This window comes from Theropithecus gelada, chromosome 15 (genome assembly GCF_003255815.1).
Source record: "Theropithecus gelada isolate Dixy chromosome 15, Tgel_1.0, whole genome shotgun sequence".
Lineage (NCBI taxonomy): Eukaryota > Metazoa > Chordata > Mammalia > Primates > Cercopithecidae > Theropithecus > Theropithecus gelada.
The window spans coordinates 77,238,477-77,376,358 of record NC_037683.1 but is presented as its reverse complement, the minus strand read 5'-3'; the positions used below and the strand labels follow the sequence as shown (position 1 = coordinate 77,376,358).

The following is a 137,882-nucleotide window of genomic DNA, read 5'->3' as shown; positions in this document are numbered from 1 at the left end:
AAAAAAAAAAAAAAAAAAAAAAAAAAAAAAAAAAAAAGAAGTACATGCTTCATTTTTAATAGTAAAATTCTTCCTTTCTTTGTCATAATGTCCAAAAGTTCAGAATCAGGAGATCGTACAGCTTCTACATGAGGTATATATTCTGTCTGAAAGGAAAGGAAATTCTGAAAAAAAAAATCTGGAACTAGAAATACCTCAACTAGTTCATAATTCACAAAGTTTGCAGAGTAGTTTGCAGTATAGTTTAAATTTCATGTTTACTGAGAGGCTAATCTTCAAATAACTCAAGCCAAGAGTTCAGTTGCTTTGCCTGATCTCTGGTTTGTTGGTGAGGAAGAGGAATGTGATTGTTTTTTCCTTGGTACCTCCACCATCCTGTGCCAGAAGCCCTGCAAGTTAAATATTGTCATTCTCAACCCATGGGAAGAAAATGAGGCTCTCCATAGTTAAGTAATTGTATGGGTGGTAAGTGGTAGAACTGGGGTGTTAACCCAGAGTGGAAGTTCTGCCCAGACTCTCTCCTTGCATTTTATCTCATCTGCTCCTGCCCACTGGCCAGAGCCTCTGTCAAGGCAACAGGAGGAGTTATGGAAACTTTGTGACCATGGGTTTAGACAGAAACAATAGCCAATAGGCAATGCCCTGTGCTAGTGATGGCAAAGGCTGACAGGTACAGAGATTAACGCAACTTTGTCCCTTATCTCTAAAAGCTTCATGCTGGAGAAATGAAGAGTAGCAACATATGTCTACAGAAAAGGTGATAGAAAAGATAGAGCCAACCTGGTAAGGAAGAATCTTGAGTTCACTTCATGCAGTAAACAGTGGAGAGCAGGTGAGTGATCCATCCTGAGTTGTACAAAGATTACACTGGCAGAAGTTTGGAGGTTGTATCAGGGTGAGCAGACACTAGACAGATAGCAATGAAACCATTTGGGAGGCTGTTACAGTAACCATGGTGTATGCACTTAGGGTTCTTTAATTTTGCATGAACCAAGAAGCCCACCCTAGCTAACTTATACCAAGGAAAAATGTTGGAAGGATACTGGGTATCTACTTTGTATAAAGTAAACTATGTTGTGGTAACAAATCAACTCCATAATCTCATGGTTTAAGACCACAGGTATTTATATTTTCATTTCTGCAATGTCTGAGATTATGATGCTAACTCTTTAGAACAACTGTCCTGCATTTCACACCACTGCACTCCAGTCTCATGTCTTTAATACCAGCACTTTGGGAGGCTGAGGTGGGTGGATCACTTGAGGTCAGGAGTTCGAGACCAGCCTGGCCAACATGGTGAAACCCCATCTCTACTAAAAATATGGAAATTAGCCAGGCGTGGTGGTGGGTGCCTGTAATACAAGCTACTCAGGAGGCTGAGGCAAGAGAATTGCTTGAACCCAGGAGGTGGAATTTGCAGTGAGCCAGGATAATGTGACTGCATTCCAGCCTGGGTGACAGAGTGAGATCCTGTCTCAAAAAAAAAAGGACATTTTGTCTATATCTTACTATCAAATGATTCAAAAAACTAGATAGATAGATGTAGATGCAGACTAGATGATAGATATAAATAGATACATAAATAATTGATAAGTAGATAGATACAGAGAGACAGAGAGAGAAAGAGAAATGGAGATAAAAAGAAAAGTGGTATAATGTTTTCATTTGGGAAATCTGGGTGAAAGGTATTTGAGAATTTTTATCCTATTCTTGTAAATCTTCTGTAAGTCTATAATTATTTCAAAATAAAGTTTTTAAATGTGTTCACAATACACTATAAATAAAGAAGGAATCAGCTACAGCTGTTTTTCAACCTTTTATCACTCAAGACTCACATTCCCCCCAAAGTCTTGACCAGTTGGAGGAGGGTGGTGGGATGCCTTGATTGACGGTCTTAGCAAGACCACACGAAATGGGAAACAAACTATTCCTCAAAGAAAAAGTAGGCAGCTCTACCATAACAGGGAATATGGGATTCTGGGTTAACACAAATTTATACCAATCTAAATTAATGACTACTTGATCAAGGTAGTAGAAGGTCACAAATTTCTGACAGGCCAGAATCCCTAATTTCACTTCATTCAAGCTCTTGAACCATTAGCAGAGACTGGGATTATCCTGGGATTCAAATTTTACCTCAGTGTTGGCACCTGCATTTTTATCTCTAAGGGTAATTACCTGCATCTATCAATGGAATCTCTCCAAAAAATATCTTTAAATAATTGTATTTCATTGAAAGAAGACTTTTGAGAAAGTATACTGGTTCAATGAAGAACTAAAGAATTGCAGAATTGATTATTCTATTATTTTCCAGGTGAGTGGGTGGAAGTTCAGAGAAGGTAAATGACCTAGACACTATTCTAGATGTACTTTGGCATAAGTATGTTAGTTTCAATAATTAAAACCAAATTTATACTGCCTTAACAAAAAAAAAAAAAGAGTAAAAATCAGGAGGAGGAGGAGGAAGAGGAGGAGAAAAATTGTTGTTATTTATCGGTTCATAAAACTGAAATAGCCAGGTATGAGTTATGGGTTCCAGGCCTAACTTGATCCAGATGCTTCAAGACTGTTATTTCTTTCCATTTCTCATGTTTGATTTTTTTTCTATGTTGTGTTTACTCTCATGAAATTTCTTCCCAAGTAGGTCCAAGATAACATGTTACTAGTTTATCAACCTCAGTTGAAATAGAATTTAAAATTATTTCAGTTGAAATCCCAGGACTGTCTTTAGCTTAAGTCATTCCAGGGTTGGAATTGTGTACACAACTACAACCCCTCAATGTGACAATGAGGGATAAAGGGTGGTGGGAGAGATGGGAAGGAGATCGACCCTACCTGAATCACATGGATTAATAGATGACTGATCAAAGGAAAATTGTGGTGCTATTAACTGAGGAAGGGCAAATGAATTCCACAAAGACAAAAGCACAGATGAGCATTGCACTACACCTCCTAATTCCTGGACCAGGACTGATATGATACGATCCACCCATGATAACTTGTTTAGTGACAGGACTGGAACTAGAACCTAGTTCCACAGCTTTCAGTCACCTCAAAATGAGTAGCTATTTGACTCCCTGCCTTCAGAATCTTACTGCTTGTTTTTGTTGTTGTTATTGTTGTTGTTGTTTGTTTGATCTGCCCTGCACCAGAATCTTGCTGTTTAACCCTGATAAATTCTAGTCTTTGAAGCACATTTACCGAATTTCACTGTAAGTTGGCAGAACCATGGACAGCACCAAAGTGGGCATGATAGACTCATCATCTGCAGAAGAATGATATCTTTGCAATAATATGCTAAAGACCTCTAATTTTACAGATGAGAAAAATAAAGCCCATAAAGGTTATATATGTCTTATCTAAAGTTATAGAGAGCCGAAGGTCAAATCCAAGTCCAGGTCCCTTTGCCCTACATCTTGCTGTTTCCCAACACATTATGATAGTATGGGAAGGAGGATGAAAGGGCAAATCTAGGAGATACTAGTGGACACTTGTTATTTCACCCTTTCCAGCATGTATCTCCTCTTATTTTAGTAAATGCATCTCCATTTCTGTTTTGAGGAGCTACTCTCCTCTATTTCAGGGAATATATTTTGCCCTCCTCTGGTCTGTGGGTTTGATGTGTTCCAGGCTGGGACAGTTAGGGTCTCTCTCTCATAATTTCACAATGAGGGGGGTTATTCAAGACAAAGCATATAGTTAGAGGTGATACATTTCTTTACTGGCACCCTAAAGTAGGGGACCTCACAAATTTGAAGAAATTTTTATTTCATATAATCTAGAATTATACACACACTCACATGTGCCTTTAATTCTATGTTTTTCCTTAATTTTTCTTAATAACTCTTTTTTATTCTTATACCATTTACCTCCTCAAAACTATTAAGAATTAAGAAGTGCTTAGTGTTTTTCCACTTTACTAGGTAATTTATACCTTTTTCCAGAGTCCTGGGTGCATAGGGCAAAGTAGAATTTAGCTCCAAGATAATAATCAATTTCTCATTCTAAAATAGAAATATAAAAAGAGTACTCATGAAGAGCTTTAAGCCTACCTTTGTGGCATATTCTAAAGTTATTATTTTTTCACATGGGTGAGTCCATAAATTGCTGACTTTGCATTGATTTATATTTAATTCATGGCTAGTGTGAGATTGCCTTCCATCTTACGGTCTTCAGTTATTCTCAGTTCATTTAAAATGTGTCACCACACTCTTTGTAGACAACTAAATAGCATTATCCACAAGTTATTAATGTAGAGATTATTAATAGAGTTTATGTGGTTGCAGCCTCCAAGAACAGGATGGAAGTGGAAGGACAAGAAAAAATCAGGCATCTTGTATAGTAAAAAGAGCCGGCACTGAGGATCAAACAGACATAGGATCTTAGATTCTAGTTCCAGCCCTGTCACTAAACAAGTTACCCTGGGTGGATTATATCATTTGTTTGGGTGAATGAAGTTGCCTCTAACATTCTTTCCAAACCTAACATTGTAGGATTTTTCCAGTCACTTATGCAATTAATTTTTAAAAACACTCTATTTTTAATATCTCCATGAAGTGATCAATAATGGGACATTCAAAGATAATGTGTTGGTTGTTTCTTTCCAGATCCTGAAAGGCATACTGCAGAGATATTGCAGGTTCGGTCCCAGAATAAAAAGAATATTGCAATAAAGTGATTCACATGATTTTTTTCATTTCCTAGTACATATAAAAGTTATGTTTAGGCCAGGTGTGGTGGCTGATGCCTGTAATCCTAACACTTTGGAAGACCAAGTCATGCGAATTACTTGAAATTAGGAGTTCAAGACCAGCCTGGCCAACATGGTGAAGCCCCATCTCTACTAAAAATACAAAAAATTAGCCAGGTGTAGTGGTGCATGCTCCTAGCTACTACTCAGGAGGTTGGGGCAGGAGAATGGCTCGAACCTCAGAGGGAGAGGTTGCAGTGAGCCGAGATCATGCCACTGCACTCCAGCCTGGGCGACAGAGTGAGACTCCGTCTAGAAAAAAAAAAAAAAAAAAGTTATGTTTACACTATACTGTAGTCTATTGTACTTGCAATAGCATTATGTCTTAAAAAGCAATGCACATAACTTAATTTTAAAATATTGCTTAAAAATGTTAATGATCATGTGAGCCCTCAGAAAGTTGTAAATTTTGGGTGGTAGAGTGTCTTGTCTCCATATTGATGGCTGCTGACAGATCAGATTGATGGTTGCTGAATGTTGGGGTGGCTATGGCAATTTCTCAAAATAAAAAATAAAACAATGAAGTTTGCTGCATGGATGGTCTCTTCCTTTCACAAAAGCTTTCTCTGTAGCATGTGATGCTATTTGGCTTAAGGAAGTGCTGTGAGTGATGTGATCATCTATCTAGACTACTAAAACTTTCTCGCTATCAGCAATATGGCTATTCTGCTTTCTTATCACTTGTGTGTTCACTGCAGTAGCACTTCTAATTTCTTCCAATAACTTCTCCTTTACATTCACAGTTGTTTGGTGCAAGAGGCCTAGCTTTCAGCCTATCTTGGCTTTCAACATGTCTTCCTCACTAGGATTAATCTTTTCTACCTTTTAATTTAAAGCAACTCTTCCTTTGATTTGAATACTTAGAGGCCATTGTAGCGTTATTAATTGGCCTAATTTCTCTACTGCTATGTCTCAGGGAATCGGGAGGCCTGAGGAGAGGGAGACAGATGGAGGAACAGCTGACCAGTTGAGCAGTCAGAACATACACAATATTTATCAATTAAGTTTGCTGTTGTATATGGGCATGGTTCATGGCGCCCCAAAACAATTGCAATAGTAACATCAAAGATCACTGATCACAGATCACCATAACAGATTAAATAATTAAAACCTTTGAAATATTGCAAAAATTACCAAAATGTGACACAGACATGACATGAACACATGCTGCTAAAAATAGTGACACCAGTAGACTTGCTTTACTCAGGGTTGCCACAAACCTTCAATTTATAAGAAATGTAATATTTGAGCTGGGTGCAATAGCTCACAGCTATAATCCCAGAACTTTGGGAGGCTGAGGTGGGAGGATTGCTTGAGGCCAGGAGTTTGAGACCAGCTAGGCCAATATAGTGAGACCCTGTCTCTATAAAAATAAAAAATTAGCCTGGCTTGGTGGCACACAGTTGTAGTCCCAGCTACTTAGGAGGTTGAGGCGGGAGGATCATTTGAGCCCAGCAAGTCAAGGCTTCAATAAGCTATGATCACACCACTGCACTCCAGCCTGGGTGACAGAGTGAGACCTTGTCTCAAAAAAAAAAAAAAAAAAAAAAAAAAAGCAAGATTTGTCTGCATCTATAAGGGAATTGATTGCATTGATTGCACCCTCTGAAAGGAGGAAAACAGATATTTAGTGAGCTCTAGCTGAACATTATTCACTCTTAACACCCTCTGTGGCCTTGTTTTGGGTGGGTTTGGGCACATATATCTTTGGGCCCTGTAATCAAATAATGACTTAAAATGCAGAAACTGGCCAGGCACAGTGGCTCATACCTGTAATCTCAGCACTTTGGGAGGCCAAGGCAGGTAGATCATGAGGTCAGGAGATCGAGACCATCCTGGTCAACATGGTGAAACCCCATCTGTACTAAAAATACAAAAAAAAAAAGGGCTGGTCATGGTTCGGCATGTCTGTAGTCCCAGCTACTCGGGAGGCTGAGGCAGGAGAATCACTTGAACCCGGGAGGCAGAGGTTGCAGTGAGCTGAGATTGTGCCACTTCACTCTAGCCTGGCGACAGAACGAGACTCTGTCAAGAAAGAAAGAAAGAGAGAAAGAGAGAAAGAAAGAGAGAAAGAGAGAGAGAGAAAGAGAGAGAGAGAAAGAAATCGCAGAAACTGCAGTATGATACTAGGTTAAAAATCCAAGACAGGCCGGGCGCGGTGGCTCAAGCCTGTAATCCCAGCACTTTGGGAGGCCGAGACGGGCGGATCACGAGGTCAGGAGATCGAGACCATCCTGGCTAACACGGTGAAACCCCGTCTCTACTAAAAATACAAGAAAATTAGCCGGGCGAGGTGGTGGGCGCCTGTAGTCCCAGCTACTTGGGAGGCTGAGGCAGGAGAATGGCGTGAACCCGGGGGGGCGGAGCTTGCAGTGAGCCGAGATCGCGCCACTGCACTCCAGCCTGGGGCACAGAGCAAGACTCCGTCTCAAAAAAAAAAAAAAAAAAAAAAAAAAAAAAAAAAAAATCCAAGACCTAAGTTCTGACTCTAAGTATAGCTCCTTCTATATACTTTGTGTACTTGAACTTTGTGTACTTGTTGGGACCATGCTGGTTTCACAAATCCCACTAAAAGCTGCTAAACACAAAGCCCCATTAACTCCATGGAAGGACTGAACCACCAACCCATAGGAGAGCAGGTATGCACCTAAGCACCAGGAAAAACTGGAGACTCAAGCTCAGCCAGAACTCATCTTCCCTACCAGATCTCTACCCTCCTGTCATGCCAACTTTGTTCTCCCTTATTGCAGACTATCTTGCTCTACTTGGGAGAAAACACAGCCTGCCACAGCTCTAGAAGGTTACATTAATTTATTCACTCAATCAGCTATTGTTTTGGGGCCCAACTGCATGGCATGCATTGTTCTAGGCACTGGGGACATAGTAGTGACAAGGAAAGGACTCCCCTCAAGGAGCTCATGTGTTGTGGAGAGAGTCAAATAATAAACAAATGCACAAATAACATGCCAGGTAGTGGTAATTGCTATGGAAAAAATAACAAGCATAAAGTTAGGGAGTGTCAAGTAGTGATGGTGATGGTGGTGGAAGTAGAGTGTGTTACTTTATTAAAGGTGGCCAGGGGCCGGGTGTGGTGGCTCACACCTGTAATCCCAGCACTTTGGGAGGCCAAGGCAGGTAGATCATGAGGTCAGGAGTTCGAGACCAGCCTGGCCAACATAGTGAAATCCCATCTCTACTAGAAATACAAAAATTAGCTGAGCATGGTGGTGTGTGCCTGTAGTCCCAGTTACTCGGGAGGCTGAGGCAGGAGAATCACTTGAACTCAGGAGGCGGAGGTTGTGGTGAGCTCAGATCGTACCACTGCACTCCAGCCTGGGCAACAGAGTGAGACTTGATTATATCTGAACAAGTGGAAAATGTTTGGGAGGAAGTAATAAGTGTATTTGATGAAACAGCAAATACAAAGACCCTAAAGTGGGAAAGTGATTGACATGTTCAAAGATAAGCAAGGGAACTAGTGTGCTAGAGCAGAAGTGGGTGACAGGAAGAGTGCTAAGGGGCAAGAGCAGAAAGGTAGCAATGGCCTTGCCACATGGATCCAAGATTATTGTTAGGATTTGGGCTTTTACTCTGGGGTGGCAAGTCAGTGGAAAATAATGAGCTGAAAAGTAACATGATCTGATTTGTTTTTAGCAGAACTACTCTGGCTGCCATGTGTAGGGGGCAAGAGTGGAGACAGGGAGACTATTTAGGAGATCATTTGAATAATCCTTGTAAGAGATGGTGAAACTTGAACCAGGTGATAAAGCTGATGAGAAGTGACCATATACTGAATATACATGAAGGTTGTCAGCATTGTATGCTGAAGTACTGGATGTGGAGATATAGGACAAAGAGAAAAGCAAAGACAGCCCAAGGCAGACAGAGGATACAGGAGGTCTCAAGACCCAGCCCTGGGGCTCTCCAATCTTTAGAGACTAGGAATCGGGGAACAAACCTGAAAAGGCCACTGAAAAGGAATAGCCAGTGAGGTAGGAGGGAAAACAAGAGTGGTATCCCAGAAAGCAGATGCAGAAAGTAGAAGAGGCAGCCAAGAGCAATGGTTCATGCCTGTAATCCTCGCACTTTGGGAGGCCAAGGTGGGAGGATCACTTAAGCCTAGGAGTTCGTGACCAGACTGGGCAACATAGTGAGACCTCATTCCTAGAAAAAATTTTTAAAAATTAGCTGAGCATGGTGGCACATGCTTGTGGTCCCAGCTACTTGGGAGTCTGAGGCAGAAGGGCTGCTTGAGCCCAGGAGGTCAAGGCTGCAGTGAGCCATGTTCACACCACTGCACTCTAGACTGGGCAACAGAGCAAGACCCTGTCTCAAACAAAAAGAAAAGGGGGGGGCGGAGAAAAAGAAAGTGGAGGAGGAAGTGATTAACCATGCTAAATGCTGCTGAATGATGGAGAAAAATGAAGCCTGAGAATTGATCCCTAGATATCACCACAGTGGGGGAGAGGGAATGACACAGATGACCTTAATAAGAGCTGTTTCAGTAGAACGATAGAGGCACGCTCTAAAAGTTTGTGCCACTAAAGGGGTGCTGAATTTTCCATTCCAATCTTTATTTTATTTTTATTTTTATTTTTGAGACGGAGTCTCGCTCTGTCACCCAGGCTGGCAGGCTGGAGTGCAGTGGCCGGATCTCAGCTCACTGCAAGCTCCGCCTCCAGGGTTTACGCCATTCTCCTGCCTCAGCCTCCCGAGTAGCTGGGACTACAGGTGCCCGCCACCTCGCCCGGCTAGTTTTTTGTATGTTTTAGTGGAGACGGGGTTTCACCGTGTTAGCCAGGATGGTCTCGATCTCCTGACCTCGTGATCCACCCGTCTCGGCCTCCCAAAGTGCTGGGATTACAGGCTTGAGCCACTGCGCCCGGCCCATTCCAATCTTTAAAATCCTAAAGACAGTTCTTGATTAACTTGGTTCAGGTCAGGTACCCATCTGTAGATCAAGCAATTATGGCCATGAGGAAAGGCAATTTGGTGACTCAGTGGTGGACCAGTCAACAGTGGGGAATCTCATGCTGTCCTGGAAGATCATGGGCATTCTTGAGATATAAATGTGGATAGAGAAAGGAGGCAATTCCTGGAAAAGAAAGATGACATCTGCATGGATCCCCTCCATTGGTTCTATCACTTAATCTTTGATTATAAAATGGGGTTGAAAGTTCCAGTTTCACAGAACTGATGTCAAAATCAGATCAAAGAAGAAAATGTGGTGAATGAACTCTGCAAATACTGTAACTTCTACACAAGCATAATGGGTTACCATTAGGTTGCCATAATGGAAGTCCACACCATGTGGCACTTCTCCAGCCACATTCCTGTGCCCCATGAAGAAGCTGTAGGTATATATACTCCAAGTTTAGCTTGATGTCCTGGCTAGTGCAGGAAAAACACAATTTCCCCCACCGCCCCGAGTTTAAATATGAGGAGCTCTTAGAAAAATGTGCTGTTAACATCTCACTAAACAGAAGCAGAAGAAGCCATCCCAAGAGGAGCTTAAAAGAGTAGTAATGTAAGGCTCCAAAGAAAAATAAGAAATCATGGGCAAAGAGGGAAAGAAAAGAAGCAAATAAAGGAGTACTCTTTCCTTTTTTCTTCTACATGTCTGCATGCTGTGGGGATTTGTCCTTGTTCTTTCTTTCTAGTTCTGACAAAGCATTTCAAATCTGGAGTGTTTTTAATATAAAAAGAGACCTTGAAGAGCTCTAACATCAAATGAGCCCAATTACTCCTTGGTTGTACGTTTGGTACTTAAGGAGGCTTATTAATTCTTTGACACTAAAATGAGTCCTATTTGAAGAAAGATGGGAGAAAATTTTGTTCTCATCCATAGAGAATTAAGAATATTTAAAGACTACTAAGACCAGTCTTACTTCTTCTCTGGGAGTTGGAGACGTTCTCTTATTTTACCAAATGAGGAATTCTCTAACAAGTCTCAGAGAATGAATATGTCACTCTTTTTCTGTGATACTCTCACCTTTTAAATGAACCATGGAAATCAAAAGAAAAGATCTTAAACTTTTGAAACCTCAGGCACAAATTAACTTTGTATCAGGTGGGACTACATTCTCATTTGTGTTTACTTCATGTATATTTGTACGTCAGCCTTATATACTCCAGAAAGATGGATCAATGCCCATGATGGTTTTCTTTTTAATATGAATCATCTGTAATTCTTACAGAGAATACATTTTTCAATGATGCACTTAAATAACCAATTCTTCTCACAGAGCCTTAAAATCAGAGTAAAATGTTCTCATATTGGTATTAAAATTAGTAAAAGTAATTTTATCTTCCTTGTTTATGGGATAGATTTTTCACATTCTGAAATGCCTCTACTCTTTCCTCAACTCTCACTCAAATTTTCAAAATGATTGCAATAGGTGTTACTAGGGTTTGGATTCTTTGCTGCCCCTCCCTCCAAGATCCTTCCTCTGGGAGTTTGTTCATCCTTGCCTCCTTCAGGCTTGGTCATATGACTTGCTTTGGCCAATGAGATATGAGAGATGAGAGAAAATAATATGGACATTTTGGGGTAAAGCCTTGAGAACTATCACATGGCCACCATCTTCTCTTTTCCCTCACCCAATACCAGCAGCCATGTCCCAACTAGCACTACACCTTCAGCATAGGTCCTAAAATGAAGATCAAGTGGAGCTGGCTCAGACTGACCCTTGATGGAAATATAGCGTGAATAAGAAATGAAAGATTTATTGTTGTCAAGCTCTGAGATTTCAGAGATCCTTTGTTACTGCAGCAAAACTTAATCTGACAGTGAGAAAGTGCTTTGCAGATTGTTTTACATATTATGTTTATGTACTTAGTTAGCAATATAATAATTGGTAAAAACTATACAATCTCCAAATTATCTGGTACAGTTCATAGGAGTGGAAGTAGCAAGAAGAGCACACCAAGTGAGTTGGCAAGTCTGTGTTACAGAACAATAATTCTCAGGTTATTTTTGTCCATGGGCCACACCATTAGATTACATCTACCCTAGGTCAATGAAAGGACTCCCCAGGGCTGCAGGGGTCTTGTCATTTTATAAGAAGGACTCTCAGAGCACACCTACAAGATCAATGTATGATCTGTAAACCTTTTCACCATTCTGCAATAAGATAAGCTCAGAAATTAGGAATTAGTGTGTAGAAACTCTTATAGCAACTTGACACTGCCAGAACATCCAAGCTCAAGATTGGTGAAATTGTCTTGTTGAATGAAGTAAGAGATCAGTGGGGGTGTTTTCAGACTTGTATGCTGAGTCACATGTGGCACAAACTGCATTCTAGGATTCCACCACGGATCAAAGAGTTAAAAAAATGAGGTGGCCAGGAGCAGTAGCTCATGCCTGTAATCCCAGCACTTTGGGAGGCAGAGGCAGGAACATTGCTTGAAGCCAGGATTTCAAGATCAGCCTGGGCAACAAAGCAAGATTCCATCTCTATAACACACACACAGACACACACACACACACACACATATACACACACACACACATTAGCTGGGTGTGGTGTGTGTATGTAGTCCCAGCTACACAGGAGGCTGAGGAAGGAAGATTGCTTCAGCCCAGAAGGTTGAGGCTGCAGTGAACCATGGCTGTGCCCACGTGCTCCAATCTGAGCAACACAGCAAGATCCAGAAGAAGAAGAAAAAGTCTGGTCCTTCATCACAGATAGTTTGAAAAGCACTGGCCTAGAACCTGCTTGAAAGTCATCAATAGAACTATTGCACTTAACGTGATGGGAAACCTAATATAGGACTTAAAGGGCACAGGAACACTTTATGTAAAATTGAACCATTCTCTTGGGGAAGTCCATGTCTGTACCAATCTTCCTGGCATTTTTCTGTTCCGCTGGAGATTTACAAAGGCAGAGAGATAAATAGTATTTCTTAGTTACTGACTGTATGCAGAATCAATACAGATAGTTCTCAGGTTACCAAATACTGTGTAACAGAACGCAGTGAATATGTTGGTTGTCACAAACACAAAATACATTTTTCCTTAGAAGCAATTTTACTAATGGTGGGGAAAGTCCTAGCCTATAAAAGTTGACTTTAAGAAGTAACTTAAGTGTCATTTTCTATACTCACCTGACTTCTGGGTCTGTATGACAGGAATTTAGCTGATAGAGCAAGAAAATGGGGAAAGAGAGAAAGCATTAAACTATTCTTAAACTTTTATTTGGGACTCTCTGACCTTCCTTTATGGTTTCTCTTCTATCTCCTCATGCTCTTTCATCCAACCCTCTCTCCTCTTATGCTCCCCCAGGCCCTGAAAATATACTACTCATCAAAATTATTTCTTTCTGTTTCTTTTAATGTTGGCAATCTCAGACATCAAGGAAATAACCAAACCGATTAGATTAATTTATACTAAGGTGTGGGTAGCTGATGGTCTCTTAATCCTCCTAGAGATATCTGCTGTTTTAGGAGAATACACTTATTTTAACCCAAATAAGCCTCAAGTGGGAAGTACAAGAAAGTGAAAAAATATTGGGGAAAACAGATAAAAATGTTCCAGGTCAAAGATGCAGGATGTCTTTTGTCTGAGCTATTGTCTCCTAATTACTTCCTACTTTACACAGTTTTCTCCATTTTTCTGTTTCTTATATAAAATTCCCAAGTGTTTTCATAGTGACATTCAGCACTAAGAGTGCAGGAGTGCAAGCGGTCATTGCTAGAAAGGAGTCATTTGTACATGTGGTATAGGTCAAGGACAGTTTCCATGAGTGAGAACTGAGGGAGGAAATACAAAAATAATTCGAAGAAAAAAAATTTGGAATGTCATAGATGCAGGTTGAAAGACATCTTGGAGATGATCCAATCCAGTGTATCCTAAAGAGTAGAACATGAGGAGCCTTTATGTGGTACACTGGCAAATCACTGAACAAAGTGGAATCACACAGGAAAAAATCCCTCCCTTTTCATTTCTGTCAGGTTTTTTATTATATTAAGGAGAACAGCTCAGCTTATATAGGCTTTAAAACCTCTCTAACATTGCTTATTTTAATAAAGAGGGCTGCCTGGGGGTCAGAGTCTTCAATACGCGATGATCTCTTTGTAGTATTTAATAAAATTATTTCAGTTTCACTGTTTTAATTTTTACCATGATTTTGACAAGCAGTATTGATTTTCAATTTGTGATAGTAATATTTTCTTTCTTTATTTATTTATTTTAATTTTATTTATTTATTTATTTATTTTGAGACAGAGTCTTGCTCTGTCACCCAGGCTGGAGTGTAGTGGCACTATCTCGGTTCACTGCAACCTCTACCTCCCGGGCTCAAGCGATTCTCCTGCCTCAGCCTCCCGAATAGCTGGAATTATAAGTGCCACCACAACACCAGGCTAATTTTTGCATTTTTAGTAAAGATGGGGTTTCACCATGTTGGCCACGCTGGTTTTGAACTTCTGACCTCAGGTGAGTCACCTCCCTTGGCCTCCCAAAGTGCTGCAATTACAGGCATGAGCCACCATGTCTGGCCTGATATTTTCTTTTAAAAGGCATTAATTGAAGAAAAAGAAAATGAGTTCAAAGAAAACCTTAGGCAAGTAATATAAGTGGCATATGGAAGAAGAAAAGAATTATAAACGTTGTATGCAGAATATTGAAGCCAGGAAATGCTGGTCTGAATAGACTTCACATTTGAGTTTAAACCCGATGGGAAAGACACATGTAAATATGAGAAGAAATCCCCCAAAATGGTATTAAAATAAAACACAAACCTGTCACTGGTAGCTAGTGTAGTGTATTCCTCTAAACAGACATATTTGCACAAGCTATAAATGGATGTGGCCAAAGGGCTAGCAATAACAAACTTCAGTGACACATTTCTTCAGAAACTCTGCCTTATATTTGCATACTTAACCAACAGCATTACCAGAATCAGCATTTCCCTCTTTCTTCCTTGGGGATTGCCCATCAATTACAGATGTTTCAGCACATTTTTCTGTTCATGACCAGAGAAGGGATAATTCTGTAAGAATGCAGGAAATTTACATATAATATTGCATACATTCTTAGTCTGAATAATGATAATAGGCCAGGCACAATGGCTCATGCCTGTAATCCCAGCACTTTGGGAGGCCAAGGCGAGGGGATCACCAGAGGCCGGGAGTTTGAGACCAGACTGGCCAACATGGTGAAACCACATCTCTACTAAAAATACAAAAAATTAGTAGGGCATGGTGACACGCACCTGTAGTCCTAGCTACTAGGGAGGCTGAGGCACAAGAATCTCTTGAACCAAGAAGACGGAGGCTGCAGTGAGCTGAGATCACACAATTGCACTCCAGCCTGGGCAACAGAGCAAGACTCTGTCTCAAAAGAAAAAATAATAATAATAATAATAAATAACAAGTCTAGGGGTAATTGGATTTATTTGTAAATCCAAGGATAAATGCTTGAGGGGATGGATACCCCATTCCCCAAACTAAGCTTCATAAGTGAAGGAGAAATAAAATCATTTACAGACAAGCAAATGCTGAGAGATTTGTCACCACCAGGCCTGCCTGACAAGAGCTCCTGAAGGAAGCACTAAACATGGAAAGGAACAACAGGTACCAGCCACTGCAAAAACATGCCAAATTGTAAAGACCATCGATGCTAGGAAGAAACTGCATCAACTAAGGAACAAAATAACCAGCTAACATCATAATGACAGGATTAAATTCACACATAACAATATTAACCTTAAATGTAAATGGGCTAAATCCTCCCATTAAAAGGCAAGGACTGGCAAATTGGATAAAGAGTTAATACCAATCAGTGTGCTGTATTCAGGAGACCCATCTCACATACAGAGACACACATAGGCTCAAAATAAAGGGATAGAGGAAGATCTACAAAGCAAATGGAAAGCAAAAAGAAAAGCAGAGGTTGCAATCCTAGTCTCTGATAAAACATACTTTAAACCAACAAAGATCAAAAGAGACAAAGAAGGCCATTACATAATGGTAAAGGGATCAATTCAACAAGAAGAGCTAACTATCCTAAATATATATGCATGCAATATAGGAGCACCTAGATGCATAAAGCAAGTCCTTAGAACCTACAAAGAGACTTAGACACAAACACAATAATAATGGGAGACTTTAACACCCCACTGTCAACATTAGACCAACGAGACAGAAAGTTAACAAGGATATCCAGAACTTGAACTCATCTCTGCACCAAGCGGACCTAATAGACATCTACAGAACTCTCCACCCCACATCAACAGAATATACATTCCTCTCAGCAGCACATTGCACTTATTCCAAAACTGACCATATAGTTGGAAGTAAAGCACTCCTCAGCAAATGTAAAAGAAATCACAACAAACTGTCTCTCAGACCACAGTGCAATCAAACTAGAACTCAGGATTAAGAAACTTACTCAAAACCGCACAACTACATGGAAACTGAACAACCTGCTTGTGAATGACTACTGGGTACATTACAAAATGAAGGCAGAATAAAGATGTTCTTTGAAACCAATGAGAACAAAGACACAACATATCAGAATCTCTGGGAAACATTTAAAGCAGTGTGTAGAGGGAAATTTATAGCACTAAATGCCCACAAGAGAAAGCAGGAAAGATCTAAAATTGACACCCTAACATCACAATTAAAAGAACTAGAGAAGCAAGAGCAAACGCATTCGAAAGCTAGCAGAAGGCAAGAAAAAACTAAGATCAGAGCAGAACTGAAGGAGACAGAGACACAAAAAAACCCTTCAAAAAAATCACTGAATCCAGGAGCTGGTTTTTTTAAAAGATCAACAAAATTGATAGACCACTAGCAAGACGAATAAAGAAGAAAAGAGAGAAGAATCAAACAGATGCAATAAAAAATGATAAAGGGGATATCACCACCGATCCCACAGAAATACAAACCACCATCAGAGAATACTATAAACACCTCTACACAAGTAAACTAGAAAATCTAGAAGAAATGGATAAATTCCTGGATACATACACCCTCCCAAGACTAAACCAGGAAGAAGTTGAATCTCTGAATAGACCAATAACAGGTTCTGAAATTGAGGCAATAATTAATACCTACCAACCAAAAAAGAGTCCAGGACCAGACAGATTCACAGCCGAATTCTACCAGAGGTACAAAGAGGAGCTGGTACCATTCCTTCTGAAACTATTCCAAAAAATGGTTTTTTTGGAATAAAAAAAAGGCGGGAATCCTCCCTAACTCACTTTATGAGGCCAGCATCATCCTGATACCAAAGCCTGGCAGAGACACAACAAAGAGAATTTTAGACCAATATCCCTGATGAACATCTATGTGAAAATCCTCAATAAAATATTGGCAAACCGAATCCGGCAGCATATCAAAAGGCTTATTCACCATGATCAAGTTGGCTTCATCCCTGGGATGCAAGGCTGGTTCACATTTGTGAATCAATAAACGTAATCCATCACATAAACAGAACCAATGACAATAAACACATGGTTATCTCAATAGATGCAGAAAAAGCCTTCGACAAAATTCAACAGCTCTTCAAGCTAAAAACTCTCAATAAACTACGTTTTGATGGGACGTATCTCAAAATAATAAGAGCTATTTATGACAACCCCACAACCAATATCATACTGAATGGACAAAAACTGGAAGCATTCCCTTTGAAAACTGGCACAAGACAGGGATGCCATCTCTCACCACTCCTCTTCAACATAGTGTTGGAAGTTCTGGCTGGGCAATCAGGCAGAAGAAAGAAATAAAGGGTATTCAATTAGGAAAAGAGGAAGCCAAATCATCCCTGTTTGCAGATGACATGATTATATGTTTAGAAAACCCCATCATCTCAGCCCAAAATCTCCTTAAGCTGATAAGCAACTTCAGCAAAGTCTCAATATACAAAATCAATGTGCAAAAATCACAAGCATTCCTATATACCAACAACAGATAAACAGTGAGCCAAATCATGAGTGAACTCCCATTCACAATTGCTTGAAAGAGAATACAATACCTATGAATCCAACTTACAAGGTATGTGAAGAACCTCTTCAAAAAGAACTACAAACCACTGCTCAGTGAAATAAAAGAGGATACAAACAAATGGAAGAGCATTCCATGTTCATGGAAAGGAAGACTCAATATTGTGAAAATGGTCATACTGCCCAAGGTAATTTATAGATTCAATGCCATCTCCATCTAACTACCAATGACTTTCTTCACAGAATTGGAAGAAACTATTTTAAAGTTCATATGGAACCAAAAAAGAGCCCACATTGCCAAGACAATCCTAAGCCAAAAGAACAAAGCTGGAGGCATCACACTACCTAACTTTAAACTATATTACAAGGCTACAGTAACCAAAACAGTATGATACAGGTACCAAAACAGAGAGATAGACTAATGGAACAGAGCAGAGGCCTCAGAAATAATACCACATTCCCTTTCCCCATTAATAAATGGTGCTGGGAAAACTGGCTAGCCATACGTAGAAAGCTGAAACTGGATCCCTTCCTTACACATTATACAAAATTTAATTCAAGATGGATCAAAGACTTAAATGTTAGTCCTAAAACCATAAAAACTCTAGAGTAAAACCCAGGCAATACCATTCAAGACAGGCATGGGCAAGGACTTCATGACTAAAACACCAAAAGCAATGGCAACAAAAGCCAAAATAGACAAATGGGATCTAATTAAACTAAAGAGCTTCTGCACAGCAAAAGAAACTACCAGTCAGAGTGAACAGGCAACCTACAGAATCTGAGAAAATTTTTGCAATCTGCCCATCTGACAGAGGGCCAATATCCAGAATCTACAAAGAACTTAAATAAATTTACAAGAAAAAATCAAACAACCCCATCAAAAAGTGAGCAAAGGATATGAACAGACGTTTCTCAAAAGAAGACACTTATGCATCCAACAGACACATGAAAAAATGCTCATCATCACTGGTCATCAGAGAAATGCAAATCAAAACCACAATGAGTTACCATCTCACACCAGTTAGAATGGCAATTATTAGAAAGTCAGGAAACAACAGGTGCTGGAGAGGATGTGGAGAAATAGGAACACTTTTATACTGTTGGTGGGACTGTAAACTAGTTCAACCATTGTGGAAGACAGTGTGGCGATTCCTCAAGGATCTAGAACTAGAAATACCATTTGACTCAGCCATCCCATTATGGGGTATATACCCAAAGGATTATAAATCATGCTACTATAAAGACACATGCACACATATGTTTATTGTGGCACTATTCACAATAGCAAAGACTTGGAACCAACCCAAATGTCCATCAATGATAGACTGGATTAAGAAAATGTGGCACATATACACCATGGAATATTATGCAGCCATGAAAAAGGATGAGTTCATGTCCTTTTTAGGGACATGGATGAAGCTGGAAACCATCATTCTGAGCAAGCTATCACAAGGACAGAAAACAAAACACCTCATGTTTTCACTCATAGGTGGGAACTGAACTATGAGATCACTTGGACACAGGGTGGGGAACATACACATGGGGGCCTGTCATGGGGTGGGGGGAGGCAGGAGGGATATCATTAGGAGATATACCTAATGTAAATGACAAGTTAATGGGTGCAGCACACCAACATGGCACATGGATACATATGTAACAAACCTGCATGTTGTGCACATGTACCCTAGAACTTAAAGTATAATAAAAAAAATAGAGAGAACTAAAATTGTCATTATTTATAGATAACATGTTGTATATATAAAAAACCAGAAATTATATAATTATTGATATTAAATAAACTTAGCAAGATTGCAGATATGAAGATAAATATTTTAAAAATCAACTATATTTCTAGATCTCATTAACAAACAATTGAAAAATCTTTTAAAAAAATACTGTTTACATTCCTTTGGGTATATACCCAGTAATGGGATTGCTGAGTCTAATGGTAGTTCTGTTTTTAGATCTTTGAGGAAACACCACACTGCTTTCCACAATGGTTGAACTAATTTACACTTCCACCAACAGTGTATATGCATTTCTTTTTCTCTGCAACCTTGCCAGTTATTACAGCACTATTCACAATAGCAAAGACATGGAATCAACCTAAATGGCCATCAGTGATAGACTGAATAAAGAAAATATTATATATATACACCATGGAATGGAATACTATGCAGACATAGAAAGAATGAGATCAGCCTGGCCAACATGGTGAAACCCGATCTTTACTAAAAATACAAAAACTAGCTAAGCATGATGGCACCTGTAATCCCAGTTACTCAGGAGGCTGAGGCAGGAGAATTGTTTGAACCCAGGAGGTGGAGGTTGCAGTGAGCCGAGATCGTGCCATTGCACTCCAGCCTGGATGACAGGGCAGGACTCCATCTCAAAAAAAAAAAAGAACGAGATCTTGTCCTCCTTTGCAGGAACATAGATGGAGATGGAGGCCATTATCCTTAGCAAACTACCGCAGGAACAGAAAACCAAATACCACATGTTCTCACTTACAAGTAGGAGCTAAATGATGAGAAGGCATGGACACATAGAAGGGAACAGCACACACTGGAGCCTATCAGAGAGTGGAGGGTGGGAGGAGGGAGAGGATCAGGAAAGATAACTAAGTTTAATACCACGGCGATAAAATAATCTGTACAACAGACCCCTGTGATATCGGTTTACCTATATAACAAACCTGCACATGCACCCCTAAACTTAAAAGTTAAATAAAAATTTTAAAAGATGCTATTTACAAAAATTTCAAAACACCTTAAATACTGAGGGAAAAACCTAATAAAGATGCACAAGACTTCTATGTAGAATATTGCAAAATATTATTTAGAAAAACTAAAAAAGACCTAAATAAATGCAAAAATAGACTAGCTTCATGTATCAGAAGGCTCGAAATTCATGAACCTGTGTAGTGTAAAGATGTCAGTTCCCCCCAAATCTATCTATAGATTCGAGTCACTCCCAAACAAAATTTCAGAAAGTGTTTCTGTGTACATTCATAAGCTCTCTAAGTTTTATATGGAAATTCAAAGGATGATTAATAAGTAAGACAATCTTAAAAAAAGTTAGAGGATTTACAATATCAAATATCAAAGCTACATATAAAGCTACGATAATCAAGACAGAGAGAATTAGTGAAAAGATAGACAAATAGATCAATAAAACAAAATAGAAAGTTCAAGGTGGGCAGATCACTTGAGTTCAGAAGTTCAAGACCAGCCTGGGCAACATGGTGAAACCCCATCTCTACAAAAACAAATAAACAAAACAACAACAAAAACCCAAATGCACACACACAAATAGAAAAGTCAGAAACAGATCCACACATACACATTACCAAAGTCACATTGCAATGCAGTGGAGACAGGATGATCTTTTCAATAAATGCTCGTGGATTAATTGGATATCTATATGGAGAAAAATGAATCTTCATCCATATCATACAAACTAATGAATTCCAGATAGATTTTAGATTGAAATGAAAGAAGCAAAATAATAAAGCTTCTAGAATAAAACATATATCTTCATACCTTTGGAGTAAACAATTTTTTTTCCTTTACTTATTTTTTCTTTTTTTACTTTTCATGTGAAGTCCAAAGCAATTTATTTTTTTTTCTTGAGATGGGGTCTTGTTCTGTCACCCAGGCTGGAGTGCAGTGGTGTGAACATGGCTCACTGCAGCCTCAACCTCCCAGGCTCAAGTGATCCTCCCACCTCGGTCTCTGGAGTAGCTGGGACTACACACACCTGCCATCACACCCAGTTGATTTTTTAAAAAAATTTTTATAGAGACGGGGTCTCCCTATGTTGCCCAGGCTTGCAAATATTTATTAAACAGAACTCTGCTCCAAACTTAAAGGAAACTTTTCATAAATTGGACTATGTTAATTTTTTCATTTTTATTTTTATTTATTTATTTATTTATTTATTTATTTATTTATTTATTTATTTGAGACAGAGTCTCGCTCTGTTGCCCAGGCTAGAGTGCAGTGGCGCAATCTTGGCTCGCTGCAACCTCCGCCTCCCAGGTTCAAGTGATTCTCCTGCCTCAGCTCCCCAAGTAGTTGGGATTACAGGTGTGAGCCACTGCACCTGGCCAAAATTTTTAAATTTAGAAATTCAGAAGAAATCACTAAGACGGTGAATAATGAGAAAGAGTATTGGAAATACATATGTCCAGCAAAGGGCTCATATAGAGGAAACAATAAGATGGACCACCTTATAGTAAAGTAAGAGGAGGCTGAACAGATGCTTCACAGAAGAGGAGCTATCCAAATGCCCACTAAACATTATGAAAAGGTGCTCAATCAGGGTTGTTTTCTCATTTCATTTTATTTTTCCAGAGAGCTTGTTGGCAAACATTTACCAGAGCATTCTTGAGTGAGGTCAATGCTATTCTTTGTGGTATTATTTGTAATAGCAAAATACTGGAACCAAACCAGATTTCTGTCACTAGTGAACTTGTTAAATAAACTGTGGATGCACCCACACAGTGTATTACTCTGCAGCAGTGCAAAGGAATGAGGAAGACTTCTTTATAATAAATCTACACAGAGGAATATTAAGTAGAAAAGAAAATGAGGAAGATTTCAGTATTATGATACTGAGTAAGCACCAGGATATACTGTTCAATGAAAAAAAGAGGCACAGAACAGGGCTTGTAAGCTGCCATTTTGTGTACAAGCGAGGGGAATATGAATATAAGTACGTGTTTATATTTTCTAAAAAGAGGCAACTGAAGAATAAACCAAACCCTAATAGATAATTAGTTGCTACCTACAGTGGGAGGAAGGGTAGTAGAAGAAGAGTGGGGTTGGATATTAACGTGAGAATTCTCTGATTGTGCCAGTTTTTTGTTTGTTTATTTTTTTGAAATAGAGATAGGGTCTTACTATGTTAACCAGGCTGGTCTCAAACTCCTAGGCTCAAGTGATACTCTCTCCTCAGCCTCCCAAATTGCTGGAATTACAGACGTGAGCCACCGTGCCTGGCCTGATTGTATTGTTTTATAGTTTTGAGTGAACTATGTAAATGTTTTACATAATTTAAAAAATACTAAATTCTTAAAAACCAGTTTCTGACATTTGAAAACAAATGGATGAATATAATCTATTGTTGAATAAAATCATATTCATATAATGAATATAATCATAACTATATCAAATTGATAGAATAACAGGAAAAATAATTATTTACAGTGACTTTTAAATGCAGTAATTTGATTATATATCTCTACTGATGTATCTCTAGGGACCACAAGATCCACAGAGAAATCTTAAACTGAATTCAGTGGGGGCTTTTTGTTTTGTTTTGTTTTGTTTTGTTTTGTTTTGTTTTGTTTTGAGACGGAGTTTCCTTCTTGCCACCCAGGCTGCAGTGCAATGGCAGGATCTCGGCTCACTGCAACCTCCGCCTCCTGGGTTCAAGTGATCCTCTGCCTCAGCCTCCCAAGTAGCCTGGATTACTGGTGCCTACCACCAAGTCTGGCTAATTTTCGTATTTTTAGTAAGGATGGGGTTTCACCACATTAGCCAGGCTGGTCTCAAACTCCTGACCTCAGGTGATCCACTCTCCTCGGCCTCCCAAATTGCTGGGATCACAGGCATGAGCCACCATGCCCAGCCCAGTGATTTTATTATTAGAAACAATATGGGTCTTGTTTTTTTTTAACTATTATGTGTACATTATAGTATTAGGAAATAAGTACTTGAATTAATGTTTTTAAGAACCAACATTTTCAAGGTAAAGAGAAAAGAAATAAGAATAAAAAATTTTAAAGTGTAGCCACAATCCTATAATCTTAAATTTGAATTGATTCATCTCTGTTAGAATAGCTGTTTTTTTAATAGAATTTTAAAAACTAGAAAATATAATAACAAATATTGGTGAGGATGTGGAGAAATTGGAACCCTTGTTCATTGCTGGTGGGATGTAAGATGGTACACCTGCTATGGAAAACAGTATGGCAGTTCCTCAAAAAATTAAATATAGAATTACCATATGCTTCAGTAATTATGCTCCTGGGTATATACCCAAAATAATTTAAAGCAGGGACTCAAACAAATATTTGTACATCCATATTCACGGCATTATTATTCACAATAACCAAAAGTTGGAAGCAACCTAAGTGTCCATCGACAAATGGATGGATAAACAAAAATGTGGTAAATACATACAATGCAATCTTATTTAGCCTTACAAAGGAAGGCAATGCTGACACGAGTTTCAACATGTGTGAACCTAATGGACATCGTGCTAAGTGAAATAAGCCACTCACAAAAGAACAAATATTCATAGATATGGAAGTAGGATGGTGTTTGCTGGGAGTTAGAGTGGGGTGGGGGTGGGAGGTGGGGAATAGGACGTTAGTGGGTTTTGGGGGGTTGGGTTTTTTTGAGATGGGGTCTCTCTTTGTCACCCAGGTTGTAATGCAATGGCGTGATCACGGCTCACTGCAGCCTCAACCTCCCAGGCTCACGTGATCCTCCCTCCTCGGCCTCTGGAGTAGCTGGGACTGCAGATGTGCACCACCACGCCCAGCTAATTTTTGTATTTTTTGTAGAGATAAGGTCTCCCTATGTTGCCCAGGCTGGTTTTGAACTCCTGAGCTCAAGTGATCCTCCCGCCTGGGCCTTCCAAAGTGCTGGGATTACAGGCATGAGCCACCACTCCTGGCTAGAGGTTAGTGTTTAACGGGTTCAGAGTTTCGGCCTAGGAATAAAAATGTTCTGGAGATGGATAGTGGTGACAGCTGAAGAACAATATGAATGTACTTAATGTCACTAAACTGTACACTTAAAAACATGGTAAAATTAAAATTGTAAAATTTATTATGTATATTATACTATAAGAAAAAATGAAATCAGAAATAGCAATATGAACTTATTATGTATTTGTCTCTTGCTATGAAATACATATTTCTAAGCCTTGTCCACTAAAAAGTCCTGAAAACAATGTAGCAATGAGCCACCATGACCAAGACTGTAGCTCCTGAATACTATTTACCAGGCACCAGAATCTAAACCCTTTAGAGAAGTAACTGATTCCAGTTTCAGGGCAAAAAATACACAAGGTGGTCTTGGGACATCTTGCTGAGTCAGAAAACAAAGACACTATTGAAGACAAGTGGTTGTTTAAAAAACACAGCTGCCAAAATGAAGGGGCTCCCATTGGCTAAAGATGGGATGATTTGAGCATGGGAAAGGATCATGATTGTAACTGATTGGAACACATAAATCTATCCAAAACACATATAAATCCATGTATTCGTACTAATATTTTAAAAATAAAACAAAAACCCCAGCGTGGTGGCTCACACCTGTAATCCCAGTACTTTGGGAGGCCAAGGCGGGTGGATAACTTGAGGTCAGGAGTTCGAAACAAGTCTGGCTGACATGGTGAAACTCCCTCTCTACTAAAAATACAAAAATTAGCTTGGCGTGGTGGCGGACGCTTATAATTCCAGCTACTCCAGAGGCTGAGGCACAGGAATCGCTTGAACCCAGGAGGTGGAGGCTGTAGTAAGCTGAGAGTGCACCACTGCACTCCAGTCTGGGCGACAGAGAGAGATTCCATCTCAAAAAAAAAAAAACTCAGTAGTCACAATTGGAAGTTGCTGGTGCACTAATTCATTATTGAGAAAACCAACCAAGGAAAGAAATTAAGCATTTATCCTGCCTTTTCCGTATAAAATCTATTCAGGGTAACCAAATAGTTGATTACAGAAAATACATGCAGTACAAATGATAGAATTAGAATGAATTTTTTAAAATGGTCTTCACCGTCACCAATAGATGCTAAAACCATATGTGAAGTGTTGATGGTGAATTTATCATAGTTGAATCAGGCTGACATCAGAATCCACTGTTCAATCTTAGCATTATGAAATAGCAAACCTCTACATCTAACTACCAACTTATAGGAACTATTGGGGATACAGAAACAAATTAATTTCCACTATGGAGAAGGAATTAGCCAAATCCAGAATAAGCGGAATTTTGTAGGACAAATGACCAAGTACCTTTTTGTAAATATACATATTTTTCAATATCCCTGCAGATTTTTTTAATATTTTTTGTAGGGATAGGGTTTCACCATTTTGTCTAGACTGGTCTTGAACTTCTGGGCTTGAGCAATCCACCTGCCTCAGCCTCCTAGAGTGCTGGGATTATAGGCGTTAGCCACTGCACCAGGCCTCAACCTAGTCCCTTTAACAAATACATAAGAGAGATCATAGAATAAAAGATACTTTACAACTTAACCAAATGTCACGTGTGGACTTATTTAGATCCTGGTGTCCAGAGCATTGTCCTTCATGTCCCTGCTTGCAACATTCCCTGTGGGCCTTTGTGGATAAAATCTACAGCTGTGAAGATGTATTCTTTCCTGTCTTTTGGCTCAATTAGGGCTCAGGGCATTTACCTACACCTCATTTCAAGGCCTACACCTCACTTCAGCTACTGCTGGTAACAAATATGCAAGTCTCTACATCAGGTCAGTTTATAGAGGTTCCCTAGACTCTAAGGAGGGTCGCCTCACCCAGTCATGACCATCCTGTGGCTCTCAAGTCAGCACCCCTGCCTCCAGTTACCAAGGGTGGTTAGGAAATGAAATCTCAGAGTATTTCTCCACCTGGCCACACTGCCTTGCTGTGTTGGTGTTGGTGTGGTTGCGGCTGCACTCCAGGTTAGGAAGGGGCAACCTGGGAGGCAGCCCCCTATCTGGGGAGTGGGAGACAGAGCTGCTACCCTCCTTTTTCTAACATACACTCCTTCCTAGATGAAGCTCAGAGAGAGAAAACAGGACCACCATCGCTTCTCCTCTCTCCCTTCCTTCTTCCCATCATTCTCTTGACCAGACAATATTTTCTTCTTCTTTTTTTTTTTTCTTTTGAGACAGAGTCTCACTCTGTCACCCAGGCTGGAGTGCAGTGGCACAATCTCAGCTCACTGCAATCTTTGTCTCCTGAGTTTAAGCAATTCTTCTGCCTCAGCCTCCTGAGTAGCTGGGACTACAGGCACGTGCCACCACGCCCAGCTTTTCTTTTCTTTTTTTTTTCTTTTTTTTCTTTTTTATTTGCATTTTTAGTAGAGACGGGTTTTCGCCATGTTGGCCAGGCTAGTCTCGAACTCCTGACCTCAGGTGATCCGCCCACCTTGGCCTCCCAAAGTGCTAGGATTATAGGCATGAGCCACCGTGCCCAACCTTGACCAGAAAATATTTTCTTTTGATTCCCTATGTTTTCACCTCCTGCTGTGATAGAGTGACAGATGTTATAGGTGGAGAGGTGTCTTTCTTACACTACAGAAGAATTCTGTGAGACGGGTTTTCCAGCCTGGGCTTTTTTTTTTTTTTTTTTTTTTTTTTTTCAGATGAAGTCTCACTCTGTTGCCCAGGCTGGAGTGCAGTGGCATGATCTCAGCTCACTGCAGTCTGGATTACCCAAGTTCAAATAACCCTCCCACCTCAGCCTCCCAAGCAGCTGGGACTACAGGCATGTGCCATCACACCTGTCTAACTTTAATTTTTGTGGTCAGCATCTCACTATGTTTTTCAGGTTGTTCTTGAAGTCCAGGTTCAAGTGATCCTCCCTTTACGGCCTCGCAAAGCGCTAGATTATAGGCATGGGCCACCATGCCCAGACAAGCTTTTGATATTCTAATGAAGAAATGAAGGAATATGGATCATTCTTTCTCAATAATCCTCTTTCCTGCTATCTAACGCTATATATCATATAGAAGTGGAATGTTACCACATTTTTAACATTCCTCTGTAACAAATCCTAATATCCTCAGCATATTAATGCCTTGACCTCTACCAGGGCAAAACGCATGTGCTCAGAAAGGCAAAAAGAAAAATAAGCACATTAATAACTTTCATATTACTCTTACACACACACATATTTAATTGCAATTGTAGAATGCATATTGTAAGTTTTATATTTTCAAGTATACAAGTAATAAATTACTACATATAAAACAAAAAACCCACCTACTGGTTTTTTGTTTTGTTTTGTTTTGTTTTGAGACAGGGTATTGCTCTGTTGCTGAGGCTAAAGTGCAGCAGCTTGATCTCAGCTTCCTGCAGGTCTGGACTTCTGGGGCTCAAGCGATCCTCCCACCTCAGCCTCCAGAGTAGCTGGGGCCACTGGCAAGCACCACCACACCTGGCTAATTTTTTGTATTTTTTGTAGAGACAGGGTTTTTCCATGTTGCTCAGTCTGGTCTCAAACTCCTGGGCTCAAGTGATCCTCCCAAGTGGGCCTCCCAAAGTGCTGGGATTATAGGCACGTGCCACCTCACCCAGTTCCATCTACTGTTTTATAACTTACTTTTGCATTTAAAACCATAATTGGGCCAGATGTGGTGGTTCATGCCTGTAATCCCAGCACTTTGGGAGGCCAAGGCAGGCGGATCACCTGAGGTCAGAAGTTCGAGACCAGCCTGGCCAACATGGTGAAGCCCTGTCTCTACTAAAAATATAAAAATTAGCCGGGTATGGTGGCATGTGCCTGTAATCCCAGCTACTTAGGAGGCTGAGACAGGAGAATTGCTTGAACGTGGGGGGCGTAGGTTGCAGTGAGCCTTACACCATTGCACTCCAGCCTGGATGACAGAGCAAGATTCTGTCTCAAAATAAATAAATAAATAAATAAATAACATAAGAGAGTGTGTGTGTGTGTGTGTCTGTGTACCATTTTCCAATGTAATTCATTTTCCCATGTAATTCTCATGTAATTCAGATCAAAGCTAAAATACGCTTTTCAATCTCTAAGTGATGTCCCATTGTCTAGTGTACTTTTACACACTTAATCTTTAGCCAGTTTACTTTACTAGACAGTTAAGTTGTTTCCAGCTGAGCTAGGGTTAACAGCCCTTGTGCACATCTTTGGGTATTTTTTTCATTATAAGTTTCTAGAGGTAGAGTGTTTGAGTTAGAGAATACAAGCACTTATGAATGATGTTACCAATTGCCTAACCTCAGAAAAGTCACAGCATTTTCTGGGTCTACCAGCAGGGTATGACACTGCCCACTTCTCCATACCTTCTCTAAGTTTATAATTTATAATGCTAAAAGTATAAATTTTGCAATTGTAAATTTTTAAAAATGTATGCCAAAATATCTTTACCTAGCTGGTAAATATTGGTTTAAATTTGTATTTAGTTCTTGTGAGATTGAAGATTTTTTCATGTTTTAAATATGTATTGACTATTTGCATTTATTAATTTAAATGGCATCTTCAGATAAGAAAATTGAGGTTCAGAAAGTTTAAATTACTTGGTCAAGGACACACGGCTTATGTGAGGCAGACAGAGAACTTTTCTTTCATATCCTAAAATGAAACGGAATTGTTCTTCACTTTGTCAGAGTGAGCAATAAAGCCCGTGGGGTAAAGTTCTGTTGAAGCCAAGAGTTCAAGGTCATATAACTAATAGATAAGTTCTTTCCAGTCAAATTATCTTTATAAAATATTACTTGGAGAATTGTCGTGAAAGTTTAATGAGTTACAGTTCTTTTCTTCTTCAATTTATAGTCCCAAGGTAAGTTATATCTAGACTGAGATTGGAAGATGAAGAAACTGTTAAAAAGGGTGTCTAGGTGTGCTGACACCATCTTTCTCCCCATCCATGGATCATGAAACTCTGTGCAGCTGAGATGCTGAAGGAAACTCCGGTACTCCATGACCTCCTCCTCCCTTGCCACTGCATGAGGACAAAACAACCAACCATAAATGTTTTATGATGAGAGAATACAACCAGGAAACTATTTCTAGAGATACTCAGAAGCTGATGTCTTACTTTTTGTTTCTGAATGCCTTTTTCATTTATATCCCAATTAATATATAAGGCCTGCTGATATAACTTCGTGTGGCAAAGTCAAAGTCTCCTTCCTTTAATAACTAACATGAGTCAACTATTTTTTAAAAAGGGAAAAAAATAACAACGAAGGAAATGCCAGAATTACTTAAATCTTTAAAAAGCAGCAGCAGCATACTAGCAAAATGTAATTGATAAAAACTAGTCAAAGGTTTATTTGGATGGTGGAATTTGAAGGACTTAGGGGAAAAAAGAGAGATGCTAGCATTTATTGGAAGGAAAAAAAAATTCTAACAATTCTTTCTATTTGACTCGGAGAGAGAACTTTTTCTTCCAGGAGCTGAGTGACCAAGTTCTTCAAAGTAGAGCTTACAAGGGAAATGCCTCTCAACTTTTGTTCAATTTAAGATCATTTGTGTCCATGACTATTAGAAGACAATAAAGTAAAAAAGAATTGAAGTTAAAGACCAGTATCACTAGATATCTCCCCAAAGTGATGCTTCATATCCTGTATTCTGCTTTAGGCAGAGAAATGTCATAGAATTGGGTGCCAGCAGCAGTTACAGACGATGCAGGAGTCCAACCACTGCCCCATAAAATGTATTTAGTGCCCTACTGAGCACAGCACATTAGAGACCCAAGTGTCTGCTGGATACAGGTGAATGGACTCTTAAAGACCTTGCACAAAATACAACATGTAACTCAGCTAGTTCTTTTTGTAACAACTCTATATTTGTTCCTTACATAAGAGGTGTTGGTGGCTGGGTGCGGTGGCTCATGCCTGTAATCCCAGCACTTTGGGAGGCCAAGGTGGGCAGATCACGAGGTCCGGAGTTTGAGACCAGCCTGACCAACATGGTGAAACTCCATTTCTACTAAATATACAAAAAATTTAGCTGGGTGTGGTGGTGCACACCTGTAATCCCAGCTACTCAAGAGGCTGAGGCAGGAGAATCACTTGAACCTGGGAGGCGGAGGATGCAGTGAGCCGAGATCTGAGTGCCATTGCACTGCAGCCTAGGCAACGGGGTGAGACTCAGTGTCGGGAAAAATAAAAAATAAAAAATAAAAACAGGTGTTGGTTAAATGCACAAATTCCAGAGCCAGACCATCTGGCTCAACCCTTTCTCCTCCTAAAAGGGGAAACTTAGACAAGGAGCTGAATCTTTTTGTGCCTCAGTTTCCTCGGCTGTAAGATAAGGATGATAAGCCATAATATTTCATTTGATTCTTCCAACAACCTCATGAGGAAACAATAATCCTTACCTCACTGAGATACTGAGAGGACCAAGTGAATTAATTTGGGCCAAGTGCTTAGAAGAGTGCCTGGTATATAAGTGCTTTGTATGTGTTTGTTTGTTTTTGTTTGTTATTACCAGCTAAAATGGAACTTCTATGTAGCAATAGTATAAATACAGTTTAAAATCCACTTGGCCCACTGAAATTGCCTTTTCAAAAATTATAACAGTAAGAGAAATCTGACATAGCTGACTCTACTTTGCTTCTAATCTGTAAGCTATCCTTGTTCATTCCTGGGCATAAGCCAAACTAAGTTTTTTTTTTTTTTTTTTGAGACGGAGTCTCACTCTGTCACCCATGCTGGAGTGCAGTGGCATGGTTAAGGCTCACTGCAACCTCTGCCTCCCAAGTTCAAGCAATTCTCCTGCCTCAGCCTACCGAGTAGCTGGGACCACAGGCATGTGCCACCATGCTAGGCTAATTTTTTTTTTTCTTTGAGACATAGTCTTGCTCTGTTACCCAGGCTGGAGTGCAGTGGCACAGTCTCAGCTCACTGTAACCTCTGCCTCTCGGGTTCAAGCAATTATCCTGCCTCAGCCTCCTGAGTAGTTGGGATTACAGGCCTCTGCCACCACACCTGGCTAACTTTTGTATTTTTAATAGGGACGGGTTTCACCATGTTGGCCAGGCTGGGCTTGAACTCCTGACCTCAGGTGATCTACCCACCTTGGCCTCCCAAAGTGCTGGGATTACAGGCGTGAGCCACTGTACCCAGTGTAGGCCAAACTAACTTTAGGAGGAAGTTACAGTTTAACCTTGAAGTACAGATAGTAATAGCCCTTCCCAAAACTATCCCCTCCTCATTGGAGGACAGGAATCGTCTTTATAGAACCAATGAAAAGACAAAAGATCAGGATTATGAAGGGAGCCTGAATTCTGCTAAGATGTAGGCGTAAATGATCACCAACCATTGTTCCAGAGGACACAAGATTTGTAACTTCTCCAATGTACTCCTGTAGATAACATCATCACATGTTGTAGAACCTAAGATTGGTTTTCTTTTTCCTTTTTTTTTTTTTTTTTGGCGTGGGGGGGGGGGGGGGGACAGGGTTTCACTCCCGTCGACCAGGCTGGAGTGCAGTAAAGCAATCTCATCTCCCTGCAACTTCCACCTCCTGGGTTCAAGCGATTCTCCTGCCTCAGCCTCCCAAGTAGCTGGGATTACGGGCACTCACCACCATGCCCAGCTAATTTTTGTATTTTTAGTAGAGACAGGGTTTCACCATGTTGGCCAGGCTGGTCTTGAACTCCTGACCTCAAGTAATCCACCCGCCTTGGCCTCCCAAAGTGCTGGGATTACAGGCGTAAGCCTCCGTGCTCAGCCCTAAGATTGGTTTTCTGAGATGTTTTTCAGACTTTTGGATTTCTGAGGACTGGCTGACCACAATCAGATCCACAAATCAACCAGTCCTGTAGCCCCACCCCAGAGACTGACTCTGCATAAGGACTAGTTTCCACACCCCTGTGATTTCATCTTCATCCAACCAGCAGAATCTATTCCCTAAACCCTGACTGCCAAGTTATTCTTAAAAACTCCAGCCTCCAAATTTCCAGGGAGGCTGATTTGAGTAATAACCTCTTGTCTCCCCATGTGACTAGCTTTGTATTAATTAAGCTCCATCTTTACAACAATACCAGTGTCTCAGTGAATCAGCTCTACCTGTGTGGCAGGCAAGAACCTATCAGGGGATTGTACTACCAGCGTTGAACTTTTGAGACTCCTGCCTTTGCTTTTTTTTTTTTTTTTTTTTTTTTTGAGGCGGAGTTTTGTTTGCTCTTGTTGCCCAGGCTGGAGTGCAATGTCGCAATCTCGGCTCACTGCAACCTCCGCCTCCCCAGGTTCAAACAATTCTCCTGCCTCAACCTCCCGAGTAGCTGGAATTATAGGTGCCTGCCACCATAGCCAGCTAATTTTTTGTATTTTTAGCAGAGACGAGGTTTCACTATGTTGGCCAGGCTGGTCTCAAACTCCTGACCTCTGGCAATCCACCTGCCTTGGCCTCCCAAAGAGGAGAGGTGGGATTACAGGCGTGAGCCACCACACCTGGCTCGACTTTTGCTTTTAGTCAGGGAGATTTTGATTATTTCAAAATGTTTGTATATATTGAAATTTTTTAAATCTTTTATATTGCACTATTTTCAATGCATAATTTAAATGAACATAAAACAAGTATGCACTATAGGGGCTTTAGGTGTTGTTGGGCTCAGAATCCAACACCCCAAAATAAGGCATTTTGACATGTTGACATGGAGAAACCTCAAGGTCTCTCACAAAGAAGTGGAAATTCCTTTATCTGCCTAAGATTCAGACCCATCAAAGAAAGTAATTGTTTGTTCTTCCCCTTCCTGTAAGACCAAGAATGTAACCACACCTGAACAGACACTTTCACTATCAAAGAGAACTATTCACAAATTAATCTCTGTTAGCGATCCATTCATTCTCCCTCCTAATCCCCTCAGCAATTCCTGTTCTCCCCACCTCCCACAACCTGTTTTACCATGATTCAAGCCCCCATTCTCTCTGTAACCTCAAGATGGTATACAAACTTCTGTACCTCATTGGGAGGCTAGGTCTTCATTTTGAAGGCTCCTATGTGTATGTTAAATACATTGGTATGCCTTTTCTCCTATTAATGAATCTGCCTGTCAGTGATTTTGAAGCAAACCTTCAGGGGACCAAGGGCTTTAGCCTCCCAGTGTGAAAGTGCTATGGGTGATGTAAGGCCTCTTCTCACCCAGGCTGGAGTGCAGTGGTGCAATCATAGCTCCCTGCAACCTCAAACTCCTGGGCTCAAGCCATCCTCTTACCTCAGCCATCCAAGTAACAGGGACTACAGGCATGTGCCATCATGCCCAGGTTATTTATTTATTTTTTAAGTTTTGTAGGGCCAAGATTTCACTAAGTTGCCCAGGCTGGTCTCAAACTCCTGGCCTCAAGTGATCCTTCTGCCTTAGCCTCCCAAAGTGCTGGAAATACAGGTGTGAGCCAACACTCCCGGTTCTGTGGTAGACACTTTGGAAATACAACAGATAGAAGGCAAAGATGACCATTGTTAAAATCTTGACATATTTCTTCTGGTCTTTTTTTCTAAGCACATGGTTTTATTTCATCTGCTTGTTAGTTGGTTGGTTTAATGTTTGTAGAAACAGAGGTCTAACTATGTTGTCCAGGCTGGTCTTAAACTCCTGGGCTCACGCAGTCCTCCTGTCTCAGCTTCCCTAAGTTCTGGGATTATGGGTGTGAGCCACTGCACCCAGCCAATATGTTTATTTTACATACATGTGATCAAATTGTATATGCAATTTTAGTATTTCTTTCTTCCCTTTATATTTATAAATATAGATTTATAACATGTGCTATCCCATGCTGTTAAAAACTTCATAAACTTCGTTTATGAAGGCTGCATAAGGTACTGTTGCTTGGCAGTTCCATAATATATTTACCATTCCATTTATGTTGGACATTTGGGTTTTTTCCAGCTGTTTTTTACTGTGGGACAAGTCTGTTCTCTCGTGCGCTTTTTTTTTTTTTTTTTTTTTTTTTTTTTTTTTGAGATAGGATTTCCCTCTGTTTGCCCAGGCTAGAGTGCTGTGGCGTGATCTTGGCTCACTGCAACCTCCACCTCCTAGGTTCAAGTGATTCTCCTGCCTCAGCCTCCCAAATAGCTGGGATTACAGGCGCATGGCACTAAGCCTGGCTAATTTTTGTATTTTTGGTAGACGAGACTTTGCCATGTTAGTCAGGGTGGTCTCGAACTCTTGACCTCAAGTGATCCGCCTGCCTTCGCCTCCCAAAGTGCTGGGATTACGGGTGTGAGCCACAGTGCCCGGCACTGTTCTCTCTTTCTTGATAGTTTCCCTTCTGACATTTCTTTAATTCTTTTTTTTCTCTTTTTTTTCTTTTTTTAGAGATAGTCTCATTCTGTCGCCCAGGCTGGAGTGCAGTGGCTTGATCTCGGCTCACTGCAATCTTCGCCTCCCAGGTTCAAGCGATTCTCCTCCCTCAGCCTCCCAAGTAACTGGGACTACAGGCACGTGCCACCACGCCCCGCTAATTTTTTTGTGTTTTTAGCAGAGACGGGTTTTCACTGTGTTAGCCAGAATGGTCTTAATCTGATCTCGTGATCCGCCCGCCTCGGATTCCCAAAGTCCTGAGATTACAGGCGTGAGCCACAGCGCCCGGCCCCCTTTCTGACATTTCTTCAGATCTTCCTCAGACACCCAAAGACCTTAAAATCCCTCTAACCTTTCAGTCAAAGTTTGCTTTCTGGAAAAGCTGATAAACTCATTCATACTAAAGTCTACAAGGTTGTAAATCTTAATCTATTATCGCTTAAAAGATGCTTCTATCAATTTACGCCAAAGGAATGAAACTCAAATTGTGAGGATTTAGTCATCAGAAAATCTAGTAGGGGAAATTCTCCCTACCCACAATCAGAGTAGATTCTACAATAGCAAAAAGAGTTCCGGGCTCACTAATTTTAGGAAAGCTGATAAGAAGACCGCTTGCAGCTGCGGAGGTACTGATTCGGTATACGGAGGGAAAGAGTTTGTATATGTGAGAGTGAACTGGGTAGAAAATGGAAGAGAATCAGAAATTCACTTAGCAACACCAAATATATTTGGCACCACTAACCTAGTTTCTCCTGTGTTTGCCTTTCCAATCCGTTGGACATTAGGGGATGGACCGCCCACTTTCTCCCCAGAACAGCTCCCGGGTCCGGTTCTCAGTCCTAATTACTGCACCAAGCCTCCATGCTCCAGGGCCTGTGGTCACAAGGAGCGGAAGTAAAGTTCTAAGAGAAATCACCATCTCCTTGTGCAGGGAACACTTCCAAGCCCAGTGTCCACAGACAAATCACCTCCAGCGACTCGAAGAGGAGAATTAATAATCCCTGTGGGGGGGGGGGGGGCACTGGAGGCTCCGCGTGAAAGTTTCCAGAGCCCTGTTCTGCCCCAGGACTCCTTTCTCTCCTCCCAGAGGCTTCAGGCTTTCGCGGCTACTGGCACATCCCAGCCTGCGTAGCGGGGCAAGAGGGACCCAAGGCAGAATCAGCTTCCCCCAACTCGAAAGGGCACCCGTTCTCTAGGGTGCTGGCACTGGAAATAGCTGGTGTGGAGAACGGAGAGGGAGAAGTGCAGGATGAAGCCCACGCCAAGGAGGGCAGTGGCTCCGCCTCTCTGGGTTAGGGACATAAGAAAACCCTGAACCCGAAGACCTAGCATGAGTGGGGCGTGGAAAGCGAGACAGACTCCAGTGGAAGGCTGTGGGGCGGGACTCAGGATTCCCGGAGAGGCTGCCCCAGCTCCTGCCGCAGCGCTGGGCGCCCTCCCACGCCTGCTCCCTAGGGACCCCAGGCGCCCCACGCACGCACCCACCCTCCTTCCCGGGCCCGCCGCTCCTCCCTCCTTCCTCGCTGGTTGGCCCGGGCGCCGCAGAGCGCGGCGGCGGCAGGAGGAGCCGGGCGCGCCTGCCACGCAAAACCACCGGGCTGGCAGGGCGGCAGGCGCGGTGCGCGATCCCGGGTGGCGGCGGCAACGGCGGTGGTGACCGCGGCGACTGCAGCGGCCAGCTCTCACCTCTCCCCTGTGCACCAGCATCTCGCCGCGCCACCAAGCAGCCAGCAGTCCCCGGGTCGCCCAGCCCACGCGCTCACGACCGAGCCCAGGGCACAATAGCGGCGACAGCCATGGGGAAACCGGCGAGGAAGGGATGCGAGTGGAAGCGGTTCCTGAAGAATAACTGGCTGCTACTGTCCACCGTGGCCGCGGTGGTGCTAGGTGAGCGGCGCGGCGGGTGGGCGATGAGCGCACCCTCACGCGCTCTCTGCGCCCAGGCCGCGTGCGGCTGTGAGGGGGGGCTTGGCGCTGGCGCACTCCATGCAGGGTCCCTCAATGCCCCCTCGGCCTTAGCCTCGAGTCCCCCGCGGGGCCTTCCCTCCCCCACCCTCAAGCGCTCTAATTACTGCACAATAAGAACAAAGCTCCTCAGGGACTCCCATTTGAGTGCTCCTTGAGCTGCTGGTTCCTGCTCTACCCAAAATGATCAAAGGGGCTTGGGAGTCGAAAGGGAAGCAAGTAGCTCTTGGTTCTGCTCGTTTGAAAACAGGGTTCGATTTTTTTCTTTGTTAATCCCGCACCGTATCTCCCCCTAATATCGCCACCTTTCTCACCCCCACACCCCCAACCACGCTGCCCGGACAGAGATTGAGTGTGGACTACAGTTCTCCGACGAATTGGAAGAGGCACCTTGGCCTCCGGGATGGGCCGGACCCTTGGGGGAGGGAGGCTGAGAACGCTGTCGCCGCTCACCATGGGCAGTGCGTGGAACGGTGCCTTCCCACGCGGCGAGCGTCGACTGCCTGCACCCGGGCTCTGAAAAGCTGCCACATTCGTGCCTGAATTCTGGGATGTGCCATTGTGGCCCGCGGGAGGTCACGGGGGAAGAGAGTTAAGAGAACTCAGCCGCCTCCCCTCCTGCCTTCTTTGCTCTCCACGTTGTTTTTGTATTTAAAATAATGTTTAAGCCATCCTTGCCTGTTTTTAAACAAGTGTGTATTTAAGTGATCCACCCCTCACAGATCACTGGACCAGGTGGATGTCTGAGCCATTGCTCAGAGGTATGAGTTATTTAGATTCTGATTTTTTGCCAAGGTTGTGTGTTTCTAGCTCTGGCCCGGGGATGCGCTTCCTTGGGATTAGGGCCATATCTATCTCCTTTCCCGTGATAGCTCCTCAGCAGGTGAGGGCTGTTGCACCCTCTGAGGAACGTGGATTCCTCGGCAGGCTCCACCTTCCCTTTGGAAACTGCAGCTGTGTTTGCTGAAAAGGCAAGTGGGGACAGCTTGTCTCCTCCCAAACTCGAGTACCTTCCTCTCCAGTTGCTGCTCCTAAATCTCAGAATATATGCTGTTGTCTGCTTCCCCTCCGAACCGCCCCCTCCCCTCAGGGTGGGAATAGGGCAGGGAAATGGCCTTTGGAAGTTAATGGAATTGTTGGGGTCAGATTGGATTCTCCAGAACCTTGTGCAAAGGAAAGTCAGGTTTCTAGTAAATAAATAACATCCTGGAATGACCCTAGCAGAGGCTATTTGTAGGAGGAAAGGAGAGAAGTAGAGAAGCAAATCTTGACTATTTCCCCCAACAAGTGCCAAGTGGTTTTGGAATTTTTTTTTTTTCTTCGGTTTTGGACATTTTTAAGGGAAAGTTTATCCTACTCCACCATATTTAAATAGCATATGCTACAAAGAACGACTTGATTTCCTTTAGGCCAAAGAGAAGAGATGGCTTTGTTTGTTTTCCTAGTGATAAGAGTCGAGGATTAATTGTTAAAGCTCTTTTTGAAGACTTTGAGGGCCAGGGCGAGGTGGCTCACGCCTGTAATCCCAGTTACTCAGGAGGCTGAGTCAGGAGAATTGCTTGAACCCAGAAGGCAGAGATTGAAGTCAGCCAAGATTGTGCCACTGCACTCCCGCCTGGGTGAGAGACCAAGAATCTACCAAAAAAAAAAAAAAAAAAAGGAAAGAAAAAGATGACTCACACCTATAATCCCAACATTTTGGGAGGCCAAGGAAGGAGGATTGCTTGAGCCCAGGAGTTGGAGACCAGCCTGGGCAACATGGCAAAACTCCATCTCTACAAAAAAGTACAAAAATTAGTGTGGTGGTGCACATCTATACTCCTAGCTACTCAGGAGGCTGAGGTGGGAGGATCACCTGAGCTCAGGGAGGTGGAGGCTGCAGTGAGCCATGATCGCAACACTGCACTCCAGCCTGGGCAACAAGAGTAAGACCCTGTCTAAAAGGAAAAAAAAAAAAAAAAAAAAAAAAGACTTTGCAGGGTAAACACTGGCTTGTGCCTCCCTCCTGATTCCCTGTGAAAGTGGAGTTATCCTGCCTTTTCAGCATAGGGCTCTCCAGAGATACTCACTTGTTACCCAAGTGTTGCACACCACCGGTCAGCATGCAATTCACTAGAGACTGGTTTGGAAAAGATTTTAAGCAGTTGTTCCCTGGCCTTTGGAATCGGTTGCATGAATACGTCTTCAGGGTCAAGAAGAAGTACATGCCCATTTTGCAGACATGGCCTTTGGTCTCAGATGGGCACTTTCCTCCAATTTTAATGTATGTGAGCCCCAAGAGCTTGGTTTGAGTACTTTTCTCCAGAAAGGAAAGTCACCACTTAAAAATCAAGTGTCCAGCTGAAATCTTCCTGGATATTTGCTCCCTCAGATGGCAACAAAGGGCAGTCCTGCTTCCAGTCTGAGAAGTCTCAAACCTAGACCACCCCCAATGTGCCCATTAACAGGGATCCTTTCCTTTTCCTTTTTCTTCAGAGTACTGGGCCTGAGTGGAAAATCATACTTCTGTTTGTGTAGTCTGTAAGGGCTCATTTGTTTAACTGGCAGTGAAATTCCAGTGACTTATAACAGTGGCACTGAGTCTATTCATAAACCCTTGCTAGATCATGATAGTAAGAGTTTATTTTATAACTGCCTTAACTGATCCAGAAAAATCACAGGAGCTCTGATGCAGCCTCTCTTCTGGACTTTTCAGCATGTGGACCTTAAAGAAAAAAACTGTGAAATTTATTAACTATCCTGACAAAACATCATTTTCTGATTATAGCCATTGAAATGTTTGGTCCCTGACCAGGTGCAGTGGCTCTCACCTGTAATCCTAGGACTTTGGAAGGCCAAGGTGGCCGGAATGAGTGAGTCCAGGAGTTTGAGACTGGCCTGATCTCATCTCTAGTTCTAAAAAAAATTTAAAGAAATAATAATGAAATGAGATGTTCAGTCACTACTATAATTTAGTAGCCCTGACACTTTAAAATATTTGATTATAGAAATAAGGGGCAAAGATTTTTATGAGCCAGCTTAAAGTCTGATTTTTCAAGATACAGCACATGAGGGGAAATGTAATAAAGGTCATCTTTATCAGGAGTGGAAGTTCACTCTTTTCATGGACAAGGAAATGCTAAGAACCAAACATTTCTCAAATTCTTGTTCACAAGATGAAGGGATTGCATAGTTAGGTGACCATCTTGGTTAATTTCTGTGACACCTTACATGCTTCCTGAAAATAATATCTTCGATTTTCACAGGAAAATCCTGTATCCCCTACTAAAATACCACTAGGAACATTTTCACGGCTTTCATTATAATTCTTATAGGCTTATTCTTTGCTTCCATAGAATGGTAGAATGAGCACAGAGCCTGGAGTGAAAAGTCTATCAAGCTCTATCATGTAGGCAAATTGTGTATTCCCTACAAGCCTCAGTTTCCTCATCTGGAAATTGGAGATATTAGTCATTACCTCGTTTGTTATTAGAGGTGATTAAGATAATGTGAAAAATACTCAGTTGTGTGGCTGGCATATATTCAGCACTCAATAGTTGTTATTTTAAGGTAAATCTGAATAATTTGATTATGAGAAAATTAATATTTTCTTATTAAATAAATTATCTCATATTATGTCTCTGTCTCTGTTCTGCTTAGTGTCCCACCTATAATTTAGGGTGATTCAAGTGTTTTCATGACCTGCTCTGTCTGAGCTAGTAACTGTCTCCGTAGTATTATTCATTTCTTTAAAGGGGAAATGGAAAGAATGAATCATTTTGTTTTGTGCCCCACAGGCTAATCGCTAATCCTCAATTCATTTAAATATATTATTTAAATATATAATTTATATAAATATAATTTAAGTATGTAAATTCTGAAAGAACGTTTTATGCTCTAAGTGGGAATTCTGTCCAAGCAGGCTTACTGAGTGAGAATTCTGCCAGCCTTCTGATTCGGGTCATCCAATAATGATTATATAGTATATAATGTTGTTAAGGCACTTCTTATATCCTCACCCTATTCACAATATAAAACCTAATCTTTCCCTCCAGACCAGTTATGCCATTACTTCAGTCATTTGAAAACTCTGTGATTTCAACTTAGAGCTACTCAGAAACAGCAATAGGTACTGGCATTGACATGACAGAGCTGGCAAGCTTATTCATTCTAAAGTGTTTTCTTTGGAGCACTAAGGAAGCAATCATGCATAGATTCTGATTCCATTATCTAAAATCAGAAACAGCTCCTTCATGGTCTTAGTAATACCCTTGCCCAGCCTCATGTCTCTACCCTGGAGCTCATGTAGCGTGCATCTGGAAGTGCTAATTTGAGACGTGGCATAGGCTTTCCCGCTTTGTCTGTCTAGCCCTTGAGGACAGGGCCCAGCGGTGGTTCACACTGGTTCCAAGCCCAGCCCCTCACCTACATAGAACCTTGGCTCAGCACTGTTTAGGAATATCCCTATAGTAATCAACACTTAAGCCATTCATTCATTTAACAGATATGTATCAGACACCCACTGTGCACCAGGGATTGTTCTAGAGCCGGGTCATATGGCATGTTCTCATGGGACTTAATGTTCAAGTAGAGAGAGGAAGACCATAAACAGAATACATAGGTAACCTACTGTATAGAGTATGTTAGGTGGCAATAGTGTTCTGGAGTAGTATAGAGCAGGGAGTGGGCTGGCAAGGTGGGGGGTTGCAGTTTTAAACAGGATGACAGGAGAGGCCATACTGAGAAGGTGACAGTTGAATCAAGACTGAGGAGAGGTGAAGGAAAAAGTTGCACAGGTATCTGGGGAACATCCTAGTTTGTGTGAGAAACATCAAGGAGTAGAATGAGGGAGGGAGAGAGTAGGAGGAGGTGAAGTGGAGGTGAGGCTGGGGGCAGAGCAATAGGATGGTTCAGGTCCAAGGTCCAGGAAAGGGGAGATGGGTGCCTCAGCTGAGCAGCCAGGAGTGGAACACAATGGAAAGATAGCTGCTTGGGGTTAACCTGCAGGGCTTGGCTGAATTTGGTCCAAGGGAGAAGGCGGTGGCCATCTCTAGCAAAACAGAGAGTCCTGGAAGGGGCACCAACTTGGAAAAGAACATGGCGTGTTCCACGGTGGACATGTTGAGTTCGAGGAGTCAGAGGGGTGTTTGGGCAAAGGTAGGCAGCAAGCACCTGGCTAAGTAAGTCTGGTGCTCAGGAGACAAACGTGGAGTGGAGTGTCGACTTAAGAGAGCATGTCAGGGACCTGATTGAGGCTTTGGGAATGAATGAACCTATCGTGGGAGAGTAGGGAGAAGAGAAGACCAAAGACAGAGTTCTGGACAACCCCAGCATTGGAGGCCTGGGAAGAGAAGGGCCCCATAGGAGAAACCGGAAGTGGTGTGACAGAAATTAAGAACAGGAACAGTGATGGGTGACAGGTTCAGGGGCAGGAGTGAGGGGATCTGGGGTGTTCAACAGCGTTGGGGATACAAAGGACAGGGACGTGACCTTCTGGGCTTTTATTTGGAGGCACTTAGATGTGAAAGAATTCAGAGAAAGTGGAAGTCATATTTAAGATCCAAAGAGTATTTTCTTTTCTTTTCTTTCTTTTTTTAAGAGACAGGGTCTCGTTTTGTTGCCCAGGGTGGTCTTGAACTCCTGGCTTCAAGCTATCCTCCTGCCTCAGCCTCCCAAAGTGCTAGGGATTACAAGTGCGAGCCACTGCACCCAGCTTTGTTTTGTTTTGTTTTTCTTTGTTTTTTGTTTTTTAAGGAGACTTGAGTCTGACCGAACCTGAAGAGAAGTGATCATTAAAAATAAAAATACAGCTGAGCATGGTGACTCATGTCTGTAATCCCAGCACTTTGGGAGGCCAAGGTGGGAGGATTGCTTTAGGCTAGGAATTCAAGACCAGCCTGGGCAACACAGCAGGACCCCTGTCTCTGCAAAATAAAAATTAGCCAGGCATGATGGTGTGTGCCTGTAACCCCAACTACTCAGGAGACTGACGTGGGAATATCACATGAGGCCAGGAGTTCCAGCCGCAGTGAGCGTGATCACATAACTGTACATTCCAGCCAAGGTGACAGAGCAAGACCCTGTCTCTAAAAAATAATAATAATAAATGCAGAAGAGAGAGAAAACAATGAGTGATGTTGCGTGGAGAAGACAGCGTGAAGTGGAGGGACCTGGTCGGGGATTGGCCCTGAACAGAGAACAGGACTTTATACTCCTGAAATGGAAGGGAGGAGTTAAGGGTGAAGCATTGTATTCCTTTCCTGTGGCTGCCATAACAAATTACCACAAATTGGGTGGTTTAAAAAAACAGAAATTTTTTTTTGAGACTTATGTATCCATTACTCTGTGCCAAGTACTGTTCTGAGTGCTATATAGGTATTAAACCATTTAATCTTTCCATCAAGCATATTTTCAGGAAACTGAGAGTTAAGAAACTTGCCCAAGGTCAAGGGCAGAGCTGGGATTCAAACCCTGGAAGTCTGGCTCCAGAGACTCTGCTTCTAACCACTGTCCTCTCCTGCTGCTGTGTGATATTTATTACCGTGTATTCTGATTTTTCTGCCTCCCTCACCAACTCATGAACCCTAAGGGAAGGAATTTTGTGCTGCTCTTCTCTGTGCCCACAGTACCTGTCACATTGCACAGTAGGGTGAATACATTTGTTGAATTGTTGAGCCATTTATGACCCAGAGAGTTAGTAAAAGGTTGTCCGTGTTTGTCAAGGAAACAAATGAGCCTAAAACTTAGATCAAACTCTGTTTCCTCCATAAATTCTGCTCTGCCTGTTTCAGCCCCCTCTGATCTATGTCAGCAACATAGATTAACACTGAATAAGTCTATATAAATATCAAGCATATTAATCTTTTCTTTCTCAAAACTAGATTACAGACCCCTTGAGGTCCCTGTTGTTACATTTCACAGGCACTAAAAAATTAAATGAGCCATAATGAGACTGACTCTTAAAAACTATTTTTTTAATTTTCAAAAAAGTGTATCTGCTACCTATACTCTCTGAGTCTTTGGTTCTTATTAAGAAGAAAGGGATTTAGATTAGCTAGGAGAGCAAAGAAGATTCTATTCATGCATCTTATACCATTTATAGGTAGTGGATTATCTGGTATGATGTTTGTTGAAAAAGAGTTGAAAACAAAAGTTCTGAAATTGATTACTGCTGTCTGCCACTTGCTTAGGGTCCGGAACTAGTGGTATGTGTGCTAGTAATTGTTAACTTGGGTTATAAAACCTCTGAGAGTCCTATAGCTTTAAGAACCTTTAGCTTTATGACTGTGTATTCATTCCACAGTTCATTGCTGGGAGCCAGAGGAACTCTTCCGTAAGGAGCTAAGTGGGGGTTAAAGGGCATTACAGGATGATAAAATGACCTTGACATTGAGTTAACTGTTTTGTGTTTGAACTGCTGATCAGTGACATAGGGATAATAATGTAAATTGTATACGGGGCTCTTACCATGGTAATATGTTCTAGGTCAGTATTATTAGATTGTTTATTACAACAGTAATAGAAGACCTAATATATGTATGTTTTTGGACTTTATATGTCTCTAATTTAAAATATTTGCAAAGTACACAATACTCCAAAAACACTAAACAAAATAATAGTTTCTTTAAAATGACAGGAGTAGCCTAGTTCCTATATCCTCAAAACCAGTGATTTCCACAACAATAAATAATCAGTTTGACATAGGGAAAACAAAAAAAGCCATAGTTATTCCTATATAATGGGGACTTTTGCTTTTAATGAGGAATATAGCTTTATGTTTATATATTTCTGAAAACTGATGAAAACAGACAAGGTTGCTAGTTTAGTCATATATATTTAGTTTGTATTAATATATTTACTCCATAGCATGCCACAGACATGACAATATTAGCAAAATACTGAGCACTACTAATTGGTTTCCATAATATTTTCTAGAAATTTGGGAGTTGATAGTGACTTAAGTTCATTTGAAAATACATATATATGTGTGTGTGTATGTGTATATATATGATATTGCTTATACATTCTCTAAAATACTGAGATACGTGGTCTCTGTCTCTATGTATACATATATATGTGTATATATTATGTATTATATATGTATGTATATATTATGTATTATATACATTATATATATGTGTATGTATTATGTATCTTTTTTTTTTTTTTTTTGAGACCAAGTCTCACTCTGTCATCCAGGCTTCTTTTTTTCAAGTCTCACTCTGTCACCTAGCCTGGAGTGCAGTGGTACGTTCTCGGCTCACTGCAACCCCTGCCTCCCAAGTTCAAGCGATTCTTCTGCCTCAGCCTCCCGAGTAGCTGGGATTACAGGTGCCCACCACCACGCCCAGCTAATTTTTGTATTTTTAGTAGAGACGAGGTTTCGCCATGTTGGCCAGGCTGTTCTCGAACTCCTGACCTCAGGTGATTCACCCGCCTCGGCCTCCCAAAGTGCTGGGATTACAGGCGTGAGTCACTGGGCCCGACCCTATATTATGTATCTCTATCTCTCATCTATCTATCTTATCTCCTTAATTAAGTACCTTAGAGATCCTTCTGGCCTAGCCAAAATTCTACATATTAAAGAATTAGGAAAAGAAACTGGGTTTTGAATGCTTATGCCTGGTGTTTTCATTTTTGCAACCAAATCAGAATCAGATTTGAAGCATCACTGAAATGATTCTGATTTTTGGTTGTTCTATGCAAGGTATATATAACTCAAGTCTATCAAATCAAAACCCCAAACAAAATGATCTAAACACAAAATTATAAAATGAATCTTTAAAATGATTTTACATATTAGACTCTGCACATGCAGGTTGGTATATACAATCTTAATGCCTCCTATGAGGAAGACTTTGAATATAAATCACTAATGGTTGGCAAATCTTGAATATCTTGTTAGATGTTGCTTAATTTAAGATATGGTGTTTTATTTAGGACAGTAACACTACAAAATTGAAGTTGCTCACCTGTTAAAAATTTGAGCATTGGGCATAAGAAATAAAGCAAGCTTCAAATGAAAACATGCTGTGTAGAAAATTTTTGTGTGCAAATTCAGGATGTGGTGGAGCTCAGATGGGTAAAGCCTGGGTTACGTCAGACAAGGTAGGATTAGGACTCAGTTGTGAGAGAGCATGCATGCATGTGAGAGCACTTGCTTATAAAGAGAGAAATCTTTCCACATTAATTACTTGTGAGAAATTGTGATTACCTTTAACAGAGCCGAGACTGAAAATAACTGTCCTAGGGAGTCCGTGACACACTGGCCTGGTGCCAGGGAAGCTGTGTTCGCCTGAGGTACTGCAAATTTCCCATGTCACTGGAGATTTGGGGTTACATATGCTGTGACAACTCAAGAACTCTCGAAGAAAATGAACTTGCCGGGCGCGGTGGCTCAAGCCTGTAATCCCAGCACTTTGGGAGGCCGAGGCGGGTGGATCACGAGGTCAGGAGATCGAGACCATCCTGGCTAACATGGTGAAACCCCGTCTCTACTAAAAATACAAAAAACTAGCCGGGCGAGGTGGCGGGCGCCTGTAGTCCCAGCTACTCGGAGGCTGAGGCGGGAGAATGGCGTGAACCCGGGAGGCGGAGCTTGCAGTGAGCTGAGATCCGGCCACTGCACTCCAGCCTGGGTGACACAGCGAGACTCCGTCTCAAAAAAAAAAAAAAAAAAAAAAAAAAAAAAAAAAAAAAAAAAAAAAAGAAAATGAACTCATTTTAGATGACATTGAGTGGCCCATTTAAACCCCCCATAGCAGTGTCTGTTAAAGTAGAAAGTGTTTTAAATGGCCTTTTCTATTTTGTTTTGTTTTGTTTTGAGACAGAGTCTCACTCTGTCACCCAGTCTGGAGTGCAGTAGTGCGATCTCGGCTACTGCAACCTCCACCTCCCAGGTTCAAACAATTCTCCTGCCTCAGCCTCCCAGGTAGCTGGCAGTACAGGCACCTGCCACCACAACTGGCTAATATTTTCTATATATTTAGTAGAGACGGAGTTTCACCATGTTGGCCAAGCTGCTCTCGAACTCCTGACCTCAAGTAGTCTGCCCGCCTCAGCCTCCCAAAGTACTGGGATTATAGGCATGAGGCACCATGCTGCGCCCAAGAGGTTGATTTAGAAAGAGTTAATACATTATACTTGCTGAAGGAACAGCCCCAAACTGCAACAAAGAGTGCCCTGTTGTAATTAGTACACCCACAGTAACACCTCTGTTAATGGAAAGGAAGTGTTTCAGTGACTCACTCTTTGCCAGAAATGTTACTACTTTACTTTGAAAATTATCTGCTGACTGCCTGTTCCATTACCAAAGGTAGAATATTTCCTTTCCAGTAAATAGTCCTATACTTTCTGGGATGGACAGATCTCTTCCCAGCTCACAGATGCTTCACGTTCCTCTCCCAGGCCCAGCCTCAGCTATGTGAGCTCTGGGCAGCGGTCCCCACTCAGCCAAGACAGGGAGGAATACAGTGCCTCGTTCTCTACCACTAAACCCCAGAACCAGCCCTGAGAAGATAAGATGTCCCACCAGTCCTGCACTCATGCTGAGGTCACCACTCCCGAGCCCTTTCTTAATCTCAGAGTCCCTAACTGTGTCCAAGACAGGGCAGTTGTCACAGCAGATCTCCACATGTCTAGGAAGGCTCTTGATAGTAGAAAGTGTTTTAAATGGCCTTTTCTATTTTGTTTGTTTTGTTTTGAGACAGAGTTTCACTCTGTCACCCAGGCTGCTGTGCAGTAGTGCGATCTCGGCTACTGCAACCTCCACCTCCCAGATTCAAATAATTCTCCTGCTATCATCATGTGACTCTCTGCTTGGTCTGCATGTTGAAGTAATAGCGGCCTTGGGGACTGGGACTTGGCTTCAGAAACACCCTCAGAGAGGGTCCACATGGCCACACAGTGTGTTTATTCTTATAATCTCTCTGTGACAACTGTTTGGGTATAGGACTTTCAGATGGTTAAAACTACAGCACTTTGGCCAGGCACGGTGACTCAAGCCTATAATCTCAACACTTTGGGAGGCTGAGGCGGGCAGATCACCTGAGGTCGGGAGTTCAAGACCAGCCTGACCAACATGGATAAACCCCATCTCTACTAAAAATACAAAATTAACCAGGCATGGTGGCGCATGCCTGTAATCCCAGCTACCGGGGAGGCTGAGGCAGGAGAATCGCTTGAACCCAGGAGACACAGGTTGCAGTGAGCTGAGATCGCACCATTGTGCTCCAGCCTGGACAACAAGAGTGAAACTCCATCTCCAAAACAAAACAAAACAAACCAACAAACAAAAAAACTACAGCACTGACTCAAACAAGGGGGAAATCCTTATAGGAGAGAGCTTGGGTGAGATTGTATAATTATTTTTCTACCACTGTTCTATTGCTTAAGAGTTATCTAGTTACTTATAACTCAGTAAGGAATTAAGTCAACAACAAAAAATGCACCATCACCAGAAATGCCTAAGCCACAGACAGCCTAATCCCTGAGCCTCTCCCCATTACTGGAAAATAAACTGATACTGCTCAATTTCTGTGGGTATCTCAAAGACTTGTTTTCTGAGCCACTTAGCCACTTTGCAGGTCTCATTTAAGATTTCCCCAAATTATGGGCCAGGCACAGTGGCTCACACCTGTAATTCTAGCACTTTGGGAGGCCAAGGCAGACAGATTGCTTGAGCCCAGGGATCCGAGACCAGCCTGGGCAACGTGGTGACACCTCATCTCTACACATAATACAAAAATTAGCCAGGTGTGGGTGGCTCATGCCTGTAGTCCCAGCTACTCAGGGGGCTGAGGTGAGACGATCACTTGAGCCCGGGAGGAGGTTGAATCAGGAGTGAGCCAAGATCACACCACAGCAGTCCTGCCTGGGTGATAGAATGAGACCCTGTCTCCAGGAAAGGAAAAAAAAAAAAAAGATTCCCCAAAGTATGAGACATTGAGAGAGAAAGTGAGAGTGACATATTTTCTCCCTTGAAAATTTCTCTTTGGCTAACCAACCTAATATCAATATTTATTGAGAATTTACTATAAGTTTTATGTACATTTACCTCCCATTTGACCCTCAGTACAATGAGTTAGGAGGTTCCCATTTTACCAGATGAGGAAACTGGAATTTACAAGGCTTAGGTCATGTAGCTGAGCACACAGAGCTAGGATTAGTACCCAGGACTGTCTGATTAAAGCTTAGGTTACTAATTATTAACCATTAAGCAAGTCTTCTTCCTTCCTAGCAAACCTTGATACACCTAATTGGTAGTTAGAACCATTCTGGCAGACAGGCTTCATTCTTGCAAAGTAGCCAAATAAAGCCTATTCTCCTCCTTGCTTCAACTTTTGTCAGTCTTGTAGCTCTTCTTTATTGTGTGTGGTTAGTCCTTTCCCCTACGCTTCTTCTACATAAGCCTTCTGTTTGAGCTGGAATTCTAGTGGAACACATCTAGCTGCTTTCCCAGAACTGTTGTATTCTCATGCCCTAATCCTTTTGCTCAAATGTTTCACTCACTGTTATCCTGCCTATCCTTGAAGATGGATCTAATTCCCACTTTTATCTTGTAGACTTCTCTGACTGCAGTTGGAGATAATCTCCCTTCTCTGCATTCTTAACCCTTGATTTATATGCATTAAATTATCACCATTAGCACCACTATTCCCAGGCCTGTTCTGTGGCAGACATCACTGATTACAGTACTCTTCACTACTGAGCTCTGTTGTGGTCTCATAATCCTCCAAACTTTGCTCCAGGCAACCACTGTTGATCAAACAGAATTGGCGCATAAGATGAAAAGTATTGTTTGTTGCTGAGAAAAGTTTATTCATTTGGCAATCAATTAGGAACTGAATTTAAATTGCGCAAGCACTGATGTTACTGATAAGAGAGGCAGAGTCAAAGTCTGTGTTTTGTCCTCTCAGTCCATTGATGGCAATACATGCACAATCACTAACATGATCCTGAGTGTGGTAAATGCTGCAAGGAGGCTGCAGCATGCTGTGGGCCTTCAAAGAAGAAAGGTGCAACTGGGAAAGTTCCTGGAGGAGGCCATAATTGGAATGGCCTTGAGCAGGTGTGGTAGGATTTCTGGGCTTGAAGATTGGAAAGAGCAAGTCTGCATAAAGGTGATGATATGAGTAAGGAGGGCTTATTGTCTCTTAGGTTCAGTTTCAGTATTACATGGAACTATAATTTAATATATGTGTTGCTGTTCTTTCACACTTTTTCTTACCTGTTTTCTAAGTACAAGAATGCAATACTATACAGGTCTGTCACATCATAGCATCCAGCATTGTACTTACTTCACAGGAGGTGCCCCCAAATATTTTTGACTGATTACAACCTTCTTCACCGAAGAATTAAAACAAGTAAATCTTTGATGAACCAATCCCATTCATCCCCTAGAAACCCACCCAGTTGTATGGGTTTTTGAGTGAAGACCATGAGGAACTCTTACACTAGCCTAAGTCATCCCAAACATACTTAACTCCTGGACTGGGGACCCCAGAAGAAGAACAAGTCTGGTTACTAGCAGTTTTGAAGCCATTTTAGTGTGAGCACAGCATGGCCCTGAAGCTCCCAGACTGGAGATCTGATCTTCTCAAGAAACCAGCACCAGAACCAGCCTGATCTCCAGAGAATTCTTTGGGCTAATTAGAGAAAATGGAAGATCCATCTATTTTTCCATAATTGGGCCACAGCTTGGTGTTGAATCAACCCTGGATGGTAGAGCCTTTTCAGCTGTGGTATTTAGCAACTCTTACACCATTTAGTGAATTTATTTCTGGATTTTCCCCCTCCAAGTATCCTTTCACATCCTTATCCAAATTCTGTCCATTTCTCTCCCTGTCTGGAGATTATTTCTATGATAAGAAATTAATTAGCCTGTCTGTGCTACCTGTTCCAGGAGACTTTGAACAACCGCGTGGGTAAACACTAGATGTGGTCATCAGAGTCTGAAAATAAGTTTTTACTTTTTTATTAGCAAAAGTTAATTGTCAACCAGGAGATGTAACAGGCTTGCTCCATTTCTGCTGCCGCTTCTTGGATTTCTTTCTTGCATGTGGAGAATTTCCTGAGGTTTCACCAGACTGAAGAGATTCTGAGTTCCATGAAGTGATGGAGATAAAGATCTTGTTGTCACAAAACAGCAAAGAGCACTGTGATTGGGTTTGAAAGATTTTGGATTGTGTTATAGACAGTGCTCTTACTGGTTTTTAAAAAGTTGATGTTTTCTTCTGTGTAAATTTAAATAATTTCTCCCAGTAAGCTTTTATATTTAATTAAATGATACCTTTCACTGTGCAATCGCAAGAGGAAGATTTTCTAAATTAGACATCATCTTTACCTTGAAGAAGAAAATTATCTGTTTCAGTGTCTTTTTGTAGCAAGATTGACCAAAACAAGTGGTAAATAAGTCTCTAATATTTAACTGTCATGAAAAGTACAGAACTGTTATCTGTAATATTTAACTGTCATACCTTTACTAATAAGGAAATGGCCTTGGTTTGGATTATGTGGAGTTTTGTGTGTGCGATGTGGGGGTGTATGTGTACATATATGTATATTTCTCTTTTTTTTCTTTTTTCTTTTTTTTTTTGAGATGGAGCCTCACTATGTTACCCAGGCTGGAGTGCAGTGGCATGATCTTGGCTCACTGCAACCTCCCCCTCCTAGGTTCAAGCAATTCTCCTGCCTCAGCCTCCTGAGTAGCTGGGATTACAGATGTGCACCACCACGCCTGGCTAATTTTTTTGCATTTCTAGTAAAGATGGGGTTTCACCATGTTGTCCAGGCTGGTTTAGAACTCCTGACCTTAGGTGATCCACCTGCCTTGGCCTCCCAAAGTGCTGGGATTACAGGGGTGAACCACCACACCCGGCCTGTATTTCCTTTTTTATACTGTATAGCAATATAGGATCTTGTCTTTTACCTTTTAAGTTCAGAGAACAGTTTGTCCTGACCACACATATGTTACCAGTATAATGCTTTATGAAGCTTTAGAAATGAGCTCTGGATTCATTAAAAAATAATAAGTATATTATTTTAATATCTAAAAATAAATAATCTGAGGATGTTTCACAATTTAGCATCAATGCTAAGTTGTGCCTTGTAGATTTCCATTGGCTCTACATGCAAAAGATTAAGTTAGTTAGAATGAGGAAGATATTCTTTAATTACTGTGAAATTCTTTTTTGTTTTTTTTTGTTTTGTTTTTGTTTTTGTTTTGTGACAGAGTCTTACACTGTTACCCAGGCTGGAGTGCAGTGGCATGATCTTGGCTCACTTCAATCTTCACCTCCTGGGTTCAAGCAATTCTCCTGCCTCAGCCTCCTGAGTAGCTGGGATTACAGACATGTGCCACCATGCCCAGCTAATTTTTGTACTTTTATTTTATTTTATTTATTTATTTTTGAGATGGAGAGTCTCTGTTACCCAGAATGGAGTGCAATGGCACCAACTCAGCTCACTGCAACCTCCACCTCCCAAGTTCAAGTGATTCTCCTGCCTCAGCCTCCCAAGTAGCTGGGATTACAGGTGCCTGCCACCACGCCTGACTAATTTTTGTATTTTTTTAGTAGAGAGGGGGTTTTGCCATGTTGGCCAGGCTGGTCTTGAACTCCTGACCTCAAATGATCCACTCACCTCTGCTTCCCAAAGTGCTGGAATTACAGGCATGAGCCACCATGCCTGGCCAGATTACTATGAAATTCTATTTTGCAAGTGCTTTAGAGCAACTTGCATTTTAAAGTACATTTTCACATTTTACATATAATGCTATATGGTTGTGTTTGGGTTCTGTGTACAGATGGTTTTGTTATGAAGTGGAAAAGGCCTGAAATATGCTGTTCTATGTGAAGTAAATTGATATAACCTAAGAAAAGATCTTGTTGCCAGTTCAGAAACCATAACCTTAAATAGCATGCCTGGGTCTCCTCTGTATCCGGTTTAACATCTGCATTGACTATTGGTATTTTCCAATAATCTCCAGCTAATTTATTTTGAAAAAAAAATAGAAATCGACATTTACTTTTGCTTAAGTGGAAATAATTGAGTAATGCTTGGTTGCTTTTTTAACCTCAAGTCAATAACTGCAAAAGACTGGACTTACTGCACCTAAGATCTAGAACCCTGAAGTTATCTGAATTGGTGCTCATCACTGAGCTTGTGTAGGCTTCCTGAAGCCTATTCAGGGCCCTGTGTACCAGGGAAAAGGGTTGGCAGATCGCAGTGCGTGGAGTATGCAGCCAGTAATTTTTTCTTAGGTTCTCTCTTTCTCCCCTCTTAGAACCTCCCCTCATTTCCCAGGGAACATCTGTTTTCCATGAGGGCAATACTAAGGGGGCTGAAGATTTTCACAAACATATAATAAAAGATTCCAAGAGTAGGCTGGGCACGGTGGCTCAAGCCTGTAATCCCACCACTTCATGAGCCCGAGGTGGGTGGATCACGAGGTCAGGAGATCGAGACCACCCTGGCTAACACGGTGAAACCCTATCTCTATTAAAAATAAAATTTAAAAAAAATTAGCTGGGCATGGTGGTGAGCCCCTGTAATCCCAGCTACTCAGGAGGCTGAGGCAGGAGAATGGCGCAAACCTGGGAGGCGGAGCTTGCAGTGAGCCGAGATGGCGCCACTGCACTCCAGCCTGGGCAACACAGCAAGACTCTGTCTCAAAAAAAAAAAAAAATATTCCAAGAGTAAACAAAATCCTCAAGTGTTACTGTGGAAAGATTATACTCACCATGTTTGATTTTTTTTGGTCTCTGGTGGTCATCCTAGATGCATTCACAGTCATTTCTAGACCTTCAATCTAATCCACTATTGTTATTAAATGAGCTGATCCACATGGAGTTACTTTTTGAAATTATAAAGTGCCTTATGAGTGTTTGCTATTGTGTTTTAAATTCTTAAAATATGTCTTAACTCACTTGAAGATAAAAGTAAATGTTTCTGTGGTCCTTCTGGGAGTGGGGAAAGTTACAGCTCCACAAAAGTTAAGAGAGAAGGGTAAACAGTTAGCAGGCAGGCAGCATAGTTGGGAGTCATGAGGAAGAGCATTCAAGATGACACAAGTTTTGTAAGCAGACGTAAGGAATGGGCTGAAGTATGTCCTGGAGACCCAGGTACTTAGACTTAGCATTCTGGGTTCAGGCTTCATCCAGGAGTTCCAGACTTGCAGCAGGTCTAGAAAATCCAGGACGATGGGCCACCCTCTTTCTCCCAGAGGTCAATCTGATCTTAAGTTGCACCTGACTAAAACCTGCTGCAGGAGAGATGATCAGCTTTTATTTACACACAGGGAGACGGCTTCCTAAGATTGTGTAGTGAACCAAGAAGGTGTTTACAGGCATGTGAAACTGGCTGTTGTAAAGAGGTAGTGATCTGGGACACGTGATGTTAGTTAAACTGGAGGAAAAGGTATACCTTTCAAGCAGAGGATTCCAGGCCCTCTCCAAACCATACAAGTCTGAGCAAAGGGACAGAAATTCCATCAGTGGCTTGGAACCCAAATATTTGCCCAGATACCAAGGAGGGGAAAGAGTGGAATATGACCATAGGATAGATAAAGGGTTTTCACAGGAATGCAAACAAGATGATAGGTAGAATCACCCATGAGATTAGCAAACAAATCACTTTAAGAGGAAAAAAGTAGAACAGAGTCAACCACAGGTAGAAAATGCAAGACTTTGGAATCCACAAGTCAAGTCATAGATATGTATCTTGGGAAATAATCCAAGCACACATGTATGGGACTGACACACCTGTGGGAGAGAGAGTCTGGTTGTTCCGAGACTGATAGATTCACCCACCTGCTGGACTCTAAGCCAGCTGGATGCTTGCTCAAGAGACTAGATTCCTGTGGGCTGGTCCTAACTTTCCCAACGAAGCTCACCCTCACTTGAGCCCAAAGGACTCCTAAGACTCCATCCCCAGGAGGCATCCCCTAGGTGAGGAGCTGGACACTTGAATTCTCATGTGTACAGCACCATAGCCATTGTAAAAGGAGAACATCTCACAAGTCAGGAGTTACTGGAGAGACTTGTGTTTATGACACACTTCTGGGTTGGATGGCCCTGAGACAGTGTGACAGAATTTATCTGTATTCCTGTGGCCCAATTTTCATGCTCTGCTCATGACATCCTCCCTCAGTGATTTTTTCCTGCCTTTCACAATCAGGTTTGATGAGCAAAGAGTAGAAAATGCAGTGGCTTCCTGGGCATGTGCATTAAATAGCAATTAAAATGCATTCCTGGTTCGGCTCAATGCGGCAGGTGTCAATCAAACACCTACAGTGTGTCAAGCTTGATGCCAGGGGTAGTGGGGTACAGGAATGAGCAGACAAATGCTTCTGCCTTGGGAGCTTGAGATGAAAGGGAAGGAGAGCGCGAATTAGACCTGTTTGAGGGGGTAATAGAAATACAGATAAAACTGAGTAGGGTCCAGAGGAGAGATTCCTTCCACCTGGGGAGAGAGCCTGGGAAAGGCTTTCTGGAGGAGACGGCTTTTTAACTAGGCTTTAAGGGATGGGTAGGAGTTTATTAGGCAGAGATAGTGGCAAAGGGCTTTCGAGGGAGGGGGATCTGTGTGAACATGAGTGTGAAAGCAAAAAAGCATGTAAGCAAAAAAGCGTGGAACATCTTTTAAGAAATAGCAAGGAGTTTGCTGTGACTGGATCTGCTGGGATTGGGGGTGAGAAGGACATGCAGGCCTGTATTGGTTAGGGACCTGGCAGGAAGCAGATGGTGTACTCACTCAAAAGGGTTTCACTGAGCAGAATTGAATCAAGGGACTATTTATAGAGTTCAGCAGGGTAAAAGGACTCAGCAAGGGATGGTGAGGCACCCAGGGATGAATAACTGGGAAGCTATTAGCTCCTCTAGGCCTGAACAGGCAAGGGAGGGTAATGGGGTTTCCACAGTACAGTGAGAGCTGAGTTGTGGCAGGGATCAAAAGACAGGGCCTATGTGGCCGCAGAGGAACACAGGCAGGGAGGGCAGAAGAAAATTTAAAAACCCCAACCTCTGTCTCTTTCCACCGTTAAGATCTACAGCTACTGCCTCTCATTTGCTCAACCCAGCCAAAACCAGAGGCAAGGAACGCTGGATCAGTCCTCTCAGTGCACAGAGCAGGACAAAGAAAGACAGAGGGTGAATCTGAGGGCAAATGGAGAGTGACCAGCACAGAGCCATATGGAATGAAGTGCCATGCTGAAAGGTTTTCTTGGGACACCAAGAAGTGTTGAAAAGATACAGTCTAGGAAATGATGGCAAGGAAATTATTTATTTATTTATTTATTTGAGATGGAATCTTGCTCTGTCCCCCAGGCTGGAGTGCAGTGGCATGATCTCGGCTCACTGCAACCTCTGCCTCCCAGGTTCAAGCAATTCTCTTGCCTCAGCCTCCCAAGTAGCTGGGATTACAGGCATGTGCCACCATGCCTGGCTAATTTTTTCATTTTTAGTAGAAATGGGGTTTCCCTATGTTGGCCAGGCTGGTCTAAAACTCCTGACCTCGAGTGATCCACTCACCTCGGCCTCCCAAAGTGCTGGGATTACAGGCATGAGCCACCGCACCTGGTCTATTTTGATGACATCTGGTGATACTGGTGGCTGCTGCTTAAGGGCATTGTGGGAAATGAGAGGTCAGAATGGCTCCTACAGCCTCTAGCTATATACCAGCAGGACCATCTCCGGCTGGTCACACAGGCCTAGCCCTAGGCCTCCACATCTAGAGAGCATTGGCCCTGCATCTACCAGCCTTTCTTCCATGTAAGGAGGGCAAATGTGGTTGGTGGAGAAGACACCTAGAATACCAGTGGCAGTTTGTCTGTCTCCCCACTATAATTTAGGACTCTTCTAATTGTAAGCAACAGAAAATCCAGTTCAAACAGGCTTAATCCAGAAAGTTGGAAGGTGGTGGGGGTGATATATAAAATTTATGGCTCAGATACCGTAAGAGTCTAGAAACAGTACCTGGCTTCCGGTACAGGGGTTTAATATCATCTGGACCTGTTCTCTCTTTACATATAGTCTCTTTACATCTGTGTCGTTTTCACTCCCAGGCAAGACTCTTCCCTGGTGGTGAGATAGCTGCCAGCACAGGTCGAGGTTTCTTTATCCCAGTTCCACACCCAGCAGGAGAGATAAAGTTTCTGATCCCTATTAGTTCAAACAAGACTCCATGGCCTTAACCTTAGGCTAACTCAGCCCTAAGTCAGAACTCCATTCCTCAATATAGTCTTGGGACCAAAGGAATGTGGTGATCTGATTGGCTAGACCAGGGTCACTCCCTCATCCTACCATGTTCCCCCAAGCTTCTGGACTAGTTAGGGCTTCAGCTCCACTGTAAACAAATTGAGAGTTAGGAGGTGTGCTGTTCACTGCAGGGACAAGGGATACTGTCCCTTAACAAGAACAACAAACCTGCCTTTTATCTGTTATGTTCCTGAGCTATTTACTGAAAGCAATCAATATAACACTCATAAGTTAAATTTTATTGAATTCATAGTTACAAAAGCCAGTGAAGTTGTTTAGTTATTAACCACATGGTTTGAAATTGATGGAACTGAGACAGAAATCACTTTAAAAGCTGAGAGAGGATATCATAGTCTGTTCAGCCTGCTATAACAACATCCCACAGACTGTGTAGCTTATACACAACAGACATTTATTTCTTACAGTTCTGGAGGCCAGGATGTCCAAGATCAAGGTGCCGTTAGATTCCATGTCTGCAGAGGGCCCACTTCCTGGCTCATGAATGATGCCTGCTAGCTGTTTCCTCACACAGTGGAAGTGGCAAGGCAGCTCTCTGGGACTCTTTTGTAAAGGCACTAATCCCATTCAGGAGGGCTCTGCCCTCATGATCTAATCACCTCTCAAGGGCCCCACCTCCTAACACCATCACACTGACGATTAGGTTTCAAAATATGAATTTGAGGGAGGACACAGACATTCATACCATAGCAGAGTAGGAGAAAAATTAAGCATGTTTTGCCTTAAACTCTGAAGAATTCTACACAAACACACACACACTCACACAGACACACACACACACACACACTACACTACAGCTTATATTCAATGCTGAAAGTCTGAATGCTTTCCCCCTAAGAACAGGAATAAGGCAAAGCTGTCCATTCTCACCATTTCTATTGAATATCTCATTGGAAGCCTGAGCCAGTGCAACAGGGCAAGAAAAAGAAATAAAAGGCATATTGAAAAGAAAGAAATAAAACTGTCCCTGTTCACAGATGGCATGATTTTCTACATAGGAAATCCCAAGAAATTACAAAATAATTTTTAAGACTAGTAAGTGATTTTAGCAGGGTTGCAAGATACAAGGTTAACACACAAAAATCACTTGCTGTTTCTATATACTAACAATGTATGACAGAAAATGGAAATTTAAATACATTGTGTATCATAGCTCCAAAAAGTAAGGATTAGGTATGTAGCTAACAAAATATATATAGGATCTGTACTCTGACAATTATAAAACACTGATGAAAGAAATCAATGAATGCCTAAATAAATGGAGAGACATAAGTTCTTCATGGATTGGATGACAACATAGGAATGATGTCAGTTCTCCCATAATTGATGTATAGATTTAATGCAATTCTGATCTAAATCCCAGCAGGGATTTTTGTAGATATATCAAAAAAGCTTATTCTAAAATTCATATGGAGGCAGGGTGCGGTGGCTCATACCTGTAATCCCAGCACTTTGGAAGGCTGAGGCAGGCAGATTGCTTGAGCTCAGGAATTGAACACCAGCTTGGGCAACATGGCAAAACCCTGTCTCTACAGGAAAATACAAAAATTAGCCAGGCATGGTGGCATGCACCTGTAGTCCCAGCTACTTGGGAGGCTGAGGTAGGAGGATTGCTTGAGCCCGGGAGATCGAAGCTGTAGTGAGCCATGATCACATCACTGCACTCAAGCCTGGGCAACAGAGTGAAATCCTGTCTCCAAAAAACCAAACAAAAAATAAAATTCATATGGAAAGACAAAGGCATTAGAATAGCTAAAATAATTTTGAAAAAGAAGAAAGTTGGAGGAATAATCCTATCTTATTTCAATATGGTTATCAAGATATCAAGTATAATACTGGTGAAAAGATAGACATGGCAAAAAGTGCAATTACTTTTGCACCAGCCTAATAGAGCAATAAAGCAGAACAGAGATTCCAGAAATAGACCCACACAAATATGCCCAGTTGGTCTTTTTTTTTTTTTTTTTTTTTTAAATTGAGACAGGGTCTCACTCTGTCTCCCAGGTTGGAGTGCAGCAGCATTATCGTAGCTCATTGCAGCCTCAAACTCCTGGGCTCAAGCAGTCCTGCTTCAGACTCTCAAAGTGCTGAGATTGCAGGTGTGAGCCACTGTACCTGGCCCTCCAATTGATTTTTGACAAAAGTGCAACAGCTTTTCAAAGAGGAAAGGATAGTCTTTCCAACAAATGGTATTGGAACAACTAGACATCATATGCAGAAAAAAAATAAATGAACCGCAACCTAAAATCACATTACATTCAAAAATTAACTACAAAAGGAAAAGAGAAAGATATAAGACTTTTAGAAGAAAACATAGGGGGAAAATCTTCATGAACTGGAGTTAGGCAAAGAGATCTTAGACGCCAAAGCACAATTCATGAAAGAAAAAAAATGGTAAGTTGGGCTTTAAAAAATAAATCTCTTTCTCTACAAAAGGCACTTAAGAGATTGAACAAACAAGCTACAGACTGGGAGAAAAGAATTGCAGATCACATATCCAACTTGTCTAAATTTGTATCCAGAATATACAAAGAAACTCTCAAAACTAAGTAGTAAGAAAACAAACGATCAAATTTTAAAAATAGGCAAAACCTGAACAGACACTTCACCGAAGAGGGTATACTGATGGCAAATAAACACATGAAAAGATATTCAGCATCATTAGCCATTAGGGAAAAGTGAAACCACAATAAGATGCCAGTAAATACCTATTAGAGTGGCTAAAAAAAAAAAAAAATACAACACCAAGTGCTGATAAGGATGTGGAGCAACTGGTACTATTAAACATTGCTGGTGGGAGTATAAAATGGTACAGCCACTCTAAAAAACAATTTGGCGCTTTCTTCTCACCTTAAATACAGCTTTATGATATGACCCAGCAGTCCCACTCCTGTGTATAGGTCCTAGAGAAAGGAAAACATGTTCACACAAAAATCTGTATGTGAATGTTTATAGCAGCACTATGCATAATCAATCAAAATGGGAAACAACCCAAATATTATTCAATAAGTAAATACACTACAGTCTATCCATAAAATGTGATCAATTCAGCAACAGAAAGGAACATACCATTGATATGTACAAAACTCAGATGAATCTCAGAGGCCTTATACTCAGTGAAAGAAACCAGTCTCAAAACTTACACAGAATATGATTCCATCTGCATGATAGCCTCAAAAAGACAAAACCGTAATGATGGAAAACAAAGGAGTGGTTGCTACAGGTTAGGAATGGAGAAAGGGTGTGACTACAAAGATACAGCCTGAGAGAGCTCTTTGGCCTGATGGAGCTGTTCTATATTATAATTTTGACGGTAGCTATAAGAATTTTAACATGTTGGCCAGGGGCAGTGGCTCACGCTTGTAATCCCAGCACTCTGGGAGGCCGAGACGGGTGGATCACGAGGTCAGGAGATCAAGACCATCCTGGGTAACACGGTGAAACCCCGTCTCTACTAAAAATACAAAAAATTAGCCGGGCAAGGTGGTGGGTGCCTGTAGTCCCAGCTACTCAGGAGGCTGAGGCAGGAGAATGGCGTGAACCCGGGAGGCGGAGCTTGCAGTGAGCCGAGATCGCGCCACTGCACTCCAGCCCGGGCAACACAGCGAGACTCCATCTCAAAAAAAAAAGAAAAGAAAAGAATTTTAACATGTTAACCATTAACCATAGAACTGTACACTAAAATAGTCAATTTTATTATATGATCAACACATGTACACATACATACATCACCTTAAGAGTCAGTTGGTGCATACATGTCTGGCATTTGCAAGAGGGGGTCTGTGTTTACTGGTGGGGAATTCCTGTTTTCTAGTGAGTTCTCATCCCTGCAAAGAGCAAAACCTTGATGCTGCCCTAATTCCCACTGAGGATATCTGACCTGATTGTTTTGGATATTGTTGGGCATGGAAGGTTCACCGACTTCTTAAGATAACATCCACAGGGCCAGCCAGAGCCTCCCTGGTTATCTGGCTCGGAGACACACATGTCACATGGATCATGGAGGAGGTTGGGAAGGCTTTCCAAGTACGCATGAGCTGAGTTTTGAAGTCACTGAAATGGTAATCAGATAAATGAGAGAGCAGAGGGAACAATAAATAAAGGCTCAAAGACATGAGCGCAGGGCAGAACTGACACAGTGGGCATGGTTGGGGCTGGGGCTGGGGCTCAGATGGTCAGGGAGCTTGCGTGCCACCCTATGTTAGGGAACCATTGAAGGGGCTTTAAGCTGGAGAGTGACTCCGCCAGATTTGCATCCTGGAAGATAGCTCTGACTTAGTTTGCAGAACGAATTGGCAGAGACAAGATTGTATGCAGAAAGAGTTTTAGGAAGTTGATGAAGTAGCCTTGGTGAGAAATGCGGCAGACCTGAACCAAGGCAGTGTCAGTGAGGGTAGAAGGGAAAGAGATGAATTTGAGAGTTATTTGGCCAATAACAGCAGAACTTGGTATGTGGCATGGGACACAGAGTCAGTTGGAATGTTCCAAAAGTGTACCACTTCAGACCCAAACCGCTTCAATATATCTGCTGTATCAGTTATTTGCTGTGGGGTCTTAGACAAATTATTTCATTTGCTTGTGCCTTAGTTTCTCACCTGAAAATGAAGTTACCTCATAGAGTTGTTGTGAAGATCAGAGTTAATTATGCTTAGCCCAGGGTCTGGTACACGGTAAGCCCTCCAAAAATGTTTGCAAATAAAAACACAATTTAGGGGTATCTATTTCTAGGTAACAAATCACCCCCTAATTTAGTGGCTTAAAATAATAATGACCATATCATTATTGCTCACAGTTCTTTTTGTGATTGCAGGGAGCTGGTGGCTGGGGCTGGGATCATGTAAAGGCCATCACTCACTTGTCTTCTGCCTGGGCTGGCAGGATTCAAGCAGCTGGGGCTCCTGTATCCCTTTTCTTTCTGACTCTCTGTCTCTCTGTCTCTCTCTCTCTCTGTCTCTCTCTCTTCCCCCCCCTTCTCTTTCTCTCTCTCTCTCCCCCACCCCCCCCCCCCACTACCCTCCCTGTTGCTCTGATTTTCCCATGTTGTCTCTCCAGCATGGCAGCTTCAAGGTAGCTGGACTTCTTACATGATGCTTCAGGGCTTCAAAGTGAGTGTCCCAAGAAGAAAACTCATCAGATGCTGGCCTCTTCTAACCTATCTCGGATTCCACATAACCTCACTACTGCTGCATTTTGTCTATCAAGGTGATCACGAAGGCCAACCCAGGTTGAAGAGACAGGGACAGAGCCTCCATTTTTCTGATGGAAAGAGTTTCAAATATTCAATAGGCCTATTTTTAAATCACCAGGGGACCCAGGATGAAAAGTCTGAGGTTTTCTTAAGGGAGGATAGATAAGTTTATTTTTCCCTTGTTGGACCTCATGTGCAGGTATCCAGGTAGAGTCCCAGCAGGTAATTGTATATTGAGTTTGTCACTGGGGAAGCAGCATGAGGCAACAGATAGAGATGGAAATGGAAGCTATAAAAGCAGATGGGATCCCTGTGGGAGAGTGTGCTGCCCAAGAAGAGGGTGGAAGACAAAACCCTTGGTGAACATCAACATCGGTGTGAAGCACAATGTCAAAGGTGGAGAGATGAGAGCTTATCCAGCTGGCTGAGTTCCTCTAGACATCCATCTGGTTTCACTCCTAGAGTACTGCAGTCTGAGACTTCTTTCTCTGTGATTCAGGATTCTCTTGGTAAAAGAGTCAACTTTCCAGCAGGACTGAACCCTTGCTTGCCCAGATCAAGGGTCTTCTTCCACCTCTCTCAGCTGGCTGCTGAGTCAGAACCTCCTACCTTCCTCCCAAGGCCAGGCTGTCTTGTGGAGCCTTCTGTCCTGTGTGTTTCCAGTATGGCACAAGGCACTAGATCCTCCACTCTCTTCCCAGTCAGATATGTTCCCTGGAGTAAAAGAGTCTTTGAACAAGTTGTTAGCAAAGTTTCTCCTCTTCAACCACTTCGAAATGTCCTTTTGAATGTAAGCCACATCCAAATAATTAGTCTTCAGTTCCAGATCCTGTTAGAGAGCCACATTGGTACAGGAGCTTCCCTGGTCCCTCTTTTGTGAGTTGCCATAAAGAAAGAGGAAGTGACCTGTGATCTATGAAAGAGCCAGGTTCTAAAACAGATTTGTCTGACTTCAGAGCTCAGCCCTTCACCCTAGGCATCCCTCCAAGAGACACCAGCATGAACTTACCCAGAACAGGCCTGAACATTTGAACAACTGAACACAATACACCCCAGCTGGCTCCTGGCAGATTGCACTCCAGTGTGGTGGGTTTAATTTGAGCAAGCAGATGAAATAAAACAGGGCTGGCTGTGGGGATGTGGCAGAGCCAGAATGGAGTCTCTTGATCTTTTTTTTCTCTCTGGGAAACAAGATGAATTAATGAACTGATTCATACTCCCTTTTACCCAAAGTCTGAAATAAACCACCCTTATCATCTCACCAAACCTTTACCTGACCCAAACTACGGATCTGGGATTCTTATTCTTCTCCTGCCTTCAATCTAACCCACTCCTGATGAAGTTCCTTCCCATCTTCCAATCCCATGGCCTTCACTTTCCTGCCTGTAAACAGCTGCCAACTACCTGATCTCCCTATGCTAATCCATTCTACACATTTTAACCAGGCTTTCCTCCAATCCAGGCTGGCTCTTACACAAACATGTTCAATGGCTATTCATTATCCTTAATAGCTAATCTTTGTATATTACTTTATCGTTTAACACATGGTTTATCTCATTTTATTCTCACAAAGAACCCGTTATATGGAAGGGAACTTAGGGTCAGAGAAGTATAAATTCTCCTCCCTGGCATTCAAGGCCTTCCATGGTGTGCCCCAAGGGATTTCCTAGTCTTGGTTCTCTAAACCACCCCTCAAGCACTAGCCAAACTACTGACTGAACACACTCTTATCACCTCTTTATGGAAGAAACAGAACTTTGGTGTCCAACAGAACTGGATATCGAGGCTGGCCATGTGACTTTGGACAAGTTTCCTAACCTTTGTTACATTATTGTCTTTATCTGTAAATAGCAGGCTTGTTAGATGACTAAATAAAATAATGTATTATAAAAGTGTTTGGGCCATAGGCACCTGACACATATTAGTTTCTTCTTCCCTTGCACCTCTGTCTTTAGGTGTTCTCTCCACTCTCCACTGTCCTCAATAGTCCCCGCCTAGTGAATTCCTTCTTACTCTCACATCCAAGGTTCATCTAAAATTCTTCCTTTCTTAATCCCACCTAATGTGAATTTCAAGGGTAGCTCTGAACTCCTACAACTTTGGGGTGGCCGTTCCTATAGACTAGCTTGTTCTCTTGTCTTCTGTCTTGTCCTGCCTACTAGAATACAATTTCTCAGTGGCAGGAGCAGCATCCTCTCTTTGACCTCACAACATATCACCTCCTATGGTGCTGGCACAAAGAAGTCACCCAGAAAACATTTGTAAGATTGACTCAAGACCACGGGAGGCTTCATGTGTTCCACGTGCTCATTTCCTGATTGCTGTGATATTTGCTTTCGGCTGAACACTGGTCACCTTCCCTCTTCTGTTATTGTGTAACAGAATGAAAGATGACAGCCAGGAGGAAGTTGGCTTGCAGAGATATTTGGGGTGAGCTCACAGACTTTAACAATTGTTTTTAAGCTTTTGTTAACATTTTTAAAATGGGGTGGTCTCACACAAAGACCTAGATTTTTAGTTTCTCTTTAAAAGTTCAGGAGACAAGGCCACCATGGACCCTCACTTTCATGTGATGGGACTTGGGCAGAGACATCAGGACCACCACAGGCCCACAGGCCTGTTTCCTTCACTTCTGCCCTGACCGCTGTAGCCTTGTACATTTGCAGTCTTTGATGTCATCTGAAAATTGTTGAAATTTATTTCAACTCTACTTTAAGAATGAAGTTGTAGCCGAGCACGGTGGCTCAGGCCTGTTATCCCAGCACTTTGGGAGGCTGAGGCAGGTGGATCACTTGAGGTCAGGAGTTCAAGACCAACCTGGCCAACACGGCAAAACTCCATCTCTACTAAAAATACAAAAAAAAAAAAAAATTAGCCAAGCATGGTGGTGGGTGCCTGTAATCCCAGCTACTCAGGAGGCTGAGGCAGGAGAATTGAACCTGGGAGGCGGAGGTTGCAGTGAGCTAGTGAGCTGAGATTGCACCACTGCACTCCAGCCTGGGTGACAGAGTGATACTTCGTCTCAAAAAAAAAAAAAAAAAAAAAAAAAAAAAAAAAGGAATGAAGTCATTACTTTTTTTGGTTTTAGGAAAGATGACCAAGGAGGTGTTATTTCCTTGAGTGGTGAAAAGGTTCTTCTACTGCATGGTCTTTTTGTTTGTTTGTTTTGAGACAGGGTCTGGCTCTGTCGCCCAGGCTGGAGTGCAGTGGCATGATCTCAGCTCACTGAAGCCTCAGCAGCCTGGGCTCAAGTGATCATCCCACTTCAGCTTCCCTAATAGCTGGGATTACATATGTGAGCCACTGCACCCAGCCTACAGCATGGTTTTTTTTTTTTTTTTTTGAGACGGAGTCTCGCTCTGTCACCCAGGCTGGAGTGCAATGGCCGGATCTCAGCTCACTGCAAGCTCCGCCTCCCGGGTTCACGCCATTCTCCGGCCTCAGCCTCCCGGGTAGCTGGGACTACAGGCGCCCGCCACCTCGCCCGGCTAGTTTTTTTTTGTATTTCTTAATAGAGACGGGGTTTCACCGTGTTAGCCAGGATGGTCTCGATCTCCTGACCTCGTGATCCGCCCGTCTCGGCCTCCCAAAGTGCTGGGATTACAGGCTTGAGCCACCGCGCCCGGCCTACAGCATGGTTTTTAAATATCTTTGTGCTTTCCCTCTGTAGACATCTTTCGTTTGTTTAGAATCTGTGGTGATAGAGGCCTCATGCCCTATTCCAACTCCAGCTGCCTGTCAATGCAGTGTCTCTAGCTTCTTTCAGATGCAGAAGCCATCAGTCCCATTCTGTCATCAGGGTAGACTGAAAAATATCAGGTCACTCTGCTGCCTGTACCACCTTTCAGCACTGATGGCTCCACTCCCTGAGGGGAGAGGCAGAAGTGACAGGGAAGGAAGAAAGAAGAAGAGAATTTTCTCACTTTATGATTTATTGCATTTAATACTCACCCTGAGTCTGAGTCGTGTATCATTCCTTCTTGACTTATAGCAAAATCAAGGCACATAGAGGCTGTCATTTGTGCTCTGTCCCAAAGCTAGAAGATAAATGATGAGTGGTTTGGGCTCGATGGTGTCTAATCATGTCATGTTTTTCCACTGTTCTGTCTGCCTTAGGGTCTCCAACCCCTTTCAGCCGTATTTATAAGACTGGTGTTTGCAGAACTGTTTATTAGACAACTATAAACTGAGCTGAAATAAAACTTTGGTTTCTGTTTGCTCTAAAGAGAAGTTTCTGCTCAATCCTCCACAGGGAGTGTGTCTTTAGGCCTCTAAATTTTACACCATAACTGTTTGTATAATTTGAGTGGTCTTCAATGAAATGGAAACAAATAAGAATAATAGATAAATACATTGTAAAATAAGAATAATGCATGACGTTGGTTTAGATCACACAGTGTTTCCTATGTACATTTTCTCTTTGGGTTCACCCAACATTCTTGAGATACCCTCACTGAAGTTTTTAGATAAAGCAATCAAAAAGCAAGAGGATTTAAATGACATAGCTTAGTATGTATGTGGTAGAAATGGAATTAGAATCCAGATTCGTAATTCCTCTTTTCATTATCTGATCCTGCTTGGTTTTTATTTACACCAGGCAATAATTTTGGAAGCTCTGCTCTCTCTACTTGTGCTGTTATTTTTGTTATTATTCAATCATAGATATTTATTGAACCTTCCTGCAGGCCAAGGGCAGGGCTAAGTCCTGTGCATTCATTATTTCACTTAATGCTCACGACAGCCATATGACATAGGTCCTCTTCTCATTTCTCTTTAACTGATGAGGATACAGAGGCTTAGAAGGATTCAGTAACTTACGTAAGGTCACACTGCTAGTAACTGGTGGGACATATTCAACTCCAGATAGGTGACTCATGGAAATTTCTGCTATGTCTTATATCTTCACCTAGACTGTAAACCACATGGGGACCCAGACCACATATCCTCCACAGAGCTTAGCAAAGTGGTTGTATGCACAGGTATGCAAGCCATTAATTAATGACAGCTGATTTTTTCTAGGCCATTAGTTTTTATTTTACTTTTTCTACAGGGATTTTCATATCACACTGTTCTCAAAATAATCCTGGTTTTCTGTTGGCTGTTTTGATTTATCTTTAGACACTGTAATTGGAAATTAAGCTCTTAAGCATCTCCTTTACAGGCTATGCTCCACAATCTGTAATCACAACTTTTCTTTAAATTGATCATCTTCTTTTGAGCTGTTAATAAACATGTCTGGCTTCATTTGGGTTTTCAAATTGTTATTTCCAGATGGTGAGACTTTCAGATCTGATAGGCTCACATACATCCTGCCAAGTGGAAGTTTGAGCAAAATGTCACATCTTTGGCAATCTTTGTGCTATTAGTATGATGATTAAAGGAAAAAGAAAAGTTTCACTGTGATGTCATCAGCTTTCCCACCTCGTGAAAAAGCCATCAAATTATCAACCAATCAAAATTGAATGAATCCCTTTTAATATTATTATTGTCTACTTTTCTTTTTTCCCATTTTAAAAATCAATTTGGTTCGTTAGCTTTCTGCTTCTGGATTTGCCTTTTCTGGACATTTCATATAAATGGAATCATAGAACATGTACTTTTGTGACTGGCTTCTTTGGCTTGCTTCACTTAGTGTAATGTTTTCAAGGCTCATCCATACCATAGCATGCAGCAGTGCTTTATTCTTTTTTATGGCTGAATAATATTCCATTGGATAGAGATACAATATTTTGTTTATCCAACAATTAGTTGGGTATTTAGATTGTTTTCACATTTGGCTATTAGGAATAATGTTGTTGTGAACATTTCTTGTACAGTTTTTGTGTAAGGACATGTTTTCAGCTCCAGAGGGTATATATCTAGGCATGGAATTGCTGGGTCACATGGTAACTCTATGTTTAATTTTTGAGGAATTGCCCAACAGTCTTCCACAGAGGCTGCACCATTTTACATTCTCACCAAAAAGGCAAAAGGATTCCAATTTCTCCACATCCTCACCAACATATATCATTTTCTCTTTTTGTGTTTTTTCAAAATAGCCATTCTACTGAGTATAAAGTGACATCTTATTGTGGTTTTGATTTATATTTCCATAATGACTAATAATGTTGGACATCTTTTTATATGCTTATTGTCCATTTGTATATCTTCCTTGGAGAAATGTCTATTCAAATCTTTTGTCTATTTTTAACAATTTGATTGTCTTTTTATTGTTGAGTTGTAAGAATTCTTTATGTATTCTAGACCCTTACCAGATACATAATTTGCACATTTCTCATTTTTGAATAAATTGCAAAGCAATATATTTCAAGAAAATTTTAAATTTTTTCTGCCATATTGTGAAGCTTGGTTGTCTCTACCAGGTCCTACCTCCTATTTACCCACAAGTATTTCAAAGGTCATCAGGATTTATGCTCAAAAATGGAGTTTGGAGTGAGAAGGAAGCACTTTGTTTGGAGAGGGTTTTACTGTTGAGGCCCTGCACTAATCCTCTCCACCACCTGAAGGAAAGCTGTGGTCACATCTGGTATAGTAGAAAGTGCCATGGTGGCTGAGGAAGCTTGTGGGTTTATCACATTTTTGTCCATGGTGGGATGGAGACTTTGTTTTTGCTTCAAAATTGCTCTTAAAGAAAAATTCTGGGGCAGATGAACCCCATCATCATCCAGGAAGAATATTTGCAGCACATTTTTCTTGTCATGATGAGTTCGTTGTTTGAGATGGTGTGGTTAGAAGCTTGATAATGGCTGGCTAGTGTGATTTTCCCTCATTTAGGCTCAACTGTGACTTTATGTCTGCGTACCTTATGGAAGGCCTGGAGCCGCACCCTGAGGCAGAAGAGGGAAGGGGGAAGTACAGTTGATGGTGGCAGCTAAGTGGGAGAGAAAGTTAGCAAAGACAATTATTTATTCAGGACCTTTACAAAGGGAGTGGCCCCACTTGTTTGCATGTTGATTGAACCATACCTTAGTGTCCAGTTGCTTGAGGCTTGCAGCAGCATCTTTGTGCTCTTCAAAGTGAGTGCTTGCCATTGGTAGCAAGGTCTTATGGATGCCCTTGCTAGGTTCATTTCCTTCTTTGTTATTCCAAGTATAGTTCTAATGAATCTGAACCTGCCTCTTTTCTTTTTCTTTTTCTTTTTTTTTTTTTTTTTTTGAGATGGAATCTTACCCTGTCGCCCAGGCTGGAGTGCAGTGGCACAATCTCGGCTCACTGCAAGCTCTGCCTCCCGGGTTCATGCCATTTTCCTGCCTCAGCCTCCCAAGTAGCTGGGACTACAGGCGCCCACCACCATGCCCGGCTAATTTTTTGTATTTTTAGTAGAGACAGGGTTTCACTGAGTTAGCCAGGATGATCTCAATCTCATGACCTTGTGATCTGCCCGCCTCAGTCTCCCAAGTGCTGGGATTACAGGTGTGAGCCACCGCGCCTGGCCTGAACTTGCCTTTTAACAAGACCCCAAAGTGATTCAGGGCACATCAGAGTTTAAGAAGCATAGATTTACATTATATTTTCTCTATCCCTTCACATCTCACATGGTTATTCAGCCTAACCTCCGTGTGAGTCAGTCTTCCTCTTTCTTTTCATGGTTTCCATGGATTTCACCTGGTATACTCTTGATGCCATCTGTATTAGCCTGTTCTCACAATGCTATAAAGAAATACCTGAGACTGGGTAATTTATAAAGGAAAGAGGGTTAATTAACTCAAAGTTCTGCATGGCTGGGGAGGCCTCAGGAAACTTACAATCATGGCAAAAGGGGAAGCAGGCACCTTCTTCACAAGGCAGCATGAGAGAGAGTGTGAGTGTGTGAAAGAGGAACTGTCAAACACTTATAAAACCATCAGATCTCATGAGAACTCATTCACTATCATGAGAACAGCATGGGGGAGCCCCCCATCTCCATGATCCAGTTACCTCCCACCAAATTACCTCCCTTGACACATGGGGGTTATGGGGATTACAATTCAAGATGTGATTTGGGTGGGGACACTGCCAAACCATATCACCATCCTAGTACTGGCTGCAGCTTCCTTTCATTACTGGATGAAGAAACACGATCTTTTGATCAACTAGCATTTCCCCAAAGTACTTGTAAACAATTCCATAAAATTCCATAAAAATTCCATAAAATCCTGAGGTAGGTACCTATTTGTGTTTACTCTTGAGCCTTCCCCAGCCCTCTCCCCTTCTTCCTCCTCTCCCTCCCTGTCTTCCCACACCTCAATACTTCCACCTTCCATTGTTCAGCACCCCACTGTGACTCCTGCCTGTGTTGAGTTGCATCTATGATTGACCCTCATTAGATGTGAGCTCCTTGAGGGAAGGGTCTTACATCATCCATTTTTATACCTTGATTCCCACCCCTTGAACCTAACACAGGTCCTTGGACATAGTAAATATTTGCAGAGTTTAATTAAGTTATTGAGTCACGTTGGAAATTATTTCAGAAGATACCAAATGCCTTTTCTTTCTTTCTTTCTTTTTCACATACCATGTGTTCTAGTACCATTAAGACCCTAAGACATTTATTTTGTTGATATCAAGTGGTATAAAGATTAACAAACATTATATTATATATCATAATTTTAACTCTGAAGTTTTTAATTTATAGAACAAAAGTTAATATTTCTCTACCAAAATAAATGTCATAGACAGAAGGAAGAATTTTGTTAATTTGGTCATATCAAAAATATTTAACATTAATTTCTCTCCTCAACTTCTGACTCTGCTGCTCTTTAGCTCTGTAACCATGACTTACCTGTCAGAGCCAAAACACTTTTGAGCATTTCATGAGAAAATCTATAAAGAGTATGTAGCCTACAATAATAGCTAACATTTATTAGCTGTACTTACAGTGTGAGCCAGGTACTTTTTATTCTAAGTACTTTACATATAGTCTCATTTTAAAATCTCCTAATGACTCTATGAGGTTGATGTTTTGTTATTCCCATTGTTATAGATGAGGAAACAGAGGCACAGGCTACAGGGTATTTTGTCCAAGATAACACAGCTAATAAAGTGGTGAGGCCAAGATTTGAACACAGTCTCTTCTTAAAGAGCCTGCCTCCTGAAGGATTGCTGCTGAATTCCTTTCTTCCTTCAAAATGCCTCTTGTGATTTAACATGCCTTATTTCATTGTGTATATTAAAGGCCCTTTGTTTATACATTACTCTCATCTATATTTACCCGTTTAGCCAATGCATTGTATAAATTAGGTGATCTGTAAATAATTGTTGGCTAATTGATCCTATGTGCATACATGGGAATACTTAGAAAAGCAATGATTGTTTTAATATAATGAGTTCTTGATGTAGCAAGATCGTTCCTATACATTGTAGAACTCTCAATTTTAATATTTACTGACTCCATTATCCATGTTAAAATGGGCATATTGGAAAGGATAAGGAATAAATAATTAATGGTTGTGTCACACATCTATTAATATGGTAGTTGAGCTAATATGAATGGGTTCTCCCACCATCTCAAACACATAGATATATAAAAGTCCCCTCCAGGTTAAAGGAGAGCCAAACCCAAACTCAAAATCAATAAAGGAAATCCCCTTGTGCCAGAAATAAAAAGAGAACTCAAAGCCGGAAGTATAAACAAGATCTGATGCTAAGATCTAGACCTCTTAATCTGTTTTGAGTGGCTGTAACAGAAGACCTGAGACTGGGTAACTTATAAAGATGTTGATTTAGCTCACAGCTCGGCAAGCTGGGAAGTTCAAGGGCATGGCCCTGGCTTCTGGTGAAGACTTTCGAGCTGCATCAAAATATGGTAGAGAAAGTCATCTCATCTTGGGTCATGTGTATATAATTTAATTTTAATAACTAATATAAAATTATTTTTAAAATATGGTAGAGAAGGTCAAAGGGGAAGCAGATCTATACAAAGAGGAGAAACCTGAGGGGTATCTTGGCTTTATAACAACCCACTCTTGAGTATACTAATCCATTCCCATGAGAACTAATCCAGTCCTGCCAGAGTGAGAACTCAGCACTGCAAGAATAGCACCAAACTATTCATGAGGGATCCAGCCCCATGACCCCAAGTGCCTCCCACTGGGACCTGCCTTCCAATACTGCCACAGTGGGGATGAAATTTCAGCATAAGTTTTGGTGAGGACAAACCAACCACAGCAAGACCCACTTACAGGCTTTAATAATGGGAGATAGGGGTTTTAATATCCACATGGGGAAAGGTGATATGATCTTGGCCCATGTGAGTGAAGGAGTTTAAATCAAACCTTGACATAAAGTCTGGAACCACAAAATTTGGCCCTGCCCATGGAAACAAGAGCAGAGAAATTCTACCTAGTGACTCAGGAAAACCTTAAGAAAGTTTGCCATTTGCCCATGGCTAAAGTAAGAGGTAAAGCTGGTACCCATGAGAGGATTAAAATCCAGACTGATAATTCCCTCAGTGCATGATCTAAATTTACAGCACTGTGTAATGCTGATTTATCAAGCTGAAAAATTAATATGAAAACTGTCCTGGAGGACTTGAAACTCCTAAGTCCCCAGGAAAAACAAGTAGCCTGTAGGTAAACTCAGAAAAAAGTCAACCCCCTCCTCAAAAGAAAAGCCTATGATCAGAAATTACAAACTACACAGGAAAAGACCCAGTAGGAGGATAGGTGTCCCCCACTGGAGATGATAGAACAGTCTGAAAGAATATATACTAAATATGTTTAGAATAACTAAAGAAAAATAGGCGGAATAGAAACTAGATAATAGAAAAATGATAGTGTGGAAAGGATACTATAACTTCTAGAAATGAAACTTAGAAGGACCGGAATTAAAAATTCAGTGAATAAATTAAACATCCAGGAAATGCAACTGATGTAAGGATTGGAAACTGCAAGATAGGTGTGAGACAAATCAGTCAATGCATCACAGAGAGATAAAAAATCAGGAATATATAAAAACCCTCCAAGGACCCATACATTTGGAAACTGAAAAGCATATTTTTTTTAAAGAATTTACAATTCAAAGAAAGAAATCACAATAGAGATTTATAAGATATTTAGAACTAAATAAAAGTAAAAGTACTGTAAAATAATTCACAGGACACCAACACAGAATTTAGAAGGAAATGCCTTATATGCACATACTGAAAAACTAAAACAAAGCTATAATCCCAGCACTTTGGGAGGCTGAAGCAGGAGGGTCAGTTGAGGCCAAGAGTTTGAGACCAGCCTAGGCAATATGGTGAGACCCTGTCTCTACAACAAAACAAAACAACAACAAAAAAACTCACAAAAATAATGATAATGAGCTAAGCAATCAACTCCATAAGTGAGAAAAATAACAGAGTAAACCTTTAAAAATTAGGTGGAAAGAATTTATCAGATAAGAGCAGGATTTAGTCATATAGAAAACAAAATAGGGAATGTGATATGGAATACTGAAGAGCACTTTGAATGAACTGGATCTACTTGTATTAATATTAATAATTAATTAATAAATAACACAAAAAATTTCAAAAATGCAAGGTAAGAGAATACATCCAGTCTGATACCATGTGAGTTAGATTTTTCAAGCACAAACAGCATAAGACATTTTAATGGATAGAAACATGAGTAGTAGATGTACAAAGTCATGGACAAAAAGTAGGCTTAAATTAGTGATTATCTAATCTATCTAAGAGAGGATGGAATTGGGGAGGATACAATGGACCCTCAACCATAATGTTTTATTTGTAAAAAAAGATCTGAGGAGGATTTGTTCAGTCTGCATGGGGTGGATGTATACATGTTTATGGTTTTTTACTTTTCATTGAAACATTTCAGAAGAATAGTCTTTCAAAGAATCAATAATTCGGATTCTGTACACTGAATAGAATTCTAACAAAATTACAATTAAGAAATAAAGTTAATGCCAGTGTTGCATGAGGTTTTTACTCATGTTGTTTGGTTGTGGTAGGGGATCTACAGTAGATGTGGTAGGCAGTTCTGAGATGGTACCCAAGATTCCTACTTCTTGGCAAAAATACCCTGCATAATCCCCTTACTTTAAGTGTGGATATGATGGTATTTCACATTCTTTGGCAAAGGCAAAGAGACTTTTGCAAATGTAATTAAAGTCCCTAATCAGTTGATTTTGAGTTAATCAAAACAGATGATCCTGGGTAGGCCTGACTTAATCAAGTGAAAGCCCTTAAAGAGACTGGGCCCATCCTGCTGACTCTGAAGAGGGAAGCCACTGTGTTGTCAGAGGGCCACATGGCAAGGAACAGTAGGACTTGTAGGAGCTGAGAGAAGCCCCTGTTGGCAGCCAGTAAGAAATCCTGCAACTACCAGGAAGTGAATCCTGAGAACAGCCCCATGAGCCTGGAAGAGAACCCTAAGCTCCAGGAAGGAATACAGCCTGATTGACACCTTATTGCAGCCTTGTGAGACCCTGATCAGAGGACCCAGCGTAGCTGTGCTCAGACTCCTGATCCAAGGAAATTTTGAAATATTACCTGTGTATTGTTTTAAGCTACTAAATTTGTGGTGATTTGTTACATAGCAATAGAAAACTAATGCAGTAGCTCTATCTACCCTGTTGTATGAAAGCAGTTTGTAAACTGACATGCTCTATAAAGTGCTGGTTTTGTTATGGCATTGATTATTCACATTTTATCTGAGCACTATGATCAATACACTAGACTGTCATGGTGTACTACGTTTGCCATTCTGCTATACTTTCTTTTGATTTGGTATTTTGATTGAGATAACCAAACCAGGTTCTCATTTTAGATAAAATTCCCACAAAAGATCTACAGAAATTGTTTCTAAGCTTATATAACAAAAATGGCAGCACCTATCCAATGCTAATGTCTATGCAAACATCTCTATTATATGGAGTTTGAGTTCTGAGACCATTTTGTTATTGTTTTGAAGCCATACTATGGGGCTCATTTCACTCAACCAGTAGATATTCTGGGTATCTGTCATGGCAAAGTGGTGAGTCTTCTGAAAAGAAGTGGAATCTGAACTTGAACTTTAGAAAATGCAAGAAGTAAAACCCTCCTGGAGTAAGACCAGGAGCACATCAGAAGACCCCATTATTGGGGTCACCAACTAAGAATGAAAGAATACCTGCCTCTTGTTACTCAGCTTATTCTGTGCATGTTATCCTCTGTGTTTATTTTGCTCTCGTCACCCCCTACTTTTTAGTAAAGTCTCATTTAAACCTTCTAGTGTAATTTCTGTTATGCTAGGGATATTAGGAGCATGGACACTTTGATGCACACCACGATGCGTGATGACAGTGCTAATTAATGAGAATTCCCCACGGGAAAGGCATCTCCAAGAACAAGAACCAAAACTGTGCAGCCCACCTCCCCTTCTCACAAGAAGATACTTCTTGCATGGAAAATCTTGGAGGACTGGAGTTTGATTTTATTAAAAATGCAAGTTAGAGGGTGGGCGCGGTGGCTTAAGCCTGTAATCCCAGCACTTTGGGAGGCCGAGGCGGGCAGATCACGAGGTCAGGAGATCGAGACCATCCTGGCTAACATGTGAAACCCCATCTCTACTAAAAATACAAAAACAAAATTAGCCGGGCATGGTGGTGGGCGCCTGTAGTTCCAGCTACTCGGGAGGCTGAGGCAGGAGAATGGCGGGAACCCGGGAGGCGGAGGTTGCAGTGAGCCAAGATCACGCCACTGCACTCCAGCCTGGGAGACACAGCAAGACTCCATCTCAAAAACACAAACAAAAAATGCAAGTTAGATTTTCTTATAGTTTGAGAGTATTCTGGTTTAAGAAGGTGGGAAGAAGTAAAATTGGTTGAGGATCTAAGGTATACAGAGATAATACCAGAGCTTTGATAAATTGAGTCCTAACCTTAACAGTACATGCTTCTCAGTCTATAATCTGAGTTGGCTGTAATATATGTGGCCTCATCCACCCTTATCTCTTTGTTTGTGCCACTGATACCCTTATCAACATACCTCGTCCACGTCTCTTTCTTATGCTCTATACACACATATCCGTGTGTTCATTAAGCATCTTCCCCTCAGTGTCCCATCCAAAAATGAACTCATCATCCTTAGAACTATCCATATTGCCCATTGTGGTAGGTATCACCACCCACCCTGTTACCCAAGCTAGAAAACAAGAACCCCAGAACTTCACTTTCTTCCTCATCTCTACTGCCTTCCACCTTCAGCCATATAATTTATCACCAAATACTAACTCTTCCACCTCCTAAATTTGTTCCCCTTCTCCACTCTTTAACACCCCCCACCTTGGATCACAGCAACCACTTACAGGATTCGCACACTGCTTTCTCTTGCAAAACTCCTTCCAATGAAGGAGTAAATCCTTCAGAGGCTTCCCACTGCCTTCAGGATCAGTTTCAAATCCTTAGCTTGGCATATGGGATCCTTCTTCTTACTTGTGCAGTTAGGTCCACCTACCTAATCACGGGCCATACTGAATTGCTTGAAGCTGTTTAAATGTGCCAAGATACCCCAGATTTCTGACCTTTAAGCCTTTGCAGTAGTCTTACGAATTCATACTCTTCATTTCCCAGACAAATGTCTCTACTCTCTTGATGAAACTGTTCTGTCCTCCATCCTTGAGGGCAAGGGCCATGCATCCAGATGTCTTTGTAGTCACACAGTGTGCCATGATGCCTATTTGTGTAGGTGCTCAGTAAGTGTTTGATATGTATATATTAGGATAATACACCTATGTATGAGTGAACAAATGAATATGCAGATGAACAGATGAATAAGTGTAAGGAGGAATGAAGGATGAATTAGATAATTAGTAGCCTCTGCCATCAGTCAAAATGAAACTTTCATTTTTTTTTTTTAATGTGTTGTAGAGATGGTGTCTCATTATGTTGCCCAGGTTGATCTCAAACTCCTGGGCTCCCACCTTGGCTTCCCAAAGTACTGGAATTATAGGTGTGAGCTACCACACTTGGTCTCATTTTTAAAATATATATTTACTTGATTACTTCACCACAATAGTATCATTTTGCTCATGATCCGTGGGCCTAGTCACTTTTAGAGTTCTCAGTTACCTGTAAGATACATGCCTTGGATGCTACCAGGTGATAAAGTTGAGTTGGACAATGAAGCAAATATTGTGCATGTATTTTCTTATTTATTTAGACCAAATAGGCTGAGAGAGTAACTTGAATATTTAAGAGCTTCCTTAAAATGCACCATAAATAATGGAAAGTGAATGACTTGACTCCTTCCCTTATTTTGCTCTTACTTTTATTTGGGTTGACAGGAAGAAGGAGGTTTGCAGAGGGGGAGAAAATATGAAAGGGTGGAGCATGCAAAAAGAGGGCCCAATTCTTCCCTTTCTCTCAATTTCCGCAATATAACTAACTCTGATCTCTGATGGTGGGCAATGGAATATTGTGGCTAAAGTCTGGATAATTGAATTGTCAAAGCCCTCCAATATGGACCACTAATTAAAGCACTGAAAACACAACTAAGTGTACTCAGTGTGTTAATGATGCAGAATACAATGTAACCTTTGATTCAGGAGCGGCTTCAAGATCCAAGGGTCCTGTGAGAAGAAGCAATCCCTCTTCCTGGGCACAGAGATGCTGGTTTAACACAGTCATGTGTCAGAGAAAACCAGTTTTGCCTGCAGGCCCAAATCCTACCCTAGCGAAATCCATTAGACCTTTACCAAAATCAACTTTTCTCCTGAGTCAGACCGAATTCTTAATTGTAGGTGGTAGACCAAAAGGGATAGATGACTCAATGTAAACAATCGTTGCTATTGACAAAACAGTGCAAACCACATTTCCTGTTGATGGTGGAGTCACCCATGAAGGAAAACATTTTTATTGCTTTAATAACACAATTATATTATTTTTTAACTCTTCCCCTTCAAATCCTCTAGCACTCAATATAGTGCTTGGGATATATTTGGATATTAATAAACACAAAAGTGTTATTGCCTCTTTTTGAATTAACCTACTACAAAGAATGTTTATTGTACTTTCTTACCTTAAAACTTAAACCTAAAAATGTATGCTAATATGAACCTTTGCTTGGTATTTCGTGATTGCCTCTTTGGTCGCTAGGCAAAGTCAGCAACATTCAGCAAAATTGTCAAGGATTGGAGTGTTTAGTAGTTGGCTGATGGTCAAGAGGCAAGTCCTTCCAAACAGCTAAAGTTGTATTACTCAGTGTTTTTAATAAAAAGATGAAGATGTTTAATGTGGGGGAAATGCTTATGACATAACGTTAAATGAAAAGTGCTTTTTCAAAAAATCACATGCTACAACATGGATGTACCTTGAAAACATGCTAAGTGAAATAAGCCAGATACAAAAGGCTGCATCTTGTATGATTATATTTATATGAAATGCCAGATTAGGCAAATCCATAGAGACAGAAAAGTAGATCAGTGGTTACCAGGAGCCCTTGGGAGTAGGGGGAAGTGGGGAGTGACTAACAGGTGTGGAATATTTGGGCGGTAATGGAAATACTGGAACTAGACATTGGTGACAGTTGTACAACATTGTATGTTAAAAATCATGGAATTATATAGTTTAAAATGGTAAATTTTATGTTATATGAATTTGATCTCAATAAAACATTTACAAAAAACTCCATATATAGCCATTAAAAATTATGAGACATTTCAGCAGAATACAGATTATAAATAATTTGTAAAATTATAAGAGATAATATACAAGACAGAATTTATTTGAAATGTTTAGTGCAAGACCTGACATATAGTATGTGTTCAGTATATCTGAGACAGGTGTCAGTTAATCAAGAAAGTTTATTTTGCCAAAGTTAAGGACGCGCCTGTGACAGTCTCAGGAGGTCCTGAGGACATGTGCCCAAGGTGCTCAGGGAACAGCTTGGTTTTATACATTTTAGGGAGACATGAGACATCAATCAGTATATGTAAGATTTACATTGGTTCAGTCCAGAAAAGGCAGGACAACTTGAAGCAGGCAGGGGGTCTGCAGGTCACAGTTAGGTAAGAGACAAATGGTTGCATTCTTTTGAGTTTCTGATTAGCCTTTCCAAAGGAGGCAATCAGATATAAACTTATCTCTGTGAGCAGAGGGGTAACTTTGAATAGAATGGGAGGCAGATTTGCCCTAAGGGGTTGCCAGCTTGACTTTTACCTTTAGCTTAGGGATTTGGGGGCCCCAAGATTTATTTTCCTGTCACAACTGCAATAGTATAAGGAAAAACAGAAACAATTCAACCTTGGATATATTTGAGTTGGTGAGTTTGTGGATGAATTTTTGCATTTATTTTTATTTCAGGCAGAGCTGCTATAATATATTGCCAGTATAGTAAATACTTTATTTAAAGGATTTTAAAACAAAAAAATAAAAACTTTGCAGACTTCACCATCTGTGCTTTGAGCCAGAATTCTCATGAAGAGCCTGTATTGGTGGAGCTATTCAGCTCTTTAGGGAGGCAGAAAGAGATGAGAAAGGGCTACAGATACTACAGCATAAGGGCAGGATGGAGAAACTATCCTTCTATTTATCCACTGAATGCATGTAGTCATTTGTCAATAAGTGTTCTCCTACACTTACTTACTCATCATCAACATTTATCTTAGATTAGCTCCCAAAAGGCAAAAAGGCACGTAATTAATTTGTTTAATGTAGTGCCTAGCATGATGGCATGGCTAGATATCTGTTTCAGCAATAATTAAAAAGATTTTTTCCTTTGCCAGCAATTCTTATTTAATCAAGCCAAAATTAATTTATGTACCGGAGAACTACTCTATGGCTTTCATTTTTAAAAACCACAGATGATTTTAATCTCTTTTCTGCAAATATCCCAAAAGAATGACAATGCTGTTTTCATAAATCTTAGTCAAATGCAATTCAACTACTATCCCTAGGTTAATTTTATAACTGTAAAGAGTGTGTGTGCATAAGAACAAAGACTGGTTAGGACCTGGAAAAAATGAGAGAGGGAGAGATAGACTGATGTAATGATATGTGATTTTTTTTTGTTGTTCTTTTCTGATTCCCAGTATTGTTTCCTGAACAATAATTTTTTTATAAACTTAGAAACAAAAAAACAAATCACCTCAGAACCTCTGAGACAAGGCTGTGAACTGGCAGTTGTTTTTTTGAGATATCATGGAAGAAATGACATTCTGTGCATCTTCTCTTTTAAACCTTCACCTTTGAACTTAAATAATCCCTAGTTGAGATCATGGGTGTTTTCCTCCCATGTTTCTTTCTTCATGTTTTACCAACTTACTTTTTTTTTTTTTTTTTTTTTTTTTTGGGAGACGGAGTCTTGCTCTGTCATTTAGACTGGAGTGCAGTGGCGTGATGTTGGCTCACCTGCAACCTCTGCCTCCCGGGTTCAAGTGATTCGCCTGCCTCAGCCCCCTGAGTAGCTGGGACTACAGGGGACTACAGGCATATACCACCAAGCCTGGCTAATCTTTGTATTTTTGGTAGAGATGGGGTTTCACCATCTTGGGCAGGATGGTCTTGAACTCCTGACCTCATGATCCACCTGCCTTGGCCTCCCAAAGTGCTGGGATTACAGGCATGAGCCATTGCACTTGGCCTTACCAGCTTACTTATATTTAGCATAAAAGCTGGAGAAAGCAATAGGGACAGGAGGCAAGGAAATTCTGGGCAGAAGAGGGCAGTCCCCAGCAAAGGCCTCACTCTGAAGCCTGGATCCATGGCCCAAAGTGAGAACATGCATTCTTGTTTTCCCACTCAAATGTTGCCTTTTCCAAAACCACCCATGGCCCCCCTGCCACCCATCCTGTGCCCGTAAAAACCCCAGGCTCCAACAGCAGAGAGAGGAGAAGCAGCTGGACGTTGCAGAGAAGCGGCTTGACTTCAGAGGGATGGCTTGACAGTGTTACCTTGGGGAGCAGTCTGGCCAGGGATGGCCAGACTCTGGGAGATGATCCTGCTCCATCCCCTTTTCAGCTCCCCTCCATTGAAAGCCACGTTCATCAGCAATAAAATCCTCCATATTCACCACCCTTCAATTTGTTCATGTGACCTGATTATTCCTGGACACCAAACAAGAGCTTGGGTGCCATGGGTGAGGATGCTAAAGGCTATCACACTGACCGTCTGCTCTCTGTAGACAGCAACCATCTCACACGAAAAGGCAGAGGGCCCACTGAACTGTTAACACTTAAGCCATCTGTGGATGGCAAAAGCTAAAAGAGCGCTGACTAAAACACATGCTCTCTGGGGCTTCAAGGGTAGTGGGCACCCACTAGACACTGCCTCAGGACTCCACACAGAGTTCGCTCAGGCTGATGCCCAGAAGCCCTCACCCCCAGCTCCCGCACCTGCTCACCTGTGGACTCCCTTCTGCAAGGGATGAAGTGCAATGGGTCCAAGTGAGTGGAGTTTGCCCCCGCCAGTGCCAAAGCGGCCAGCTAGATCTAGCATCCGTGCACTCCAGTTCCTACCTGCAAAGGTGTCTGGGAAATTTCCTGCTTCAAAAGCACAGGCAGCTTTCTTGGAAATGAGATAATGTGATCTCATTTTAAAGTTGAGGACATCAAGGCTCAGAGGTGATTAGAGGCATTAGAAGGGACTTCTGAAGGCAGCTAATCTAACCCTTGAAAATAGGAGAAGTTAAAGTTATGGCCCAGGTTCCACACCTCACAATTGGTGGAACCAGGCTTGAGCCTGCTTGCCTAATACCAGTGTCTTTCCCAAGCTTCCCAAGCATCTGCTTGAAATCACCTTGCCTGTGGTGGGAAGGAAGCCCAAGAATGGTGTCCTGTGTCCATTGCTGAGGCTTTGGGGGTCCAGGTACTTAGTTTACTTTTGGGAATTCCTTGTTGGCACTGCTGAAGTCCTTCCTGCTACACCATTCAGGGAAATTGTTGATCTTGTCAACCTGAAATAATCAAAAGGATCAGAATCCAGTTTTAAAGAGTTTATTCAAGCAAAAAGCTGGTAATGGCCATCCAAGAAACATGGACTCCGAGAAATGGAGTCAGTGCTTCGAAGTTAAAAGTTAAGTACTTGTTTCTATACAGCAAACAAAGAAGTTTAGTAGGATTATAGTATTTTCTACATAAGCCTGGTTTATGAGTGACAAAAATTTAATTTGTTTTCTTTTCCATACAGCTTTTCATTTCCTTTCCAATTTAAAAGCAAGTTTAACATTCCATCCTAGATCGTGTGCTAACTATGAAGACTTTGTGTGAAAGAGGAAAGAGGGAGGCTAATCTATAATGAAGATCCACACTTAGAGAGAAAGGGTCTTCCCTGGCACCCTTTAGTCATTTACAACATTTTACCAAACAATGTAGTTAAGGAAAAGGCTAATCTATAATCAGAGAAACAAAGGTTACAGCTGCCTATTTATGTGACTCAGGTTCCATAATCACATTCCCTTAAGGCTCAAAATAAAGTTTCAACAGCTGAGATTTTGAATTATTTATTTTCATAATCTCCACCTTTCTTAGTTCTGGGAGTGGCCTTACCAGGTGGGCCTGGCCTGCATAATCCCAGAAGGGCAGTTCTTCCTAGCAGCCTTTGGCTTTGAGGACCTCTCCATAATCCTTAATCCAGTCCAAGGTTCTGACTCTGTTAATGGGTAAAGAAAGGTTATGCCCTATGAGACTCTGACCTCTTCTTGGGACCTGGAAAAACTTCTGGTGATTTTCTTCATCCTGAATCTGCTGTTTCTAAACTGCTTGAGACCAAGATAAAGCACACCAATTTACAAGGCATAACTCCTAGGTGAGGTCATTCACTAGCCATTTCTTTTCTTTTCTTTTCTTTTCTTTTTTTTTTTTTTTTTTTTTGGAGACGGAGTGTCTCTCTGTCGCCCATTCTGGAGTGCAGTGGCGCGATCTCGCCTCACTGCAAGCTCTGCCTCCTGGGTACACGCCACTCTCCTGCCTCAGCCTCCCGAGTAGCCAGGACTACAGGCACCTGCCACAGCATCCAGCTAACTTTTTGTTATTTTTAGTCGAGGCGGGGTTTCACCATGTTAACCAGGATGGTCTTCATCTCCTGACCTCATGATCTGCCCGCCTCGGCCTCCCAAAGCGCTGGGATTCCAGGTGTGAGCCACTGCACCTGGCCTCTCACTAGCCATTTCTTGTATTTGAGGGTCTCAGGGTGACATCTCTGAATATCCCAACTTCATTTCCAGCGCTAGATTGGTATTTCTATTCTTCTTTTTAGAAAGAAAGAAAGAGAGAAAGGGGCGAGAGAGAGAGAGAGAAAGAAAAAGAAGGAAGGAAAGAAGGAAGGAAGGAAGGAAGCAAGGAAGGAAGGGAGGGAGGGAGGGAGGGAGGAAGGAAGGAAAATAGAAATATTGGAGTACAATTTGTGGCACTCAATTTCAAGAACAAGCTTGAAAAAAGCTAGAAAGTTGTAATTGCCAAATACAGTAACCTGCTTGGCATGCATGTCGCCTTTTATTGCTTTCAAGCTACTATACCTGACAGCTCTTTTATTTCTCCCTTTAAAAAAATCCTATATCTGGCTAAAGGCTGAAAAATAGCAAGTGCATATCTTTCTAATGACCCTACATTAATTTAGCATAGAGATAATTAGAGGCACAGTTAATCATTAGTAATACAAGCCCTGAGATTGGGGCACATGGGCTTCTTTTGCTATTCAACAGAGTCCTTGTGTGGCTAGTTTTTGAGCACAGACACATCTTTATTTTTTACACACTGAGCTTTCTTTGACATACAAGCCAAAAATTTACTTGAAGCAACCTGAATAGTATGAGAGAGAATGTTTGTTTGTTTTTTAAAGTCCTGGGAATTACAGAGTATTAGGGCATAATATGGGTATGTTTATATAGAACAGCTGAACACAGGCAGTTTATAAAGCAGGAAGTGAGCACATCATGCTTTTTAAATTTACTTAAAATATTTTGAATTCTTGGTATTCTTATCCATTCAAGAGTCTCTAACACTAGGGTTGTAAAGTAGAAACCAAATAGCATTGATAATAGGGTTTTGTTTCATCTTTGTCTTAGCTACAATTTGGGAAATGTTTATGTGTGTATGTGTATATGTTTGTTCCAATAATGATTTAAAATTGTGTATTCACAATGCAGTAGTGTGTAAACACTACTGAATCACCAGTAATGCATCCAGTAGTGTATGCACAAAATAGAAATCAAGGCAAAGGTAGAATATTTAGGGAAATAAAATTAAGCTAAGGATAAGGTTAGTACACAAAATGCATCTTGTGAGGTTCATCTATTTGGTCTACTAGTGGGCATGGGAAGGATGCCTGAATTTAAATGAAAATTCTAGTACTGATTATAATTCACATATTCTTTCATTGCCTTAGAGTTTTTAATTGTGCCCAAATAAGTCTTGGTATTCATAAACTAATAGCTTGAGTTTGTAGATTCACATATCCAGTGATATCCTCCTTGAATCTTTCTGCCATTTAGTCGTTTTACTTCCAAGTATCATGACATCCAACAGAGGCTGATGAAGGAAAAAAGATGCAAGTCATGCCATTTCCTTTTTTGCCTTAAGATAAGGGTGTATGGGGAGAAGGAAAGGGTAAAGCAGTTAGATGTTATTAGAAATACTTGGAAGATAATTAAGAAGAAATAAAAATTTGTGATTTTTAGTTATCAAAGTCATCATTAAATTGTGTTATCCATACAACTGAAGGATTTCAATATGGGCATCTTGTTAAGGAAAAGCTTTCAGAGAATGGTAACATTTCTTAATAGTGAACATGTCCCTACACTCACATAATTATAAGACTTCATGTACAAGGTACTCAAGATCAGAAACTTTGTAAAAAGCCTTTTAATCAGATAAACCTGAACATATCATTACCTAGAAATAACTGAAAAGAGTGCAAAACATTAGATAACAGTCATTTGATAATATGGTAAATAAATCAATAGGATATTATATTCCTATTAAAATTATAAAAGTCGCATAAACAGGAAAGATTATACAAATATGCTACAAAATGTACTTATAATAAAAATAGAAAAATACAAACTGATATGTAAATATAAAATATGTAAAATAGCCAAGCATGGTGGTTCACACCTGTAATCCCAGTACTTTGGGAAGTCGAGGTGGGCAGATCGCTTGAGGCCAGGAGTTCGAGACCAGCCTGGGAAACCTGATGAACCCCTATTTCTCCAAAAAAAAAAAAAAAAAAAAATTAGCTGGACGTGGAGGTGTGCATATAGTCCTAGCTACTGGGAGGTTGAGATGGCAGGATCGACTGAGCCTGGAAGGTCGAGGCTGCAGTGAGCTGAGATGGCACCACTGCACTCTAGCCTGGGTGACAGAGAGACTCTGTCTTAATAAAAATAATAAAATATGTCAAATATCTCTGCAGGTAGACAAAGGTGGTATGTGAAAGCAAAAGAGCTGTATTGGATTGACTAAGATTTTTTTTTCTCACAGTGTTCTTTAATATTTTGTCATTATAATAAGTATAATTGATGGGGAAGAAATGACAACAAAGCTTTCATGTGTAGAATACTTTTTATAGACTTACTGAATAATGTGTACTTTCTGTTCACTATATTTTAAAATATAACTTCAGTCTGGATTTTACAGACTCATGGGAAATTATCTAAACTATTTTTCTTGCCATTAAAATGTGCATTTGGGGGTATTTTTCCATAGACATGGATACAGGAGAACTCAATAATGTTCCTCTTCTTTCCAACTCTTATTTTCCTTAGGCATTACCACAGGAGTCTTGGTTCGAGAACACAGCAACCTCTCAACTCTGGAGAAATTCTACTTTGCTTTTCCTGGAGAAATTCTAATGCGGATGCTGAAACTCATCATTTTGCCATTAATTATATCCAGCATGATTACAGGTACCTTGAGAAAACTGATGTTCTCTGTATTAGTCCATTTTCATACTGCTGTAAACAACTTCCTAAGACTGGGTAATTTATAAAGGAAAGAGGTTTAATTGACTCACAGTTCAGCATGGCTCAGAAGGTCTCAGGAAACTTACAATCATGGCAGAAGGCAAAGGGGAAGCAAGACAGCCTTCTTCACAAGGCGGCAGGAAGGAGAAAGGCCAGGCAAAGCAGGAAGAGCCCCTTATAAAACCATAAGATCTCGTGAGAACTCTCACTATCATGAGAACAGCATGGGAGAAACTTCCACTATGATTGAATTACCTCTACCTGGTCTCTCCCTTGACACGTGGGGATTATGGAGATTACAATTCAAGATGAGATTTGGGTGGGAACACAAAGCCTAACCATGTCATTCTCTATGATTATTTAAAAAGCTTTCACCTAAGTTGTTCTTTTCTAATTATGGGAAAAATTGAAATACATTAGATGTATCTCTCTCTCTCCCCCTCTCCCTCTCCTTCTCCCTCTCCACCTCTCTCCACTTGGAATGTCTATATTTGCTTCTGTGGAAACATTTCACTGTTCTCAACATGGCATTGCTTTGTCATACACTGTGCCTACAGTGCTGTCCACCACTGCTCAAATCTTCATTTGACCAGCATATGATGTCTTGGGAGGAAAATGTCATTTTCAAACATAAACAAAACATTATCTGGGGCATGGGAAAAAAAAGCTTATTTAGTCACTGACATGTTAGCTAGTGTCCTCAGGAAAAATATGATCGTCAATTTTGATCATGTTTTCAGTCATTCACTCATTTATTTCCCAACTGCAGCTGTACTGCCCTCAGCCTCTCAACAGCTGCCTTCAGGGTCTCTCTACTCCTTACCCACTTTCTACTCAAACCCAGAACTTGCTATGTATCTGCCCTACATATTTGCTATGGGGACCAGCAGTCAAATTCTGTGAGAAGGGTTTAAATATGGATGTGCACCACATTTGAAAGGCCCAGTATTTTTAAAACTTGTGACACAGTTGCATTTGGAAATGACTTTTCCCATATTGATCATTATATTGCAGGGTTCCTTTGAAGAGGAAGCTTCCTTAGGTAGATAGAGATGAATTTGGTTTACAAAAATGTCATTTGTCTGGGTGTGATAAGTTTCTCTGCATTGCGCAGTTTCTTGTACTTAACTCTGGCAATTGGTAAAACGTGGCATGACAGTAGCTGGTGCTGTTAACTTGAAAATCAAGGTTTTATGTAAACACACAATTCGATGTCATGATATGTCCCCTTCTAGAACATTTTTCTTCACTGCCACTGTAAAGACCTGGGACTGGCCCTGGTAGAGTACTGGACATTGGTCAGGGGAAGAGAGGGTGGGGGTCAGGATCTGCTGCATTCAGGAACTGCATTGCTTGAAGAGCTGTCACATTTGGCCTTTGAATCTCCCAACTGCCAAACTCCAACCAGACTAGAGTCCCTTGGGAACTTTGTCCTTAAATGGTCTTGATGTTCTCGGCTTATGAGAAACCTAAAGAAAACATTTAATTATTTTTATATGAATGTATTTAATTATGTTTGGAAATGCCTGGTTCCTTTTAACCCTAGCAGCCTGACTGACACAGCAGCAGACCAATTATTTGTCCCATATAATATTTATTTGTTTAAATTGTCATAAGCATTTAAAATTGGAAAGATTTCATGTAAATATCCAAATTTCTGGCTTTCTCTAAAAAAAAAAAAAAAAAAAAAAATGAAGATCTGGGAACACTGGCCCAATATTCCCACCTACCAACAGTGGTCTGAAACCAAGAGACAACTACTTCATTTAGTTGGAGCAAATGCATTTGAGAATGCTACAGTCTTCACAACTCCCTATTGCCCAATACCTTGTCCACTTCACTCTTACGTTACCTGCCTGGCCGCTATAAGGATTGTAGTTACAACCCTTAGAATCTTCTCCATATCAAATATTCTTTAAAAAAAATTTTTTTTAAACATGGGGTCTTCCTATGTTGCCCTGGCTGGTCTCGAATTTCTGGGTTCAAGAAATCCGCCCACCTCAACCTCCCAAAGTGCTGGGATTATGGGTGTGAGCCACCACACTCAGCCAAAGATTCCTAATCTTTTCTTGGGCTCCTTTGAGAACACAATGCAAGCTTTGGACTTCCTTTCAAGAAAAATCTTCACAATTGTACATGTATATACTGTATTTTGCATGCAATTGCACAAGGTGCATAAACTACCTGATGAGCAATACTATTTAACTCATGTATCTATGAGGGGAAGTATAGAAGATTGATCCAAATTATGCAGCAAACCCAAAACTTGAGGTAAAATAGGTTTTAGAAGAAAAGGTAAAAATACATGTATGAATATACTGATTCTGTAATATCAGATGTTTGAAAATACATGCCACTCTTGGCAGTCAATAAGTGAGTTTTGTTTTGGTTTGGTTTGGTTTTTTTTCTGGGAAGCATAACCTTTGGCCAGAAGCCAGAAACAGGTACTTCCTCTAGTGAGATTTTTGCAGTCTGGATGTTTTGGGTGTTAGCTCAGTCTTGTAAATAATCTAGGAAAATAATTTACAACTCAGCATTCCACTGACATAGCCCAGCTACTTTTGAAGCTATAGCATGGGTCAAGTCGTTTCTCCACTTTTCCTCCACCAAACCCGCAGCAGCCAGTCAAGAACTAGAGACAGCGAGCAAAACCACCACCCCATCTTTTGATTTGGAGCAATGAAATAGTCAAAGATTCCAGGGATATGAACAAAGCAGGGTGGGGACAATGATGGCATATCCATGTTTTAAATTGTCATATTAGAGAGGAAAAGCAACAAGACTAGTGTTGGCACAGTTATAGGAAAATAAGTTCATTCATACACTTTCAGTTACCTTATAAATTGGAAGAAACTTTCTGGAGGACGGTTTGGAGCATGTTCTGATCTCTTCACCCAGTAATTCTGTTTCTCAGAATTGATCATAAAGAAATAATCAGAGATATGTTCAAATTCCTAAGTACAAGGATATTCATGGTAACATTTTTTTGTAATGGTGATAAATTATAAGCAACCTAAATGTATACAAATGTATATTGTATACATATGTATACATAGTATACAAATTTTCATACTAAGCAACTGTTAAAAACTTGTTTTAGAATCATATTTAATTACATGTGAAAACATTCCCAATACAGTATAAAGTGGGAAAATAAAATTACACAACAGGGTAGTGTGTACAATCCAAATTTTATTAAAATGTATATACATTTTTAAAAGTTGTGATCAAAACCAAAAGGTTAACATCCGGAAAGTAAGAAAACATGATCCATTGTGCTTTCTTTACATTTTCAACTGAACATGTGTTTTTGTTTGGTTTGTATTTTTAATAAAAGAGATAGGGATGGATTCTGCCCTGAGCTCCTCCAATTTTGCCTCTGGTCGCTTCTCTGCCCCATCTCTGCTCCCTTCCCCTGCCAGCTCAGTGCCACCTTTACCTGGTACACAGCTCCTTCCTCCAAACTCTGAAGTAGTCCCCAGCCTCCCCACCCAGAAGATGGCCATGGAAAACACACAGGAACGGCCATTTCACATTGCAAATGCCCTCATAAATCCAGCAGGCTGGTAGCTTAATGTATACAGTTATTAGGCCGAAGGAGGATGCAGGTGGGAAGCTGAGGAGGGTTGAATGAGTCCCCTAAGGATAGGTAAATCAGAAGCAGAAACACAGCTGGAACTCAGACCCAAGATTAATAATCTGTGCTCCTGCAGAAAGGAAACTCTCTTGCCAAATTAACAGGTAGAAAAAAATTCTGCCATCAAAAGCCTCTGGTGAGATTTAAAAAAACACTTTATAGCTTTTTTAAAAAACAGGAAGAACCCCTTTTTATGTGATAAGGTTAAGAAGTCATATTTACCAGGGAAATTTGAATACAGACTGGCTATTAGATGGTATCAATAAATTGTTAATGATTTTGTTAGAGATGGTAATGGCATATAGTTGTATAAGAAAATGTCCTGGCCGGGCGCGGTGGCTCAAGCCTGTAATCCCAGCACTTTGGGAGGCCGAGACGGGCGGATCACGAGGTCAGGAGATCGAGACCATCCAGTGAAACCCCGTCTCTACTAAAAAATACAAAAAATTAGCCAGGCGAGTTGGCGGGCGCCTGTAGTCCCAGCTACTCCGGAGGCTGAGGCAGGAGAATGGCGGGAACCCGGGAGGCGGAGCTTGCAGTGAGCTGAGATCCGGCCACTGCACTCCAGCCCGGGCGACAGAGCGAGACTCCGTCTAAAAAAAAAAAAAAAAAAAAAAAAAAAGAAAATGTCCTTACTTTTTAAATGCATATATGAAATGACGTAATGTCTCAAAGTTACTTTAAAACAGAAAAAAAAAATGGCACAGTCGATATAAACTCAAGACATTTTCAGAGACAGTCATTGTGGGTACTAATAGAATCCTACCCATAAATTACATTGTGAAGAACACGCTCCTGCCATGCTGAGGAATATCTGTGTTTGGGGTCTGCTAACATTTAGGCTTGTAAGCTGTATTTATATCAAACCACCAGAGAAATAACAGGAAATAGCTTATGAATATGCCTGAGAATTGTGGCTCTGGAAAAATCCTGGTCCAGGTCTCACCAGCCAGTGAGTTTAAATTCAGGTCACATTTTTTTAATACTTCCCAAAACTAAATTATGATGATTGGAGCCTCCTATGACCGGCACAGGAACAGAACAGCACCTCCAGTCCCACTCCCAGAGGTCCCCTGAGCATCCTTCCTGGATGCTCATAACTTTGCTCAGGAAGAGGTTCCAGCTCTTCCACTTTAGCCTCTGCCACCCCCGCTTGGGCCAGAAGCACTCCGGTGGGCACAGCTGCGCCTCCTGGTGTCTGCTGTGGCTGCCACTACCCCTGTGACCTAAGGAGTTCCCCTCTTTGCTCCTCCATCGTAAGACAGGAACAGAAGCTTAATTCTCCAAAGTGCAGCTGAGACCACACTGCTACTCAGGACATAATCTTTGCTAAAGGTAACCAAAAGCAGATGAAACACCAATGGTGACATCCAGCTGCTCCCTGAAGGGGCTCCCAGGGTCCCTTAACAGAGATGCCCCTCTGCTTAGCTGCCAGCTTGCCTTCAGGAGGCTGGAGTTCATCTCTCCACTAAAGGTGTTCCAAGCTTTCCTGCACCCCAGATCCCAGAACCTGACACCAGGTTCTAAGAAGGAAAAATTCCACTAGCACACAGGCCATCCTGTCCTGACCTGGAGTGACCTCTTCCTGGGATGCTTGCCATTATGGAATATCCACTTCAGAGAAAACCCCCCTCACAGCCACAGGGGGATAGCTTTTCCTCGTGGACCCCATCAGGAGCCTTCAGTAGATTCCATACCATAGTACCTGCTGGGTTATTGCAACCACCCTGCTTGTAGAACTTGGGAGTCTGTCCAGGTCAGGCTGGGCCAAGTCCATGCCAGTTCCTGTGCACATTTCTTCCTCCAGAGCAAGGAGAAGCTCATTCCTAACCATTCCTGTGATGTCGCAGCTCTGGATTTCCTATAAACACCTGCTCAAACAAGGGCACACACAGCTCCTTAAGAAACAGCACCAGTTTGCAGCTCAGTGGATGTCAAGCCAAGCAGATATCAAGCCAAGAAAAATCCCTCCTTTCCCTCCTCTCTCCCCCAGGCCACTGAGTGTGAGTCCTAGTACTCATTCTGCTTCCTGGACAAGTCACATTACTAAACACTAGACGTCAGGAGAAAATATTTGTGTTTTGTTTATCAATATCTTTCAGTTTCCACCAGACACTGGCTGGGTGATTGGATTTACAATTGAGGAGCTTCTCCAAAGATAAATTTAACACTCTACCCTTGGAAGATTTAAAAAAAAAAAAAAAGTTCCAGACTTTTAGATAATTGTTGCTCCAGCTTTCACATTAGGATTTCAAAATTTTAGGGCTTGACCTCAACCATAAGATCAGAGGTTTTCTACTACTTTTTGTTGGGAGAGGGTGTAAGACAGGGTCTCATTCTGTGGCCCAGGCTGTAATGCAGTGGTACCATTATAGTTCACTGCAGCCCTGAACTCCTGGACTCAAGCCATCCTTCCACCTAAGTCTTCCTAGTGGCTGGGACTACAGGTGGTGCACACCACCATGCCTGACTAATTCTTACTTTCGTAGCAATAGGGTCTTGATATATTGCCAGGGCTGGTCTGAAACCCCTGGCCTCAAATGATCCTCCCACCTCAGCTTCCCAAACTGCTGGGATTACAGGAATGAGCCACCACACCTGCCCTACTTTTTAACCAAGTAAAAAAGTTTAAAGCCTTATAAAACCTTAGGTATATTCGGTATTTATTAAACAACAGCCAGATGTAGAATACAGATGTGAGTTGGTTGCCTTGCGAGCAAGGTTTTTCTATAAAGGGCCCAATAGTAAATGTTCTAGGTTTTACAGGCCCTGTGTATTTTGCCCAACTACCCAACTCTGTTTGTCCTGGGAGAGTAGCCACGGACAGTATGTAAATGACTGAGGGTGACTGTGTGCCAACAAAACATTCATTTACAAAAACAGGAGGCCAGCCAGGAGCTGACCCCTGCCCAGCTAGACTCTGACACTCCAGATACAATCTAGTTGAGGTTGAATCCAGGTAATAAAATAAACTACCACATCTGGCAATGAGTATGAATGCACTGAAGAGACTGAAGAATAGAGGATGAGCAGAATAAAGTGCAGTTGGTGATAGTCTTAGGACACCTTATTTGTAAACTCAGGCTTTACAGCAGATGACACACTTAAATATTTGGAGCTGAGGAAGGCTTTTTTTTAAAGGCTATGTATTCATTTACTCAGAGGCAGCTGTGTATCTGGAAACAATCCCACATCCTCCTATGAAAAGAACCATGCCACGTGCCTCCCCGAGACAAGGTTCAGTTTTATTCAGCTAACATTTGTTAACTCCAGCTGCATGAAAACAGACTAATAGAAAACCACATATAAGAGGGTGAGGGCCTACCACTCACATGGTCACAGAGCTGAGGTCATCTGATAGTCAGGTCCAGGAGTCCCTCGTTAGCAAGAATTGTAAGACTTGAAGACGCACATCACTTTGTTGTACGACTTGCTATTAAATATAAGCTACTGTTCATAAATGTAGGTGGCTAAGAGCATTTAATGTCAATTTTAGCTATGGGGGAGGAGTATGCATTCTTTTCTTGAAACATTGGTGGTCCGTTATACAGTTTAGTTTCTATGAAAATTGCCATTCGAGGTGGTTTATAAACTTAAAACTCCAGGCAGGAAGACAAGGTTGTTGCCTAAGACTGTACAGTCTGAGAGTGAACTTCTTGCCTCATTTGCAACATCTGGAACAAGTGGGCTCTTCCTGCACTTTAAGTGCTCCTTTCCCTAAGATTATCAAGAAATTTGTGTTGAGTTAAAATACAGCTGTTGAAACCAAAGGACTTACTGCATCAGTTTGATCTGTGTAATGCCTGGCCTCCAAAGACAAAACAACCACATAGTGTATAAGGAAGAGTTCCCATAATGAACATGTCATTCGCAAGTAATAAAATGAATAGTGGCAAGAGATAAATATGCCCTGCTTTAGTCTTTCCCTGAGACTGAAGCCCAGAGAATCAACCATGCATGAGCCTTCTTTCTGACTAAACAGGTACTAGACTTGTTCATAGCTCTGTTCAGCTGTAAGATAACCTGATTTTATTATTTAAAAAGGGATTCTAAGGACCTTCTATATACTGGATGCATGGACCTGGGAGACCATTCGTTCATTTATTTACTCATTCATTCCATCTTTAATGAGCCAGGCTCTGCTAGACACACAACGTGTAAAATTAAGTCTTATCTCAGCAAGAAAGAGTACATTTCAATGCTGTGTGATAAGCACTTTCTGGGAATGAGGACAGCGCAGGGGACATTAGAAGGAGCCATTTTGAAGGAAGCATAGAGATCAAGTGAACGGAAGAGGGTGGGTATTCCAGGCAGAAGAAAATAGCATCTTTGTCCTCCCAAAATAGCATCTTGGGAGGACAGTGAGACTTGAAGTGGAATGCTGGAAACGTGGGGAAGAGGAATGGGATGGAAGGGGTGAGCACAAGGGTTTATTGGCCTTGTGTGCCTTGCCAAGGGAACTGGACTTGAGCCTGTAGGCGAGGGAAGCAATTCTAGCAGTGACTCCCACTTGTGCCATTCTCTACAGAGGGACACCTGAACAAGTATCTATCCTAGAGGGGCAGGAGAGTCTAGTGGTTAAGAGCACAGACAGGAGCCACACTGCCTCGGTTTGAATCCTGGTTCTGCCGTGGATTAGCTGTGAAACCTTGGATTTTACTTAACTTGTCCTCGGCTTTAAAATATGGACAATAATAATGTTTCATAGCACATCTAGAATGCTATACAGTTTTTTTACTCACTCTTTTTTGTCTGAGACCTTCAGAAGTTCCTACAAAGTACCTGAACTGGCAGCAGAATCTACAGGGCCAATATTAGAATTGAGCTACACAGATATGAACACACTGAATGCATTCATTCTGGAAATGAGAACAATATAAAAAGACTTGCTCTGCCATCAGTTTGTAAAGTTCACCAGCATGTAAGAAGCTTTTGCCTAGAAGTCTGAGATACCAATTTTATGAATAAAGAGAAGCAAAGAGACAGCTCAGTCATATTTAGGTTGTGGCAAAAACCCAGAAAAGTCTCACCGAGCCATTTGCTAGCTGCTGCTGTCAGAGCATTCATATGGACTTTGGAAAAGAACAGCTGAGTTCCTCAGATTCTTCGAGGTGTGTTTAATGCTTTCACTGGACAATAAGTTCACGGAGTCAAAAAGTTCATGGAGTCTTCTGAAAAACTGGTCCTAACTACAAATACCACCGTGTTCCACAGTAATGAAAAAAATGCTAAAACAGCTCCTGGACTGCTAAAACCAGGACACAGCCCATCACTTCTTTTTTTTTTTTTTTTTTAGACAGAGTCTCACTCTGTTGCCCAGGCTGGAGTGCAGTGGTGCGATCTCAGCTCATTTGCAACCTCCACTTCCTGGGTTCAAGAGATTCTCCTGCCTCAGCCTCCCAAGTAGCTGGGACTATAGGTGTGTACCACCACCCCCGGCTAATTTTTGTATTTTTAGTAGAGAAGAGGTTTCACCAGGTTGGCCAGGCTGGGTCTTGAACTCCTGACCTCAAGTGATCCACTTGCCTCAGCCTCCCAAAGTGTTGGGATTACAGGTGTGAACCACTGCGCCTGGAGAGCCCACTGCTTTTTGACGCATGTTTTGAACTTCAAATGTGGACCAGCTGACAGAGGCTTCAAGGGGACCTTTAGCTGATTCTGCTTAAGGACCAGTTTATTTTGTTAACATCACCAAATAGCCTAGAGTGGAGATATTACCTATTTTAAGAGAGTTCTTAATGTCTCTGAGAAAAGTAGATGTGATAGGTGACACATGCACGGAAAGCTTTTGCATGCTCCCCTTTGCCTCTTCCTTTCCCTTTGAACATCCAGGGAGTACTAATCAAGGCTGCAGAGATTTCCCTATGCCCTGGATTAACAAAGTAAGATCATATCCTGCTTTGTTTTCCCTGGGGAATAAAAGAAACATTTTGGAATTTAAAAATTGTGAACCTGTTTATTTAATCCTCGTAGCAGCCCTATGAAGTCGTCAAGTAGGTGGGACCTTAACTCCATCTTTAGAGATAAGGAAACAGGAGGTTGAAGACAGATTAAGCCACTTTTTCAAGATCACACAGATCATAAGGGCAGCAGCTGGAACTGGCAAGTTTTGTTCTGGCAGCACTCTGCTGCCAAGGGGCCAGAGCCTGGGAGAGGGATCCAGGGCAGGCAGCCATACTTAAATAACTGTTATTCATTCAATCAACATGTTTATTGAGCATCTCCTATGTGCTGGGCACTGAGTATACATTCGTGAACAAGCAGATATCTAGGTCTCCTGCCTTCGTGGAGCTTAAACCCTAGCAAGAAAGAGATGTAAAATAATGAACCAATGATAAAAATTGTTGAGACAGGATGCCAAGCAAGGAAATCAGGACACCCTGGTTTAGGCTGGATAATCGGGGAAGGATTCTGAGGAAAGAATTTAAAAGCCAGATGAAGAGTGAGGAAGAGCACTCCAGGCAAAGGGAAGAGCCTGTGCAAAGGCCTTGGGGTGGGAAGGAGCTTAGTCTGATCCAGAAGAGGCTGAAGGAGAGGATGAGACAGGAAGATGGCACAAGGCGGGGCTGGAGAGGCAGGCAGGTGTCTCCCCTGCAAGGCCTGTTGGCCAAGGTAAGGATTTTCTCTTTTTACCTTCAGTGCCATTGAAGGGTTATCCTGATGTATAAAATGACCTGATTTACGTTTTTAAAAGATCTCTTTAGTGACTGTGTAGTGAAGGAATGAATCAGTTAATGCTTGTTGAATGCTTTCCATTTGCTCAGTGACGTGCATCATCTTTATCATTTATTCAGTAACCATGGAGGCTATTTACTACGAACACACTGTGTCCTGGGCACTGTATTAGGCCTGTTATACATTCTTTCTAATCCTCACAACAGCTATGCAAGCTGAGGTTGGTTGTTCACTTTGCTCCTCACAATTAACCTAAAGGTGATAGAGGCATTTCAGATCCTCCAATTTATAGATGGAGAAGCTGAGTCTGGGAGGAGGCTGGGATTTGAGCCCAGTCTGTCCCACCAAAGCCCATGCCTTCTCTCTGCACAGGTGGCCTCTCTGCTGGTGACAGAGACAGGAGTCATCCACATGGCGAGTTTTAACTTCTATGCAACAGTGAGTTTCTTGGATGTGGTGTTCACTTATAATGGCGTAACACCGCCAAATGCCAGACCTAAAAGAACTTCCAATAAGGGATTGAATTTTGATACCTTAACAGCAATGTGGAGAGATTGTCACGAAAGCTTTGTTCTCAGTGGGTGGTTGCTTAATCAGAGAGCTCTAGGAGGAGTCTTTTGCCCTCGGATGTTTATTTTTAAAACATGCTATTGTTTAGCCAGGCAACTGCTTCCTTTGGAGTGTTTTTGTAAAAAGTTCAGATGATTACTGCTTTGGCTGGGAGCCAACACCCTTGCTCATCAGAGCCTTCTCCCGAGGTGAAAAAAGCAAATAAATGCCTTTTCCTAAAATAAAGAGCTAGCAGGTGCCCCTGACTTCCAAGGACAACTGGGGATTTTATCCCTGTTTCTAGGCCACAGCCCAGCCTCAAAACTGTCCCAGGTTCTAATGGACAACTCTGGGCTCACAAGGAACTGGAACCGTGCTCTTCTTTTTCTGCCCAGTTCAGGTGCCACCTGTTCCATCAAGCCTCTCCTGGTCATCTCAATCTGGTGACAGCTCAGGCTCCTCTGAAAACCCACAGTACCTAGTCTCTGCACCAGGGCTTCACAAAACATCTAGTTTTTCAACTGGATGGAGCAAATTCAGTTGTTAAAATTTCTGATCTGTTACAGATCAATAACCTTCATAAACCATAGTTAGAGCAAATTACTAGAAAAATTATATTAAAAATAGACATATGAAATACTAGCCCTATTTTTTTTTTTTTTGGAGGGGGTGGGGATGGAATTTCACTCTTGTTGCCCAGGCTGGAGTGCAGTGGCATGATATGGGCTCAATGCAACCTGCACCTCCCAGGTTCAAGAGATTCTCCTGCCTCAGCCTCCTGAGTAGCTGGGATTACAGGTGCACGCCACCACGCCCAGCAAATTTGTGTGTGTGTGTGTGTGTGTATGTGTTTTAAGTCGAGATGTGGTTTCACCATGTTGGCCAAGCTGGTCTCAAGCTCCTGACCTCAGGTGATCCACCTGCCTGGGACTCCCAAAGTGCTGGGATTACAGGCGTGAGCCACTACACCCGGCCCCTATTTTTTATTATTACATTCAACAGAAATAAAGTTACTGTCCAATTACTATAAACATTTTAAATACTCACGGCTGATTTCTGTGCAGATGCCATCACACCTGCTTGGTTCCCTCTCATTTATCACCTCCTATAGGACAGCTTTCAGCTCCCAGGAGAAACGAGTTCTGATAGTGAACCGTAAAGCAAGGGGGTCCTTTAGACCTTGCCAGCCACCAAAGATGGGCTGAGAGCAAGAAACACAGGTGGCCATTGAGAGTGAAAACTCAGAAATAAAGTACAAATGAGGTTTTACTTGTCTGGGACTAAGGTGGGCCTGCTCTCTGATGTCCCGCCAGTAAGAGTCTAGTGCCTGGATTCTCATTCTCACAGTCAACATTCATTGAGCTAGACCACAAGTTCTCACCAAGACAATATTGTCCCCAAGGTAGCAAAAGCTGTTTTTATTTGGTGGTAGTGAGTTGGGGGAGAAAATCTTACTTGTTTTATGTAAAAAATACATGTATCATTTACTATATACATTTACTATATACACAGTTTGTGGTTTTAGAATTTCACAGGGGTGGTGATTAGGAAAAAGGCTTTGGGGGGTGGGTTGCACAATAGCAACAACAAAACAAGGTTGAAAAAGACTAAGATGTTACATATGTTCCCCTGTGGAGTCTTTTATGGCGAAAAGTGTTCTCGTTGGCTGCCCTGGGAACCAAACTAAACCACCATGTATAAGTGGTTTCTAAGGAGACTACCTGCTGAGTTCCAAGTTTCAAACCCACAAGTGGATCTTTGAAATGGGGTCATTTGTAAGGAGATGATTACTTGTAAAAAATGCAGCTCTTTCTGTCCTGTAGAAAGCTTCAAGTACAAACATTCGTAGAGCACCTTATTTAAGGCACCGGGGGCCCAGTGAACAATAAGCTTCAGGCCTTAGAGCAATACAGTCAGTGCAGTAGATAGAACTACGTGCCAGGAGATTTGGGCTTAGCATCTTCCTTTCCCCTGCCCATGCTTGCAAGTCAAAGAACTTTTCCTGAATTTGATAATAGAGTTAAGCTATAGTTTGTTCATTCAACATTGTTGAGCACGCACTAAATGCTAAACACTGGTAGGGTCTAGAGACATTGGGCTGTCTAATAGGATAGCCATTAGCCACGTGTGGCTACTTAAATTGAGATTAATTAAAATTGGCTAGGTGTGGTGGCTCACACCTATAATCCTAGCAATTTGGGAGGCCAAGGTGGGAGGATCATTTGATTTCAGGAGTTCAAGACCAGCCTGGGCAACATAGTGAGACCTCATCTTTAAAATTAAAAAAAAAAAAAAATTAAATAAATATATATTAACTAAAATGAAAACTCAGTTCGTCAGTCACACTAGCCACTTTCCAAGTGCTTGCTAACCATGTGCACTTTGTGGCTACTGCAGGGGACAGCACAAAAACAGAACCTTTCTGTCAGGAAGCTCTACTGGGCAGCGCGCTAGTCTAGAATTTTGTAGCACATGGATAGAGTCAATATGGAATAGTGGTTAAGAATATGGCCTTTGAGGTAAAATGTAGATTGGAATCCCAGCTCTACCACTCACCTTACCAGCTTTATGATTATATGGTACTTAGCCTTTCTGAGCTACAGTTTTGTCCTCTGTAAAATGGGCGTAATAATGCCTGCCTCCCTGGGTTATAATGAGAATTAAAGATGATGCATTAACATGCAGTCAGTATAGTGTTTATTGTCATTATCATTATTTGTATTATAATTATCATCCTCATCATTATTGATATTAGTGGCAGGTGGGGTGTTTACAACCATTCAGACAGACATTTTATGGTCATTAAGTTCTGTAATGTTCCTATTTACAGAGGTTTTCAAAGATTAGGCTGTTTCCCTGTATCTGTTCTCTCCCTCTATAGTGGTCACCACTCTTATCCCCAACAATGCATTATAAATCATGCAAGAGCCTGGACTTGGGGGCCAGCTCTGCCCCCATATTGATGACTAGAGAGGTAGAGGGTAACTATACAGTGGTAACTGTACAGAGGTAGAGGTAACTATACAGTGCAGAGAAGTATAATTGTTGATTTGAGTAAATATCTGATATATCTGGGAAAACGGTAGGATGGAGGTAGATTAGAGGAATGGAAAACAAAGGACCGTGCGAAAGTTACTACAAGATAGTTGCTGTGCTCCAGGACAGAGGGGAAGCTGGATGTCTACTTGGGGATGTATTTGTTTAAGATATTTTCACCAAGATCTCATTATTATCAAGCCTTTTATTGCCAGCTGAGTCCTGGAGTACAAGCAGAGGCACCAGCCCATGGCCAAATCATTAAGACAAATTAAGACATATTAACATATGCTGGAAACAATTACCCACATAGATTTAATTTGTTTCACTGCTGGAAGAAAATCCTGAAAGAGCACCAAACACACCTCCAAGAACAGCTCTGTAACCGCTCTGTGACTCTCACTTGTCAGCACTTTAGGGGCTGGAATCTGCTTAAATTAGACATCTACCAAAGAAGGACAATATATCTGAAAATAGATCCCATATTAGGGCTACAGATGAGTTACTTGGAGTCTGTTAAGGTGGTGATTCTTTTTGTTTCTTTTTAACCTATGATTTTTGTTTGAAATAATTATTATAGTTATCAAAACAATACAGTGAGCTCTAAAATGAAATAGGCACATATTTTATAATCATATAATATACTTAGCAAGCTTACATATTTGCATTATGATTTGCTCTTTAAGAGACCTAAACTAAACATGAGATAGTGAATTTGTTTCTAAATTTTGGCCTTCAATCTCTCTTGACTTTTTTGTTGTTGCTTGCCTAATTGTTACCTTTCGTTGTCTTACTGTGAGGAAAAGAAAGACTCTTCAACACAGCAAACTGCGTTTTTCTCAAACCAAATAAAATCTATCATAAAAATTATTCTAGAATGTGACTATTGCAGTATGCCCATTATATGGCAACTGCACAATCTTTTCCCAGAGGTTGATGAATGGCCCCTTAACAACATTCTGGGGTGGCTGCTACAGAGGCCAGAGCACCTTCTCTCAAAATATTAACTTCCAAAGGAGCAATCAACAGCCAGAGAAATGGTGTGTTTAGAGTGAGAAATGACTTGTTCTGTTGTCATAATGGTGATCACTTCCTTGCAGATTTTTCCTGTACATCAAATATGTATGATTATATATGAGAAGCATAATCCCCCAGTCACTTAAAAAAAATGGATAGGCCTTTTAGTGTGGGAAATGAACATAAAAGTTACCTATGCATGCTGATAGCCATACAGGTTTACTGCCTTTCCCTTGGGGTTGCCTTGTGACAACCTCTTCCTTTTTCCTGCTACCCTGTACCTTAGGCTTTGCAAATGGTTATGGGACAACTCATGTGTGCTGAATATGCAACATCATTTTCTATAATGATCCTTTGACTCAAAATATGACCCTCATTTTGGAAATCAGGCTGGGTAGTGTCTGAAACCTCCAATGACAGCTTGCTGAAAGATGATTCCGTTGTTTCTCAACTTGGCCCATTTCCCACGTCCAAGTCCAATTGGAGAACGGCTTTTGACTCCATTTATATGAGCATCTTTGACAGAGAGCAAGGGTTTCTGGCAAGCAGGGATGCCTGCCTTCCACCTCTAATCCAGCTGTCCTTGACACTCCAGACAGCCCTTTCAAATCTGGGCAACACTTAGTCATATTACTGGTAGCCAAGAACCATTTGAAGTGAGATCTAACCAAATGATCGTAAGTCTCTGACATTACCTGTGCCCTGGCAAATTATTTATTAATATCTTTCCTCTTTCAAATAGAAATTTTAAGATGTCTCACAATAAAAGCTATACACAATAAGGTTGTTTACACAGAAGCAATTTGAAAATCATGAAAAGAGGAAGGAAACACACTAACCAGAATGGATAATGACATTACTGTGAATTTGGCCCCAGGACCATTTAAAGATCCAGCAATAAGTGGATCATTAAATACATTCTGGTATAGCCACATGACAGATTATTGAGCCATTAAAATTATCCTCAGGGTGAGTTTGTAACAATGAGGGAAAATGCTTACACCTACAATATTAAGAAGAGAGCGGGTTAAAAACTATAAAATTCTCTCAGCTGTTTACAAAAAATTGAGAAAAATATTAGAAGAAAATTCACCAGAATATTAACTTGGTTGATGAGATGATGTGATTTTTGTTGTCATCTTTACCTTTTCTCTTTTTTCAGATAGTTATAATGAATGTATATTACTTTTATAATTGTATATAAACATTATTTTTTCCAGTTGAGCCTAAGCTTCCTGGAAAGGGCAGAAAGGAAAACTATCATGAGTTATATGATTTCTCAAGTGTTAAAAAAAAAAAAAAAAAACTATCTCAGGCCAGGTATGATGACTCACACCTGTAATCCCAGCACTTTGGGAGGCTAAGGTGGCGGATCACCTGAGGTCGGGAGTTTGAGACAAGCCTGGCCAACATGGTGAAACCTCATCTCTATGAACAATACTAAAATTAGCTGGGCATGGTGGTGTGCACCTGTAATCCCAGCTACTCGGGAAGCTGAGGCGGGAGACTCGCTTGAACCCGGGAGGCGGAGGTTGTAGTGAGCCGAGATCACACTACTGCACTCCAGCCTGGGTGACAGAGTAAGACTCTGTCTCAAAACAAACAAACAAACAACAACAACAACAACAACAACAAAACGATCTCAGATCTTCAAGATAAACTTTTCCTAGATAACTGAATTCCAAAGGAGGTTTATCATAAGGGATGTTGAATGATATAATACAAATCTTGGTAAAGTTCTTACTGCAAATGTGGGAGGGGGACTCCTTATGATCATTTTCTGACCAACTCCAAGAAGATCTGAAGGCAGGGCACTCCTGGAGGTCAAGGCTGTGGGAAGCTGCCTGCAGGGGAACTTGCACCTGACTGGGCTTCCCTCTCTTACATCTGTTTGGAATTTTGAAGTGTTGCTTTTGCCCATTGCATGTTATTGCCCATTGTCTGTAGATAAGAACACCTCTCAGCTCTTTATTTCACACCTTGAGGATTAAATTGCGGGAAACCTGTCTTTTAAAATTAATGTAATTTGATTTCTGTCTCGCCCTTCAGGTGTTGCTGCACTGGATTCCAACGTATCTGGAAAAATTGGTCTACGTGCTGTCGTGTATTATTTCTGTACCACTCTCATTGCTGTTATTCTAGGTAATATTTATTTCTGAATCCTTATTGCTCTATGTAACGGTAATTTTTTTTCATTCAAAAAGTAGTTGGCGGCCAGACGCGGTGGCTCAGGCCTGTAATCCCAGCACTCTGGGAGGCTGAGGTGAGCAGATCCCTTGAGGTCAGGAGTTTGAGACCAGCCTGGCCAACACAAAAACCTGTTTCTACTAAAAGTACAAAAATATTAGCTGGGCATGGTAACATGCACCTGTAGTCCTAGCTACTTGGGAGGCTGAGGCAGGAGAATCACTTGAACCTGGCAGACAGACTTCAAAGGGAAAACTTTATGGTACTTTGACAATACTACTTTCTGATTAAAAAAAAAAAAAAATTGTGTGTTAAGAAAAGCTCAACTACTTTTTAAAAAATATATATTTTTAAAATTAAAAAGAGACATGGGGAGTCTTGCTATGTTGCCCAGGCTGGTCTTGAACTCTTGGGCTCAAGGGATCTGCCTGCCTCAGCCTCCCAAAGTGCTGAGATTACAGGCATGAGCCACCGTGCCTGACCCTAACTACTTTTTTTTTTTTTGAGAAGGAGTCTCACTCTTGTCACCCAGGCTGGAGTGCAGTGGCATGATCTCGGCTTACTGCAACCTCTGCCTCCTGGGTTCAAATGATTCTCCTGCCTCAGCCTCCCGAGTAGCTGGGATTACAGGTGCACACCACCATGCCCAGCTAATTTTTGTACTTTTTTAGTAGAGACAGGGTTTCACCATGTTGGCCAGGCTGGTCTCAAACTCCTGACCTCAGGTGATCCACCTGCCTTGGCCTCCCAAAGTGTTGGGATTACAAGCGTGAGCCACCGTGCCCAGCCACTTACATAATTCTTAAAGTGGATAATTGGTCTATAATAGCGAAGTTGAGTATAATTATAAAATATTTCCAGAAATATAGCATTTTAGTGCATTTCACATAGTAACAAGAGCTAACAGCTATCCTTGTTAAGCTATCCTTGTTAAGGATAAATCCCACTTGTAAGAGGAAGAAAATTCTAGTAAGGGAGTAGCTGCTCTTATACCTTTAGCATGGTTTTTTGAAGAATGCTTGGTCGTTGTAACCCTGAGTGACATTTTAAGAAGAATGTCCAGAGGGGGAAGACAGAAAGAGCATGTACTCAGATGTGGCAGCAGCTCGGCCCTTGTAGCCCTGCTTCAATAAGCTGATAAGAAGAGGTGGGATGTAGTGAGGCTTTAATGGTATTAGGCCAAGGGACCCAGGAGAGCCTGAACTCTGCCATAAAACAAAACCACATCATCTCATGAGTTTCCTGAGGAAGACAGACACAGAGAAAAAAATAGCAATGAGAAGCAAGATCCTGCTCTCTTATTAGCTGGAGGCATATAGCCCTTCTACAACCCTGAGAGAGGAAAAGAGTGGGCCATGCCCACTCTTGGATTACCAAAGCCCTACCAGAGCCCTACCCCTTGGATTACCATTGCCTCCTCTTGAGGGAGGAGCAATAAGGAGCATAAGGACCTTTTTCTTCTTCACTTCCCTCCAGTCAAACACCCTCCAATGTCTTGGTCTCTTCTACAGCCTCCCACCTTGGCTTGGACACTCAAGTGACAGGAGCCCATTACTTACCAAGGCCACAATGGTGATGTCAGATGCTCTGCCATGTAGACAGTTCTTCCTTACAGAGAGATGAACCTTCTCTCCCTATAACTCCCATCTATTTGTCCTCATTCCACCCCTGGAACAGCATTTTCCCACATGACTGCTTTCGAGATACTTGAAGACCTATGGTGTGGAAGGAAGGCAAGGCTGGTTTTGTATTATCAGGAGGATAACCAGCATCTGTGGGTAAAAGTTGCAGAAAGACATCAGATGCATTCTCTGGGCTGGAAAATGGATCATCCTTACCCTAACACCTCCCTAGGCTGATCTTGTAAGTTCAAGAAAAAGAATATTCTCATCAGCAGGTGTTTCCAGAAGCAATTCTGGGATGCAGCCCCTTCATTTTAAACACACATGCACACACACACATGCACGCAAGCACACGGAGTTCTTTCTGCTTACTCATTTAAATGGAAGAGTAATTAAAGTGGTTGCTGAGATTCCAGAGGAGGCTCAGCATTTTGGCTGGACCTCAGGGTCCTCTCCATCACACTATTGCCTGGTATAACCATGCCCACTGTTCTAAAGGTACTAGCTGTGCCAGGTGCCCTGGAAGGTTCCTAATGCTCTGTGGACACTGTCCTTGGCCACAGGTATTGTGCTGGTGGTGAGCATTAAGCCTGGTGTCACCCAGAAAGTGGCTGAAATCGACAGGACAGGCAGCACCCCTGAAGTCAGTACGGTGGATGCCATGTTAGATCTCATCAGGTGAGTGTCTTGCCACAAGGTGGCTTCAAGGACATGCAACCCTATAGTAGCACAAGGCCTTGTACGTGGTTTAATATTCTGCTGTTACTCTATTGAAATTTTTAATAACTTTTGAATTATTGTGCACTTTCATTTTGCTCAGGAACCCACAAATTACATAGCCAGTACTGCTTGCCAAGTCTTGGTTCCAAGAGGGAAGAGAAGAAACAGGCTTCTGAGTCAGGATTTAGGATGAACAGAAGTGCAGATACATGTTCCAGAGAGATGCTGGGATGGATTGGTAGTCAGTTCTGAAGCGCACTTAGATAAATCCATTTTTTAATTGTACAGGAGAAACTCTCTTATTGAAAGCAACCAGAGCTGTAAATAGGTCAATCAATAAAAAATACCAATTAAAGCAGAGACTCGTAAAAAAGGACATAAGATACACATTACATATTTTGTTTTCACTTAACACTTAGTGTATTTATTCACCAATTGTTTGACATAAAGTCAAGGTCTTTTCTTCAAGTTTGTTAGCTCATGGTAATTTCTTAAAGTTTCTGTTGCGTATACAGCCCTTATAAACGTATCATCTGCAAGTTCCAGATAAAGTTTCTGTAGAACAGAGCACCAAAACCTTTGGACATTGCAAAGAAAGCTGAGTGTAAATCTTTCCAGTTTTTCTTTTTAATTTCAATAATCTTCCCATACCTAATCTAACCATAAAAATCTTAGTCACTGGCCTTTATTGAGTTTCCAGGCATGTGGCTTAGATTTTATAGAAACCATTCCTTCCTTTTTATGCTCCTATTTCACTGGTTTACATAATATGAAATTCAGTAATTATGATGATATTTGCAACTGGTATAAAGAATTTGGGAACAAATACAATGAACCCATGGTAAGTGTATTAGTCCATTTTCACACTGCTATAAAGAACTACCTGGGACTGGGTAATTTATAATGGAAAGAGGTTTAATTGACTCACAGTTCCGCATGGCTGGGGAGGCCTCAAGAAACTTAAAATCATGGCAAAGGCAGGGAAGCAAGGCACGTCTTACATGGCTGCAGGAGAGAGAGTAAGGCCGAAGGGAGAAGTGCCATACACTTTCAAACAACTAAATCTTGTAAGAACTCACTCATGATCACAGGAATAGCATGGGAGAAACCACCCACCATGATCCAATCACCTCCCATGAGGCCCCTCCCCTGACATGTGGGGATTACAATTTGACATGAGATTTGGGTGGGGACACAGAGCCAAACCATATCAGTAAGCATACAACGTCATTGATGAAAACAGAAATGTTCAGAATATTAAAGAATAAATAGTCTCTTGACTGTGAGTGTCCATTTTACCAAGGAGAGCAAGCATGTCAGTTACTCAGTGAATCAGTTAAGTGATAGTCGATTAGGAGAGCTTTCTATACTTGGGTGAAGCTCTGCAGGAAAAAAGAAATCTCAATACATGAAGTATTCCGCAAAGGAGAGGCCAGAAGAGAAACCAGAGTACTAGTTTTATATTATACTCATTTCTACCAATATATTAGGTATGACAAAACAATACTTTTTGCCCTAACATAATACTGCCTTTCATGTCTCCAACAGGAATATGTTCCCTGAGAATCTTGTCCAGGCCTGTTTTCAGCAGGTAATATTAATTACTTGTGCTCTTAAGTTGCTACCCTCTTCCCATTATCAATTAAAAAATGTTTTTTTCTGCTGTGATTCAAGAAATGGAATTAGCCCCGCAAAAATGGCAGCGGGACGTACACCTGTGACTGGCCGAGTTTAAGGTGATGTCTCTATTTTGTATCTAGCCTTTCTGGCTCACAGTAAGGTGCATGTCACAATTTACACTGCTTCCTTTTCCTTTATGCTTTTCCCCCCAAAAGGGCTCAAATGGTACAAGTCAGAAATCTGTCAAATAATGAGTATTTTAAAATGTGGCCTCCAGTACCTATTTTTGGAGAACCATGGTATATTTGTATAGAAGTTTAAACTTTCTGCAGAAAAAAGGTAGTTCTTTATCTCCTCTTTGCTTTTCCTCTGGTATTAGAACCCAGGATCTAACCCTCCTGGTGTGGTCCACATCTGGGTTCAGTCTTCTCCTTAATCATTGTGTCCCAGACAGGTGTGGAAGCTCAAACCTGTAATCCCAGCACTTTGGGAGGCCAAGGTGGGAGATCCCTTGAGCTCAGGAGTTCCAGACTAGCCTTGGCAACATGGCAAGACCATGTCTCTAAAAAGAAATAATAAAAAATCATTGCATCCCCATTGCTGGAGCTCTACAACGTAGTGTAACAAAGCCATGATTTTTTTTCTATAGGAAAATTGAACAATCTCTTCACTCCATTTACTTCAAGCCTTTCCCTCCTATTTATTTATGTGCTTTAAGACAGCTGAGTCCATCACAAACTGCTGTATTCATTTACATAAGTTACATGAACAGAGGCTTCTGTGTATACCAACAAAAATGGCAACTCTGTTGCTCTCTGCCGACCTCCACGAGGGACAGAACCTCCTCTATTACAGCGGGGCCTTTGCAAATCAGTCACAGTGGTTGTTTGTAAGGTTCTCGGTGTTGGCAGAGCCTTGTAGGGGGAGCACTTATGCCTGGTGTAATAATATACTCACTCCTTCTTAAACCCCCATGTGGAAGCTCCACAGAACCAAACAGGGCTGAAAGAAGAGAATTCAACAGCAGTATCACTGAATAGCCCTAAGGGGACTGTTGATTTTGGAACAACCATATTGTTAAACCTTTCTTGATGCTTATTAAAGTCGTGGTGATGTTATCAAAGTGATGAAGTGTTTTTGCTCAAATTAAAAATAATTTATTAATTAATAAAAACAAAAATGATTGACAGGAATCCTTACAGAGACTGTCTCTGAAAGCACCTGCAGATCAAGCCTGTACTTTCTTTTGTATTATTCCTCCATCAACTTGTCGCTTATTGTGAAAGTGAAGGAACATTTTGACATAAGTGAATGGTGATTGTGGGAGTCAGGGGTTTACATTTCTGCCTTGCTTTTAGTTCCAAAACCTGATGGGAGGTACCATTGACAACTGGAGCCAACAGAGGCATTGGAGGTAGATCCCTTCAGTGGCACTTGTTTGACCAAAATAACATGTTCCTGTGATTTAGTCTCAAAAGCTTAAAAAACATTTTGTTTGCTTGTCCTTGATTTTCTCCAACGTGCAGTACAAAACTAAGCGTGAAGAAGTGAAGCCTCCCAGAGATCCAGAGACGAACATGACAGAAGAGTCCTTCACAGCTGTCATGACAACTGCTATTTCCAAGGTACCATTCTTGTTTCCTGTTCCTCTTCCCCAGGAGACAGGCACTGACTCATGACCAAGTAGGAAATACAGTCAATCCTCGTCATTCACAGAATCTGCATTTGAGAATTCACCTACTTGCTAAAATTTATTTGTGACCCCAAAATCCATACTTATGGGGATTTCGTGGTCATCCACAGGTACATAAAAAGCAGCAAAATATTTGAGTCACCCGACAGGCATGTTCCCAGCTAAGATGAACAAAGTTGTGCTCTGCTTTCTTGCTTTGATTCTCATACTGGAAACAAGTGTCCATTTTGCAGTGTGTTTAGTATCATCTTTTTTGCATTTTTGTGATTTTGCTGTTTAAAATGGACCAGGGCAGGGTTCAGTGACTCACGTCTGTAATCCCAGCACGTTGGGACACCGAGGTGGGAGGATCACTTGAGCCCAGGAGTTCCAGACCAGTCTGCACAACATAGTGACACTTCACCTCTACAAAAAACGAAAAATAGCCGGGTATGATGGTGCACACCTATAGTCCCAGCTACTTGGGAGGCTGAAGTAGGAGGATCGCTTGTTTAGGGATGTCAAGGCTACAGTGAACCATGATTGAATCACTGCACTTCAGCCTGGATAGCAGAGACCCTGTGTCAAAAAATAAAAAAATAAAAAAGGACCAGGCTGGGTATGGTGGCTCACACTTGTAATCCCAGTACTTGGGAGGCCAAGACAGGTGGATCACTTGAGGCCAGGAGTTTGAGACTGGCCTGGGAAATATAGTGAGACCCCATCTCTACAAAACATCCTAATATAACCCAGGTGTGGTGGCACATGCCTGTAGTCCCAGATACTTGAGAGGCTAAGGCAGGAAGATCGTTTGAGCTATGATTGCACAACTGCACTCCAGCCTGGGTGACAGGGCAAGACTCTTGTTTCAAAACAAGTAAGCATCATGTTGAAGTGGTCTCCAGGGTTCCTAAGCACAAGATGTTCCTAAGGCATTTGATGTGCCTTGGGGAGAAAATTTGTGCTTTAGAAAAGCTTCATTCAGGAATGAGTTATAGTGCTGTTGGCTGTGAGGTCAATATTAATAAATCAACAATCTATATGAAACAAGGTGTCTGTAAAAGAAATACAACAATGTTATATATTGATTGTTTGCTGAAAAGGATGTGTCCAAGGTTCCCAGAAACATAACCCTGCATTTCCCCCAGGAGCAACGGTTCAGTATTTGCTAATGCAGTGTTCATGGGCACTTTACAGAACATAATTACCAGGAATAGAGAGAATCGACCACAAAGAGCAAAAAAATGAGCCCTGTTGCCTCTTCCTCTCCGGGTCTGCTTACAGTAGAGCTGGCCATCTCTAGGAACTGCTGTAGATTTGTCAGATACATAAGCATGCAATGCAGGTCCACAATTCCTAGTCAGAATCTCTCTGCCCAGATGTAATTCGGAGTTCAGAGTTTCTCAGACTTTAGAACGGCCATGTGGTGTATGTACTGCATATTATGCAACCTTCGTAAGTGAGAAGGGCAACAACATGCCAGAATCAACCACGTCAATGTTTTTATAACAAACTCATAAATATTCTGCCAAGGAGAGAAATGAACCCTTAGTAGCCAGTAGCCTCATCTCAGTTTAGGATAGGTTTTGCTGCCAAAAGAGTTTGCTATAAACTTATCAATAAAATCCACATGCTTTGAGAGGTTTGGGGATTTCAGAATTGGAGATCAGAATGTGTGGGCCTGCAGTGGTATCTTTGTAAGCCTGTAGTGATTTCTCCTGAATGTTCTCTCAACTTCACACAGGAAGGAATGATTTAAGGAGAAAAGGAGTATTCATTAGACTTACGAATTCAAATTAAATAAACTACCGTTGGCTCCCTGCTTCCTACTGCAGAAAGCCTTAACTCCTCTGACCGGGTTCAGAGGTGCTGCATGACCTGGCTTCTCTCTAGTTTTCACAACTTACTTCCAGTGGGCGCCTCTCTTCTTTCCAGATCCACTTCCTCCATCACTCTTTATTCTTGCCTTTTGATGTTGTTCCACAAATATTTTCTGAGCACCCTCCATACCCCAGGCCCTGCTGGGCACTGGGATTATAATGGTGAAAAGATAGATGCCAGGCCTCTGTCCTCATACAAAGAATGATGAGTATTACAATCAGGAAGAGTGGGATGTTTGGGGGGCATTCAACAAGGGGTGTTAAATTAGTCTGGAGGCCGTAATGAATGAGCAAGAATTATTCAAGCAGGGTGCAAAGGCCTAGTGCATGATCATTTTTGCCTTTGCTTGCCATCTTTTTGAAACATGCTTTTTCTCCTGGCTGCTGATTCCTCAGCCATAGTTTTCCCTAACTTCGAAACCCTCATTCATGTCCCACTCTCCATATGACACTTGTATCTCATAGTTTGGGTGCACAATTAATTACATACCATCCTGCTATTATTGGCTCATGCTTCTCACAGTCTTGTCTCTCCAACTGAATCTTTTTTTTTTTGAGACAGAGTCTCCCTCTGTTGCCCAGGCTGGAGTGCAGTGGCCGGATCTCAGCTCACTGCAAGCTCCACCTCCCGGGTTCACACCATTCTCCTGCCTCGGCCTCCCGAGTAGCTGGGACTACAGGCGCCCGCCACCTCGCCCGGCTAGTTTTTTGTATTTTTTAGTAGTGACGGGGTTTCACCGTGTTAGCCAGGATGGTCTCGATCTCCTGACCTCGTGATCTGCCTGTCTCGGCCTCCCAAAGTGCTGGGATTACAGGCTTGAGCCGCCGCGCCCGGCCATCTCCAACTGAATCTTAAGACCTTATGCTATAGCCATTGCAGTAATACTCTAGCTTTGCCCTAAATATATGTTTGATCATAAGTAAGAAATGACTGGTAGCCCAGTGGCTCCTCAACATAATTTTTTGTTTGTTTGAGATGGAGTCTTGCTCTATCACCCAGGCTGGAATGTAGTGCTGCGACCTTGGCTCACTGCAGCCTCCGGCTCCCAAGTTCAAGCAATTCTCCTGCCTCAGCCTCCCAAGTAGCTGGCATTACAGGCGCCTACCACCATGCCTGGCTAATGTTTGTATTTTTAGTAGAGACGGGGTTTCACCATGTTGGCCAGGCTGGTCTCGAACTCCTAACCTCAGGTGATCCACCTGCTTCAGCCTCCCAAACTGCTGGGATTACAGGTGTGAGCCACCGTGCCTAGCTAACATAATTCTTTACAAACCTAGTTGGCATCACTCAGTTATCTCTCTGTAAATCTCAGGCTATTTGTACCCAGGATAAAGTGAAGAAATTAAGCCAGGCATGGTGGCATGCACCTGTAGACCCAGCTACTTGGGAGGCTGAGGTGGGAGGATCACTTGAGCCCTCCTTGAGGAGTCTGAAGCTGCAGTGAGCTATGATCATGCCACTGCACCCCAGCCTGGAAAACATGAGACCCTGTTGTTTTAAAAAAAAAAAAAAAAGGTAAAAACGAATACATGATTCACAGTAGTAGGTATTTAGCTAATTTTTGTATGTCTAAAATCCTACCAATGATAGACTGGATAAAGAAAATGTATACATACACACCACAGAATGCTATGCTACCATTAAAAAAGAACAAGATCATGTCCTTTGCAAGGGACATGGATGGAGCTGGAGGCCATTATTCTTAGCCAACTAACACAGGAACAGAAAACCAAATACTGCCTGTTCTCACTTATAAGTGGGAGCTAAATGATGAGAACACATGGACACATAGAGGGGAACAACACACACTGGGGCCTTTCAGAGGGAGGAGGGTGGGAGGAGGGAGAGGATCAGGAAAAATAACTAATGGATACTAGGCTTAATACCTGGGTGATGAAATAATCTGTACAACAAACCCCCATGACACACGTTTACCTATGTAACAAACCTGCACATCCTGCACCACATGTACCCTTGAATATAGAAGTTTAAAAAAAAAAAAAAAAAAAAAGAATCCTGGCTGGGCGTGGTGGCTCACACATGTAATCCCAGCACTTCGAGAGGCTGAGGCAGGCAGATCACCTGAGGTCAGGAGTTCGAGACCAGCCTGGCCAACATGGCGAAACCCTGTCTCTACCAAAAATACAAAACATTAACTGGGTGTGGTGGCAGATGCCTGTAATCCCAGCTACTAGGGAGGCTGAGGCAGGAGAATTGCTTGAACCTGGGAGGCGGAGCTTGCAGTGAACTGAGATACCACCACTGCACTCTAGCCTGGGCGACAGAGTGAAACTGTCTCAAAAAAAATAAAATAAATAAATAGGCCAGGCGCGGTGGCTCACGCCTGTAATCCCAGCACTTTGGGAGGCTGAGGTGGGCGGATCACAAGGTCAGGAGATTGAGACCATCCTGGCTAACATGGTGAAACCCCGTCTCTACTAAAAATACAAAAAAATTAGCCAGGCGTGGTGGCGGGCGCCTGTAGTCCCAGCTACTGGGGAGGTTGAGGCAGAATGGCGTGAATCTGGGACTGGGAGGCAGAGCTTGCAGTGAGCCGAGATCGTGCCACTGCTCTCCAGCCTGGGCAACAGAGAGAGACTCCATCTCTAAATAAATAAATAAATAAATAAATAAATAAATAAATAATCCTATTGGTCATCCAAGACCACAGGCATAAAGAATGTTACTGTGCTTCATTATCAGGGTAAAACAGATGGTAAAAGTGTTCACACTGGTAAGTACTTTGTACTTCCTGCATTATTAATTCCTGTCTTTTTTAAGCAGACTCCAAATGTAGCTAGTAGTTAAAATGACCCTGAAAAGTGCCTTGATTCTAAAATTCATAATAAAAATATAAACCGTTCCAGAATAAGAAACCTTTATAAGAAATATTCAAATATGGACTTGTTGAAAGAAGAGAAAGCATGTTAACTTCGGGGAGCAAGGGTTAAGTTTGTTACATGCATAGGTGTTTTTATTATTGTTTTTATATTTTCTATAGTTTTGTTGACTCTGCCTGGGAGATCACCAGTTTATTATGTTTGGTCATTGTATCTTCTCATTTCCAAACCTGTGCTTTCTAACAAGATTATAATCATGAGTCAATATGTTTTCTTGGTTTTGATCCACAGAACAAAACAAAGGAATACAAAATCATTGGCATGTATTCAGATGGCATAAACGTCCTGGGCTTGATTGTCTTTTGCCTTGTCTTTGGACTTGTCATTGGAAAAATGGGAGAAAAGGGACAAATTCTGGTGGATTTCTTCAATGCTTTGAGTGATGCAACCATGAAAATTGTTCAGATCATCATGTGGTGAGCAGACACCGTTTAATGTCATTTTGCTTCCCCTGACAATTCTGTCTCCTCAAAATTAGAAGAGGTTTTATGTTTCTCAACTGACCTCATGCTAGAGAAGTTGGACATTTAATATTGAGCCCCCAGAGTATTTTGTGGGGGCTTTCGTTGCTGTTGGTTGTTTTTGTTTTTGAGACAGAGTCTCACTCTGTCACTCCAGGCTGGAATGCAGCGGTGCAATCCCGGCTCACTGCAGCCTCAACTTCCTGTGCTCAAGTGATCCTCCCATCTCAGCTACCTGAGTAGCTGGGACTACAAGCATGTACCACCATGCCTGGCTATTTTTTTTGTATTTTTTGAAGAGACAGGGTTTTGCCATGTTGCCCAGGCTGATCTCAAACTCCTGGGCTCAAGAATCTACTCACTTCATCCTCCCAAAATGCTGGGATCCCAAGTGTGAGCCACCACACCCAGCCACCACTAGAGTATTAAATAATTCCACATATTACCCAGGAGTTAGTTCATGAACAAAAGTCTAGCTATCAACCATTGTCTTTTCCCTCAAAGCCTTGCGAGATCATCTTACACCCAGTCAGCCTTCATGTAAGAAGCAATTCTTTAAAAAATGATTAGAAGGAGTTCATTGTACGTGAGAACACAAAGTGCTTTCCCTATTGTGCCCCATGCAAAAGTGAGTTTAAAAATATTTATAACTGGTACAGCATGGGCACTAACCCATCTGAATGAAAGCTGCCATCCGTGAGCATACCAGTGACACTACTTGAGTGTCTGCCCTGTCCCTGGAAATGCCAAAAAGTCCACCTTTCTTAGGAGGCATCTGCCTCACTTACCTCATATTTAATTGGTTCAACATTATTTAATCCAAAGTGTAGATACGGACAGTGATGTCTGACAGTGGTGTAAAGGGTTCAGTAAAAATGGACAGACAGGTCACTTAATACTGCAGAAACCTCAGCTTCATCATCTGTTAAAAAGGATAATAAAACCTACCCCCAGGGATAGGAGAAGTACATTAAATGAAATGATGCACATAAAATACTTTCCCTAATGCAAGATGTAACGAGAGCTCCACAAATAGAGCTATGATGATCACTTCTAGTACTAATACTATTGCCTCTGTTGCTGATACCTGGGAAACAGATGACCATGGCTAGAAAGAGCCATATTTGTCAGTGAGGATCAAGCTCAAGTGAGATCTGCAGATATGACAATCAGCAGGATATATATGCACTAGGAACATGGCATGAGGTGTGCGCCCTCATCCACAAATTCTGGTGGATTTCTTCAATGCTTTGAGTGATGCAACCATGAAAATTGTTCAGATCATCATGTGGATCTGTTCAGATCAACAAGAACCACATGTTCTTGCCAAGTTTGCAAACTATCCTGTGGTAGTTTGGATGGGTAGAATTTAAGGTGCACATAGGTACTGCAAACTAGAGCCAGTATTGTTCACCCAGGACTTGAAACAGCTCTTAGCTTCAATTCTGCATCCCGTGCTCCACCAAGCGAGCATGCCAAGCCGAGGGTGCGCACACTGGCCTGTTCCTTCCCCACCAACCCAGCATGAGAAAACACTTGCTGACAGAATCATGCCTCTGTTGTGCTTCCTTTCCAGTTATATGCCACTGGGTATTTTGTTCCTGATTGCTGGGAAGATCATAGAAGTTGAAGACTGGGAAATATTCCGCAAGCTGGGCCTTTACATGGCCACAGTCCTGACTGGGTATGTCAGACTCAAGAGAAGAGACAGAAAGTTCCTTTAATCCAATAGGATGACCACTGGGAGGCTGGGTTTCAGTTGGTTAAAACTGGCTTCTCCCCTATGTGCTGGGAAAGATAGGGTTCAGAGATAAGACAGCAGGGGGAGGAGGGCTGCCCTTTAACAGCTGTACTGTAGGTGGATCATGCTGTGCTAATTGTCAGCTCTTGGCAGAACAGCCTGGACCAGGCTTTGTCACTGCCTTTATTGGTTATGTTAAAATAATTTTTTAAAACAAGAGAGAAACCCACTTGTAGCCTCCTTTGGCTCTCTCCTGGCCTTCATTTCCTTAAGAATGTAAACTAGCCAGGCAAGTAAGAATAGCCTCCATGCACCTTGAACCTGAAAGAAATTAGCAAGGGCCTAAATGAAATCAGACTTGAGCAAGTAGGAGCAGGATGGCTGTTGGTTCAAAGCAGGGGCTGTTAACCACCACCATGGCCTGCACCATCAGAGTGTCAGAGAGGGTGCCAGGAGAATCTCGAGGCTAGGAGGAATTGTGTGGGCCTTTTTAGAAGCCATTAAACAGGAAGGCAGCAGGGGTTGGGTAGTTTGCATATTTATTATAGCCTAGCTATTGAGGTGGGATAAGATATGAATGGTGCCCCTGGACACCTAGCCAGGGGCAGAATATGTCACATATGCTAAGAAATATAGACTAAGGGAATAAGTAAATATTATTGATTTGACTCCCACAAGTCAATACCTACAAGCACCCAACTTGAGCAATCACCTCACTTATTGGAACTTGATCGTATTGGAGATTTCCAACACAGCACATTTGGTTCTTAATCTGTGTTTCCCAAAAACACAGCCCTGCCAGCCAACACAGAGGTAGATTTGGTCCCTACAGTGTGAGGACCATGGTGCCAAGGGAGGCGGGACCTCCACCTCACTGGAGGCCACCCTGCTGTAGGGCTGCTGAAACAGGCAGTGCCAGGGATTGTGTCTCAGCAGTGATGTGGCTGGGGTGTTTGAGCTGAGCCATTTCATAACCAAGTTCTGCTGGTTTCTATTCTGTCACCCCAGCTAGGTGTCTAATGGAAAACTAAAAGTCAGTTCCTCATGGTTTTTAGCTACAAGCTCTCTATCGAGAAGATCCTCTCTCCAGACCTCCAGGATCTGTAATTTTGATGATCATTTCCTATTATTTCAAACACACATAACTGATCTGTAGACTGTAAGCTGCCAGTTACGTATATATCTATCTGCCAAATGAGTCTCATTTCTTAAACCCCCTAGTTCATGTAACCTGTGTATTTCCATGTGAAATAAGGAACAGTTTGAAAAGGCAGGAATAATAAAGAAAAGAAAGTCCATCCCAAATTATGGCTGTGGAATAGCTGAGACTTTTTTCCTTACTGTAAATCTGACTTCCCTCTTAGATAGTGGGTGCCACCAGCAAGACAGCAGCTTGGTGCAAGGAGTGGAGGGGGTAAGGACTGAGCGCTGTGATAAGAGGTATATGAGGTATAGTGTAGTGGTGACATAGAGGGTACAAAGGAAAGAAGGCTCAGCCCTACCTGGGGAAGTGAGGGAAGGCTTCCTGGAGGAAGGGGGATGCCTAGCTGAGTGTTAGAGGAGAAGAATTCAGCAGCAACAGAAGGAAAAAAGGGCATTTTTGTGCATGTGGCAGGAATAGCACACACAGGGGTGTGGCAGCATGATATAATTCTGTTCTGTGAAGCCTTAAATTTGGATTCAGCTACTGGCTTTGTCATTAACTCTGACAAGATGCTTCATTTGTTGAGTGAGCCTCTACACTCTCATACATGGAATGGGGACGTATATTCCTGCCCTACTCCCATTTCTCATTGGGCCATTATGAAAGTCAATTTTATAAATTAAAAAGATGTTTGATAAAAGGATTAAGTGTGGGGAGGTGGTATTATCTTTGAAACTTTAATTTCTCTTTCTCGTTTACAGGCTTGCAATCCACTCCATTGTTATTCTCCCACTGATATATTTCATAGTCGTACGAAAGAACCCTTTCCGATTTGCCATGGGAATGGCCCAGGCTCTCCTGACAGCTCTCATGATCTCTTCCAGGTAAACAGAAGAGGGGTTTCTGGAAGAAGCCTCCAGACTCAATGTCATCAACTCTCACCTCACTTTACAAAACAGACTCCAGCTTGCGGTTTTTGTAGCTGCCTTTGAGAAATGGCCTCCATATTCTCTGTCCCTGGCCCTGAACACATTGCTTCACGCTGTTGCATATTTCCTGCCCTCTTAGCATGGCCTGCAGCTCAGGAAGGGGTTATGGCATACCTGGGAGCAGCGGTGGGCACAGCACCTTCTGATTCCTGGACCTGCCTAAAGGGCCAACATGCTTTGGATCCTTTCTTTCATTTTGTTTTGTTGTTTTCTTTACTTTTCTTGACAAGATTACCCAAAAGGACCCTTTATTTACTTTTTGGAAGAGAGGCATGGCTTCAGGCAGGGACTGAGGACCAGCATTTCTAGACCATAAGTTCCTTTCTCTTTTTATCACACAGTTCAGCAACACTGCCTGTCACCTTCCGCTGTGCTGAAGAAAAGAACCAGGTGGACAAGAGGATCACTCGATTCGTGTTACCCGTTGGTGCAACAATCAACATGGATGGGACCGCGCTCTACGAAGCAGTGGCAGCGGTGTTTATTGCACAGTTGAATGACCTGGATTTGGGCATTGGGCAGATCATCACCATCAGGTGGGGCGTGGTGTCACATTCATTGTCATCGGTGATATGGGGATTATTGCCAGTAAAAATGGTCCGTGAAGGGACACCAAGAATGTCCCAGTGATGGATTCTTTTTCTTGATCTACAAAGTACCTTCCCAAGATTAAATACAACTATATCCTGGTATGCAAGATTTCTGCTTCGGGGTCTGGGTAGCCAAAGCCATCACCTGTGCTCGGTTTACTGAAGCCAGTAGGATCTAGGCATAGGCTAGCACAAAGACTCAAGGCTGAGTAAGGGCCAGTCCTTGCTTTCAAAAGATCCCTGCTAGATTGGGATGCACATATCCAAATGAATGCTGAAGACCCTGATGAGGGATGTAAGAGAACTCTGTATGGTGTTCACAGAGGACTCCAGAGAGGGAAAGGCTGGTTCTAGCTGTGAAGGTGAAGGATGGCTTCCCAGAGGAGGGGAACATTTAGCTGAATCTTAAAAGAATAGGAATTTAGCAGGCAAAGGAAGAAGCTAAGAGTATCTGGAGTGGCAGAAATAGCTTGTGATGCAGCCATAGGCTAGTTACAGCATACAGATTTCTTGCTATGGCTGGCATAAAGGATACAATGTGGAGAACATAAAGGAATGAGGAGACAGGGGTCATGTCATGAAAGGTTTTGTATGAAAAGTTTGTGGAAAGTTCTTAGATGCTTTGTCACATTATGGACATATTTGCATTTTATTTATTTATTTATTTATTTATTTATTTATTTATGTTATGCTTTGAGATGGAATTTTGCTCTGTTGCCCAGGCTGGAGTGCAGTGGCACGATCTTGGCTCACTGCAACCTCCGCCTCCTGGGTTTAAGCAATTCTCCTGCCTCAGCGTCCTGAGTAACTGGGACTATAGACATGCACCACCACACCTGGCTAATTTTTGAATTTTTAGTAGAAATGGGTTTCACCATGTTGGCCAGGCTGGTCTTGAACTCCTGACCTCAGGTGATCCGCCCACCTCAGGCTCCCAAAGTGCTGGGATTATAGGTGTGAGCCACCACGCCTGGCAGATTTGCCTTTTACAATGATAACTGGCAATATGGCAGATGTATTGGATGGGAGCAGGGATCAAATCTAGGAAACCAGTTAGGAGACCATTGCAGAAGTCCAGGCAGGGTATTAGAAGGCACTGACACTGAGGTTGGAGAAGAGCTAACGAATGGAAGAAGCATCAGCTGGATTCAGGGTGAAAAGCAAGGGAATGCTAGGATGACTCCCAGGATTGGTACATGATTCCAAATTGGTGGGTGGGACTTACCAGAACAGGAACTAGTGTAAGAGAAGCACATATAGGTAGGAAAGATAAATAGTTAATACTTTTTGACACACTGAATTTGAAATGCCTTTAAGACTTCTAGGTGGACACATGCAATGAGAAATACAGGTCTGGCTGAAGATACAGACATCAGGAACATGAGCTTAATGATGGTCTTCAAATGTATGAGTCACAAGTTATTGCTTGTATTGGAATCGCAGCTACATCATGATTAGCTGTGATCTTGGGCAAGTGACTTGAATTTTTAAGCTCCTGTTTTCTCATCTGTAAAATGAGTAATAGTACCTACAAACTTATTCAAATAGTGGCAATTAAGTAAGATGCATATAAAATGCTTATAACTGTGCCTATGTAGTGAGCACTCAGTGAATGTTGAAAGTGGATGACATGACGTAGGGAGAGTTTGTAGAGAAGAGAAGGAGATTAAGGACTGAGGCTTGGAAAATCCTAATACTAGAAGCAGGCAGAGAAGGGAAAACCCAAGAGGCAGAGGGAGAAGGACAGAGAGATGGGAGGGAAGCCAGTAAACCTTGGTATCATGGAAACCCAGAAAAGAGAGATTTTCAAGGGTGAAATGGTCCACAGAGTCAGATGCTGCAGAGAATTCTAATGAAATGAGGATAGAAATTGTCTGCCCAAGTAGATGGTAGAACTGTCATAAGTGGATTTTGCCAGATTTGTTTCTCTAGGACAGCACTGTTTAATACGGTAACCACTAGCCATGTGGCCCACTGAATTGGATAGCACAGACATAGAGTAGTTTCATCATTGCAGAAAGTTATTTTGGATAGCGCTATGTTAGAGTAATAGGCTGGGATTAGAGTTAACCTGAAGACTTTTGTTCAGTTTAGAATGGAAGTTTAAGACTAAACTGGTCCCTAGGCCTGCTCAAGGTTGCATCTGAACTCTTTAGAGTTAATTCATTCTTGTATCCCCAGCCTAAACATAAATTCTAGGCATAAAATCAGAGTTTGTTAACTAACAATGTTCTAACACAATGCATTTTTTAAATCCTCCCCACCCCTAAATCGCAAAGTATTTCTGTTGGCTGAAGACAAGTGCGAAATACACCATTTGGCACACCAGCTGGAGAACTATCCCAATGCCGTGTAATCTATAAAAAAGTGTTAGTGGCTAAAGAAGCCTGTGCCAAAGAGATTGAGTAAAGTCATGTAATTATAACAGCAGAGAGTATGTCAAAATTGAAACCTTGAGTCATGCCTGAGAAAGTTTCTGCTCCACAACCACCCCTGTGCTTCCAACAGTTGTTACTTTTACATTTCCAAGGGTTTTTTCCCACTTCCCTCACCCTGGCATGTGGAACCCAGTCTTCACTGAACTGATTTCCAAGGAGTGGTTTATGAGGTGCCAATTCTTTTGTGTATTTGCCACTTTATGATGAAATCCCTCCCTCTTTTTTGGTTATAAGTTTTCTAGATCTTTCTAATCATTTTTTAACCTCACTGCCAGAGGAATGAACGCTGGGCCTAGAGGCTAGTCAATTCACATTAAAGCCTCTCTCCCTACTCTCTGGTGTGTTCTTAAATCAGATTTGCTGGTAACTACTGGCCCAGAACCAATAACAACTGTGAGACCCAAAGTAATCATTCGCTTAAAATTTAAAATCCTCACTGGCTCTACATGGGAAATAATAAAAGTTGGTTTTACTTGACAGTTACCGTTATAGTTCACGTAACTAACGGTTAAAGAGATTTTTAGACCCAAAGTATATTTCTGTGGACTGGATGTCAAAGAAACATAGGTACTATCTACCCAAAACATACCCTTTTGTGGCTTTATCATAATACTCAAAGGTTACAACTGATTGAAAATTGGTGTGAGTACACGTGTCAAAATGAAAAAAAAAAAAAAGGATAAATTGTCTTATAAAAATAATTAGGGCCAGAAGCGGTGGCTTACACCTGTAATCCCAGCACTTTAGGAGACCTAAGCGGGTGAATCGGTTGAGTCCAGGAGTTCGAGACCAGCCTGGGCAACATGGTAAAACCCCATGTTTACCAAAAATATTCTAAAAAAGAAAAATTAGCCAGGTATGGTGGCATGTGCCTGTAGTTCCAGCTACTCAGGAGGCTGAAGTGGGTGGACTGCTTGAGCCTGGGAGGCAGAGGTTGCAGTGAACTGAGATGGCACCACTGCACTCTAGCTTAGGCAACAAAGTGAAATCCCACATCAAAAAAAAAAAAAAGAAAAAGAAAAAAGAAAGAAAAGTAAAGCTAATCATACAGCAGGGTGCAGAGGCTCACACTTGTAATACCAGCACTTTAAGAGGCCAAGGCAGGCAGATCACTTTAGCCCAGGAGTTCAAGACCAGTCTGAGCAACATGGCGAAGCCACACATCTCTATAAAAAATGCAAAAATTAGCCAGGTGTTGTGGAGCGCACCTGTGGTCCCAGCAACTCAGGAGGCGGAGGCAAGAAGATCACTTGAGCCTAATAGGTGGAGGCTGCAGTGAGCTGTGATCATGCCACTGTACTCCAGCCTGGGCGACAGAGTGAGACCTTGTCTCTGGGGGAAAAAAAAAAAAAAAAAAAAATGTATATATATATATACACACACACATAAAATAAAGAAAAGATAATTATAGGATTTGGGGCCCAGAAAGAGCAGAGAGGAAAAAAGGTAGCAGTAGTAAAAGTAGTAGTTGTTGTTGTAATAGTTGCTGTTCTGGTTGCTGCAGTAGCAGTAGTAATAATACCAGTGGTGGCAGCGACAATAGCAATAGACGAAGCATTAGCAGCAACTACTGCTGTTGCAGAAGTAGCAGCAGAAATGGCACATTTTTAATCTCCTTATTTGTTTGTTTTTTGTTTTACTTTAAGCTCTGGGATACATGTGCATAACATGCAGGTTTGTTACATAGCTATACATGTAGAAATGGCACGTTTTTAAGCATCTACAAGTGCTATACCAGATGCCTTACATGTATTAACCTCATTTAATCTTCCCAGCAGCTTGTAGTAGACATACTGTCCCCATCTTACAGGCAAGGAATTGAGATTCAGAGAAGTAACTTGCCTAAAGAAATGCCATCAGTGAAATGGTACAGCCTAAAGTACATCACCCAGGTGTGTCTGACACTAAAACCTGTGTTCCCTCCAAGTCACAACCCATCCTTCAACCCGTTTAGAGAGCCGAGTCCAGTGGCTGGTCCTAAAACTAGGCCTCAGTGTGAGGAAAGAACTTTGTGCCACTGATATTTATGTTTTCTTCTGTGGAAATCCTCTAACTCAAAGTAGAATATGTTCAAGCAGCAGGAGTAGGTTTTTATATTATTTTCTCCCATCTGAAGGTTCATAGTTCTGAGTTTCAGACCAATGCCAGTCAAACAGCCGTAGTCTAGCAAGCAAGGTCAAGGCTCAAAGACAGAGTTTTCTTGGACTAAATGAATTTTGAGTTTCAAGCCCAGCCTCAGGCTATAGCAACATGGATAACTGTGACACCTCAGGGTTTCCAAGAGGGATCAGCTGGCATGGATACAAATCACTTCTGACAAAGAAAACCTGTTGATGCATTCCATTTAAATTTTTTTCAACCAGCATTAAAATAAACTTCGGCTTTCCAAAGAGTGATTATGTCAGAAGAGATCCAAAGGGTTATAGAGGCCAGAAACCTTTGAGACTGAAGCCTGAAACCTTTAGAGTAATTGGTACAGCCCCAGAAATCTAATTTACTGTAATTTGGTGGTCAAAACCACTGAATGAAAATACACTTGTCAAAAAACTCTGGCCTGTGTTTGTACCCTCAAATGCTTTCTGCAACACCTCAGTAGGCAGATGAATGGGCAGTAGAATCAGCTTCCTAAGAACTCTAAGACGTTTTTAGCCCCAAAGCATATGAATTTGTGGATAGAATCAGGGATTCTTCCAGTTTAAATTGGCAATTTTTACATTTTCACCTTTCAACCCAGTGGCACCTGGGCAGCAGTTCAGGCCTTGGCCCAAGGGCAAGGACTTGTCTCCAGAAAGCGTCGTGGGTGTGGTCTCAAGCTTATCTAAGTCAAGGGACTTTTCAGGGCAGGGTGAGCACTTGTTTCCTTCAGAATGATCCAATTAAAATAAGGAAGATGTTGCTGATAAAGAGACTGCACATTACAAAGAGAAAAATCCCTACTGCCTCACCTGATCTTACCAAGAGGAATCTTTTTAAATACCTGGTAATAAAGTTCACCTGGCTGCGTCTCCTGGATTCCAGATCTTTCTTTCCCACAGAGTACATCTACTGGCAAAAAGGAGCAGTCAGGAGTAAATGCTTGCATCTTGGACAGGATCAGCTCTTTCTCAATCCAGTGCCCTAAAGAGCAGTTCCCAGAGGTAAAGAGTCCTGTAATGTCAAGAGAGTGCATAAGGCCTGCTTAACCATTGACTCATTCCTTTGCCTTCACCTGAAATGCCGTTGTCCATCTGCCCCTACAGCTATCCCTCTGTCCATTCTTCAGGGCAACTTAAATTCCTGCCATATATTAGGTGCTCCGTAAATTATTGGGTGGTGAGTAGATGGAAGAAGGGAGTAGGAAGGCAGGTGCAGAGGTACCTGGCACTTATTTAGGATGAGTGTATGTATACATAGATGAGTACACAAAGCCTTCTATTAACACCCCATTTAGTAAACGCCTGCTTTCCTCTTGAGTATCTCTCTTGCTCATTTTTTGGTGCCACTTATGCAGTTCTTCCTTGCATTAGAGTGATGTGCCACATCTCTCTCTGCAAGGAGATGGCATCATACCCCGCCCAGCCCCCCTCCCCCTGCAGCTCTAATCCTGTAATGAGGCAGAGCTGGGGCTCAGCAGGTCACAGATTCTAACTGCCCAATTTAGGGACACAGCAGTAATAGCCATTGCGACTAAGCGGGACTAACCATTTCAGGCCAACGCTTTAACGGGAGAGGTAATTGTCTAACTCCTTTCCTGCTGGTATGTTTCTGCAGTATCACGGCCACAGCTGCCAGCATCGGAGCTGCTGGTGTGCCCCAGGCTGGCCTGGTGACCATGGTGATTGTGCTGAGTGCCGTGGGCCTGCCCGCCGAGGATGTCACCCTGATCATTGCTGTCGACTGGCTCCTGTGAGTTGAAATAAATGCACTGCCTCAGCCGGATGTGCAGGCGGGCTTCCCAGCCTCGCGGGCTCTGCAGTCTGTCATCATTCTCTCCTCAGATTGCCTAATGAGCCACCTGTTGCTGCTTTAATTTTCCTCTGACCAGGCCATCTGATAATGTGCTTAAAAATTAACTCCTCATAATGTGGAGTAGTGATTTTAAAAAGCCAGTGAGCTCCATTAGCTCATTATACCTGGTAATGCTCAAGGTTAGGAGCTGGGTGTGGAACAAAGATAAACACAGAACAACAAGGTGAGAAGCCAGGCAGGGCCCCGGGGCCATCCTGGCCTATCCCAGCCCAGGTTCAGCATCATAGGCTCAGAACCACCTAGTTCAAAATCAGTCCATCTTCCTAAGCATCTTCCGAACTGTTAGGGACAGTGGCACGAGCACTTGGGTTTGCATCACCATCCTGTGTCTTACCAGCTTCTTGACCTTGAGCAAGTTCCTTGACCTCGAGCAAGTTCCGTAACTGAGGCCCAGTTGTATAATCTGTGAGATGGGAAAAAATCTGCCTATCTCATTGGGTTGTTTTAAGGACTGAGTGAGCTTATGTGAATGGAGTGTCTAGAACAGTATCGGGCAGCTCATACATACTCAATAAATGGCAAGTTTCATTGTTATGATTAGAATGAGTTGGACTATTCAGGCCCCAATCAACAACACTTTCTCTCTCTCTCTCTCTCTCTCTCACATACACACACACACACACACACACACACACACACACACACACACACAATACAGCAGAACATCTGTGTGAGAACGTACCTTTAGTGACCCTCAAGATTAAAGTCAGAAACAGCTTGGCTCCTAGCTTTACCCTTGATGCCCACTTCTGTGCATGGGTCTTGCAGCATCTAGGTCTGGCTCTGTCCCCTGGCATTGCAGGTAAGTATCACTCCACATGGAGCCTTTGCTCAGAACCAGCTCAGGCTCACTGGGGAGTACAGTGCTAGGTACTGTAGTTTGCAGGTGATAGATAAGATGGAAAGGGAAGCAGAGACATCCTATGTGGGCTTGAAAACACAGATTCACATTTCAGATGGCAAAGCCTCTGCACCTGGCTTGGAAGCTGTGTCATGGGTTGGGGGGGCCTCAGTAGCTAACTGGGCTATAGGCCCAAATGAGGTGGCACCCTTCTTGCAAAGATATCCTAGCATTGAGGCAAGATTTGGTTCTTTCTAGTGATGATGGTGGATTTGCACTTTTCTCCTTTCCCTGAGTCTTCCTAGAACCAGTTACCTTCACTGCCAAGATACCCAGATGAGTCAAAGGTCCAATTGGAGGTATGGGATAAAAAGACACTAGGTCCAGTTCAATCCCTGGACTTGTTCTAAATAACAGAAGGGCATCCAGTGTGGCCATGTGTAAGCATTGTCAGCCTTTTCTGTTCTGCAGGTGTAGTTTTCACAAGATTCCCCCTGCATGCAGTTGCTATCAACAAAGCACCAGTATCAAAATGGATCCTCTCCTCTGCAGTGTGCCTTCTCTACCTGTCTTCCTGTCACCGGTCTCTTCCCCAGGCTCTCTGGGAGTTAAGACCGGATAAGGGTGGCTCACGGAGAAATCCATTCCTGGGCTAACCTGTGTTTTCTGACCCCGTGCTCTGCGCCGTGCCTCCTGGTTTGCTCATAAGTAGAGTGACCTAGATTGGTAAATAAACAAGTACACCATAGACCTGAACACACACACACATACCCCACATGCACATGGTACATACACCACCCACAAAACACCCAAGTTCTCTGACCTTTGCCCAAAGACAGCCCACAATGGCATTTGCATTGAATCTAGAAAACCACAAGACAGAGGTTAGGGCTGAAAAACTTACTGAATTCTGAACCTCCCTCAGTTCCCCCAGAAAATATCTGGAACAACTCTATTCATGTTTCTTTGGGAAAGAGGAGGGAATTTAGGGAGACTTAGGGAAATCATTGCTGCTTTGGGAGAGCTCATGCTATGCCTTTATGAACAACCCCAGGCCTGTGAGGAGCCTTCAGTAAGTCAGTCATAAGGACAGCACTTTCTGCATTTACTTAAATCTAAACTGAACATGTCAGGTCCTTGCATCTCTCCGATGATGAAGGAAAATGAAATCTGGGCCTCCTGTCTGACGCCTCCCATCTCTCCCCAGGGACCGGTTCAGGACCATGGTCAACGTCCTTGGTGATGCTTTTGGGACAGGCATCGTGGAAAAGCTCTCCAAGAAGGAGCTGGAGCAGATGGATGTTTCATCTGAAGTCAACATTGTGAATCCCTTTGCCTTGGAATCTACAATCCTTGACAACGAAGACTCAGACACCAAGAAGTCTTATGTCAATGGAGGCTTTGCAGTAGACAAGTCTGACACCATCTCATTCACCCAGACCTCACAGTTCTAGGGCCCCTGGCTGCAGATAACTGAAAACAAGGAAGGACATTTCCATGAGAGTCATCTCAAACACTGGTTAAGGAAAAGAAAAACGCTAATGGCCAGGTGTTCATTTGATTTGATATACAGACCTCCAGATTATTTTCTATATTTGGATTCACAGCCTTTGCTCTCCGGGTTTTGGGATTTGGGTGTGGGGTAAGATGAAGGGAAATCCATTAAAAGCAAAGTTCTATTATCTGAGTTTTAGAAATTCTATAAGAGACAAAGTTTGGAAGTACATAAAGTAATAACTATTAGAATTAGGTAATGGATATGAAAAAGAAAATGCTTTCTCGTGCATAGACAAGTGTTTTGGGTTTAAAAAAAATATTCTGTCATTGGTTACAAATGTTTAGTCAGGCTTTCTATTGGCATGAATTTCCTTTGACCTTTCACTTTTTTATAAATTATAATGCATCTCAACCACCTCTCCCCAGTTAATGTGCCAAAATGTCCATTTTTAACTTATCTCCAGCCAATTTCAAAGAAAACAGACCAGCATAGTTCTGCAATAAGTTTTAAGATGGGCATAGGGTTTGGAAGAAAGGGAGAAGGATTCTTTTTTCAATGTACTGTATTGGGACGCTGGTAACTATTAACCCAGTGTTCAGCGTAGAGCTATATATATATATATATATATGTATATATTTATTATTTTCATATAATTTGCCAGACAGAGATCAGAACTGAACCGTCAATGTGAAATAAAGAGTTCTCCTTGTACTTGAATAATAACCACAATTCCAACCCAGGTCTGCTTTGGGGCTTATCAGAACTCCTTTCTCAGGAGCACTAGAATGAGAAATCATGTTGTTTGATCGTTTCACATCTGTATATCAGCCCTAAAGCAGAGATGTACTATGGTGATACTCCAAGGTAGCATAGCCATTCATTTACAATTTCCAGATTTGAGCTGCCTCGAGGCAATCCACATTAGCTCTGCATAAGATTATATACAAAGCTGTCACTCACAAAAGGCTGGATGTGCTTTCATCCAACTGGAAGGCTTTATTCTTCCAAGTTCATTCATACTCAAAGAGGCCAGTACTTTGCCATCCTTGCACTTCTGTTATCAGGGCCCAAATAATGTTGGCCAGCTACCAACTAAGTTGTATTTTAATAAAGATTCCATGGGTTGAACAAGCCACATTGCAGAAAAAGACCTGCCCCTAACCTGGGTTCTTGCAGAGTAAATCCCATGACATAAACTGATATCAGTGGTTCGGGGAAAATAGTTCCATTCTATGACACTCGTCTCCTCCTCCAGGGAGGACTGTTCTAACTGGTAATCTTGGCCCTATTCATTACATTTTCTGCTTGTCATTCTGCTAATTTATGAAGATAGTGTATTAAAGTCTGTGCTTCAGTTCTCATCTTGTAAATAATGCTTAACATAAACTTGTACTTACACTGAGATCCAAAATAGTCATGTTTCTGCAGTATTGTGTAGCCAACTTAAACCTGTGCTTTCATGTTTAAGAAATGAGAAATTGTGCCAAAGATAGCAGAAGAGTAAATAAGTACTCAGTATTGACCACCTACATCTGAAATCTACAACATAATGATACTGAATTGTTATGTAAACATCATAAATAGTAAATAATGATTCAATGTGAATTTTAAAATGCAAATATTGCTATTGTTTATAAGAAATAAATCTAAATGTAAATGAAATTGAATCAGTAATTTCTCTTGGGCTAAATGGTTCTACCCCTTACTAGGATACCCCAATTATAGTGGCACTAGAGTTGGCAGAGCTGTTCATGAGCTAAGAGTTATCATTTTGGAGTCAGTTTGTAACCAGCCTCTTAACACACTGCTGTTAACTCATAAAAGAGAACAATGCTCCATTTCAGTCTCAATAAACACTTCCCTCATTCTTTCCCCCCCCGCCTTTTTCTTCTTGTTATCTGTTGTTTTAACTTACTTGGATGGGTGTGGGAAGGCAGACATATGATCAGTTGAATTAGATTTTACACAGTTTTTTGTTTGTTTGTTTTTTGAGATATAATCTCGCTCTGTCACCCAGGTTGGAGTGCAGTGGCATGATCTCAGGTCACTGCAGCCTCCTCCTACTGGGCTCAAACCTCAGCCTCCTGAGTAGGTGGAACTACAGGCACATACCATTACTCCAGCTAATTTTTCTATTTTTTGTAGAAACAGGGTCTCAATATGCTGCCCACACTTGTCTTGAACTCCTGACCTCAAGTGATTCCCCTGCCTCATCCCCACAAAGTGCTAGGATTACAAGCGTGAGCCAGTGTGCCTAGCTGGATTATTGTTTTCAAAACTTTTTACCCCAAGAATGAAAAAGCGAGGCTTGAGGAAAGATAATCCGATTGTTCATGTTAGCCAATGGGATTACAAGGCGGAAATACAGTGCCATTATGAACAGCTGCATGCATATTTTGTGGCGGAGATGAAAGTAGGATTTTGTTAGAAGTTACTACAGTAAGAGATAGTCGGCTGGACGCAGTGGCTCACCCCTATAATCCCAGCACTTTGGGAGGCCGAGGCAGGCAGATTGCTTGAGGCCAGAAATTCAAGACCAGCATGGGCAACACAGAAAGACTCCGTCTCTACAAAAATATACAAAAATTAGCCGGGAGTGATGGTGTGTGCCTGTAGTCCCAGCTACTCAGTAGGCTTAGGTGGGAGGATCACCTGAGCCTGGGGAAGTTGAGGCTGCAGTGAGCTGTGATAGCGCCACTGCACTCCAGTCTGAGTGACAGAGACCCTATATTTAACAACAAAAAAAGTCTTACCTCTCAATATGATGGTGGCTTGGTTTCACTAAAGGACCAATCCTGCCCTCTGAAGTAAGATTACAAGCTACAAATGGCTGTGTTCAGAGTGATCTCTGATGGGATGGTGCAGTCCTGCCTAGAATACCTCAGACATGAGGGGATTCTGCAGGGGGCAATGGACTTACTTGCTGTGACAGACAACAAAGGAATGAACAGCTCCCTATTTCCCACTGAGAGGATCCTATCTCCTCAGAAAAATACCTATTGCTACCTGGCCAAAGGAATACCGGGTAGTTTCCTTTGTGTACAACATGGGAGAAAATACTCAACAACACAATTCCTTAGAAAAAGATATTTGTTTGGAAGAGCTGGTGCCCCTGGGTCTCCATGTGATTTTGATTTTGCCTAGAGTTTACTCATGAATAGAGAAATGGTGTTATCAGCTGACAAATGACTTTATTCTTCCAGCAAATCTTTATTAGTCCAGTGGGTACAAGGCCCTTTATTAAAGCACACCCCGATTCTTAGAAGAGCCATGGGGAGTGTGCTTGGCTTATACTCAGGCAGTAGGCCGGCTGCAGTGTTTGCTTTGCAGGGGCTCAAGAATCTTCCCTCCTGGAACAGGAGACAGGAAGTGATCCTTCGGAGCCTTGGAAGGCTGCTAGAAGCTTCTATGCAACAGGATTGATATTCTGTATTCCCCAACTGCCCAGCAAGGGACTATGGAATACAATGAGTATGCACACAGCTCTGATTCCTTACCAGCTTTGTGTCCCTTGCCAACAACCTAAGCCTTGGTTTCCTCTTCTATGAAATAGGAATAAAAATTCTTTCCTCACGGGACTGCTTTCAGTGGTCAATGACAAAATGCATGTAGCAAAGACTCTGTTACAGACTATGTCTAATAAATGCTAGTGTCTCTTCTCCCCACCCCTGCTTCTGGGAAAAAACTACACCCTTCTCCCTCCCCCATTTATTAACATGGGTAATCCATAGAGATGCAATTGCTCTTCCAGTGTTTTAGGATCCGTGTCCCTGATGTGGTGAAGGAATGAAGCTCCTACCACTTGGTGCTGGCTGAGTTCTCAGAGCAAACAGTATACCCAACCTAGTGAGATTCGTAAACAGCCCCCATTCTATAAAGGTGAAACTCTTCCAGAAATGGGACATTTTAATCTAAAGGGTAGCAAACTGAAATTTTTCCTATAAAGTGTCATGTAGGAGGTAAACAAAAAATAAGTGTTCGTAGTCATTTCCTATGCCCTGAGACACAGACAGGGATTTGAGATGCTTGGGCTGTGTGAAGCTGAGATGTACCTTCACATAACACCCCTTCATACATCCTGAAAATGAGAGTCCAGCATGAAGTTCACTTTTGCAGTCAGCCTATAAATCTTGTGTGACTATTCAAAAACAGTGTCCTCACCTGATGGAAGTAGGGCCCTACCTGGAGCTTTTTAATATACCCTGTGGGAGGAAATGTACCTCTCTGCAATCTTAGATTTTTAAAGTGAAAGCCAGATAATATAAAGAAGAAGCAGGCCTTGTTCAATTAGCTTTGGGAACTATATATTTATATATTTTGAGACAGAGTCTCACTCTGTCACCGAGGCTGGAGTGCAGTGCTGCGATCTTGGTTCACTGCAACCTCTGCCTCCTAGGTTGAAGTGATTCTCCTGCCTCAGCCTCCCGAGTAGCTGGGATTACAGGCGTGCACCACCACGCCCAGCTAATTTTTGTATTTTTGGTAGAGACAGGGTTTCGCCATGTTGGCCAGGCTGGTCTCAAACTCCTGACCTCAGGTGATCTGCCTGCCTCGGCCTCCCAAAGTGCTGGGATTACAGGCGTGAGGCACCGTCCCTGGCTGGGAACAACACATTGACCTGTATATGGAATTGGGTGAGTGTACCTAAGTGTATAAAGTTATCCATCAGGGATGGAAATGATCAGGACATTTCTCAATGGCCTAGGCTGCATGCACAGTGCCACAAAACTCCTAAGCAAGCAGTGAAATCTAACCACACAGTTGATGTCCCATTTCTTCCCTCACGAGGGCAAACCACTGTCATGTGTGATTTGGAAGGTGTCTCTCCAGAATTAGGGTGACACTTATGGTTTCATCTACAAATCTCCACTTGGCCTGCCACACCAAGTTCAAAACAGTTATGAATAAACCCCCAAAAGACAAGATAAACATTTACATTCCTTTGATTATTCTGGCTGGAGAAAATGAGAAAGGAATACCATTGCCTCTTCTAGAGAAATTCCACTGGTTTCCAGAAGGCCCCGGCAGCGCGCAGCTCGGAAGCTCTAGCCCCATGGGGACAACTCCAGGATATTACCTAGAGAGAAAGTTGCCTCACAAAAGTACTGTTTATCAAAAAATGGAGGCAGGCAAATAACCCTGGAACTAAATGCAGAATCAACTAAACTGAGCAGTAGTATCTGGATGCCTGTCCCCCATTTTCCCTCCAAGAAGCTGCGTTTTCCTGTCAGACTGCAGGCTCTGATAGCTGCCGTTCCTCCATAACGCAGGAAAGCCATTACCAAGGCTTCAGGGCACTTCAGGGAATGTGACACAGAGTTGCATCATCTGAGCATTTCAGGGTCAAGGGTCTGGCTGCAGGGGAAGGTGCAAGAGGTCTGGAGATATAACACCAGCCAGGATTTGCTTTGTCTTTGTCTGTGCCCCGTAGAAAGTTACCTTTTCCAAGGTGAAGGTAAGACAGATTGAAATGACTTCAGTCATCTTGGGAGGGCAGTCGCTGGAGAAAGGTACTACTCCTTCCAGTTTATGAGCATGCCTTCACAAAGAGCTCAAGGCATGCACATTTTAAAGATGACTTTGATCCTCCTCCAAGCATTCAAACATAACTTTTATTTAAAGAGCCCTTGTGTTGTGTTTCCAAGGCTATTAGCTTAGCTTGGCAAGAATAACAAAAGGCCAGCCAAAAGGCCTTTCTGAGCCAAGGGCTTAAAAAAAATTATAAAGGTTCTCCAAAATGAATCCGAGGTTATCCTGTCCAGGTCTTTAGGAAACTAGGCAAGTCTGACGGATGTCAGAGAAGTGCTACTGTATAAATTCGTGTGATAAAAGAAGGCAATACCAGTCAGCGATGGAGGGACACTGGCTGATTCATCCTCAACACCTGCTTCTGCCTTCCCAGCATGCCAAGTTGGCTTTACCTCTCAGGTACTTTGGAGCTAATCCTCCCATTTCCTATTTTAGCCAGAAAGGTTAAGGTAGAAAGAATGTGTCAATTTCACATGAATCACAAACCCAAGGCTCTCTGCTCCATCAGAAGAGAACAGTTAAGTTAGAAAAACATGCCACAGAAGTTGATGAAAAAATTAGACATGCAAACAATGCTGACTCAGCCTGCAAGGATATTTAGTCTGCTTTTCTTGCCACTAAGAAAATGTTTGCTTCTATATCAATCCATGCAGTCACTACCCTATTCTTGGGCATCATTACCTTTCCTAGAGATGACACTCTAAGGCAAATCAAGGTCCAGTTTCTTTTAAGGTGCTGACCTAACAGCTGCAGGTATCCCCTGAGATTCCTCCCTGCCAGGATGAGTGCCCAAGCAAGTGGGATGTCCTGAGCCCAGAAGGAAAAACAGCAACAACAAGCCGAGCACAGTGGCTCAGGCCTATAATTCCAGCACTTCGGGAGGCTGAGGTGGGTGGATCACCTGAGGTCAGGGGTTTGAGACCAGCCTGGCCAACACGATGAAACCCCGTCTCTACTAAAAATACAAAAATTAGCCAGCTGTAGTGGCACATGCCTGTAGTTCCAGCTACTCGGGAGGCTGAGGCAGGAGAATGGCTTGAACCCTAGAGGCAGAGTTTGTAGTGAGCTGAGATCACGCCACTGCACTCCAGCCTGGGTGACAGAGCGAGATTCCATCTCAAAAAAAAAAAGACACAGAGGAAGAACATTTTTATTTACTCAGCAAATGTTGGCATTGCAATTACTATGTGGCAAGCAGTGTTCTTACCACTTAAATATGAATTCATTTAATTCCATAACAGCATCATAAAGTGGGTACTATTATTATCTCCTTTTTACAAATGAAGAAACTAGCACAAAACATTAAGCAACTTCCCCAAAGACCACACAACAAATAGATGGCTCAGCCATTTGGCTGCAGTGTCACTGTTCTTCACCAGGCCTTATAAGGCAGAGAGTGCCAGGAGTACTAAAATATTAATTATAACTCAAGTGTGGGGTGGTCTAAATGTTCAAAGCAGATAAGAATCATTGGCTAGATCTACTGCATAGCATAGTAGCTATACTTAATACCGCATTGTATACTTACAAATTTGCTAATATAGTAGCTTTTACATTGTGTTCTTATCATACCCCCCAAAATAATTAGTTAATAAAGAAGGTGAGAGGAAACTTTTGAAGATGATAGGTTTATGGCATGGACTTTGGTGATGGTTTCACAACTCACCAAGTTGTACATGCTAAATATGTACACCTTTAGTATGCCAATCACACCTGAATAAAGTGGTTTAAGAAAAAATGAATCACTGCTAATACCAAGTGCTAATTATATGCTGCATTGTACTAAATACTTTACATGCATAGTCTCACGCATTCTTCTTAACACTTCTATTAGGCAGGTCATATTACCGTCTGTTTCCCAGTTGAGGAAACTGTGGCTTAGGGAGGTTAAGTAATTTGCCCAAGTTCACAGAGCTGGGACTCACATGATTCCAAGTCTTTTCCTAACTATTAAGATATAGTGCTTCAAAATGTCTAAAAAGTAAGAGGAAATGCATGATAGTATCCAATCGTCACCTCTTTACAAGCTGTTTATCTTTTCTAATCATAACATTTTATTTGATACAACCAAATTTGCTCCCTCAAATTGCCTGTTTGTTTTCCCATTCTAGCAAAAATTAATTTTAAATATGTCTAGATTATCTCCCATCTCATCTAGCTGCCCAGCCTCACCTCCTTTATGGTATACAATATCATTGTGTCCCTCCCTCATATCACCTTTAAATGTTTCACTCAAATCCTAACTCTCCCCAAAATCCCTTTCTTTTCCAAAACCAGGGATGGGGAGTCAGAATAAAAACTGGAACCCTATTTCTCTTTTCCTTTTCTTGCAAAATTTTAGGGGCTGCTTTTTGTTCTTTATGCTGTGACTCCATTTCCTCCCCACTCACAAACACCTAATCCCCTACAGTTGGGCTTCCACAGCACTCCTGAAACTCCGAGGTCATCGATGCCCTGCTCATGAAATCCAAAAGGCATTTTCTCAGTCGTCAATTTTCACTCTTCTGCAACATTTGTCACTATCGGTTAGCTTTATATTCCACTAAGTTATTTTTCCTTGGCTTCCAAGACATTACGAGGTTCTGCCCCACCTGACCCTTTCCCACCACTCTTCCATCACTTTTGTAACCTCCTCCTCCTGCTGCTCCCTTGCTGTGGGTCTCATCTCTGCCTGTACCACACACACAGGGTCCCCTCAAATATTTGTGGAATGAATGAACAAGCTCACATGCTTCTGGTCTTTCTCTCTCCACCAGATACTCCTCCAATATTATGGATTCAACTACCATCTCTATGCAGATGATTAACAACAATGCGTATCCACAAAATCTACAGCTGCCCTTGGTTTCTCCTGCACTGATCTCCAAGCCAAATCTCAGATCCCCACTTCCAACTTCTACTGACCACTTCTTGTTGGCCTTTCCACCATCTTTTTAAACTGAATTTATCCAAAATCAATCTCATCAATCTTTTCTGTAGTCTCTCTTTCCCAGATTGGGAATTGTGTTTTTAAAAATCACCATTATTTCCCCTACAATCTAGGATCATAAACATTTCTTCTTGCTTTTGTCCCCAAAAGGTTTGAGGTTGCAAGGCAGGTCTATAGAGGTTGGTCCATTTATTTGAATCCCTCTGCTCTGGGCCTCAGGTGGGAGCCCCTGAGTGAACAGTGATGCCTCTTCGTGAAGTGAGTGACCCAAGACTTAGCCTCTGTCCAGACGTGCATCACTGGACGTGGTGTACTCCTGCATTTTCTCTTCCCAAGTAATTCTTGAATAAACAACTTGTATTTTGATAATCCTCTAAATTCTATTTACAACCATGAGGCCTTCACGATAAGAACAAGATTCAGAGGGATTAAAAAAATACGAAACAAAATCCCAGACAAGGCCTCCATTGCTTCTGAAACACCCACCCCGCCCCCTACTAATTCTGAGTGTTCCCTATTCTATCTCCCTGGCCAAAAAGAGACCACAAAAACAAAAGTCCCTAAAGGATTTCATTTGAGCTCCTATTTTGTTCTCTTAGTCCTTCAGTTCATCTTGCCTCACACATCATGAAGAATATGAATCCACAAAATGAAGGACACTGTGTCCTTATTTCTGCAGGGCAATTATTCTCTCCATCAATACTTTATTCTGCTGACTAAGTAGTTCACCTTCACTTTGTAACAAGCCCAGGCCACCTGACTTAACCACTTCTTCCTTAAAAGGGCCAGGTACCTCCCCTATACACCCACAGGTTTTTAAGCACCCCTAAAATAAGTTGTCTCATGATGTCTTCCCAGCCCTGGTATCTAATCAGCCCTTCTCTTTCCTGTGACTCTCCTACTCAGTTCAGGTTCTATTGCCCTAATTTTCAGACTTCTTCAAAGGCTTTGTCAGAGTCTCCCCACTGCCAGCCTCTACCTACCCCCAAACCATCCTGCACAAGATCATCAGGTTAATACTTTGCTTTCTGGCTCCAAAACTCTAATGGCTTCTTATTGTCTACAGCACAAAGTTGAAAATACTCACCTGAATATTTAGGACACTTCAGAAGATACCCCGGAAGACATTTCCTCTTCTCCATACGCATATGCTTCATTACACTCTCCCCAATTGCTTCACTCTCCCAAATCTCTTCTCTACCTGGTCTGCCTATTTTTTAAACACTGAAAATAAATTCTTGGCCTCCAATCCCAATACCACCTGTTTCTAACCTCCTGAAACACACAGAAGCAACAGTATCTTGGTACATAATCGGATACTGCCTTATATTATTAAGTCAATCAATGAGACTTGACTATAAAGCAATGAAATTGAATTCCACAAACCTCACTGTAAATCAATATCATTACTTTATACTACTAAACAGGAGTCAAAACTGGTGGCTTTGGGCAAGACCCAGCTTCAGACCAGCTTTATGTGGGCCACAGAGCCTTTGGCTGGTTTAGATTTGAATTTGAAGATGAACACCTTGTGGGAGGGTGGGGTGTTACACGCTCCACTTCACTCCAGCTCCCATCACTCACCATTATTTCAAACTCCACTGCTTCTGACAGTCACAAATCCTGCCTGGCCCTAAAGACATCCGAGTTTGCAACACCTTTTGGGAATCACACTTGAAATATCTCATTTAACATCTCATTGCCCCAGTAAGTCTGGAAACTTCAAGAGGGCACAGGTTGTATTTTATACCCCTTAGTGTGACCCCTCCCTACCCCACAGGGTCCTGCGCAATACTGAGCACACAGGAGTTTAACAAATACAAGTTGAGTAGGTCCATGCGAGGCTGTGGAATCAATTTGGTTAACTGCAGGGCTGGGAGGAGACCCAGTGAACAAAGGACGTCATCCTATCCCTTAAGCAACAACAAATGAGCTTTCATAATGAAGAGTTCCTACCGAGAATGCAACACTTCCAGCAATAACACCTACTGCCACTGCCTACGGTCTGTTCCTGGAAGTCATCCCAATAAAACAAGTATGATGTTTATCCCAGTTCAAAATTCCAATTTCAGTGAGTGTCAGTTCCTGGAGAAAAAGGAACAGGAAAGTTTATTTGGGGGTGGTGGGGAGGAGGTGACTTCCTAAAAATGCGGTTTACAAACATAACATTCCAATGACAGGAAATAAGAGCAGAAAGCCTCTCTTGTTGGCCTAA

The 137,882-nt window shown here is 41.9% G+C and overlaps 1 protein-coding gene across 1 annotated transcript; it reads left to right on the top strand.

The window, feature by feature from the left end:
- Window positions 1–35,816: 35,816 nt before the first annotated feature.
- SLC1A1 (solute carrier family 1 member 1) lies at window positions 35,817–129,081 on the top strand. The gene is made up of 12 exons (XM_025359455.1): window positions 35,817–36,608; window positions 85,786–85,926; window positions 102,947–103,039; window positions 105,270–105,384; window positions 106,975–107,017; window positions 108,573–108,671; window positions 113,731–113,915; window positions 115,537–115,644; window positions 117,607–117,729; window positions 118,176–118,370; window positions 124,613–124,747; window positions 126,919–129,081. Exons 1-12 carry the CDS (start codon window positions 36,518–36,520, stop codon window positions 127,163–127,165), a joined length of 1,575 nt encoding a protein of 524 aa, XP_025215240.1. The 5' UTR covers window positions 35,817–36,517; the 3' UTR covers window positions 127,166–129,081.
- The last annotated feature ends 8,801 nt before the right edge of the window (window positions 129,082–137,882 follow it).

What these genes read in the sequence shown, in the direction of transcription:
- SLC1A1 (XM_025359455.1), top strand. Translation starts at nt 36,518, where the DNA reads ATGGGGAAACCGGCGAGGAAGGGATGCGAGTGGAAGCGGTTCCTGAAG. An exon ending in GCCATGTTAGATCTCATCAG is followed by an intron (nt 105,385 to 106,974) that starts GTGAGTGTCTTG and finishes TGTCTCCAACAG; the next exon opens with GAATATGTTCCCTGAGAATC. An exon ending in ATTGTTCAGATCATCATGTG is followed by an intron (nt 113,916 to 115,536) that starts GTGAGCAGACAC and finishes CTTCCTTTCCAG; the next exon opens with TTATATGCCACTGGGTATTT.